Consider the following 144,179-nt stretch of genomic DNA (forward strand, 5'->3'; position numbering starts at 1 on the left):
CTCAGATGTTTCAAATGCCAACGTTTCGGCCACAGTTCGCAGAGCTGCCGAGGCCGTCAAACCTGTGCAAAGTGCAGTGCACATGAACATATTTCTGAAGCTTGCGTGAACACTCTCCATTGTGTAAACTGTGAAGGGGAGTACGCCGCATACTCGCGGTCGTGCCCATCCTGGAAAAAAGAAAAAGAAATTGTGACGATAAAAGTAAAAGAAAATATTAGTTTCAAGGAGGCACGCAGGCGGGTATCCTACCTGTCCAAAAACACATTTGCCGAAGTGGCGCGTCAGGGGGCAGCGCCACAACGGTCTCTGGCGGCTGTCCGACTCACGCCCAGTGAGGCGGCAGAAACGCCATCCGCCCCACCGGCGGCCGCAGCTAGCGCTGCTACGCCAACACAGCAGAAGGGGCCATCTACCTCCGGGCAGGTGACCTCAAAGGCCTCGCCCAACGTGCCGAGGCCTTCACGCGAAACAAAGCGCTCGGAGGAGCGCCTGTCCAGCGCCTCGCAAGAGGCAATGGACACAACCACCAGCAAGACGGCGCCACCAGCGCCCAAGGAGCGCCGAGGCACTCTCGATCGCTCCAAAAGAGACAAAACTCCCGTCACGGCGCCTGAAAAAGGCCCGTGAGCTAACTCGTCTCTCTTAAACACACAGCACCCAACAAATTTATCATAATAGAAACACAAATACTACAGTGGAATGTACGAGGACATTTACGTAACCTCGACGACATTAACGAACTGTTACACAAACATAATCCAAGGTTGTTTTCACGAGAGACATCTGAAACCTACAAACACTAATTTCCTTCGTAATTACACTATCTTTCCGAATGACCGCGACGAGACTACCGCCGCTGGCGGTGTAGCAATAGTAGCCCACAGATCTGTCACTTGCCGACCCGTCGCCCTTAAAACGCCCCTCGAGGCAGTGTCAGCTTGGGCCATTCTTTTTCACAAATTAGTAACAGTGTGCTCCATTTATATACCGCCAAACCAGCGTCTAGAAAAAACAGACTTTTATAACCTCATTGACCAGCTCCCCGAGCCTTACATACTCGTGGGAGATATTAACGCCCATAACCCGATGTGGGGAGACTCACGATGCGACGCGAGAGGTCGACTCATTGAAAATTTCCTTTTAAACTCCAGTGCGTGCCTCTTTAATAAGAAACAACCGACCTACTACAATCCACAGCATAATTCATACTCCTCAATAGACCTGCCTATCGGTTCTGGTTCTATCTTCCCTGATTTAGAGTGGTCTGTAATTAAAAATCCATTTGGATCTGATCACTTCCCATTAACCTTTAACCTAGTAACACAACATGACTCCTCTCCGCCTGTTCCTTGCTGGAAACGAGCCGAGGCTAATTGGGAATGCTTTAAAGAATCCACCTACATATTACCAGATCTTATAAGTGATTTTAGCATAGATCATGTCATGTCATATTTTACCGCTCTTATCATTGATGCAGCAGAGAAATTCATCCCTCAGACAAATGGCACTTCATTGAAAAGATGGGTCCCCTGGTGGAATAATGATTGCAGAAAAGCGCGGAGGAGAGAGAATAAAGCGTGGGGCAAACTACGTGAATGCCCTACTGCCGAAAATTTAGTAGAATTTACACAGATTAAATCCCAGGTAAGACGAACGCGAAGACAGGCAAAGAGGGCAAGCTGGCAGAGGCTCCTTTCAGCTATAAATTCATATACTCAAGAGGCTATAGTGTGGGACGGGCTTAGAAGGCTAAAGGGACAAGAAATTCATCCGTTGCCCCTAGTAAACAATGAAGGCAATAGCTTAGAAGATAAGGCTGACGCACTCAAGGAACATTTTGAGCGGATTTCCAGCTCAAATCATCATTGCAAGGCATTCCTAAAGCACAAACAAATAGCAGAACGTGAGGCCATCAACCGCAAATGCAGACAGAACGAATTATATAACCAGCCTTTTAACATTGCCGAATTGACAGCTGCTTTGGCTGCATGTCAGAGCTCTGCACCTGGACTTGACAGGATCATGTACGACATGCTTAAACATCGCCACAACGATACTCTAATAACGCTACTCGCACTTTTTAATGCTAAATGGGCGGCCGGGTACCTCCCATCTAAATGGAAAGAAGCTATTGTTATCCCTGTTTTGAAGCACGGTAAAGATACATCACTGCTGACCTGTTGCCATCCTATAGCGCTTACGAGCTGCCTTTGCAAGCTCTTTGAAAAAATGATCAATCGCCGTCTTGTATTTTTCTAGAGTCCAGCAATATGCTTGACCCACTTCAATGTGGCTTCAGGGAAGGGCGATCCACAACCGACCATCTCATGCGCATCGACTCAAACATTCGCGATGGTTTCGTACATAAACAATCCTTCCTATCGGTATTTCTTGACATGGAAAATCCGTACTTTACAACCTGGCGGTACGGAATATTGCGCGAGCTGTCGGCACTGGGCATCCGCGGCAATATGTTAAACATAATTGAAAGTTACCTAAAAAACCGTACATTTCGGTACCCCAGGGAGTACACCAGGGAGGCGTACTCAGTTGCACTCTCTTTATCATTAAAATGAACACACTACGCGCTTCATTACCGCCAGCTATATTTTATTCCGTCTACGTAGATGACATACAAATAGGTTTTAAATCCTGTAACCTTGCAGTGTGCGAAAGACAAGTACAGCAGGGATTGAACAAGACATCTAAGTGGGCAGACGAAAATGGGTTTAAAATCAACCCCCACAAAACTTCGCCTGTTTTTTTACAAGAAAGAGAGGCCTGGTTCCAGACCCGTGCATGAAACTGTGTGGACAAGAAATACCTGTCAACAAAGAACACAAATTTTTAGGTGTAATACTCGACTCTAAGCTTACTTTTATCCCACACATAAAATATCTCAAAGCTAAATGTCTAAAAACAATGAACTTACTCAAAATACTATCACACACAAAATGGGGTAGCGACAGGAAGTGTATAATGAATATTTACAAGAGCCTCATTCAATCGCAGTTAGACTATGACGCCCTAGTGTACAACCCTGCAGCCCCGAGTGCACTAAAGATTCTGGATCCGGTCCACCACCTGGGTATCCGTCTGGCCACAGGCGCATTCAGAACTAGCCCCATTTGAAGCTTGTATGTAGAATCGAATGAGTGGCCACTCCATGTGCAGAGATCTTACACCAGCTTCACATATTTTCTTAAAGTGCACTCTTATTCTGAACATCCGTGTTGTGAAACTATTAACGATTCGACATGTACTGCACTCTTCCGCAATCGACCCTCTGTGAGACAGCCTTTCTCACTCCATGTGAGGGAGCTTAGCGTGGAAATGAATCTTCCACTCTTCGAACTCCGCTTGATGCCTCCAGCGAAGTAGCTACCGCCTTGGGAATGGCAAGTGATAGAGTGTGATATATCTTCTGCAAGTGTTACAAAACACGCACCAGAACTAGAAATACGAATGCATTTCCATGAACTCCAATTGAAGTTCTGTTGTGCGGAATTCTACACCGATGCGTCGAAATTTCATGTTGGTGTGTCTTACGCGGCTGTTGGACCCTCTTTCTCTGAAGCAGGTGTAATGAACCCCCATACAAGCATCTTTACTGCAGAAGCCTACGCAGTACTATCTGCGGTAAAACACAAAGAAATTAAAACTAGACAAAGCGATAATATTCACGGACTCGTTGAGTGTTGTGAGAGCACTAATCTCCTTAAGAAAACACAGGAATAATGTTTTCATTGAGCTTTACTGTCTCTTGTGCAATATTTATTCATCTCGTGGACATGTGACAATATCCTGGATCCCTGATCATAGATGCATTGAAGGTAATGTGCTGGCCGACCAAATGGCCACATCAGTTACACCTCAAGCTGGTAATACCACGACTGCTATTCCTGCCACAGACCTCAAGCCTTTTTTGCAAACGAAACTGCGAAGTTACTCGCAACGCACGTGGGACAATGAAACAAATAATAAGCTCCATTTGATTAAGGCAAGGATAGGTTTCTGGCCCCCTGTTACGAAAACAAGACTGACCGATGTGCTATTCTGTAGACTCCCAATAGGACACACATATGGCACTCACAATGTTCTGCTTACTGGCAACGAACCTGCTACCTGTGGTAGATGTGGTGAAAGGCTCACCGTCCTCTACGTCCTCGTGGAGTGTCGGGAAGCCGAAAGAGAAAGAAGAAGACATTTTCCTCTAGCATACCGGTATTGTATCCCTCTCCATACCGGTATGTTTCTTGGTAAGGAACCCCTTTTTACCACCAAAGCTGTCCTAGGTTTCTTGAATGATGTGGTTCTGCAAGTTAATAGCCCAATAGTATCGTAGCACATCCTCTTTCTAGAAGATGCTGCTATGATAGTAGTTCTGGACAGCACACACCTTCAGGTCCTTGCGCTTCAAGGAGTCTGTTAAGGCAGCAGTGCTTTTTCAAATTTTTTATCGAGATGACCAATTTGAGCACGATTTAATTCTTTTACAATGCTTCTTTAGCGTCCTTGTCACGCTTCATAATCATAGTCATAGTTTTATTACATGTAGCTTTCACGCATTTTGCAGTGACCGTCTTTTAGGCCCCTCTACAGCCCTGTAACATTCATTGCTTGTAATTTAACGCTTCAGTTTGATTTCATTGCCATTGGCTTGGCGCTCTTTGGCCATACCTGGCCCTTGCGCCATAAAACACAACACATCATCATCATCATGCCCAGGGAAGTGGATATATAGCACGTGTTGTATTAATGAAGCTGCTTACGAAAGTTTGTTTCTATCACCGATTTGTGCGATGCTGATGTTGCCTGGTGGTGGCCCCCTGGCCTCGTCAAGCTGTATGTTTACAGCTTGTTTTCCAGGGTGGCCCTCAACACTGTACTTTGTGCATGTTGTAAATAAACTTGACTTGAATTTTTTAGTCATCCGCTCTGTGCGGATGACGAAAATTTCACGTGAAGGCACCATGCTACCCTCTCTTAAACTGTTGTCTATCGCCACAGGAATAAGACAAGGAGGGAAATTGTCGAAGCAGCTGAGAAAGCTAGATCAGGTCACGATTGTGTTAGCACGCCGTTTAATTATTTATCTAACAAAGAACTTGCATTTTTTGGCTTAGTAGTCAGATGATTGGTTTTCCTTTTATTCTTTCCCTTCAGTGTGTCTGTTGCAGTGGCTTCCCAGGGAGTACATATATGCTTACCAGCTGCAATAAATCAACTGTTGGAAGTTAGCGTTCGTCCCATGTTGCTGCTTCGTCCTTGTGTCGTTCTTGCGCTATGTATCCCAGTTTACTATTGAACTACCAACAGGCCCAAACATCTCTGTTAGAGCTTGATGTCGTCAGCAGACAAAAAGCGCATGCGAGGATTGCCTGTAACTGCAACACTCATGTTTGTAACGTTGCTTGCACTACTGAAGCGCCATCTAGAAATGCGCGCTCTCACCTTGCCGAGACTTCGCGATACCATTCTACTAAGCACGCAGAACCGACGATGCTAACTCGACTGCATTGCGTACGTCCACTATACCCGCTATATTGTTTAGCGTTCTGCGCATGCGCAGTGACGACCCGCTATTTTGCAGCGTACGCAATGGTGTAGCGTACACTATGGTATGGCTCCATGAGAATGTTCCTTGCGGCCAGGTGGCTTTCAACTTTTATTACCAACAAATCTTCTGAATGCAAGCAGTTAAAAGTTCAAACACCCTTGTAGCAGCGAACGTGTGCTGCCTAAATCTTGCTTGGTAACAGAAACGATACACGATTTAATGATGGTGCAGATTTAGTGCGTCATTTCTCTCAGCACATTGCGCTGGTTGCTACGCAAGCAAGATAACGTATTTAGCCTCCGTGGTTGCTCAGTGGCTATGGTGTTGGGCTGCTGAGCACAATGTCGCGCGATGGAATCCCGGCCACGGCGGCCGCATTTCGATGGGGGTGAAATGCGAAAACACCCGTGTAGTTAGATTTAGATGCACGTTAAAGAAACCCAGGTAGTCGAAATGTCCGGAGTCCTCCACTACGACATGTCTGATAATCAGAAAGTGATTTTTGTACGTAAAGCGCCATAATTTAAAGATAACGAATGTGAACCGTTTAACAGCTCCTCATGTGACCGCCGTGCCGATGAAGGGCGGAAGAACTGATGTCACAGGTCTTTTTCTTTTTTTTGCGCGTTTCACTTTTAGCAAGAGATATTGCTGTAAATGCAATGTCATTCGTTCTTGTTCCGGGGAGGAAAATATGGGTTTAAATGATCTCCACATTGCGCTTCTGTCCAAGAGTAGGTGTAGGCAGGAAAATCCTTGCTCACACCCACACACTGAGATGCACCCTCGCACGCACACACACACTCAGCACCCTCTCTCCCCCGCATGAACACACGAACACGTACTCTCTCCCACACGCATGCAGGCGCGCGCACACACACAATTTCTCTACCTCGCAGACACACATTCTCTCTCCCTCGCACACACACACGCAGACGAGTTCTCTCTCACCCTCGCCCATGCGGGCGCACACACACACATACAAAATACGCGCGCACAGATATTGATGCGTACACAAAAAAGCACGCATTTGTCCTCACGCATGCATGACTCAACATGAATACATAGGTGTGCACACGTACACATCCGAATGCGCGTATATATGCCTGCACAGCAAGCGCGCAAGCGCACGCAAGCTTCCCACTAAGACACGCTCAAACACGCATACACGCACTCGTGCTCATGCAACCGCAAATATGGAGCACACGCTCTGGCACACATACAGGCGCGCGCACGTGCATTCAACAATACACATACACGGTCAAGTCTCGCAGACGCATAATCACTCTCTGTTATCTCGGCTGCCTCTCAAGACCTGTGCGGGCAAACGGACTGCATTGCACACCATCTACCAACACCGCTCCAATGCCAGCTGCGATAAAGCGGTTTAGAGTTTAAATTTGACGCTTCTTCGACTCAATGTGCCATCTGCCGGAAGGGTGCAAAACGATTTGCTCCTGTCGTGTGACTTCCCTCCCACTCCTGAGCAACACACTACTTTAAAACACCACCAATGTTCCGACTATAAGTGTCATAAATGCATGTGTTGTTGGAAGGGAGTGCCCTCTCGTTGTAGTGAGCGCCCGCAGTGTCCTTATAATTAGTATCGCTATAATAAACACAGAATTTATTTGTAGTCTCCTTCCCCATCAAAGCAGAGGTCTCTGCTATGTTGAGGGACGACGACGCCACAGGTGTCGACGAAGTAGTCAATGCAGTTTTGTGGCACGTTGTCTTTCACTTCTTTTCTTGCCCATAGTGTGCACTCTATAAAGAGAAAACAGATCATACGAATGGGTGGTGTTTTAGTTTCTTCCGATGAAAAAGGTTCAGCACGTGGCTCGTATTGCGTCGTGTATTGAGAACGGTCATGAGCTTCAAAAAAAAAAAAAAAAAAAGCATCGTCGCTCAATAAAGCAGCAGTGAATCAGGCAATATTGGTGATTAGCAATGCTTGATGTGTGCAAGAAAACTTGATTAGGCAGTTCTGAACGTGCCTATATTTTAGTAAACGTTTGAACGTGCGCTTTCCTTTAGGTATGCAGTTATAGTATTGCAGTATTTGAGTAAATAGCGTCCGAAATCTGAAGAATTGATCGCAGTAGTTACATAAAGAGTAATTAATTTGAGATATTTTTTGTAGTTGAGCAGAACGGTCTAAAGGCTGTAATTTTAGTAATGATACGAAATGGCTTCGTTGTTCTAAATATTATGTTTTATCACCACGTCAATGTACACTGTAAAATTATGTCCAACATTCTAATTTTGACTTAATACAGTGGTCCTGCGGCGGCAAAATATCGCGACACGGGAGTACTTATGTTCGCCACTGTCCTTTCAGATTGGCGAAACAAAGCTTATTGCTATTTCGCCTACATTTTGTGAAATACTTTCTTACGATGACCATGGAAGTCCAAGTCCACTACATCGCAGTTGACGTAGTCAGTGTAGTAAATTATGCCTTCTCTCTGAGTGGAATCTGAAAGAAATAACTACTTTCAGTTACGTGCTAGTACAAACGTATAGTAGGTATTCAACTATGAGTGATAGATGGAACAAGCACTAGAAGGCGTGCAGCGCGCAAGAACCCAAGCGATTCGCATTATACGCATCTAGTGTGTGAGAAAAACATACCCTCATCAAGGCCCATTATCCGCTCTGCTCCATAAGTACATACAATACAATAATTGAAGAATACCTAATTTATTCCCTCATGAAAATTCTTTACGCCAAGTAACGTTCTCTTCCCTTGGAAAAACATCTTGCTATGCTTCAGCGGAACAATGACATTTAACCACATCACCTACCGACTCGACGTTACCTGAATAACCACCGAAATAACACATACGCGAGTCTGTTTTTTAAGCCACGTTTCCCTGGGGTTTGCTGTTGTTAATCCTGACAGTGCTGCTGAGAGGAGGAACACGCAAAAAGCATACTGCTGCTAATGTTCAGAGTGAGGCTCGCTGGTTAATGGTATTATGTTACAGGGTTAAAGCGCTGCGTGTTTAGCGCCAGAGTGCATACGACTGTATGCGTTAAAGGCGACTGAATGATGACATGTCTGAAAAGGTAGGAAATTCGTGCATCACGGAAATGAATATGCCGACTATAATAGATGGGGCTAGTAACTTTTAGACGCAGATGTTACGAGGCTTTAGGAAGTGTGTTTGAATTTCTTTGCATCTAATTTATGTTTTTCATATTTTGGCACTTCAACTCAATCAGCTTCGCAAAGAACCTGATATTATGATTCAGTACAATAATGAGATATATAGCAGCGGATTTACAATCATTTTTCAGTTGTAATGTGCGCCTGTTGGGTTGAGAGACTATTGAGGGTAACAGTATTCTCGCACAGTAATGACGGCAACGAAAAACACTTCAGAAAGCAATGAATAAAAACGAAACTTTCATAGGTTAACGTCTGCCCTGAATTTAAAAAAAAGTATGATTAAAAGAACAAAGATAATGGCGAGCAAAATTGAGAGTTTTGAATTAAATTTTGCTGCTCAAATTAGAAGGCACTTACAAACATGCATAACAGTGCGACCGCTGCTGCTCATGACGATTCGAAAGCGTTCAACACAGTTGTGCTTGACACGTGTAAAATGATTAAATGCACCTTTCTGCCACGTAATATGCAAGAACGTTCATCTACTTTAGATTACCGAACGCGCCCCCGAAAGCGCAGTAACCAGAGTGGAACCACTCTCTGCTTAAAGTGGTCAAGAGAAAACAGTAAAACGATGCTTGTCATTAAGCCCCACTTCTTTCCTACATACTTTTATTTAAACGTAGAAATATGCCTGAAACCAAGCATATTTTTCCCTGAAGGGCTGCCGGAAATAGCGCTTCTACCTCTTAAGAATCATACTCTCCCTCTATAAACCACGCATAAGACACAATGCGAATGCGGAAATAATGTAACTCAATCAAGAAATTGCAGAACGTCCGACAGTTCGTTATTGTTTCTGAACTGGTTAAAAGCTTGCGACTGTGACTTCGACTATTAGATATGAAAAAGCCTACTATTGACTTATTTGCAAATCCTGAGTTTGGTTTTGATGCTGACGCCATTTCTCTCTTGATTTGCTAAAGCTTCAGCCACTGTTTCTCAGAAGTCGTGTTCCGTGTAGCCTAAAAACCTTGAAGTTAACCACAATTTCTCCACTCGATCAAAAAACAACCTTTCATACGTCATTCACCAGTAGATCTTCGCCAACAGTTGATCCTCATTTTCACATGTAACTTGCCATGAAAGGGATCTCCTTGGGTCACTGCTCTTCGTTTTATTACCGACTTGAGAGGCTCTGCTCAAGTTCTTGCTATTCAATTATTACAGCGAAGCAACTAGCTTCTAGTTGGTCGGCATTTTTGGTGTCCGCGTCTCTTAGCGAAATTCCGGGCCGATGCCTGCAGCCATGCAGGTTTAGAGGTTGTACCCGAGTAACTTCAAGCAAAGTGTAGCAAACATTCCTTACTTTCTTTGTAATTACGCATACAACACACGGAACAGCATGCGCTTCACTAAAGAACTAGGACAAAACCAGTATCCGAACCGTAATATTGATGATAACGCGCCCCTGATAACATTGCGAAGCTCGTAGCGTTCCCCGAACACTTTTTCTGGTAAAGATTACTTTTGCACAAATTGCCACGGCCACGGCACCTTATGACGTGTAGAGTGACGCCCCTAGTATTTCGACTACGAAAACACCAGCCTAGAAACTGATTGAAATGTCGTTGCAGCACCGCTATGGGCGGCGGCATGCTGTAAAAATTATGCCAACTACCATCACTGTAATAGAATAAAGCATTGCATACCCCCCTCAAAAGTTGTAGTGGTGGTGTGCAAACGCTTCGCTGGACAACTACTTTTACAGGGCCGGAATGGCGGGCCCATATTTTTTTTTTTCAGAATAGTGTCTAAACTACCACAAGATAACGGCTCTTGACAGCTCGTGTAAACTATAAAATTAACATGACAGAATCTATTCTTGGTGCTCTAACTGGCACATGAATCTCAATAGCGATAATGGAAACGCGTCTATTTATGCGTGTATCTCGACATTTAAACGTCAACATTATTGTGCTTTCTTATTTCGTCAACGGTAGCACAGTACACTCTGTTCACTCCTGCAGGTACAAACATTTCATGCAAGCTATAACCTTCAATAAAACAACCACATCGGTTACATGACTAATGATTCTGCGCGATGACTTCATACTTCCCCGAATGGATTGAAACGGACACTTTAAGAGACCGTTGCAAAATCTATACTTGAGAATCTCATGTCCATCTCGCACTATATACGCTTTATTACAAGTCACTGTAAGCACTCAAAACTCAGCTTCTGGTATCTTAATTTTTATTGATTTTCGTTACGACAGTGTTACGTCTATGAAACAAGCTTATAATCTACACAAACACTGATCAGTCCTCAGTCTCACGAGTGCGTCCGTTTCATAAAAAGCGTCATTTTAACCGCACTTAACTGAGCCGCTTGTAACACGTTGACTGTAAACGTCATCCCGTTTTGATTGCAGCTATTTTGATCATACTTATTGAACCAACTTGTCGCACCTATTTCTACCCGGGCTTCTTTATTACAAGAAAAAAAGGGGAAGTAAACCTGGTTCTTTTCCCTATCGCTAGAGTTTTAGGCAGCAGTGCTGAACGCATGGCATTAAACTTTAATGCTGCTCATATTTTCGCGTATTTCATTCAACCACGAATTTCTGGAAATCCTTCACTCATAATTCTTATTTACATAAGTGCACGAAATAAAGTAATAAATGATAAATGCTTGCACAGAACAGCTTTGAGGGCGTCACGCTGTCGGGCAAGATTTAGTAATTTGGGTCTTGAGAACATGGAGTCTACAGCACGTGGGAGCATCCTGCACTTCTTAACGTACATATTTATTGCGCACGCTAAGTAGCAAAGTGTCACAACTTCTTAAATTATACCAAGATGACCGCGAACTCTCGGAATTGTAAGCTTGGACATTTGCTTTCTAATTTTTTGTAAGACGATGGAATTCTCAGGTTTGAAGACGTCGAGTGCTTTCTTACGTTATTTTGATCATATTGAATAAATGTCACGGGACACAGTATCTGACGCACAGAACAAAAATAAATACCGAACGCCAATCATAATTGCCATTTGTGCGTATAACACATCCCATGATAATGGTGCCACGAGGAATAAACAAGGCTTACCTGCACCTACGGTAAATGTGACAGTACCCGGTGTTTCCCCGGCCTTCACGTGGAACGGAATCTCCTTCCTAAGAAAATATTGAATACCGAAACAGTGTATTTTTAAGTATTTTCTATTGTGTATTGATTCCTCTGGTAGCTGCAGGGCTCTGATATATAGGACTTTATACTCTTTTACATCGAAGCTGTATATAGCTAGAATCCCGAAATTTATTCATAGCGTAACGTCCACACTACTATCATTATTTATGGCTCAAATCCACAAATCCAACGGCTCATAGCACCGTAAGGCAGAGCTCACAAGAACGTAGCAGTGAAGCGACCAGCTCATAGATTCTTTAGAATTACGCATACACCCTACAGAACCACAGAAGCTTTAATAAAGACCAAGCTTAAATAAATATCCGAACCAGATAATTGTTAATAAGGTGCTCCTACGCCTACATGCAACCTGAAGTACGTAGCGCTCCCGGCATACCTTGAGCATATTGTTGCTAAGCTGCTGCGGCAACGGCAGTATGACTCTGCATACGAAGCAAGGAGTGACGTAACTACACATTCGCACTTAAAGAAAAATCCGCCTAGCAACTGATTTGTTTTGCGACAGTGATACTGGAGAGCTCCGTGTTCTGAGGACACCTGAAGAGGAGCGTACATACGAGGTGCGGCGGATTTCTCTCCTATCTAGTCCATTCTTTGTAGGAGCTGGAAGTAGCAGTGCAAGCCAAGCCGCAGGCCACCAAAGCCTCCTAGGTTAATAAAAACATGAAATCCATGTAGATGTCGCCACGTGAATAATTTCAACCTATGTAGCAATTGGTTATCCTTCCATTTGGCGTTTGTAGATTAGCTTCCCAACCAGCATTAAGACATAAATTGCAGACAATATTCTTGTACATATATTTCATTATTTTCACGTGATGTACCGGTTATGTACCGCATGAGTAGGTGCGGTGGTAAATATCACGTTCACATTTATTTTTAAACTGCTGCAGGTAAATTATCATTAATTCATTGAACAGTGGAATGATACAGAATAACGACGTGATCCTTTCAGGCTAGCCCAGAACGTTAGCGTGATGTCCTTGCTTTTCAGCGAATTCAATGTTCACACTCTATATCAGTTCATTCAGTTGCTCTGCAATAGTACTGATATAAGGATTTGATATGCCAACAGTTTAATAGCGGGTGCTCAATGAATGACAACCAGCTTAATTAAAGTAAGTTGTGTGACACATTAAGACAAACTGCTTCTATTCTTTTGTGTTCTCAGAAAACACGAAGCACAGATGCGCCGACCGTAAGTGCACAAACCTATCCTTTGCAAAATATATAGCGACGCTTTATTTCGCTGCTTCGTATGTGAGTTAGACTTAACGTATTTGTCACAAGATAAGGCTACCTTGGCCTTCAATACATTTGCACTCTGTAAATGTTTTTAATCTTCTCTTGCAATGCAGTACGCAACCATTAATGACCATCGGATATCTTCCCTCCTCATTACATGTCCTGCCCATGCTCACTTCTTTTTCTTGATTTCAAGTATGATGTCACTAACTCGCGTTTCTTCCCACACCTAATGTGCTCTTTTCTTATCCCTTGCCAGTACACCCATCATTCTTCTTTCCATAGCAGTTTGCGTCGTCCTCAATTTAAGTAGAACCATTTTCCTAAGCCTCCAAGTTTCTGCCCCATAGGTGAGTACTGGTACGACACAGTTCTTATACACTTTTTTTTTTGCGGAATAATGGCAACCTGCTGTTCATTATCTGAGAATGCCTGCCAAACGCTCCCCAGCCCATTCTTATTCTGATTATTTCAATCTCATGATCCGGATCTGCGGTCACTACCTGCCTTAAGTAGATGTATTCCCTTACCACTTTCAGTGCCTCGCTGCCTATAGTAAACTGACGTTCTCTTCCGAGACAGTTAAACATTAGTTTGATTTTCGGCGCAGTAATTTTTAGACCCACCCTCTGCTTTGCATATCCAGATCAGTGAGCATGCATAGCAATTGACACCCTGGTACCCTGAGGCAAGGCATAGTCATCAGCGAATCGCAAGGTACTAAGGTATTCTCCATTCACTCTTATCCCCAATTCTTCGTAATCCAGGTCTCTGAATACCTCCTGTAAACACGCTGTGAATAGCATTGGAGACATCGCATCTCCCTGCCCGACGCCTTTCTTTATTGGGATTTTGTTGCTTTCTTTATGGAGGAATACGGCTGCCGTGGAGCCGCAATAGACATCTTTCAGTATTTTTGCATACGGCACGTCTACACCCTGATTCCTCCACTCTTATTTATCAGCATCCGACACCTGTTCTCGTTTCTCCGCTAAGCCCTGGTACCACAGGAAATGCCCGCTTTTTAACACTCTGTATGATTGTTTTGTCCTCCTAACCTCAATGAGCCCTATTATATCCCATTTGCTGCCCGCTAATTCCTCCAATAGCACTGCTAGATAACATTCTACATTCTCACTAGATAACATTCTAGCGTTAAACGTTGCCAAGTTCAGATTCCAATGGCGGCCTATCCGGACCCAGAGATTCTTAGCACCCTCAGCGGCGTCACAGGTCTGACCGCCGCCGTGGTGAGTTGCTTCCCAGCTGCTGGGGACTGAGAACCGGGGTTTGAATGTTGCTTTCATATAAGAAGTTGCCGCCAAGTACTGCACCAAGGTGGCCACTCCTGCTCTGGTGAGGGTGTGCATTACCGGTTCTGGTAACCGGCATCAGGCCGCACTCCAGGCCTACTTATGCAATTTTATCAACACGCGGATTTTCTTTTAATCCGGTGGAAAATTGTGCGGCACCGGGATTCGAACCACGGTCCTCTTGCATTGGGGGTGTTCACTTTTTTTATCGTGCCTCGTCCTGACCAGACAGCCTTCCTCATTCGCTAGTGAGAAACTATCATCTCCTTGGCCTGCGGTGTGCGACACCCGAGGAATGTTTATACCCCAGTGGCTGTGCATCTAAACGTGATCAGGCCCATCGCGCCCTACTAACCTTTATAGAACTAACTAACTTAGGTTCACGTTTGTAGCACGAACATTCCGACATTCTGTAGTAGCGTGAACTTCACTGACCGACTCTACTGTGTGTGATCAGTACTGTACCCTAACGCTTCTTCCTTCGAAGATGGGAGGTGGCGGGTTCAAACACCTTATAGTGTACTTTGTGAACCGACTACCGGTGAAACGGTGATTACATGCAGCTTTACTTGGCGTCTCATCGTGGAGAACACAATTAGCCGCATAGCGAACTAGCCATGGAGGTGGTTGATAATTGTGGAGGCTGTTCGACGCGGCGTCACTTTAATTCCGGCTGCAGAGTTCTACTTTAGTCTTTAGATTTGACCTGTTGCAGTGTTCTACTTTGGTCTTTAGATTTGTCCTGTTGGTCTCCTTTCCTCTTTCCTTTTTCCTCCCCTCCCTCCTATCTTCCATTTCTGTGTTGCTGTCACCTCCCTTCAGAGGAGTAGGCGGGCGTTGTGCCCCTTCCGGTGGCAGTTGCCAGCCTGCTCCTCGCTTTCCCTTTCCTGATACCTGTGTATATGTGTATATGCGTTCAAAACAAATAATAATAATAATAATAATAATAATAATTCCTCAAACCCAGAATTTCGTACATCTGTGCAAGAAAAAAAGAAAAAAGGAAAGAATATTTTTATTTTCGCATAGTGTTGGTGTAGTATTGCTACACGCGTGTTGTATTTGCTTGTTTGAACAAGGTGTGTGGGCGCCATCACTCAGGTAAATAGGAGGACGAACAAACTAGGCTCGCGCTGTGAATCCGACTGGTCAGCGCTGCAACCGCTGTTGTAAATATAACCTGTAAATAGTTGCTTATTTTACCTATTCATCCTTCGCGTAATATTGTGGTGGATGTGGAACATTCGCCGTCCTCACCACGTAGCTCCGTAGCTGCCACACTGTCGTCTTCTTAGCCATGGCTTCCTATGAAACCGCCCCGTCTCCACCTACACCTGCGGCGCCTAGCACAACTTACGTTACGGTTCCTAGTCTCCGTGATCCTGGGACATTCTCCGCCCAAAGTGACGTTGACGTCAACGACTGGCTCAGCATGGATGAGCGTGCTAGCCAAAGCCACCGCTGGGAGCCTACCATCATGCTTGCCAATGTAATCTTTTATCTGGACGGTACACCGCGTGTCTGGTTTCGTACCCATGAGCATGAGCTCTCCAGCTGGAAAATTTTCAAAGAGCGGCTTCGCGACCTACTTGGCCACTCGTCAGGTCGCCAACAGGCTGCGCGAAAAGAGCTTGCCACCCGTGTCCTGTCGTCGACCGAATCGCATGTCTCCTACATACCGGAAGTGCTCGCGCTTTGCCGGAATGTCGATGAGCACATGACCGAGGTTGACAATGTTTGCCATATCCTAAAAGGCATGCCGGACGATGCCTTCAGTTTGATCGCCTATAACGACGTTTCTTCCGTCGATGCCATCGTCAAAGAATGCCGCCACGTCGAAATATCCAACAGCCGCCGCGTCGTCCCACAGTTTTCCGGGCTCCCAAATACCCCTTCCACGACCTTTTGTTCGGCTCTTACCGCCAAACGAGCATTTCCAGGGAACTTCACCCGTATCGTTCGCCGTGATATTGAAGCGGTGATTCCGTTCCCCCTTGATCAACGATCCCCTGACTGTACCTCTGACCAAGCGGCCCCCACTATTTCCGGTATTCAAGCCGTTGTGCGACAAGAAATCGCAAACCTTGGCATCCCTACCACCTGCTCTGTCTCCCGACCTGATTCGGCACCCATTTCCATATCGACAACCTGTAATGAGAAGTACTTCGCTCCAAGACCACGCTATCCTAGTGAATGGCGAATCCCAGACGACAAGCCGATCTGCTTCCGCTCCCACCACGTTGGTCATGCGTCCCGCCACTGGCGCACCACCTGGATGCCGCCGTACTGGAGCTCATTGCCTGCTCCTCGCCCATACGCCGACACTCGCCGTTATTCACTTCACCGTCTGTACGGCACTTCTGATGCCCCTGACAGCCGCTCCTCCGTGCGATCGCCGTCGCATCAACGCCGTCGCTCCCCGTCGCCCCAGCCTCGCCGCTTTTCCTCCCCAAACCGACGGACAAAAATCTAGGCCATGCAGCTCTTGGAGGTAGTGCTGCATCACATTCGTACTGTCCAAATCTTCCGTTGACGCTCCTCACCAACACCAACCTAATTGAAGTAGACGTAGATGGTTTTCCATTGACGGCATTAATTGATACTGGAGCCCAAGGTTCCATAATCAGCCGTAACCTATGTCGTCACCTCAAAAAAGTTCTTATGCCTGCCATCATTCTAGCCGTACGTGTCACCAGTGGCGCAACTGTTTCCGTCAGGAGTATGTGCACTGCTCGCATAGGAATTGCTGGCCGCCAAGTTCCATTCCTGTTCGCCGTGCTGACCAGTGGCCCTCATGACCTCATCTTCGGGCTCAACTTTCTGACGACGCATTCTGGCCTCATAGACTGTGCCACTGGTACGCTGTGCCTAGAGCGCCGTTTTCATTCAGGCGTTCGCCCGAACAACCGAACACCCTCTGCACTACATCGTTTGTTCGCTTACCTCCAAAAGCCCTAACCTTCGTCGAATTGGCCTCAACGGCAACCGTGCCTGATGGCGACTACGTCGTCGCACCTATGCGTGATGTCCTCCTGGCGCGTGACATCTCTGTGCCACACTCCGTCGTAACGCTTGCCACTAATAGGATGTGTCTCCCCGTTATCAATTTTGGCTTGACGAAGCAAGTGTTATCTGAAGGCATAGTGGTGGCCACGCTCCGGTCAGTGACAGACGACCACGTCACTGCTTTTGCCACCGACGCCTCTCCAGATCCTCCTCATTACCCGCAGGATGCCTTGAACCTCGACTGCCCATAATGTCCCATGGTCGCTCCGGACATCGCACCCGACCAAGGAGCTGCCCTTTATCGCCTTTTGCTTTCGTACTGCGACATATTTGACACTGACAATCGACCACTTGCTCAGACGTACCCTGCTAAACATCGGATCAACACTGGTGATGCTGTTCCCATTCACCGCCGACCGCATCGCGTGTCCACCGCAGAGCGGTAACTTATTCATAAGCCTGTCGACAAGATGCTCGCCAGAGGCATTGTTGAGCCCTCGTCGAGTCCTTGGGCGACGCCGGACGTGGCGCGTGCCACGTGGCGTTTCTCCGTTGATTACCGCCGACTAAACCGAATTACCAAAAAAGGACGTTTATCCTTTACCACGAACCGACGACGCTCTAGATTGTCTTCACGGTGCCAAATACTTTTCGTCCATCGACGTTCGATCTGGTGATTGACAGATTTCCGTCGATGAGCAAGACCAAGAAAGGACCGCTTTCGTCAACCCAGATGGGCTCTACCAATTCTAGGTTATGACGTTCGGTTTATGCAATGCCCCGGCCACGTTCGAACGGATGATCGACTCTCTGCTTCAAGGCTTCAAATATTCAAGTTGCCCATGTTACCTCGACGACGCCCTTGTATTCTCTCCTACATTTGAGACTCTCCTTGAGCGCGTCGCAGCTATCCTTGACGTCTTCCGCGAGGCTGGGCTCCATATAAGTTTATCGAAGTGCCACTTCCGGTGCCGACAGATCACAGTGCTAGGCCATCTCGTCGATGCTTCTGGAGTACAACCCGACTCGGAAAACGTTCGAGAGGTAAGGGCTTTCCCTGTACGTCAGTCTGTCAAAGACGTCATTGAACTCATTGAACTTCTGAAGGAATACGTGCCTTTTACGTGGGGTTCACCTCAGACTGCCGCATTTTCACGCCTTTTCACGATTCTCACCAATCCACCGGTCTTGGCCCACTTTGACCCGTCCGAACATACAGAGATCCGAGCTAATACCAGTGGTTATGGGATCGGTGCCGTCTTATCACAATGCAAAAGTTTAAAGTACCGCCCATATTTATATCGCAAGCCCTTCTCAGTAATCACATACCATCATGTTCTCTGTTGGCTTTCGTCGCTCAAAGATCCTACTGGCCAGCTTGGCCGTTGGGCCCTCCGACTACAAGAATATTCCTACACAGTGACTTACAAGTAGGTACGCCAACACCAGGACGCAGATTGCCTCTCTCGCTACCCAGTCGATGACACGACCTCTACGTCAGGTGCTGTCACCGACGCCTGTGTGCTCGCTGTTTTCGACTATTCCATGTCGCCGACGAGCAGCACCGTGACCCTTTCTTGCGGATCATCATTGGCCGCCTGGAATCGTCACTCGCCCACAGTTCCCTTCGCTTATTCACACTTCAACATGGCGTAGTCTACCGCCAAACCGTACACCGCGACGGCCGTAGGTTACTCCTTGTGATCCCTAAACACCTTCGCTCGGCTGTTCTCTAGGGAATTCACGACCTCCCCGCTGCCGGTCACCTGGATGTGTTACGTACCTACGACCGGATCCGGTGACGCTTCTTCTGGCCAGTGCTTGCTCGCTCCGTTCGAAGATACGTAGCGGCGTGTGAGAAATGCCAGCGACGCAAGACATCATTGATGCTCCCTGCTGGGTACCTTCAACCACCCTACATTCCCCCGGAACCATTCTTTTGGGGTACTTTGGACGTACTTGGCCCTTTTCCTCTTTCTACCTCTGGGAACAGGTGGATCGCTGTGGCCACAGATTACGCCACGCGTTTCACCATCACCCTAGCGCTTTCTACAAGCGGCGTGATTTTATTACATTGAGCTGCGCGACAACTTTACACAGACCGCGGCCGGACATTCCTATCAAAAGTTATCGCGGAAATCCTGCAGTACTGTGCCACGAGGCACAAGCTAGTCACGTCATACCATACGCAAACAAATGACCTCACGGAGTGTCTCAATCTCACTCTCACATACATGCTCGCGAAATATGTCTCTTCAGACGACACTGAGTGGGACCTCACTCTACCGTTTGTCAGATTTGCTTATGATTCCTTGCGCCACGACACAGCCCCTTATTCCCTAATTTTCCTTCTGTTTGGCCCAGAACCAGCGCTGCCCCTCGACACAACCCTCCCTGTTCACGCGGCAACGAGACCTGAATATGCCCTTGACGCCATCGCCCGCTGTGCCCACACAAGGGAAATCGCCCGCGACCGCCTTCTAAAATAACAAGACAGACAAAGGCTTTTTGTACGACCAGCGCCACTGAGACGTGCGCTTCCCGCCTGGTTCTTTGGTGCTTCCATGGTCTCCGTCGCGTCAGGTCGTCCTGTCAGAAAAACTGCTGTCTCGTTACACATGCCCATGCCGAATGCTTCGTGCCGTGACTCCCGTCACCTACGAGATCGCCCCTGACGCCCAATCTGCTTCACAGTCCAGTGACATCGTGCACGTTACACGACTGAAGCAGTGTCACCGTCTTTTACACATTTAGACGCTCCGGGACGTTGCTTCTGCCGCCGGGGGATTATGCTAAAGGTGTGTGGTATTTGCTTGTTTGAGCGAGGCGCGTGGGCGCCATTACTCGAGAAAAGGGTGGAAGCACAAAGCGGGCTCGCGCTGAGAATCCAACCGGTCAGCGCTGCAACCGCTGTTGTAAATATAACCTGTAAATAGTTGCTCGTCTTACTCATTCGTCCTTCGCGTAACAATATGATTGACAGTATTATCTTTATTAGCGTAATATGATTGATAGTATTAAAGATTCCCGGTAAGCGTACCGACACGACGGCGCACGTCGGTTTGGAAGCGTTCCACATAAAGAAATATGGCAGGAAGTGCCCGTGGGCATCCCCTCAGTATCGCTATTTACTGCAGAGCTGAAGTTGTTAGAACCGACTTACAGAATTGATTGCCTCTTAGTATATCCTGTCTTTTTCTAGTTTTTTTTTGTTTTCTGGTTCTGTTTCTGCTGATTGCTGGCACGTACGTTCACCGATGCGAAATGTAATTTTTGGATTGTCGCGCTCACTTCCACTCCGTCTTCCGTCAATAAAATTTAGTTAAGTCAGTGCTTTTGTCTTGTGTTTGTTCTTTCGTGGTTGCATGTGTTAGCGCTGTTATAATATTCAAATCATGTATATTCCAACTTGCTGAGACATAAGTTTTAATGCAAGTACATATGCCGCACACAGAGGACACACTTACCAATTTATTTATTTAAAGGCGCAAACAACATAAGTACACACAATAGGACGTTCCATCCGTGTGTTCTGTGAAGTACAGCTTCGTTATCGAGGCCGAAATGACGTATTTACCTTCTCCTGGCATCTTGGCGTCAATAGCAATCCCCACCTACTTAGCGGTAGATTTAGCTTGCCGGTAACAGCACACTCAATTAAATTGAGACTAAATGTGGACATGCGCAATGAGCCAGTCATATCGCTGTTTCATACCGTTACGTTATTATGACCGTGGTAGTTGGAGAAGTATGGGAGAGGCCTTTTCCCTGCAGTGGCCGTAGCCAGGCTGATTATGATGATGACGTTATTAAGCTGCCTTCTATGTGCACTGGTGGGAATGATCATGAAGTTTGTAGCTCATTTTGTAGCAGTCAACAATAATCTCGAATGGTTATTGGCCGGACACTATTCGTCCGCATCAAAAATGGTTCCAGAGTACCGGTGCGCGCCATTGCTATTATTCTAGAAGAATATAATCGACGTACACGACCACTCACGTAGGAATTACAACCACTCGCGGCCACGCTGAGTCAACCAGCGCACCCGAAAAAAAATAATACTGCGCGACCGGAGCTGTAAACCAAGCCACATAAAGGCACAAAAGAAGAATAGAACTCGCGGCATAGTCACGTGGAATGCTAATATCATATGAAGCAATTTTACTTTCGTCCTATAGTCATTCGGCTAGCAAAATGGCCCAGCTACAAATCCGCTGAGTTATGAGCACACACGGATAAATGCAACACAGCAAAGCAGCTGATAACAAGCCAGCGAATTTCAAGTTTGCAGGATGCACCATGATACTGCTGTCGTGCCGAACGTGCGATGTGGGCGTCGTTCGTTAACGAACACATCTCCCACCAAGGCGCTGTCGCCAGTACGAAGTATGAATGCATGACGCACCATCAACGAATAATCGACCGAGCACGCAATACTAAGCCCGAGAGAAGATCCTAAACTACTCACAACCTGTTTTATGGTGCACGTAGCTTAATGGCAGAGCGATCATATGCATGATATGGAGGTTTCTGAAAGCCTATGAAGTCGATATGACGTATATCATGTAGTAGCTGCCTGCACTTTGCAGCCTGAAGTGGCACATGTGAAGGACATGCCGTAAAATGTTTTTCTTGGTGTCGTATAGCTACGCCGTGCACGACTGTAACTACGTTTACCTGAGAAAAGATTCATTGTCGAAAAGTGCTTGAAGCAGAATTCGTATAATACGAAAACAAAAAACGTTGCTTTTGACGAAGTTGCGTAGGAAGTGACTGACTCTAACCATGATATTAGTCTTGGATAAGGCTTTTGTTATCACCAAGAATCTGTATTTCACGTCAGTATCCCGCAGCTTCCTATCAGACTACAAGAAAGGCAGAATCGCAGCGAAGGCATTATGCCGTGTGCGTGCGCAAGATGCCTTGGTCTGATTTTTAGCACTTACTGTTTGCAACGAATGCTTCCGTACAAACGAATGCGAGCACTCATAAGTCATGTGCTATCAAATCTCTTTGTAACGACGTTGAACGAGAGCCCAAATTCGTTATATTCATTACTGCCCTTCACTGTAATGCATGCGTCATTAAGTGCACAATTTTGAACTTGCATAAAAGATGGTTTTGCGGCCAGTAAAACCGCTACATGACCATGTGCGCTGAACAGAAAACAGCAAAAGAAATTTCGGCGTCTTCAACACACAACTTCGCGTCCGACACGATTGCGTTTGTGATAGCTTCCTTCTGTTTCAATGTGATAGTCTTTCGTTTCCGCTTTCAGTTTGCTTGTCTCTAGCATCGCGAAATGGCGACGCTGTTGAATAGGTAGCACGCTGCGACGCGAACAACGTTTGCCGCGTTTGAGCAGCACGTGCCCCACAGGGAGGTGTGGTCTCCGAGAGTGCACCGGTATAATCTCTGAGCCAGTGCATAGCTGCAGTTGCCTGCGCGGTGCCGCATTCGGAGAAATTACGGTGGCGATAATGAGCCTCTGCTTAGGCGCAGCTCCGCGCAGTGGAGAGAAGGAACAGTGTTCGAGGACGCATTCTACGCAAATACCCAAGTTTTGCACCGAATGTGTGCCGAACCCCGCGGACTGCGATTGAGCCTGCAAAGGTTGGGCATTTCCGGTTTCGGAGACAAATGAAGCTTATATTTCGGAGACAAATGAAGTTCAGTAAATCTACTGGCAGGATAATTTTCTACGGAGATACTATCTACGGAGATTTCAAGGGGGGTTTCACTTTATTACATCCAATAATGGTTATGTCGCGTTTTATTATAACGAAGTTTCACTCTAACGTGTATTGGTAATATCTTGTCTTACCTTCTCATTACAGGTGATAAATCTGAGCTCAAGCAATATTAGGAACAAGCTACATTGTCTGCGGGTGCATCAGCCTATGTAACCATCTAAGCCAACTCCCAGAATCATGAAGTGACTAATGTGTGACAACACAGCCCCAAAGCAAATCTCTAGAAGGTGCTTTACAAACATTTTGCTTATGTGGTGCTTTGATTTATTTGGTTTGTTAAAAATTTTTTAAACCTTTGCCACTTTGGCGCTTCATTTCTGTGAGTAAGCATTCTTTGTGGTAAGCATGGCTTTAACATGTGTTGTGATTTTTTTACCTTGCCAATACTTAGGGGTGCTACGGTGGGTTGTAAGAAATGGGCCGTAGACATTGGCGCTGTCACTACAGCCAATATTTTTTCAATATTGAAAGGATTAGAAACATTCCCATTGATTTGTCCATTTAGCAAGTATCACGAGACACTCAATTCCTTTATAAATAATGCTATAGTGGAAGGGTGCATTCGGTTCCTAAATTCTCGTGTGTGCCAAACATCCATGCAAGAAAAACATCCGTGATAGTGTTGCTAGAGTCCTTGATATCATTCTATCCGCAAATCCCGAACAATGTTGGCAAGGTAAAAAACATGATGTTGGGTCTTCCCAGGCCATCGCATATGTGCAGTGTATGCCGTTTCTACCCTGATCACTGAAGCTCAGCAACATTTCGTTGGACAGCTGAACTGGAAGGAGGCAGGATGAATTGCAATGTTACGACTGAATTTTAGCGTCTAGAGCCTACTTAAAATCTAATCTGTGCTAGTGCTTCCCCTGACAATAGTGTTCCCACTGTAAGTCGACAGATTTGGTAGGTCTTGCTGTCATTTTTGCAACTACTTCCTAGCCCTATGAACAAGTGGTGCTTTTCGATAGTTTTAAGGGGCTGATGCCTGCACAGGATGGTAAACATTCCTGACTAGAAGTAGCGCGCATTTTTAAAGAACTTTGATGTTTTGTATGTACGTTACCTATGGGCCTCTAAATGACCTGGCACTCAACAAATTTACAAATCTCAATGAATTGCTTTACTAAATTATAGGGCTACGTTGCGAATATTACCTTGAAGTTATCATACCTTGCTCTTAAAAGTATTGGGGAAACATTTTTAGGGTGGCAACAAGGTGTCTTGTAAAACGCCTTATATCGCTTATTTGGCGGTGCATTAGACGGTCTTCACGACGGCTAAAACACGTTTTAACACTTCCGATGAAGGTATCGTAAGACGTGTTCACGGAGTAGTAAATACCTTGCCAAGACGTCTTTAAAATGTCTTGTAAACGTTTACAATAATTTTACGAGGTCTTGGTGATCTTACCAAGACCTCTTGTAGACGGTTAATAGACCACTGAGTGTTCAGTTGCAATTGTAATTTTCGAACAATATTGGAGTCTACAACTACAGTAGAATCTGGATAAATAAAAATTGGTTAAACGGACTTGCTGTTTAACCCTTTGTGGTACAGTGGTACACATATGTACCACTTTTTGGGCACGTTTCACATGCCCGCAATGAAACAACTGTTCAAATTGGAGCCAATTTTACTAGTGCTGCCATCTACCAAGGCATTTAGAAAGCTTTATGGGCGTTTTTATTTTATTGCGTCATGTGGCGCGAAGAGTAACTTAGTTTTTGCAAATTTCTTCATTGCGGTTCAGTACGTGCTGCTGTGGCGTGGGAAAAACTCACTAAAAAAGCTGCTTCAACATGCCTACTAAGTGTATCCTTTTACCCGCTTACTAAATGGAGCCTAGTGATTCATCTGCAACCATATACGTACATTGAGGGCGCCCTAATTTTTCACCGTTTTGAATTGTCTGTTCGGGGCTCCCTTTTGGCTGGGGTTGTTAGGCCTAAGTGGACGGCAATCGCACCGGTCAAATCGCACAGGCCGTGCATTTGCATTCTTTATGAAAGCGGAGGTAATAGTAAAAGGATTGTCGCCCGTAAAAGCAAGAAGGGGACGGCAAGCACATGGTAGGAGTTCCTGACGACATCAGATTTCTCAGCCGAGATCGTCACCCGTAGCGGTCGGCCTGTCGACAGAGGTGTAGGTGCCCACGAAACACGCAAGCAGCTATTTGATGTCTAAAAGATGTCTTGAACGGCTAATTCAAAAGCCTAGTAGCTGTCTTGATCAAGGCATTTTGTAGCCATGGACGTCTAAAAGTACTTCAGTAAGCCCTGCTAACGTTACGCTAAAAGTTGGCTAATGGACAGCTTGACAAGAACAACTGAAGACTTTTATTAGACATTCCCTCAAATATTTGCGGCAGCTGTTACAGTAACACGACGTTTGCCCACAGTTACAATTTATTTTAAACGAGGCATGGACATCAGAAAAAAAGTTTATATTGTCGGATAGTGATGCAGAGGTAGTTTTTCCAGATGTGAACCATGGGAATAGTGTAGTACAGCCTCATTGGTCAATTTGTGCCTTTTAATTAGACCAATCAATTGAATGCCGCCTATCAGAATTATTTTGCAAATAAAACAAGATCTGTATTGTATGCTGATATAATTCCAATGTTCACTCATTGACCTAAACAAGAACATCTCTGCGTGAAACACGTCATTATTGACGAAACTTCACCCTGCTGGGTTTCCACCAAATTGAAATAGTTTCTAGCAAAGAAAAATTTTGTCAGTGATGCTGCAGTTCAGGCAAAAATTACATCCTGGTTTCAGCTACAGGGGGCACAATAGCCACTGTGCAGCAATGAGTTAAGAAATAAAGGATAGCACACATCTGGAAAAACACTCTGCGAACCACTCTAATTGGCAATATAAATGTATTTTTTCTGATGTCCATGCTTCATTTAAAAGTAAATTGTAACTTACTTTCTGGGTGCCTCTTGTAAGGTAACTCCACATGCTTGCACAGCATCATGCAGAAATAATGGCCAGTTCTTCGGCATACCATCCATTAGTGAATTCCTTGTACGTTGCATGTTACCAGAACTGAAAGATAAATCATAATATGCTGTTATTTTTTTTTTCATAAACTGTACGATGACCTTTTCATGCATAAAAGGTGATTGCAAGCGAAAATGCAGCAAGACAACTTCACACCATGTCACATACTCATACTTTATTACCTAATAAATTAGAAAATATGCAGAAAGTACAAGAGTGACAAATAGCAGCAAAGGTGATCATGGATAACTCTCGAAGATTATTGCCGCCGCTGCCAGAGTAGGCCAGCCTTCGTAGGAGAGCACTGGCTGCCCACAAAAGCTTGCTGTCACAGGCCACACGTGACGGTTCTTGTAGACAGGCAAGCAATACCTGCACAGAACAGGAAAAAAAGGGCAAGGGAGGAAGTGGGAATGTTGAAATTGGAACTTCAATTAGCAATATGTGCAAAGTAAGAAGTTTGGCTCACATTAAAAATAAATTTAAGCGCTCCTTTCTCTTAAATTACGGGCATCTTAAGGTATGTATGCGATGATGTTTAAAATGACTAGTATATTTCCTATCATAAGAAGCCAACAAACACTGACACCAAGGACAACATAGGGGAAATTACTTGTGCTTAATAAATTAAATAAAGAAATGATAAATTAATGGAAATTAAAGTGAATGAAAAAACACCTTGCCGCAGGGGGGAACCGAACCCACAACCTTGGCATTTCGCGTGCTATGCTCTATCAATTGAGCTTCAGCGGCGTTGTTTTCCCATCCACTTTCTTGGGTATTTATGTGTCCTAGCAGAACCCTGGGAGTGTTAGCTAGCGCCACAACTCAGAGACCTTGTTCCTGGCATATAGTCATTAAGTTGCATAGCAGAGTCAAAGTCAGCCTTTAATTTATTGTATGGTGTTTTGTGGATAAAAAGCCACTTATCATTCTGTCAGACAAGTCTGAGAAGCTTCCTGCAAAATTTAATCAGTTTAAAACAGTAATTCACTATGCAGGTAAATGATGTACTAACCTAATTAAAAAGTTAAATAGCGTTTTATATTGTTGAACTAAAAGCAAGTTTGGGCATTTTGCGCTGGCTAGCTGTTGCCTTTCTTTAAAACTTAAACATGACACAGTAGAGAGTAAGCTGGTAGCATGCAAAGGAGGACTGGTGATAAAGTAGTGTTCCAAAGCAACACTCCTAGCTGGATCAATCACTTTTGTTGATATATTTTCATGTGACCCTAATTGGCTTAGGGCAATACCTCACACAAATGACGCAACACCTTGGATGATGCATCATACAAAATTGAAAGTATCTCATGATGTGATCAAACAATAACATTGCCCACTGACTTGGAAGTGTTAACATGCTGTTTGCGTGAGAAAGTGCAAAGCGATTCGTATAGGTGGCAAATTCATCAGTGCATCTAAGGTAATTCTGAGCATCTATGTTGACTTGCAACTGAGAAGCCACTGCACACAAAAAGATGTATTCAAGTAATGGTCCATGCTGAATAATTGCCCACCTAGTGAAAAGGCAAATGTGGCAGGCTAATGGGCCAGGGCAAATAGATAGCTAAACTCTGATAACACCTCCAATGATATTATTGAAATAGGTAATAAAAAACAGGACAGGTAAAACTGCAGTTATGACAAAATTTTAAGAGCACCTCTGCAAACTGCTGGAACCCTCAGCATCATGCCTGTTCTACACGCACATATGTTGCAGCGCAATCTATATCTCAGACGCTGGCACCTCCACAGATCATTTTCTGATCTCGTCACAATAAGGTTAAAAAACAGTCTGGCACAAGCTACTTGATGTGATTCATTTTGCAAGCGCCAGCCAAGTGCTGATGGCGGTAGAGCGAAATCGAAGTTTGTCCTTGTATGGAAGCCTCGGCCCATGTTTTATCAATTCTAGCGGCAAAGCACACCTTTTACAGCACACATAAATCTTAAATTAGACTGCTTGCTGATGCTGTACAGTAAGTTCCTGTAAAGAAACTAAATCACACAGAAAACATTTAGAATACCAAACTAATCAAATACTGGCTTGAATACATTTGTGCATTAGAGAAGCAAGGTGTAATGCACACTGCTGTAGAAAACTTTTACTCATGTATGGAATACTTGTATGACACAGCAGAGTCAATTTGTGAGTTCTTACATAGCAATGACTACCTACAGGTAAATTTTGTAAGGCTTAGGGAAACTAATTATTAGTAGAACTGTGTATGTACACTGGCACTGAGAAATTGGTTTTAATAGTGGCAGCTTATAATGGATTAGTGCAAAAAAATGCCCGTTTGTTAGACACCAACTAGCTATTCTACCACGAAGCGCACCCTGGCCTTAACCCATATAAAAAGCACTGGGAGGACCAGAGAGGATACAGTACATTGGCTTACACTGATCATGATGAGGTCCCGTTATCCAGCTAGCGCCAAGGTACAAGAAGGATGTCCAGCCGTCTATTGAGTGAAAGGAACAAAATAAGATAGCATCAAGTTCAGTTGAAAGGCAGATTTGCAATTACATATAGGGTGACCCAGTCACAGTCATTCATTAATAAATGCCAAGCTGTCGTGATTTCACTCCCAGATGCAGCACCATCTAGGTTAAAGGTTTTGCTGCTTATTTAGAACAAAACACAAGTGAAATTTGTACATCAGCAGACGATTTAATTTGGAATTGTATAGATGAAGTAAACATTGCAGTTATATTTTTTGTTTTGCTATAAAGTGGGAACGCTACAAACTGCATCGTCACTGACACACACGCGCGCACACGTAAGAACAAAAGGACACAAAATAGGGCGAGTTCAGTCTGGTTCAGCATTACAGCCAGCGCGTCATCTTCGAATGCACTCGTTTCGGTTGGTTCGTGCCAGTGGCGTAGCTAGGTCGTCTGGCACCCGGGGCCCATAGGTCTTCTGTCACCCCCCTCCACGGGTGTAGCCGGCGGAAACAGGGGTGTCTTCAGATGTATATGACACCCCCCTCCCCCTCACTGGCCCCTTGCACCCGGGGCCCACGGCCCCCCGGCCCCCCCTGTTGCTACGCCACTGGTTCGTGCTACGTTAACCACAGGCTAACAAGAAGGGCAATGTTCTGACTGGTGTTGCGGAAGTCGTGGAGCGCGGTAGTGCTGAACGGCTGAACACAAGCAGAACCCTCGTATAAAAGTAATGACGAAAACTCGCAGGGCAGAAGAGCCCATATATCAAGAATTGTCGCGGGTAACTCCTAAATATATTCACATTGTTGACGAAAAACGAAGTGCAATGTATTTTACTTACCGGAAAAAGTGTTATTCGAACGTGCGACGTACAAAGACGCACCGAGACACGAAGGCGGCGAACGCAGATCCCGCCATTGTGGTAGTAAGCCGTCGGCGAAAACACGCAATATAGCCGATGTCACGAAGCACTGATGCAAAACACACGGCAAATAGCATCAGCACAGCTAAATAACTCCAGTTAATATCCAGTATAAATGTACAGAACGGCTTAAGAATGACGCACAACTGGATAACGAACCTACGACCGAGACATAGCGGGCGCAGTGGCCGTTTTTTTCAAACTTCCTGCCTCCCAGTGTCCCCAGCACAGAATGAGATGTCCGACAAATTTGGATTGTGCCGCCAAAGTAATCGCAGCGCGGTGGCTCTGTGACACCGCTGTGCAACACCGGCGTTTCGCTCCTACTGCTGCGCGAGCATAGAATGGTTTCCAGGCATCGTGTGCGCGCCCCGTATGGAAAACAATAACACGCCCTTGATTGTTGAAGTTCTGGTGTGAAATTATTTAATATTAAAGCCAATTAACTTATGTTGCTTCTAACGAGTTCGATTTGTCTGTGGCGTCTTTTATTCGCTAACGCCGACGGCCGACGGTAACCGCACTTTTAACACGTCGTTTGGCATTTTATGCACTTTTAGACAAAAAGATGTAGAAAAGTTCTTGAGTTAGACATTCTGAATGCGTTTACCAAAACAGACTCTAGTAACACCAGTAGTGGGTTTTGCCGCAGATAGAATATATACTAGCATATTCCAAGTGCTGAGGTTATGTTTAGAAGAAATTCTATTTTCAGTCTTATCATAGACCAAGACGTCTATAACCGTTTGTAGCCGTTTCAAGAAGTTTTTAAGAGGTTCTGTGTTTCGTGGGTGGGGCTCCACGACACAGCAGCAAGTTCGAACGAGCTTTCTGTGCAGCAAATGCCAAGTTCCGCTATGTGTCGATTGTTTTTAGCCATTCCACAAGTGAACAGCAGCATTGACTTTGTACACATCGTTCCTGTTACACATTGTCTCTTCATTTTACACCGCCTGCGGACAGCGGTACAAATGTGTACCACATTTCATTTCTTCTAGTAAAGTCAGTGGTACATGTATGTACCACTTTTCTTTCGAGAACTGCTGCACCATGTTTCTTGAAAAACGTGTCAAACATTTTCTTTTTCCCCGCTGAATGCTATTCTTCAGATTTTCTGAACGAAATTTGAAAGAAAAAGTAGCACCTCACAAAGGGTTAAAGAGAGCAGCAGCCTCTAGATCGGTTATTTTTTATTTAGACATTGCAAGAAAACTTGTAAATTGGAACCAAAACTTCTGCAACTTTCTGAAGACGGAACAGAAGCAAGCTTTAAAGTAAATTTGCCAGAAAAGCCCTAATTTCATTTTCATTTCCCCACCCCTAACTTATCAATCAACAGCCATGCATAAAACTCAAGAAAGCAAAAATATAACTATTCCATAGCATGTGCAGTCCAGACAGCTTCGTGATACAGCAACGTGCCCCATAGGCGACCGGAGTAGGAACTAAAATTCCGGCCGCCTTACAGTGCACCATTCGATAATTATACCTCAACAGCACGACCTCATGCTAGTTCAGCTTACAACTCGAGCAGTAAGAGGAATGTTCTCGCTTTGATACGTTGCTGATGTCTCCTTTAAATGAAATCAAAGGAACCCTAGACAAACTGGAAGTCTCCTACAGCACTTGAAACATTTGACGAACTAGCTGCTACATTCATTTCTTTATTATAATGTGTACCACTGGAAAGAGTGTTTATCAATCACAGAATGCCACACTTTTGCATCTCTCTCTCAGTTAATGAAACTCCTCTTAATCGGAACATACTTCTCTTGTCTCTTGAGGTTCCAGTTAAAGATATTTTGCTGTAATTTGACGGTCATGTTAAGTACAAACATGAAGGAATTGACACTCGAATATGTTCAGCAGTAACTACTACCTCAGGTGAGTATCGTATAGCATGTACATTAACAACGCTGAACTTACTCTGCAACATTATTGTTGCTTTGAAAACAACTATAAAATCGGTATACAACTGTAACTTTGAAATGGTTTACACGTATTTTAAAGCTTAGCATTCGTTGTCTCTTCCTTCAACTTTCCCACTACTTCTGCTGCTACTGCTGTGGCTGCTGCTATCAGGCACATCGCCTCGGGTGTGGTTCAACTCGTTTGGACCCCATCACGTTGAATGTGCACAATATCCTCTGGAGCTCCCTGGGCGTCGCCCCATTCGATGGGGACGAAATATAAAACGCACATGTAGTTAAATTCTGCCACATGTTAAAGATCATCGCAGTGTAAAAATTAATCCGGAGTCGGCCCCTATGGCGTGCCTCACAATCCGATTGTGATTTTGACACGTATAGCCGCATGATCCGATGCAATTTTAGTACTTCTACCGCGATGTGATCTACCCTTTTGGGCAATGACAATGCTCAACCTTCCGAGAGGTTATGAAATATGGCGCACAACAACGCCTTAAAAACACGTCTCCCTGTGTGTTCTGTGCTCTATGCAAACAGCAGTGGTGCACGCTAGGTAACGTTTAACATCAACTGGCCACTGTCGTGTGAGACTAAACTTTGAAGAAACCAAGCTTGGCCGTCAATATTACGATAATTATCGTGAATAAAAGCAACCAGCACAGAAAGCTTCGTTTACATCGATTCCCACAGTGCTTGAGATCTGCATAAGTTTTGTCACTGAAAATGGTGAGATAATGGTATGCCACTTGCCACCCTGTAACTTCCCTTGTGCTGTCAGCCTGGATGAATCACAATGAAAAACGCTCCCACCTGCTACAACTGATGGCCCCTGATCATCGCATAGTGACTACGCCGATGCAGCAGGCGCTGTATCATCGGACCGTCGTTTGTGCTCAGTAATTGCGAGCACTGGTGCTGTTCAGCTGAGGCTGCGTCGTCACCGTTTATCATGTTCTTGAACAACTGTGACGGCAACTCCGTCACACCTGCAAGCCATTTTTCTAAGTGAAATATGCAAGATTGAAAATTGAAAAGCAATGAATGGCATGATCAGTGCAAAATTATTGGCACTGTAGCAGAAAAAGCCATCCGGATCCCCGTGGGAACATCCAGTATTTACTACGTATCCGTGCTATCCGAATCATGTTTCAACATGTAGGCGTCGGCGGCAGCGTCTCGCTTTCGCAGCTGAGCGTCATTCCGCTTCTTGTGCCCCCTTGGACCACTCACGAGCCGGCTGTGTGTCCGACGCAGTGCCCTAATCTTTACGCCTTAATTCAATTTTTTTTTTCAATAATCTCCTGAAGTAGGTGCTCCTCTTCACTATACTCTTCCTCCGTGCCAGATCAGTAAGGTCATGAATAACATTTTTACGCTTGCAGTTTACGATTCTTATTAGTAGGTTCCACCTGGTGAACATGTCAACTAACTTGCAGAGATTTTCCTATTGTTTTATGAGTACAGGCAAAGCATCAGCTCAGTACCTTCGCGCAGGTTGCGTGCTGTGAATGGCTTGCCTGTTGCAGCATTCACAACAGTGACGATCTAGGCCTATCTGCTCTGGTGCACTAAATGGTCGGCCTCCCTTACCTCGCGGAGCAGCTCGATGTCGTAAACTGGGATACATAGCGCAAGAACGACAGAAGGATGAAGCGGGAACACAGGACGAGCAGTAACTTTCAACAATTGATTTAGTGCAGCTGGTAAGCATATATATACTCACTGGGAAGCCACTGCAACAGGCACACTGAAGAGAAAAAAAAAGGAAAAGCAGTCGTGTGACTACTATGCCAAAAAATTCAAGCTCTTTCTTAAATAAAAGAATAGACGGCGTGCATACACAATCGTCACCTGCTCTAGCTATCTCAGCCGCCTCGATAATTTCCCTTTTTATCTTATTCCTGTGGCGATAGACAGCAACAGTTTGTTTTAAGAGACGGTTGCATGGTGCCTTTACGTCATATTTTCTACAATGGGCAGCCAGATGCCCATCTATTGCGATGCTCTCTTCTTTATTACTATGCTCCGCCAGACATACGTTTAAATTTCTGCCCGCCTGGCCCACGTAGTACTTCCCACACGAAATTGGAATCTTATACACCACGTTACGAATGCATGCTACAAAATGATCCATGTGCGCGGTGGCGCTACCTAGCTTCCTTTTCCTCGTGGGACAGCTCAACACACTCGACCTCAAACATTTGTTAGGTGCTGTAAAAACAACGTTTATACCAGACCGTTGCCCTACCTTTTTAGGCTGTGGGAAACCTTATAAAAGTAGGGAATTACAGCCACCTTTCGTTTGTCCCTTTGCTCATTCTTCTTTTTAGGTTTTATTGATGCACTTTTGGAATATGCGTTGTTTAACAGGTACAGCCTCGTTATTGGAGGCGATTTCAATATTAACATTCCCCAGGAAAAGAAATCCTCGGAAGATCTTTTAAATAACATAGCTTCATGCGGTTTCAATAATATTAATATTACGCACACGCGAGTATCACCAACAAGTTCAACTATTTTGGATCTTTTCATCACTAACATAGATACACACGTCATCGCTTCGGGTGCAATCAGCAGCGATATAAGTGATCCCTGCCCGATATTCATGGTCTTCGTAAGCTCTGAAACAGGAAAGAAAACTGCTTGCAGCCCAAAGTTTGTCTAGCAGGCTATAACGCAGTCATCACTGGATATATTTTGATCCAAAATTGAAGACACTTACTGGGAGCCTGTTTTCAGCGAAACCACTGTAGAAGCCGCGTAGCTATGAACGTGTCGTCCATAAAGCTCTTCAATGTACACTACAGCAGCTGCTTTCCGATGAAATCATTTAGGACAGGAGAACGCACACGAAAGCCTTGGATTAATCTGGAACTTTTTGAGAACGCGTGACGTTAATACTTTGGCGACCTTTAAAAAGCTACGGAACCGTCTAACTGGTTTAGTAAAGAAAGCTAAAAATGAATACTATGAGAACTTTTTCCAAACAGAATCGAATTGCCCACCTGATCTTATGTGGAAAATAATGAATTCCCTACTGCGCACAAGTTCAATGGCTAATGAAATACACGAAATTGTATTTAACAATAAATCACTGTCAGCGACGGCTCTGTCAGAACATTTTAGCGAATATTATGCGTCAGCAACAATCATCCGTGCTCCTCGCACAGAGATCTGCAGACAGGAAGGAAATGTTCGGGAAAGGGTATTTTTACAACCGAAGTATACAAAACCTTCACTGCATTAAAAGACATTAAAGCCACTGATATGGATAATATCCCGATAGCATCCGTAAAATATGTTATCGACGTTATCTGCCCGTGCTTGGTCCATATCTTCAACCTAGCGATTGGTTCAGGGACGTTTCCTGCTAAAATAAAACGAGCCAAAGTGTCTGTCATATTGAAATGGGTGGAAAGAAACAACATCTAAAACTACCGATCAATATCTGGTTTGCCTATATTTTACAAGGGCCTTGAAACGATAATTTTATGTCGACTGCATAGCTTTTTTTTTTTTTTGAAGCACGAAATTATGTCTGTATGCCAGCACGGTTTCACAAATGGCAAGTCGACTGAGTCTGTGCTCCTGGTACAAAAAGAAATATTTCTCAAAAACATTGAAGTGGGAAAGTTAACTATTGGAATCTTCATTGATTGCAGCAAAGCATTTGATTCACTCTATCATGACACACTTTTAACAAAACTAGAAGAATACGGCATATGAGGTGTTCACTCACATTTGCCGTAGTATCTCTCCGATCGACAGCAATGCGTAGCTACAGACGGTACTACGTCATCCTTTCGCCCACTACTGAATGGCGCACCCCAGGGACGCATTTTGCGCCCCTTTTTATTTAATGTATATGTGAATGACTTACCTTCTATTGATAAGTGTACAGATTTTGTTTCATACGCAGACGACACTAGCCTCTTTGTTTCTTCTGATAACAAGTCAGATTACGCACCAATAATGTGCTGTCCATAGCGCACTAGTACTTCTTATGTAACAGCCTACAAATCAATGTAAAAAAATCAAAGGCCGTTGTTTTTGCTGCAAAGAACAGATCTGTGTCAAGCAGCGATTTAAACATAGGGTCCCATTCGCTTGATATAGTACAGGAACACAAAATATTAGGTGTATTTTGTAGTCACACGACGTGGAACTCATACATAGACCTTGTTGCAAGGAAATTGTCTGCTGCCTTATCTGCGCTATTTAGATGCCATCATATGTTCCTACCTTGTGTAATGTTTCAGCTTTATCATTCCCTATTTTGGTCGCATATAAACTATTGCACCTTAGTATGGTCTACAAATACACAATGTAACATTAGCAGGCTGGTGCTGCTCGAAAAAAAAGCTATTCGTTGTATTCACAATGTTCACTAATTACCTCCTACAAAACCGTTATTTCAAGAAAGCGGAATATATAATGTCAAAGCTCTTTACGCATACCGTCTCATACACCAGTTACAATTTGCAGATAAAAAAACATAGAATTCCTTAAAATGTGCCAGCCCTCGTAGAACGACCGAGCACCCGTGTAACACGAGGATCGGAAAAATGGATGTTAAGGCTCCATCGAACAAAATTACTTTAAGCAAATCCTGACATACAACGTATCCGCACAATTAAATCAACTGCAGAAGTGCGTAAGTGGAGATACAGTTCTATCACGCATGCTACTGCAAAATATCGTTGTCTTTGATAATTTTCACCTGACTGTTCGAAATTTGTAAATTAGTTGGTTTCCATACCTGTTCTGAATGTACTCATCACTTGGATATTGATTACATTTCTTGTAAGTTGCACGTGTTCATTATTTACTGTTGCTTAACTTCCTTTTAATTATTGCTTTTAATAATGTTCACTTTAAACGTGTAAGAGTATGTTTTCCCCTGGCGCTAATGTTATTTACCCGAATTTCAATGCGCTCGTAATGAGTATACGTGTATGTAGATGTATTCATGCCCAGGGAAGTGAATATGGAGCACGTGCGGTATTAATGAAGCTGCTTACGAAAGCTTATTGTTTGTATTACGGATGTGTGCGATGCTGATGTTGCCTGGTGGTGGCCCCCTGGCCTCGTCAAGCCGTATGTTTGCAGCTTTTTTGCCAGGGTGGCCCTCAACACTGTACTTTGTGCATGTTGTAAATAAACTTGACTTTTTTAGTCATCCGCTCTCTGCGGATGACGAAAATGTGACGCTAAGGCGCCATGCTACCCTCTCTTAAACTGTTGTTGTCTATCGCCACAGGAATAAGATAACCAGGGAAATAGTCGAAGCAGCTGAGAAAGCTAGAACAGGTGACGATTCTGTTAGCACGCCGTTTAATTATTTATCTAAGAGCTTGATTTTTTGGCATAGTAGTCACATGACTGCTTTTCCTTTTCATTTTCTCTTCAGTGTGTCTGTTGCAGTGGCTTCCCAGGGAGTACATATATGCTTACAAGCTGAAATAAATCAATTGTTGAAAGTTAGCGTTCATCCCGTGTTGCTGCTTCGTCCTTGTGTCGTTCTTGCGCTATGTATCCCCGTTTACGATTGAACTACCAACAGGCCCAAACTTCTCTGTTATAGCTTTATGTCGTCAGCAGACGAAAAGCGCATGCGAGGATTACCTATGGCTGCAACGCTCATGTTTGTAACGTTGCTTGCACTACTCAAGCGCCATCTAGAAATGCGCGCTCTCACCTTGCCAAGACTTCGCGATACCATACTACTGAACACGCAGAACCGACGATGCTAACTCGTTTGCATTACGTACGTCCACTATATCCGCTATATTGTTTAGCGTTCTGCGCATGCGCAGTGACGACCCGCTATTTTGCAGCGTACGCAATGGTGTAGCGTACACTATGGTATGGCTCCGTGAGAATGTTCCTTGCGGCCAGGTGGCTTTCGACTTTTATTACCAGCAAATCTTCTTAATACAAGCAGTTTAAAGTTCAAACACCCTTGTAGCAGCGAACGTGTGCTGCCTAAATCTTGCTTGGTAACAGAAACGATACACGATTTAATGATGGTGCTGATTTTTTGCGTCTTTTCTCTCAGCACATTGCGCTGGTTGCGACGCAAGCAAGATAACGAATGTACTCTCCGTGGTTGCTCAGTGGCTATGGTGTTGGGCTGCTGAGCACAATGTCGCGGGATGGAATCCCGGCCACGGCGGCCGCATTTCGATGGGGGTGAAATGCGAAAACACCCGTGTAGTTAGATTTAGGTGCACGTTAAAGAACCCCAGGTAGTCGAAATTTCCGGAGTCCTGCACTACGGCGTGCCTGATAATCAGAAAGTGATTTTCGTACGTAAAGCGCCATAATTTAAAGTTAACGAATGTGAACCATTTAACAGCTCCTCATGTGACCGCCGTGCCGATGAAGGGCGGAAGAACTAATGTCACAGGCCTTTTCTTTTTTTGTGCGTTTCATTTTTAGCAAGAGATAATGCTGTAAATGCAATGTCATTCGTTCTTGTTCCGGGGAGGAAAATATGGGTTTAAATGATCTCCACATTGCGCTTCTGTCCAAGAGTAGCTGTAGGCAGGAAAATCCTTGCTCACACCCACACACAGAGATGCACCCTCGCACGCACACACACACTCAGCACCCTCTCTCCCCCGCATGCACACACGAACACGCACTCTCTCCCGCACGCATACAGGCGTGCGCGCACACACAATTTCTCTACCTCGCAGACACACACGCAGACAAATTCTCTCTCACCCATGCGCACGCACACACACACACACATACAAAATACGCCCGCACAGATATTTATGCGCACACAAAAAAGCACACATTTGTCCTCACGCATGCATGCTTCAAGATGAACACATAGGTTTGCACAAGTACACATTCAGATGCGCCTATATATGCCTGCACAGCAAGCACGCAAGCACACGCAAACTTGCCACTAAGACACGCTCAAACACGCATACATGCACTCGTGCTAATGCTAACGCAACTATGGAGCACACGCACTGGCACACATACAGGCGCGCACACGTGCATTCAATAATACACACACACTCTCATGTCGCGCACACGCATAATCACTCTCTGTTATCTCGGCTGCCTCTCAAGATCTGTGCGGGCAAACAGACTGCATTCCACACCATCTACCATTACCGCTCCAACGCCAGCTGCGATAAATCGGTTGCGGGTTTAAATTTGGCGCTTCTTCGACTCAATGTGCCATCTGCCGGAAGGGTGCAAAACAATTTGCTCCGGTCGTGTGACTTCCTTCCCACCCCTGAGCAACACACTACTTTAAAACACCACCAGTGTTCCGACTATAAGTGTGATAAATGCATGTGTTGTTGGAAGGGAGTGCCCTCTTGTTGTAGTGAGCGCCCGCAGTGTCCTTTTAACTAGTATCGCTATAATAAACACAGGATTTATTTGTAGTCTCCTTCTCCATCAAAGCAGAGGTCTCTGCTATGTTGAGGGACGACGACGCCACAGGTGTCGACGAAGTAGTCAATGCAGTTTTGTGGCACGTTGTCTTTCACTTCTTTTCTTGCCCATAGTGTGCACTCTATGAAGAGAAAACAGATAATACGAATGGGTGATATTTTGGTTTCTTCCGATGAAAAAATTTCAGCACGTGGCTCGTATTACGTTGTGTATTGAGAATGGTCATGAGCTTAAAAAAAACCATCGTCGCTCAATAAAGCAGCAGTGAATAAGGCAGTATTGGTGATTAGCAATGTTTGATTTGTGACAGAAAACTTGATTAGGCAGTTCTGAACGTGGCTATATTTCAGTACACGTTTGAACGTGCGCTTTCCTTTAAGTATGCAGTGATAGTATTCCAGTATTTGAGTAAATAGCGTCTGAAGTCTGAAGAATTGATCGCAGCAGTTACTTAAGGAGTAATTAATTTGAGATATTTTTTGTAGTTTAGCAGAACGATCTAAAGGCTGTAATTTTAGTAATAATACAAAGTGGCTTTATTGTTCTAAATATTACTCTTTATCACCACGTCAATATACACTGAAAATTAATTATGTCCAACAATCTAATTTTAATTTGATGCGGTGGTCCTGCGGCGGCAAAATATAGCGACGCTGGAGTACTTATGGTCGCCACTGTCCTTTCAGATTGGCGAAACGAAGCTTATTGCTATTTCGCCTACGCTTTATGAAATATTTTCTTACGATGACCATGGAAGTCCAAGTCCACTACATCGCAGTTGACGTAGTCAGTATAGTAAATTATGCCTTCTCTCTGAGTGGAATCTGAAAGAAATAACTACTTTCAGTTACATGCTGGTACAAACGTATGGTAGGTATTCAACTATGAGTGGTAGTTGGAACAAGCACTAGAATGGGGGTGGGGGGGTGGGGGGGCGTGCAGCGCGCAAAAACACAAGCGATTCGCATTATACGCATCTACTGTGAGAGAAAAACATACCCTCATCAAGGCCCACTATCCGCTCTGCTCCATCAGCGCATACAATACAATAATTGAATAATACCTAATTTATTCCCTCATGAAAATTCTTTACGCCAAGTAACGTTCTCTTCCCTTGGAAAAATATCTTGCTATGCTTCAGCGGAACAAAAACATTTAACCACATCACCTACCGACTCGACGTTACCTGAATAACCACCGAAATAACACATACGCGAGTCTGTTTTTTAAGCCACGTTTCCCTGGAGTTTCCTGTTGTTAATCCCGACAGTGCTGCTCAGAGGGGGAACAGGGAAAAAAGCATACTGCTGCTAATGTTCAGAGTGAGGCTCGCTGGTTAATGGTATTATGTTACAGGGTTACAGCGTTGCGTGGCTAGCGCCGCAGTTCATACGACTGTATGCGTTAAAGGCGACTGAATGGTGACATGTCTGAAAAGGTAGGAAATTCATGCATCACCAAAATGAATATGCCGACTATAATAGGTGGGGCTAGTAACTTTTAGACGCAGATGTTACGAGGTTTTAGAAAGTGTGTTTGAATTTCTTTCCATGCAATTTATGTTGTTTCATATTTTGGCACTTGAACTCAATCAGCTTCGCAAAGAACCTGATATTACGATTCAGTATAATAATGACATATATAGCAGCGGATTTACAATCTTTTTTTCAGTTGTCACGTGCGCGTGTTGGGTTGAGAAACTAGTGATGGTCACAGTATTCTCGTACAGTAATGACGGCAAGGAAAAACACTTCAGAAAGCAACGAATAAAAATGAAACTTTCATAGGTTAACGTCTGCCCTGAATTAAAAAAAGATCTTTAAAAGAACAACGATAATGGCGAGCAAAATTGAGAGTTCTGAATTAAATTTTGCTGCTCAAATTAGAAGGCACTTACAAACATGCATAATAGTGCGACCGCTGTTGCTCACGACAATTCGAAAGCGTTCAACACAGTTGTGCTTGACACGTGTAAAGTGATTAAACACACCTTTCTGCCATGTAATAAGCTAAAACGTTCATCTACTTTAGATTACCGAAAGCGCCGCCGAAGGCGCAGTAACCAGATTGCAACCACTCTCTGCTTAAAGTGGTCAAAAGAAAACAGTAAAACGATGCTTGCCATAAAGCCCCACTTCTTTCCCTCATACGTTTATTTAAGCGTAGAAATATGCCTGAAACCAAGCATATTTTTCCCTAAAGGGCTGCCGAAAATAGCGCTTCTACCTCTTTAGAATCATACTTTCTCTCTATAAACCAAGCATAAGACACAAGAAGTATGCGTCAAATAAAGTAACTCAGTCAAGAAATTACAGAAGGTCTGAGAGTTCGTTATTGTTTCTGAACTGGTTAAAAGCTTGCGACTGTGACTTCAACTCTTAGATATAAAAAGCCTACTATTGACTTATTTGCAAATCCTGAGTTTCGTTTTGACGCTGACGCCATTTTTCTCTTGATTTGCTAAAGCTTCAGCCACTGTTTGTCAGGAGTCGTGTTCCGTGTAGTCTAATAACCTCGAAGTTAACCACAATTTCTCTCCTCGATGAAAAAAACAACCTTTAATACGTCATTCACCAGTAGATCGTCGCCAACAGATGATCCTCATTTTCACATGTAACTTGCCATGAAAAGCCTCTCCTTGGGTCACTGCTCTTCGTTTTATTACCGACTTGAGAGGCTCTGCTCAAGTTTTTGCTATCAAGTATTACAGCGAAGCTACTAGCTTCTAGTTGGTCGGAATTTTTGGTGTCCGCGTCTGTTAGCAAAATTTCCGGCCGATCCCGGCAGTTATGCAGGCACAAGTTATGCAGGCACTGAGGTACAACCTCTAAAGGTTGTACCTCAGTAACGTCAAGCAAAGTGTAGCAAACATTCCCTACATTCTTTGTAATTACGCATACAACACACGAACAGCATACGCTTCACTAAAGAACTAGGACAAAACCAATATCCCAACCGCACCATTGATGATAAGGCGCCCCTGATAACATTGCGAAGCTCGTAGCGTTGCCTGAACACTTTTTCTGGTAATGATTGCTTTTGCGCAAATTGCTATGGCCACGGAACCTTATGACGTGTAGAGTGACGCCCCTAGTATTTCGCCTATGAGAACACCAGCCTAGAAACTGATTTAAATGTTGTTGCAGCACCGCTATGGGTGGCGGCGTGCTGTAAACATTATGCCAACTACCATCACTGTAATAGAATAAAGCATTGCATACCCCCCTCAAAAGTTGTAGTGGTGGTTTGCAAACGCTTCGCTGGACGATTACTTTCACAGGGCCGGGATGGCGGGCCCATATTTTTTTTAGAATACTGTCTAAACTACCACAAGATAACGGCTCTTGACAGCTCGTGTAAACTATAAACTTAACATGACAGAATCTATTCTTGGTGCTATAACTGGCCCATGAATCTCAATAGCGATAATGAAAACGCGTCTATTTATGCGTGTATCTCCAACATTATTGCGCTTTGTTACTTTAATGGTAGCACAGTACGCTCTGTTCACTTCTACAGGTACAAAAATTTTATGCAAGCTATAACCTTCAATAAGACAACCACATCGGTTACATGACTAATAATTCTGCGCGATGACTTCATATTTCCCCGAATGGATTGAAACGGACACTTTACGAGACCATTGCAAAATGTATACTTGAGCATGGCATGTCTATCTCGCACTATATACGCTTTATTACAACTCACTGTAAGCACTCAAAACTCGGCATCTGGTATCTTAATTTTTATTTATTTTCCTTACGACAGTGTTGCGTCTATGAAACAAGCTTGTAATCTACACAAACACTCATCAGTCCTCAGTCTCACGAGTGCGTCCGTTTCATAAAAAGCGTCATTTTAACCGCACTTAACTGAGCCGCTTGTTACACGTTCACTGTAAACGTCATCCGGTTTTGATTGCAGCTATTTTGATCATACTTATTGAACCAACTTGTCGCACCTATTTCTACCCGGGCTTCTTTATTACATGAAAAAAGGGGAAGTAAACATGCTTCTTTTCTCTATCGCTAGAATTTTAGGCAGCAATGCAGAACGCATGGCATTAAACTTTAATGCTGCTCATATTTTCGTGTATTTCATTGAACCACGAATTTCTGGAAATCCTTCACTCATAATACTTATTTACACAAGTGCACGAAATAAAGTAATAAATGATAAATGCTTGCGCAGAACAGCTTTGAGGGCGTCATGCTGTCGGGCAAGATTTAGTAATTTGGGTCTTGAGAACATGGAGTCTACAGCACGTGGGAGCATGCTGCACTTCTAAACGTACATATTTATTGCGCACGCTAAATAGCAAAGTGTCACAACTTCTTAAATTATACCAAGATGACCGCGAACTCTTGGAATTGTAAGCTTGGACATTTGCTGTGTCTAATTTTTTGTAAGACGATGAAATTCTCAGTTTTGAAGACCTCGAGTGCTTTCTTACGTTATATTTAGCATTTTGAATAAATGTCACGTGACACATTATCCGACGCACACATCAAAAATAAATACCGAACGTCAATCATCATTGCCATTTGTGCCTATAACACATCCCATGATAATGGTGCCATGAGCAATAAACAAGGCTTACCTGCACCTACTGTAAAGGTGACAGTACCCGGTGTTTCCCCGGCCTTCACGTAGAACGGAATCTCCTTCCTAAGAAAATATTGAATACCGAAACAGTGCATTTTTAAGTATCTTCTATTGCATATTGATTCATCTGCTAGCTGAGGGGCTCTGATATTTAGGAATTTATACTCTTTTACAGCGAAGCTGTATATAGCTAGAATCCCGAAATTTATTCATGGCGTAACGTCCACACTACTATCAACATTTATGGCTCAAATCCACAAATCCAACGGCTCATAGCACCGTAAGGCAGAGCTCACAAGAACGTAGCAGTGAAGCGACCAGCTCATAGATTCTTTAGAATTACCCATACACCCTACAGAACAGCATAAGTTTCAATAAGGACCAAGCTTAAAACAAATATCCGAACCAGATAATTGGTAATAAGCTGCTTCTACGCCTACATGCAACGTGAAGTACGTAGCACTCCCGGCATACGTTGAGCATATTGTTGCTAAGCTGCTGCGGCGACGGCAGCATGACTCTGCATACGAAGCAAGGAGGGACGTAACTACACATTCGCACGTAAAAGAAAAATCCGTAACTGATTTGTGTTGCGACAGTGGTATCGGAGAGCTCCGTGTTATGAGGACACCTGAAGAGGAGCGTACATACGAGGCGCGGCGGATTTTTCTCCTATCTAGCCCATTCTTTGTAGGAGCAGGAAATAGCAGCGCAAGCCAAGTCGCAGGCCACCAAAACCTCGTAGGTTCATAAAAACACGAAATGCACGTGGATGTCGCCACGTGAATGATTTCAACCTATGTAGCAATTGGTGCTCGTTCCATTTGCCATTTACAGATCAGCTTTCCAACCAAGCATTAGGGCATAAATTGCAGACCATATTTTTTCCCATATTGTCACGTGGTCGGGACGTCAAAGAACACAGTAGCAATACTGTGAAAGGCAAAAACTAGCTTTTATTGGGTGAACCTGTGCCCACAAAACAGGCTACACTTAACGCACAACGAGAGCAGCGAACACAGTCGGCGGTCGTCGTAAATCTGATCAGCGGGTCAAGCGCGTCGGCTTTTATAGAGCAGTCGTCGAATGTTCCAGACGAATTGATTGGACCCGCGTGTCTTCCACAAAGTTCTACACCATTCGCGTTACGCGATGAAATCAGATAACACAAGGTTCCGCGACAACAGACAGCCGGGTAGAAGCATCGATAACTTTCCAGAAACGTCGGATACATACAGGCGCGTCACTCGCTGTGCGATTACAGTTGTTAAACGGCGAAAGGTGGTCGCGCGATAAAGATCGGGGGCAGGCGCCGAGCACAGTCCGAATGGCATGACCATGAACTCGTAGAGGCCGTCTGGCGTGATGAAGGCAGTCTTTTCGCGATCTCTCGTCGACTTCTATTTGCCAGTAGCCAGACTTGAGGTCCATCGACGAGAAGTATTTAGCATTGCAGAGCCGATCCAATGCGTCGTCTATCCGTGGAAGGGGGTACACATCCTTCTTCGTGATCTTGTTCAGTCGACGATAATCGACGCAGAAGCGTAGGGTTCCGTCCTTTTTCTTTACCAGGTCTACAGGAGAGGCCCACGGGCTTTTCGACGGCTGGATGATGTCGTCGCGCAGCATTTCGTCGACTTGTTGCCTAATAGCTTCATGTTCTCGCGTCGAAACTCGGTAAGGGCTCTGGCGGAGTGGTCGAGCCCTCTCTTCGGTATTTATGCGATGCTTTGCAACTGATGTTTGTCGAATCATCGATGACGTCGAAAAGCAGTCTTTGTATCGTCGGAGACGACTTCTGATCTGTTGGTGCTTACTCATAGGAAGACTTGGATTCACGTCGAAGTCTGGTTCGGGGACAATGCTCATCGGGGTAGATGCGGCTGAATCCGAGAGGACAAAGGCATTGCTGGTTTCCACAATTTCCTCGATGTATGCGATTGTCGTGCCCTTGTTGATGTGCTTGAACTCTTGGCTGGAGTTGGTTAGCATAACTTACACTTGCCCTCCGTGGAGTCGAGCGATCCATCTTGCGACGCAAATTTCACGGTCGAGCAGTAGGTGTTGGTCGCCCTCGATGGCGCCTACTACGTCAGCGGGTGTTTCAGTGCCGACGGAAATAACAATGCTGGAGCGCGGTGGGATGCTCACTTGATCTTCGAGCACACTCAAGGCGTGGTGACTACGACAGCTCTCCGGCGGTATCGCTTGATCTTGTGACAGCGTTATCGATTTCGACTTCAGGTCGATGGCTGTGCCATGTTGATTCAGGAAGTCCATGCCGAGAATGACGTCTCGTGAACACTGTTGGAGGACAACGAAGGTGGCAGGGTAAGTCCGGTCATGGACGGTAATTCTTGCCGTGCAGATCCCAGTCGGCGTAATCAGGTGTCCTGCAGCGGTCCGAATTTGAGGGCCTTCCCATGCAGTCTTAAGTTTCCTCAACTGGGCGGCGATGGGTCCACTCATGACGGAGTAATCGGCTCCTGTGTCTTCTAAGGCGGTGACTTCGTGGCCGTCGAGAAGCACGTCGAGGTCGGTGGTTCTTTGTCTTGCGTTACAGTTAGGTCTTGGTGTCGGATCACGGCTGCGTCGTGTTGAACTGAAGCTGGAACGTGGCGTCGTCAAGTCGTCTTTCGTCAATGTAGTCTTGGCTTCCTGACTTCGTCGGGACAGCGGCGTGTCGTTATTATGTCGTCGAGATGGTCTCTTCATCGTCTTCGTCGGCGGCGGAGGATCTTCGTCAGTTCGACGAACAGCAGCCGCACCTCCATCGGTTGCTGCTTTTAGTTTTCCGGATATGGGCTCGCTGACCGGCCCCGGGCTAGGCCAGTGTATGGTCGGCACTGCGGCGACAGGCAGCGGCCTGGTGACGGCGAACGGGACGGTCGTCGAGGGCTCCACTGAGTAGCGGCGAGGTAGTCGGCGATGTCACGAGGGCGTTCACCTTCCCGAGGGCGCGGTGCATCGACGGCGAACCCTCGCAATCCCAGGTCGCGGTATGGGCATCGGCGGTACACATGGCCGGCTTCTCCGCAGTGGTAGCAGAGCGGGCGGTGGTCAGGAGCGCGCCAAATGTCCGTCTTCCTCGCGTAGGTGCGCTGGGCGACGGGTGGTCGTGCTGGCGGTGGCGGCGGCGGGCGACGGAACGGCGGCGTGACAGGGCCCTGGAGCGGTCGCGGAGGGGGACGTTCACGACGTGCGACGGCGGCGTATGTCATCGCTTGCGGCTCAGGCTGGGGCGATACAGGGGCTACTCCAAGTTGTTGTTGGAGCTCCTCACGCACGGCGTCGGCAATCGAAGCCACTTGAGGCTGTGATGGTGGGAACAGCTTTTGTAGCTCCTCCCGCACGACCGCTCAGATGGTCTTGCGCAGGTCGTCGGTAGCCACTGATTGAACTCCGGCGTAGTTTGTCGAGTTCGTGCGGCGGTCGAATTGCCGGTTTCGCATCTCGAGTGTCTTCTCGATGCTTGTGGCCTCGCAAAGAAACTCGTCGACGGTCTTCGGTGGGCTTCGTACTATTCCGGCAAAGAGTTCCTCCTTCACACCACGCATCAGCAGGCGGACTTTCTTCTCGGGCATTTCAGGGTCGGCGTGGCGGAAGAGACGGCTCATTTCTTCCGTGTAGATCGCGGTCGTCTCATTAGGTAGCTGCACCCGCGTTTCTAATAGCGCTTGGGCTCGTTGTCGGCGTACGACGCTTGCGAATGTCTGCAGGAAGCCGCTTCGGAAAAGTTCCCAGGTCGTTAAGGTGGCTTCTTAGTTCTCGAACCACGTCCTGACCGCGTCTTCGAAAGCGAAGAAGACATATCGCAGTTTGTCGTCGCTGTTCCAGTTGTACTCTCTCGTACGTCTCAAGCCAGCTTTCCGGGTCCTCGAAAGTTGAACCGCGGAACGTCGGAGGCTCCCTGCGCTGCTGCAGCACGACGGGTGACGCTGGGGCTGCCATTGGGGTGGACTTGGTGGCCATCTTCCTAGTCGTCTCAGGCCAAAGTCCGTGCTCCGGGGGCAGTCCTTGCAGCCTGCGGCTACCTCGCTGGTTCTTGGCGATGTTGGTGTCTTCCGAGTGAGGGCTTGGGTCACGGCTTTGTGGGGGCGTCCGGTACATGAACGCAAAGCACCTCCACCAGATGTCACGTGGTCGTGACGTCAAAGAACACAGTAGCAATACTGTGAAAGGCAAAAACTAGCTTTTATTGGGTGAACCTGTGCCCACAAAACAGGCTACACTTAACGCACAACGAGAGCGGCGAACACAGTCGGCAGTCGTCGTAAATCTGATCAGCGGGTCAAGCGCGTCGGCTTTTATAGAGCAGTCGTCGAATGTTCCAGACTAATCGTTTGGATCCGCGTGCCTTCCACAAAGTTCTACACCATTCGCGTTACGCGATGAAGTCAGATAACACAAGGTTCGGCGACAACAGACAGCCGGGTAGAAGCATCGATAACTTTCCAGAAACGTCGGATACATGCAGGCGCGTCCCTCGCTGTGCGATTACAGTTGTTAAGCGGCGAAACGTGGTCGCCGGACAAAGATAAGTACACGTGTCAATATATTTCATTATTTTCACATGATGTACCGGTTATGTACCGCATGAGTAGGTCCGATGGTAAATCTCACGATCACATTTATTTTTAAACTCCTGCAGGTAAGTAATCATTACTTCATTGAAAAATGGAATAATACTGAATAACGACGTGATTCATCCATGCTGCTAATTCAATGTTCACACTGCATATCAGTTCATTCAGTTGCTGTGCAATAGTACTGATATAAGGATTTGATATGCAAACACTTCTAATAGCGGGTGCTCAATGAACGACAACAAGCTTAATTAAAGTTAGTTGTGTGACACATTAAGATAAGCTTCTTGTATTCTTTTATGTTATTCTAAGAAAACACAAAGAACAAATGCGCCGACCCTGAGTGCACAAACCTCTCCTTTGCAAAAAATAAAGCGACGCTTTATTTCGCTGCTTCGTATGCGAGTTAGACTTAACGTATTTGTCACAAGATAAGGCTTCCTTGGCCATCAATACATTTGTACTCTGTATATGTTTTTAATTTGATAGGGAAATATTATATGAGGGGGGGGGGGGGGGGGGGGTTCCAGCACTCGTTCTGCTCGAACGTGTTTTTGCGTAGCTGCGGATTTTCGCCCAGTTTGATGATTTGTCCCCGCTACTTGAACCCTGTTGTTTATGGACCGTTTTGGCGGTTAATAATTACTACTAGCGCCCATTTACAAGGTCCGTGGGCATCTACACCCTCCTGCTGCGTCGTCCAGCCCGAGTTCTTGGGCGGCTTCGCGAGTACGAGTGCCCCCGTGGCACTCGCCGCGTGGGCACGGAGCATCCAAGCTGCTGTCTGCTGCGTCAAGGGAGTGGAACATTACCGATGCAACTGCTATCCAAGTCAGGAGCATCTCCTTCGCGGAGACGAGTGCAACATGCCTGGGCGGTACCCTGAGAATGAATGCCACACGCATGGAGCACAATAGCCCTGCTGTCACGGTGCACACATCGGCCAAGAGAACCACGGAAGCTACTGGCCTTCTATCGGATGAAAATGTAATTCCAGCAGCGCCAAAAAGACCTCGCTCCTCACAAGGACTGCCCGCATGTCCAACACGTACGCCTCTCGTGTCACCAACGGCATTGTGGTACAAAGTAGTTATCAAGCCTCGTGCTAGATATAATATGTCAACTCTGCCCAACTGTATCATTCAAGCGGCCCTGGACGCCTGTCTCGAGACTTCCCGATTTCAAGATTTCGCTCTAGGCAAACCTACCAATACCGTCTCAGTATGGGTGTCTGCTATGGCACTAGTTTATTAGCCCGGAGAACTGCAACATATACAAGTCTCATAAGAATGTGTTCTTCCAGTCCAGGCGTACCTCGCCATTGGTACTGATTTAAGACGCTACGTGGTTAATGGCGTTCACCATGACGAATACAGTCCTGCCCACTTATAACAGCCGCAGATATAACGAACGCTCGCTTAGTACGAACGAGGGCGGTGCTACCGTCAAAATATATATTGGGGCAATGGCACAGTGTCTCACATAGAACGAACTGTTGTGGCCTCAACAATCGGTTAGAGCGAACGCGAAGCTGTCGGGCCCCTGTAATTGACCGAGCCGGCGGTGTTTGGTGCGGTTTCGCTGGACTGCGAACCCGCGGCAGGCGAATTTCGCGCACTTTGTGTTCCCCTGACACGACGCGAACACAAAGCGCACAAAGCGTCCCCCGGCGCTCCTTTGCGGGTAAAATAACGTAAAAAAAGAAAAAGCGCGCATCGCGGACTTTTTTCAAAAATAAAGTGAACTTTCGGCTCGCTTGCTCTTTTTTCCCGTATTGTAGGTGGTCCACTTAGTACGAACTTTGGATACAACGAACAAATGCCACGTGACGATCAAGTTCGTTATATGTGGGCTGGGCTGTAAACCGAAAGGCACCTGCATTAACTATCACGTCCCACACATAAGGTTGCGGCTGCTTGCTACCTAGGCAGCGGTCATACATACCTAAACACTCTTCAAGGTCATAATTCCGCACTTGAAAGTGTCCTGTATTACGGCTGCGTACTGCGCCCGCGTCGGTTCAAGCCTTCCGTTCTGTACTGCTACTCTTGCTTTAGAAAGGGACACATGAAGTCATCCTGACTCTACCCACTCAAGGACGACACCGTGGAGACTGAACCACCAGCAATGTTTAGATGCGGCCTATGCCAAAGAAACAAACATGGCATCCCTTCCACGACGTGCCCTACGAAGATGAAGGCCACTAAGAAATCTCGGCAACGCCATTCTCGTCAGCCAGCAAGGTCACATCGAGATCCATCAATGACACAAGTCCCTGTGTACAATCGTTACGCCATTCTGGCCTCGCTGGAAGAGGACGCTAGCCAGGAGACTATGTCAAGTACAACGACAAGTGTTGCTGCTACTCCTACATTTAGTGCAGCTGCTAGGTCGTCTACTTCACGACGACATCGGGCATCATAATCAATAGAGGACACGCCGCTTCCTTTGGCGAATGAAGAGTTCGAGAGTGACGCTCATCTGGCCACCCTTGAAAAGGAAATCTAACGTCTCAAGGAACGCCATACAATGCTCCGGCGTCGTCATGACGGAGCGCGGTCGTCGCATTCGTCGTCGACGTCTATTCCTGCTCATATGTCTAATCCGGCATCTATGTCGAAACCTCTTTCCTCCCAAGAACTCTTGCGTTTCATTGCACGACAACTCCAGCATCTCACCTCGGTTGTACTGGCCAATCTTAACCTGTGATGGCTGTTTTGTCTTCAAGTGTGCCAAAAGACATTTCAAAGTTAAACCGCCGCGGCATCGCTGGAAAGGTCGGAGAGCTGCGTCAGCGTCTCAAATATGAGAAGCTGCTTGTTTGAGCTCTACTGCTTCAAGAATACAATGCCCTGCCCCCCATTTCAAGATTTGTGGCATACTCATCACCTTCAATTTTGTACCGTAGGAGTGCTACGCCCAATGCCCGTCCATAATAGACTGCAGCTTATGTAAGATGCACTCTTCATAAGACAAGTGATGATCTTTCACGGCGGTGTACATTATAGCAAGAAGTCGTGGCCGTATTGGTTTGTCTTCAACGCACGGACGTTATCATCGTTTCGTACTATGCCCGCGCCTACGGCGATCGTGCGGCTTTGTTGTGTCTCGGCTGGTTGGCGCCCCTACGGCAGAAACATCTGTGTTGCACCATTTTAATAGCATGAGATTTTAACGCGCCCCACACCACGTGGAGTTGCGCTATTTACTGTGCGCGTGGTACGTGTGTGCTGGGCAAATTTCTGGACGCCCAATTGACCCTGCCTAATAATGCATCAGGGCCTACTCGTCGGCGTGACTATCCTCGCGTGCGGCCACATTCACCGGACTTATCTTGGTGGCTAGGAAGCACAACGGTCTCGTGGTCATCTGAACCCGACTGCTGGGGTAGTGACCATCATCCGATTCGCCTTGGCTTATCTTCGGGCGGAACAGGCCGCTTCCGCCGACTATGTCGAGTCGCGGACTGGGATTGATACAGGGCGGTATAAGAATGCACTGTATCCAACTATATGTGGGACCTGTCCCATTCTTTCAGTGTGGCATTAGTTGAGGCAACACGCACGTCGTGGGTTGATCAATCGTGAACTGCTCCAGATTTGCAACTTCTGCGTCTTTGGACGTTGCGCCGCCAAGCAGAACTTGCATCAGAACGTGACCCTGCATCAATTCCCTTCGGTTAAAGGCCTAACGCCTTATTTCAGTATCTCAGCGCAATGAACACCGCTTAGAACGTGGCCACTGGATAGACTGGGGCTCTTTTCTGCGACATTCCTCGTTCAATGCCTCTATTTGGCGCACCTTCCGAGTAATGGAACGTGGTCGGCGCCCTCCAGAACCCGCAGCCTGCGCCCTGTTCGCATTTGGCCAGAAACCAGCAGTATTCACAAGAACTGTCGCCTACATATTTTTTCCTTCTCTGGGCACAGTACCGCCTCCTTTCGTTGTTCAAAACTCCCTTCCCGCGGACGCAGGCACGCCACATGGAGGGTATGTAAGCTGTCTTCACTATGGCAAAATTTTTAGCGGCAATATACCTGTCGAAGCTACGCAAGGCCCCAAGACTAGATGGCATACCATATGAACTCTATAAAAACAAGGAAGGCAATGTTCTCGATGTGCTGTTGGGGGCCATAAACGAAGCTTGGGCTACAGTAATTATCCCTGATTCTCGCTGGCATGGAGAAATGGTCGCTATTCCCAAACCCGTAATGCCCGAAACAACACCGCTCATATGTGCCCAATACCGCTAACCTCAACGTTAGGCAAGCTGATGGAGCACATGCTAGCGACATCTATTACCTAGTGGCTCCAACGGATGTTCCACGTCCGCCGCCAAGGTCTATTAGGGGTGAAGCTGGCGAACACTCCCAGAAAGAGGATGGGGAAAGTGTATTAAGAAAGTGGATGGGGAAACGGCGCCGCGGTAGCTCAATTGGTAGAGCATCGCAAGCGAAAGGCGAAGGTTGTGGGGATTGTTCCCCACCTGCGGCAAGTTGTTTTTGCATACATATCTATTTCCATTTATTTATCGTTCTTTTATTCAGCAAAAATAATTTCCCCTGTGTGAAAACTTGGTATACTGTAGTAATGGGTGACTTTAAAGCAAAAGTGGGGAAAAAGCAGGCGGGTTAACCGGCAATTGGCAACTACAGCGTCGATTGTACAAACGCTAGAGGAGAGATGGGGGTAGAACTCGCGGAAAGGAATGAGCTGACAATAATAAACAGCTTTTTTAGGAAAAGTAGGAACCAAAAGTGGATCTCGAAAAGCCGTAATAGTGAAACGATAAATGAACTTGATTTCATACTTTCTGCGAATGCGAGCATAGTGCAGCATGTAGAAGTCAGAGGTACGGTAAAGTGCAGTGATCATATGTTAGTGAGGGCTAGGATTCACCTCAGTTTGAAAAGAGGAAGGGCTGAATTGGTCAAGAAAAGACATGTAAACTTAGTGGCAGTAAGAGTAAAAGCAGAGAATTTTAGGCTGGTACTTGCAAACAAATATGCAGCCTTGGAACAGATGGATAGTGATGAAATAAAGGTAACGAATGAAACCTTAACTAGGCTGGCTTCAGAGGCAGCAATTGAAGTGGGAGGCAAGTCACGAAGGCAACCAGTAGGCAAGCTCTCCCAAGTAACACTGGACCTAGTAAAGAAACGACAAAGAATTAAAGTGTGCGTGTCAAGAGATAAGATTGAATCCGCAGAACTGTCAAAGCTGCTCAACAAAGCCAAAATAAGTGATATTTGAAATTATAACGTGAGAAATCCTGAAGAATCCGTAAAAATGGACGCAGCCTGAAATCCGTGAGAAGAAAACTTGGCATATGACAAACCAAGGTGTGTGCACTGAAAGATAAGTAGGGCAATATCATCAGCAATCTTCGAAGGTATAATAAAAGCAGCGGAAGAATTCTATACTGACCTGTACAGTACCGAGAAGACTCGGGAGTACTCTATCCGAAACAATAATGAACATTATACAGAAACCCCTCCTATAACTAGAGATGAGGTAAGAAGGGTCTTGCAAGGCATGAAACGGGGAAAAGCGGCAGGAGAGGATTGAATTACAGTCAATTTAACAAAGCTGAAGGAGACAATGCAAGGAAAACTGGCGGATCTCTATACGAAGTGTCTATCGATTGCAAGGTTCCCAGAAAACTGGAAGAATGCATACATACTAATCCACAAAAAGGGAGAAGTTAAGGAACTGCAAAGTTATAGGCGCATTGGCTTAACGCCACTATTATATAAAATATTCCACCAAATAATCTCCAATAGAATATGGGCAGCACTAGACTTTAGTTAACCAAGAGACAGGCTGGCTGGGAGCTTAACGTTATCATTGAAAAGGAAAGTATACAATCAGTGCATTTTACAGGTGTTGACATATGGGGCAGAGACTCAGAGTCTGACGAAGAAGCTTGAGAACAAGTTGAGAATCGCGCAATAAGGGATGGAACGGAGAATGTTAGGCATAACTTTATGAGAGAGAAAGAAATCGGTTTTGATCAGAGAGCAATCGCGTATAGATGATATTCTTATAGAATATAGAGAAAAAAAGACCGCTGGGCAGGTCATGTATTGCGCAGGTTAGATGACCGTTTGACCATTAGTGTGACGGAATGTGTACCAAGAAAAGGGAAAAGCAGTAGAGGACGGCAGAAGACTAGGTGCTTCGACGAAATTAGAAAATTTGCAGGTGCCAGTTCGAATCGGTCGGCGCAGAACAGGGGTAATTGGAGATCACAGGGAGAGGCCTTCGTCCTATACTTGACTTAAAATTGGCTGACGATGATGGTGACGATGACGATGATGAATTTTCTCTATGTTGTATTTGGTGTCACCGTTCGTAGGATTCTTATATGACTAATACAAAACTGGCCCCCTCGGTTAACCCCCTTTCTTCTCGTTTATGGTGGCTAGAGCTATACTTATGGTATCGTCCTGGCAAAATCGTGTTCCATGCTGATCTAGGCGCAGAGGATGCTCTTCCGCAACTTTGTTCTATGGTTCTCAAGCGAGGCGGCTCCCGAAGAATTCGCACCCTTCTGGCTAAGGGTATTCGTATAACCCTGTGAGTCACGAAGCAATTGTCGGAATTCTCCATTGGCCCTAGCCGTGTCTGCACATTCGACAAAGCCTTCCTGCACATTCGTGCCTTCTCCATTCGCCTGGCTGGCTAAGCACCCGGTCAGTTCGTCGCACATCGGGGTGTCCCATAATAATCTGTGCTCGCACCAGTCCTTTTTAACATTGTCCTCCTTCCACTAACTTGGAAGCTAGCGGTGTTGCATAACTCACAGTACCAAATGTATGCAAATGGCATCACTATTTGGTCAGTTCATCCTGAAATCTGCCACCAAGAACAAGCGCTCCAAGAGGCCTAAGGTGATGCATGGCTGGTATGCTCAGATAAGGCTTGAAATTTCCAAGGACATGACGACGTATATGTCAGTAGCGAACAAGCATGGGCGCCGTCTACTGGCACTCCGGCTTCTTCAGTTAATTCTCGATCAGGAGCCACTACACAAGAGTTACCCTCCATGTACTCGGCCTTGAAATGGATTCCTCCGGATCTAGGAACCATATGTCTAGAATGCAAAGGAACAGGCCGCAGAAACGATACAGTTGACACGTCAGATTGCAATAAAATCTGGTGGAGTGAGAACCACAATGGCTCGCCTTCTTGTCCGTTCTGTACTGCAACCACGACTCGTCTACAGAGTTCAGTTTCATCATCTCACGAAGACAGAATGGGCTAGCCTTGAAATCATTAAAACCGAAGCCATGCGGGCCATAACGGGACTACCACGTCTCACTCCATTGCCAACTCTACACGCCGAGTCCCGACTCAACACAATCGACAAACACGTGCACCAATGTGGATGCACGGGCGCCCTAAAGCCTTCAAATTTCTGCTCGGCTGCTTCACTCACCAGGTACATGGGACACGAAATAGACAATCCAGGTTCTACGAGACCCGATGTAGCTCCGTAGAATAGGGTAGAATTAGGCGACAATAAGCGTCTCGGTCGTCTGTATAGTCCGGTTTCTCGCCAAGTGAATGATCAAGACGATGCGACTCTTGCAGCATACACTGATGCCAGTGTTAATGGAACCATGATTCACACAGCTCTCGTGTGTTCATTGATAGAAGAGGCAGGCTAGACGTAGTCGTATGCTGCAGATCCTGCACCACCGGCCTATCTTGCCGAGCGTGCGGCCGTACGAGACGGCTTGGCTGCGTTGCTACCTATTTTGCAAGCTGTTCGCTACTCTCATAATTCGCGCAGACTCTACTCAAGCCACCCACGACATGCGTAGGGTGTCTCTGTCCACTCTACTCTCAGGTAGCATTCACCGTCTTGCTGCCACTACGAATATACTGATACGCGTCCACTGGGTGGCTCGAGCAGTCCTTCGGGGTCTCCTTGAAGCAGACATGGCAATTCACCACAGATTACAACGTAGCCACATCTGCTTTTTCCTGAAGACGCCTGCCCACGACTGATCCAGGAAAAGGAAAACCTCCGACGTACCACACGAGTGGTACCTCCTTGTGGGTCAGACTTCCACGGTGGTTTAACCCGCCGAGAGGAGGTTCCGTTAAGGAGGCTACGTGGCGAGTTCGCGCTCACCCCGTCTGTGACCGCTTTCTCGCCACAACAGTACAACCCACCTGACGGAGCATCGTGCCCATCTTGTAACACAGAAATTGAAAATGTGACAGTGACACACCTACTATGGACATGCCCAAGGCTTCATCTAAGCCAACTCCGCCACCTCCTGGCAACAGGCATTGGGCCTGGCCGCCCACCCGACCTTGAATGCTGGATTCATGGATGACGTCATCGTTCAGTTCTAGATTTTTCGCACGAGTTGAATCTGTTCATGTACTTTTAACATCCTTTGTATTATGCCTAAGGGCAAGCTTCCGAGTTTAAAAAAAATATTTATTTGGGAATCAGTATAGTAACGTATACGCTGCATAAATAAGCAGGTACGGACAGTGTCTTTCTGAACTGTTTCCGTAGCACTTGAAATATTTCATGTTTCTCCGTCATAATACGAGATGTTTAATGTGTGTCAAGCATGAAGTTTTTTAAGCCCACGTATGTTTTAGAAATTATACATCCGATAAGAGTAACTTACTGTGTATTTGGAAAATTGAAGGTATAAGTAGCTGTCATTTCTTCTGGGTTGATAGCAGTTCGGTTGGCTGACATGCATTCGAGAATAGTGTCGTTGTCGGAGTCCGAGATAGCCACCGCAAAAGCGAAGCTCTGGAATACCTGCAGAAGAAAACACAACGAGTCCACATGCATGTTGGCTAAATCAGGGCGCCACAAGGGTTTCAGTTAACTTTTCTGCTAAAGGAGATAAACTGCGGTGAAAAGATAACTCTCGAATTTTCGGCAGTTTCTACCTCACAAAGATAATCGACGTTAATGCGATTAACCTTGAAGGAATGCAGCCACGCGCCTTACGTCGACATCCGAAACGCGTCATGTATGAGACGTGTATGCATCCGGGCTGCTCTCTCGAGCCTCCCACTAGGCACGCTTCGTCATCTGATGGCGCTATTTGCCCAACTGGTGCGTCTGTGAATATGTACCAAGATAAAATTGTGTGAATGTAGAGGACATGGGTATGACTAAACGCGGCACCAGAAATCTCTTAATTTTTTATCATTCATGTGTGGCACAAACTCGATGGGACGCAACCAGTGGAATTTCCTCAACTGCTCTAGTTGGGGTCAAAGACATTCTTTCAAAAGCGCACATACCCGCTGACACGTACCCAGTGGCACAAGTTGGCGTCAAATATAATCTGGGAAAAAAAAATGGAACAAGCCCAGTGATAGGCACGCAGAGTCCCAAGTAGGCTTGAAAGAGGTTCTTCGAAGAGCGACTCATATCAAGTTAATAAAGCTGGTCCGAGTGTTTGTTTGAAACGTGGTTCCACCAACACAGCAGACAGATGTTCTCCTTATACCATTGGGTACTCAATGCCCAGGTTGGCGGGAAAGGGGTTAGGCTTGGATTAATGTGGATACGTACCGGAAACAGGATGACGTTTACAAAAATGGCAATTGTAATGATATAAATTAACATCGAAATTTTTCCTATGCAACGTGAAATAAATATGCAAAAGATGTTATGGGAAACGACCGACACTAAACTGCCTTCGGGTGCATGCTTCACTGCTCCCGGTATTTATGCATTTTGCTCGACGAGATTGATTATTAACGAGCTTTTAGCTGTGTGTATCGGTAGAACGGCCAGGAAAGGTGATTGTTTCTCCAATTCTTGTACTAGGTACTATTTGTTTCTCTGCCTTTAGCCGAAGAGTGTTGAAGAGTGAGCTTTTTCTGACGCGAACACTACCGCTGGCGTCGACAGATGATCTGGCGAGCTACGCCTCGCTCAACACAGAGCGGGTGATGACTATCTTCGACTGGGTGATGTGTGGTGCAACAACGGCGCCATCGGTGTAATTGACCTATAGATGACCCAGTAATGGCCTTTGTCTTCTACAGAACGATAACAGAGGAAGGCACATGGGCAGTACAGCTGCAATATTATAGGTGTTATTATTATTACATGTCCTCGTTCAATATTGGTTGTATTTCTAATGGTACATGCGGTTTTAGCAAGCGACTCCTCACGACAACTGAAGTGAAAGAGGGTCGGAAAGCCACAGTTCTGGCATAAAAGTGAGCAGTGATAACGATAGCAAAGTATTATACCGCTGCACGAAATAATGGTCCTCGATTTACCGGCCGTATGAACTCCGCTAAACATACGTTTATTGCTTAGGCTAAGATGCGTGCTGCCACGCGGGTACAGGCAAGCTATAAGAACGCTACCTTTATGAAGAGTGACACCAATGGCGAGACACCACTTCCTGCTGTCACTCGCATACTCGCCTCTGAAACTTAACAGGAAGCTTTAGCTCGGGTGCCGCTAAGTGTGTGTAAAACGAGATTTCGCTTTTCTTGGCAACCATAGCACGAAATTTGACTAGGCTTGTTGCATTTAAAAGAAATACGCAAAATCTAGTTACGGATTCAATATTTGCACGGGAGTGTTTTTCGGTATTTATTTATTCAACTATTTATTAAACCAATTATCTTGCACCGAATTGTCCCTAATCCAACAATGTGTTCCTGTCTAGTTACATCACTATAAAAGGACACTATAATTTTTTACACACTATATAACTTCGATAGCATATGATCCAAGTTGAACGCGAAGCAAGGGAACAGTTTTCTTTTAAGCCAAAAGTGGACTACTTTTCCCTTTTTTAAGTATAGAGTTAAACACACTCAGGCAGAACACGTTCATACATCTCCTCACTTGATATCGTCTTTCTTTTTCACATCAACAGTGCTGTGCCATCAGTATAATAAAAGATGGACACTTCAGATCTTGAAAAAACAAACACTGCAGGGATAATTGTTATCAACACAAATGACATGCGCTTCTAGAGCACTTCCTTTAGGCACGCCTGATTTAATGCTTGGTAATTCAGACTTGAATTGACCTTAGTAAATATTATTACGATATGCTCAAGCGATGCTCAAGAAATGAGCCGCCGCGAGAACGACGACGCAGTTGGTCGGTGCGCTTGGCGCGAGCGAGTGTCAGCCTGGCTGCCTGGCTCCAGTGTAAATAGCCTGTAAATAGCATCTTCTGTCTGTGTCTTTACACACGCAACATTGTGGTGGAGGTCAGCGATCCCCGTCCTCCCCACGGAACTCAGAAGTGGTCGGCACACCGAGCTTGTCACCATGCCTCCCGGTGACGCGCCCACCTCTGCAACGGCTTCGGCATGTCCCACTGCTTCCATCGTCACGGTCGCCCTACATCGCGACCCAGGTGTGTTCTCTGGCCTGGAGGGCCAGGATGTTGACGACTGGATCAAACTCTATGAACACGCCAGTGCTAATAACAGGTGGGACCCAACGATTATGCTCGCCAATGTCATCTTTTATCTCGGCGGCACCCTACGCGTGTGGCACCAAACGCATGACGACGAGATAACCAGTTGGGACAATTTCAAAGAGAAGCTACGGGAACTGTTCGGCGACCCCATTGGGCGCAAGACTGCCGCGAGAAAGGCTCTTGCGTCTCGTGTACAGTCATCTACGGAGCCGTACGTTTCCTACATCCTCGACGTCTTAGCTCTATGCCGCAAAGCTGACAATGGTATGTCCGAAGCCGATAAAGTGTCACATATTCTAAAAGGCATCGCCGACGACGCTTTCAATTTGCTTGTTTTCGGCAACGTCTCGACTATCGACGCCATCATCAAAGAATGCTGTCGCCTTGAGCAAGCTAAGAGCCGCCGTATTACACACCACATCACACGGCTACCCAACACTGCTGCTACGTCGACATGTGAGGGTCGACCACGTCAGACCACCACCTCTGACGACGTCACCAGTATTGTTCGCCACGAACTCGAGGCCACCTGTTCGCCAGCTTTCTCCCCGACACCTCCCGATCCGCCAGCAACCACCATTGCGATGATCCAGGCCGTCGTCCGACAGGAATTTCAGAACATGGGTCTGAACTCTGTGTGCTCCACGTCTCAACCCAACGTTTCCCGGTTCTCTAGCGGCCCTCCTCGTCCTCGGCAGTCCTTTTCCGCCACATCTCGCCGCAACCCATCCGATTGGCGTACACCTGATGACCGGCCGATCTGCTTCCACTGCTGTCGCATCGGCCACGTAGCTCGTCACTGCCGCAACCGATGGCCACCAACTCCTCGGACATACACTGCCGCTTATTCCCGCACCTTTGGACCTTCCGTTCCCTATACCAGCCGCCATGAATCCACTGCCGCTGATGCTCCTGCTCCGAACCTTCGGTACAGCCGCTCGCCCTCACCTCGACGCCATCAGTCTCGTTCGCCCCAACCCCGTCGCTTCTCTTCGCCGCCTATCGCCTCCCGGATCCAGCCGGAAAACTAGGCACTGCAGCTTCTGGAGGTGAAGCTGCTTTATCGACCCTGTCCTCAAATCCTCTGCTCACGTTATCCACGTACCGAAACCTTCTTGACGTTGACGTTGACGGCTCTCCTGTCACGGCACTCATCGATACAGGAGCACATCTTTCAATTATGAGTGCTGCCTTCCGACGACGACTCAAAAAGCTCCTCACCCCAGCGTCGGCCCGCGTCGTACGCGTTGCGGATGGCGCTACTGTGCCTATCATCGGCATGTGCACGGCACGCGTCAGCATCGCCGGCCGTCACACTCCTGTCCTCTTCACCGTAATTGCTCATTGCCCCCACGACCTCATTCTCGGCCTCAATTTTCTCTCCGCACATTCTGCTCTTATTGACTGCTCTTCCGGTAGCCTTCGCCTTGAGTTGCCGATGCTCGCAGAACCTTCTGACGCACCCCACTGCCGCTTACGTCCCACCGATTTTCTTCGCCTGCAGCCAAAGTCAATAGCCTACATTGAACTGTTTTCTTTCCCACCAGTTCCCGATGGCGAGTACCTCGTCACTCCTCTGCCCGACATTCCAATACGGTATGACGTTACAGTGCCTCACAGTGTACTTAATATTACTGGGAACCGCACTCGAATGCCTGTCTGCAACCTTGGATTGGCAAAGCAAATTCTACCGCAAGGTATTTGCCTTGCCACCGTTGATTGTCTCGGCGACCAATACGTGGCAGCGTTAGCGACCGATCATTCTCGCGAGCTTAGCAGGCCCCTCGCGCCAGCCTCGGGTGCCGATCCCAATATAAAGAAAATGGTTGCAACGGACCTGTCCTCGGCGCAGGCTGAAGAGCTTTGCCAAGTATTATCGTCCTACCGAGATATTTTCGACATCGACGATCGCCCTTTAGGCCAGACGCTCGCGGTCAAGCATCGTATTCTTACTGGCGATGCTACGCCTATTCACCGACGACCGTATAGAGTTTCTGCGTCAGAACGCCGAGTAATTCAAAACGAAGTCAGCAAAATGCTCGATAAAAACATCATTGAGCCTTCTTCGAGTCCCTGGGCGTCACCTGTGGTGTTGGTTAAGAAGAAGGACGGCACGTGGCGCTTCTGTGTAGACTACCGTCATCTGAACAGCATTACAAAGAAGGACGTCTACCCGCTCCCACGTATAGACGACGCCCTTGACTGCCTGCACGGTTCCACGTATTTCTCGTCTATTGATTTTCGTTCGGGGTACTGGCAGATTGCTGTTGACGATATGGACCGCGAAAAAACCGCGTTCATCACACCTGACGGCCTATACCAATTTAAAGTAATGCCGTTTGGATTATGCAACGCCCCTGCCACCTTCGAGCGTATGATGGACTCCTTGCTCCAAGGTTTCAAATGGTCCACATGCCTCTGCTACCTCGACGACGCCATTGTCTTCTCGCCAACGTTCGACACTCACCTTGAACGTCTCACAACTATACTTGATGTATTTCGAAAGGCGAAGCTGCAACTTAACTCGTCCAAATGTCGTTTTGGCCACCGGCAAATTACTGTTCTGGGCCATCTCGTTGATTCTTCCGGAATACAGCCTGATCCCGACAAAACTCGCGCTGTCAGAGAGTTTCCGGTTCTGAAGACAGCCGCAGACGTTCGAAGTTTTGTAGGGCTATGCTCGTACTTTCGTCGTTTTATTCAAGATTTTGCGGCAATTGCTAGACCCCTCACTAATCTTTTGAAGAAAGGCGTACAATTCTCGTGGGGTACTGCAGAAGCCGCCGCCTTCTCTCGTCTGGTTACTCTTCTCTCCTCACCACCCATTCTCGCCCACTTCGACCCTGATGCCCCTACGGAATTGCGTACAGATGCCAGCGGTCATGGCGTAGGTGCCGTCTTAGCCCAGCGTCAGCGTGGCCAGGATCGCGTAATTGCTTATGCGAGCCGCCTCCTCACACCATCGGAGCGCAACTATTCTATTACGGAACGAGAATGCCTTGCTGTAGTCTGGGCGGTTGCGAAGTTCCGTCCTTACCTTTACGGTCGCCCTTTTTCCGTAGTAACTGACCATCATGCTCTCTGCTGGCTCTCTTCGCTAAAAGATCCTACAGGTCGGCTTGGTCGCTGGGCTTTGAGGCTACAAGAATTTTCATATTCCGTGGTGTACAAGAGTGGCCGCCTGCACCAAGACGCTGACAGCTTGTCGCGTTACCCTGTTGACGACTCTGACTCCTCTAATATTGCCAGTGCTGCTTGCGTATTCTCGGTATCCCAGCTGCTTCATTTCGCCGACGAGCAACGCCGTGACGCCTACATCAGAGCACTCATCGACCGTTTTGAGCACTCTCCGGCCGATGCTACTCTACGCCTCTTCGTCCTCCGCGACGGTACTCTGCACCGTCGTAACCTTCATCCGGACGGCTCTGAGTTCCTGCTTGTAGTACCTAAACACCTCCGCTCCATCGTTATAGAAGAGCTCCACGACGCACCGACGGCAGGACATCTCGGCGTATCTCGAACCTATGACCGTGTACGTCGCCATTTTTTCTGGCCTGGTCTTGCCCGTTCCGTACGACGTTACGTCACCGCTTGTGAAGTTTGCCAACGACGCAAGAAGCCTTCCCAGCTCCCCGCTGGTTACCTGCAGCCGCTCGACATTCCTGCCGAGCCCTTTCATCGTGTCGGCTTAGACCTTCTTGGCCCATTTCCGGAATCTACATCAGGAAACAAGTGGGTTGCACTCGTGGTGGACTACGCGACCCGCTACGCCGTAACCTGTGCTCTTCCGACCAGTTGCGCAACTGATGTTGCGGACTTCCTCCTACATGATATTATTTTGATGCATGGTGCTCCGCGTCAATTGCTAACAGACCGTGGCCGTACGTTTTTGGCCAAAGTCATCGACGACATCATGCGTGCCTGCTCAATACGACACAACTTTACCACCTCCTACCATCCCCAAACGAACGGCCTCACTGAGCGCTTGAACCGCACCCTTACAGACATGCTATCCAAATACGTTTCCGACGACCACCGTGACTGGGACCTGGCTCTACCTTACATTACCTTTGCATATAACTCTTCCCGTCACGAAACTGCTGGCTTTTCCCCGTTTTACCTCTTGTATGGCCGCGAACCAACGCTACCACTGGACGCTGTGCTTCCGTCCGCCACAGCTTCCACTAGCGCTTATGCCCGTGATGCAATCGCCCATGCTGACCACGCTCGCCAACTTGCGCGCAGTCGTCTACAAGTGTCCCAAGACAAGCAGAAGCAACGCTACGACCTCCGTCACCGTGATGTCCATTTTGTGCCCGGCAGCCTCGTGTTGCTTTGGTCACCTTCGCGTAAAGTTGGCCTATGTGAAAAACTCCTTTCTTGTTACACAGGCCCATATCGCGTGCTCCGCAAAGTGACCGATGTCACCTATGAAATCGTTTTAGCCACGCCCACTACGTCCTCCGCTGTGACAACCAGGGGCATCGTCCACGTCGCCCGACTCAAGCCCTACAACTCTCCACACGTGCCTTGGATATTTAACAGCACCGTGACGGTGCTTTTGCCGCCGGGGGGTAGTATTACGATATGCTCAAGCGATGCTCAAGAAATGAGCCGCCGCGAGAACGACGACGAAGTTGGTCGGTGCGCTTGGCGCGAGCGAGTGTCAGCCTGGCTGCCTGGCTCCAGTGTAAATAGCCTGTAAATAGCCTCTTCTGTCTGTGTCTTTACACACGCAACAATATATTGCGTTCTCTACCTTAAATAGCAGTCATGAGCTTCAAAGCGGTTCCTTGCGCACTGTGAAATGAAAGCCAGATGTGATTGTGTAAAGTCGCTGTAGGACAAGTGATTGACTTTGTATGAAATGTGGCTCGATCGTGGAGAAGGTGCAGTGTAAAAAATGCAGGCTGACCTTGCCTACAGGGTAAGCCCTGACCTCAGTCTAAAAAAAAAAAGTAAAGAAAAGTGATTGTTAAGTACAGAGTCATCTACAAGGGTAAGGTGATACTAAAGCAGGGTAAGCTAAGGTAGGTAGACTTACGGTGACTGAAATGCGGATGAAATTGAAGAAAGAAAGACACGGGCTTCTAGGGCAGTCTCTCTTTGCTACCGAATAACAAACATGAAATAACAAACCACATGCACAAATGCTTCCCGGAAGCCATTTTACTTCTTCGATGGCAACCGTTGTTGATTCGTCTTCTATCTTTTATTGAAAGCTAAATGTTCGGCAGCCTCTTTGAGAAACATGGTTGAACAAATGCCCATATTCATCCGATTTTATAACTGGTCCTTCCTGATGAATCAGTTAAGCCTCCTGCTGAATAAAATTGTCCAAGCTGCTTCAAAAAAAGGCTTGATGGCATTTAGCCCGTTTTTCAGATCACTCATGATTCGGGCAAGTAGTCCTTGCTGTCCACATTTATAAAATCTCTTTGAAGCCTATCAGGCAAAAGTCTTATGTAGAAAGAGCCGTTTGTAAAAATAGATGCATGACGCAAGAGCGAGACCAATTTTGGGCAGCCAGCATCAGTGGATTCAGCCCGGTAATGTTATATTCTGAAATGCATTCCGCTTAACCCAAGACGTGATTACAGCAGAGAAGAATTAATGCAAATGGCAGCTTAAACAACTCGATAAAGACGCTTAGGTGTTACGACATGCTAAGAAATTACAACATGGTTTTTATGGGGAACTATGCACTTTGTAAGAAGAGAGACTACAAGCGGAAATAACTTCAGCCTGCAAGATCCTGGAGAATCTAGAAGCACGCCTGGCAAAGTATATGTCGGGAAATTATTTGCTTGTTTTTACGTTATGAGACGTCTTGCTGTTTTTGTTGGACTGATACATGAAGCTCCCAGAGGCTCTTATAAACCAGCAGGCCCTTAGAAAAATGACAAGAAATTAGATTCCACACTACCTTAATAACGGCATCCAACCGTATGTGCCCACTAATGTGGCGCTCTTCATAGCTTATCAGTGCGAATGTGTTAACAAGAATAATTGTACTTTCTTCCAACACCTACACTGTTTCCCTTCTTTATGGTGCTTTAGATACAGCTCAAAAGGTTTGGAGCCCTAGATTGTTGCACCTCATGAAAAGACGTGCTACAAAACCAAAATGTCTGCTACAAATTTAGGAGGCTATATACTTATTTTTATAATCGCGCATGTTACAATCTTCTCAAGAAGGCCTTTTCACAGTGCCACTTCAGTAGGTGTACGAATTTGAAAATAACATATGTACTCGTTCTAAACAGGACGTGAGGTCCTGATTTGGGAAAACTACTCCTTACGTTGCAAAACAAACGCCTAGATTTATTTTCAATTACATTTATTTCGTTTCGCATCCGCGAAGCTAAATCACATATGTAAAATAATACAGCCACAAAGATACATAGAAGCTGAAAACGCTGATGTCAAAAAGACTGATGTCAAAAAGGGTGATGGGGCCAGTCAAGCTGTTAAATGCAGCTTTTTTCCCATCACACCTAACCACGTTCATGTGCACTTTCATGTACCTGCCATGTGGTTGAATAAACTCAAACTCGAAACTCAAACTCAAACTTTCCTGGACATGAATTACCGGGGCACGTCGGGCGAATACGTGAAAGGGAACGCCAGTGCAATGCTGACTACGACAATTATTTCCGTGCACTGAAGTGCCATGCAATGGTTGGTATGTTTGAATTCCTGACTTAAGGTTGTCATGGTCACCTGTTGTTTTCCTGAGTTCCATTCAGTGACACTCATGTTTGGTATGTTTCAAGTAGAGCAGCAGGTGGCAGTGTCCATTAGCCGGTGTATTTCGTGCCGGCGGCTGCTTTGGTGCCAACAGGAATTATGACGTTTGGCGAAGCTGCGTACTGCTTCTTCTTCTAGAATATTCGGAAGTATGTTAGCTTAAAGTTAGGCGGAGGGGTTTGCTGAACGAACTGCGCCGTATATTAGAATTACGTCAGTAGTTGTGCCGTGATTAGACTGCGAATCTACGCTTAGAATAGAAACGCTCAACAACCATAGGAAAATTGTAATAGTCCCCTGGTACGTCTATTTATGAAACAAAATTTGCGTCGGCTTTGCTATGTGATTGCTAGATGTTATGGATTGAAGGGTCGTCACATGCCGTTTATATTTCCTTTAGCTGGGTAGTGAAGAGCCCACTGATGAAGTAGTAGTCATTTCTTCTTTCAATTAGAGCAGCCACATTTTGGCCATCGATAAGAACATTGAGGTCGGCAGTTCCTAATCCTTGATTTAAGATGCAGTGCTCCAGAGGAACATTGATGCGTCAAATTTCCCCCCTGGTTTGAGGTCGCTTAAGCAGGCCCTTATAGATCTGCTCTTTCTTAGGTGTGGGGTTTCCTGTAACAATGACGTGTCAGCCTTATGACGGTGAATTATTTCTTGCAGTACCATCGTAAGCGGCGGAGAATCTCAATCAGTTCGTCGAACCGCAGCCGCACATCCGCTGTTCACTGCTTTCAGGTTTTCTGTTAAAGACTAACAGACCGATCATGGCTCCAACTAGTGCACATTCTGCGCTTCGGTGAAAGGTTGTAGCCTGCTGATGGCCATTGGAAAAGCCACTGAGATCTTTCTCGTGTTGTAGCTACGTACATGCCACTTGGCGTTCGTCTTAGTGTGGACGCGAAGCTGTATCGTAAATCCTTATAGTTACAATTTGCCGATGTGGTCACCAGTGACTCCCCTAGTTCGCTTCACTGGAATCGAGGAAGAGTCGACGGGGTTCGTGGAAGCACTAAACTTGCGTGGCGATGCACTGGGTGGATGGGCTGGCACTGGTGGTGGTTGTAGCCAGGACTACTAGGGTACCGTGCCGTACTTCACAGACTTAAAGCAGTTTCGGAGCTAATAATAACTCCTTAATCATTGAACAATGTTAGCAGTTGAGGGCCCCTGAGTATCATGAAGGGAACTCTTTTAGCAGCTTTTTCTACAGAATAGCTGTCGTTCTCTTGCATGAGCTAGTAATTGGACTTTACTGTCTGGCATAAGCATTCGGTGGTTATAATGCTATGGCGGTTGTACAACATCACTTCGATCATAGTGCTTTCCCACACAAAATCTACGGCAAGATGTTGGTGCCAGTGTCACAACGAGAACTTGCTCCGAATGCCGCATCACAAAACGAAATTTTTTCTTTTGACATGGCGCAGTTAGAGAGCAGATGTTGATAGCATGTCTTATCTGTGGATATTGTGACGTTTTTATTTAGTAAACGAACAAGCGCGTCTCAAAACAGTTTGGCGCATTGTGATCGTGCCGCGCTCGAGAAAGCCTTGAAGAAGCCATTGCACAATATATGCCGCGCTGATAAGTCGGAATCATGGTTCCCCAGCAAAATCCTAAAACGGTGCAATAAACGTGAGGAAGTAACAATGCTTGTCCTCAATGTTCCGATTGCTGAAAGTAGCGAATGTTTTCTAGGCTTCTGGAGATTTCTCCAGTTCTTTAAACGGCGATCACCGGAAAATTGATGCCTTGCATGAAGAATGATGACTGATTGTTCATGAAGCCTTTATATGAATATAATTTTTTTCTGGAAACGCGTCATAGATATTGTAGGAAAAACGTCGGAGTGGTAGCGTAAAATAGAAGTCACCTGACAACAGTAAATTCAATACCAAAAAATGATTGTGCATTCTGGGCTAATATAGATATAGTGCTACATATAAAAGCACAACTGAAGTGACTGTTTTAAAGCACTACGCCGTGCCATTGTTTTGAACAATAATTCAAATTAGGTATACTTAAAACACACCTTGTAGTTAGACGAGGGTATCGTTCAGTGCTGTGCTCAATTTTTTTTCTTTCTCCAAATTGGAACATTCGAAACTAAGTTCAATCGAAAGTAAGTTCCAACTACATTGATTCGCCGACACTCAATCTGAATTGCTTTATTGAGCCAATACCACCATATATTACGGCACGAAATGTCGCCGTATCACAGTGGCAGTGGTGATGTGCTGCTAAAAACGAGATCGCTTTCCCCTTCAGGGACCAATCTGGCCACATATCGATGCCGGCGAAATGCAAAAAAAAGGAAATATTTTACATTGGTTTATAGAACTCAGTTTGCTGAAGAAAAGTGAGGACTAACACATTTCTTATACCTAAATGTGCAGTTATTCTGCATTAAACACACATTATAATAGAAATGTTAGCTGATTTCCAGCGTTTGCAACGCAATTGCATATGCGGTGCAATGGCTATTGCACACTGACTGGTAACTCGATGACCAATTTAGGCACATGCTCAGTCTTGAAAATACTCTAGCACACATTTCTTGCTCCTGCAGAATCATGAAAATGACACGGCGTAAGAATAAAATAACCATATTCAGTTGTTCAGTTAGACTTGTAAATTGTACAGCATCTGGACTTCATGCGAATATTCTCTACAGTAATATCCAAACACACGGACACTGGGCGTACCCGGACAGTGCCTCTTCAGCAACAAAAATAAAGAACGATGTAATACATTGCAGAAAACAATGAAAGAAGTGGACTCGCTACAAGACAACTTGCTCAATGCGAAATCAATGGTTTTTCTAATTTCCCCGCAGGGTCGTCTGCAGAAGCTGGCGTTTGGTGAGTTGTGCCCCCACGTAGACTAGCCCATCGGAGTCTGACCCTCTTGCACTTGACCTTGCGTGGCTTCGCCGTGTCCGAGAAAAAGGGGATCCTTAGAGTTCAGCTGATGTCGAGCGTTTGGACCTTTACGGCTCATCGGCGGAGGCAACACGCCCCCTTGACCTCGCCTTCACGTGGACGGCACCTACGGCCTGACCCACCCGGCGGAAATGGGTAGTTGCCTTTTCCTATCCTCCCCTCCAATCTTCGTTTTTCTCTCTCACTTACCATCTTTCCTGTGTTTTCCTCTCTTCAACATTACTTCCTATTTTCTAGGCAGTCAGAGTTAACCCTGCGTGAGTAGCCAACCTAGGTAATTTCATATCATGTTATAGTGGTAACGTGCAGCTGGCATTTGCAGGGCCAATTTCAAACGGCCTGAAGCGTCCCCTTATGGATACGCTGCAGGACGTGGGGGGTGGCTGGGGTTACTGCCGAAATATACACACTTAGTTATGGCTAGTTCCTTCTCCTCATTACCTGGTCGCTCCCTGTAAAGGGGGCGTACCGTTGAAATCTTCCGGTTCTTTTTTCGCCAAGAGAGAGAGAGAGAGAAAAAGAAACGTTTGTTATACGAAACAGTGCCCCGAGCGAGGCCCCATATCACCCTAAGGTGGGAAGGTTCCTTAGTCCAGGAACCCTCTGGCTTTTACGGCCCCCTTGGCCCTGAAGACGAATTGTCGTTGGTCTTCCAGGTCCCCGAGGTCGAGCTTGGCGTCACCACGTATTGAATAGGTGGTTTGCTTCTTGTGCTCGTTTTGCGTCCGTTTCAGGTTGCATTTCGCTACCTTCCTGTCACTGGCATTCAAGGAGCATGTCTGCCAGAGTGTCGGGTACGTTGCAGAGTGGGCAGAGGTAGCCAAAACGAATCTTTTTCTCTATTGCATGTCATCCATCAAATACCACCTGTAGCGACGAGTTTTTTATAAGTCACCTCTTCGCATTACATCGTTTCTCCATAAAATATGTCATGTATCATTTTCCAGTTATATTACGAATATATTTGCGCACTTCCAAAGAAAATCTTTTAGGCCTCTTACAGCCCTGTTTCATCGATGATAATTATTCATTTGCGAACGGTAGTCTATTATCATAGCCTTAGCGCGTGTTGCCACTTCTGTTCATTGCGCCAATAAACTCCAATAACTATCACCATCATCATCATCGTCATCATCATCACGTTCTCATTTACCTTAAGTCTTGTTTGACTAAAACACTTAACTACTATCCATGAAATGTGCAGTACATAGAGACGTTTCGACATGCATGTGATATGTTTTAAGTATCGTTATCTTTTTTAGTCCTCTTTCTTTTGATTAGAATCTTAGCGTCCACAATTCTGTTCACAGTGCCCGTGGAGGTACCCTAACCTTCAAAATAAGTAGAGGTATCAAACTTGAAGTACAGGCTGCAACATCGCTCGGAACCATTAGTGAAATACGTTTTTTCGTCGTACTAGTTCATTTTCACCAAGCATATTCTATTACCGAGCTATCTGTTAGCTTGATTCTATAGGACAACAAAGCTTTTTCCACTCACGATAGAGGGAGGAGCTGGCTCAAAAGGAAAGTACGTGTATTTCTGGCCATACCTTGAAGCTGTCAGGCACCACGTAAGGCAGTTGCTGAGGTCCTCCAGGAGCTCCAAGCTTTCCGTGTACATAGCACGTAGCCAAAAGCACTCCGAAAGTGACTGTTTGGGAAATTTCCATATTATACCTGGAAGCACAAGTACAGTGTTTTTGACTGGATATTCAGCTCTTCAGTAAAGTGATGTACAAAATACAATAGCTACAACGTGCGGAAACGCCGTATTCTCCGCTTGTTGAGCAGCACTATGTTAAGTTACATTTTTTCTACCGTAAGTCTTCGATGAAAGTACACTTTTTAACTGGGCGGCTCTTTGTACTGAAACTCCGCTCATATTTCCCAAAGGACATTTCTTTTAATGCAATTGCAGGTTGAATTGCTGGTCCATTCTAAAATGCCGTTGTTATGATATTTTAAAAGAATAGGTTTCTTTTCTCCTTTCACCTCTTTTCGTGGCTGGCTATCGGTGGTCAGACTTACCGCCGATACAAAGGTGCCGATGCAAAGGACGCTTGCTCTCCCGCACCTAAGTGAGGGTGTCACGGGATGTGTTCATCGCCAACTGTGACTCGCTCACTTTCATTTACTCGGCTATATCGAACCAATTAGCCACTTGAAGCGCATGTACTCTTGCGCATTACATTTGATGCATCTGACACTATAAACCGCGATGGCTCGGTCGAGTAAAGCAGCGTACCTGAAGCTGGTAGATTCTTCTATGTGTCCCGTTCTTGATTACTTCCGTTTAGCAGACGCTCTCAATTTCACGGCAAGCCAGTTTTATGTGTGGATATGAAACATAGACACAGAAAATAGTATGCTGGGCAGCATTTTATTCTAAACGCCCGACCAGAGTGTATGTCATAGAAGCCAAGCATGGTTAATTGAAATGTCAGGAAAGACTGTGTGGGAAAGGTTGTACAAAAAAGCACAATAATAGAATTAACGGTCATTCCATGCCAACTGCCACAATCGCGGCGCTTGAGCAACTTCCATGTCTCTCAAAAAATTACAAGACTTCCAAGTATTTGAGCAAAGCTTACAGAATATTTTTCCAAAATATCTTGAGCGGAAAAATTATTTTGGGGCAGTGCAAACCATTTCGGACGTTTCGAACGAAATCGAACGTTTCGAATATTCTTTCGTACTTTGCCTTTTTGCGTTCTGTAAGCATGTTGCTTTAATTACAGAATAGTTTCACAAAATTACTTTGTGCTGTTCAGTTCATTCCACCGAGGTAAATATGCGCTAATTATCGGGTTCTTGGGAAATTTTCACAAAAACGTTCCCGGAAGGAAGTCTGGAATCACCTTTATAGAGTTGTCACTAAAGCATTATATCTTCTCAGCTTATATTTTCGCTGATTTGCTGCGCTCATGATCTCAAAAGCGTGACTTTGGCAAAAATGCAATTTTAGTCCATTTTTAGACGTTTGTAACGCACTAAGAGGGCCAGGGAAAGATACGCCGAAAAGGGGATGTAATTGAAAAGCATAACAACATTCGCCGAAAATTTTCATTTGCAGTAATTTGCACAAAAAAATCGGAGCTTCTTAAGATCTCTCCTAAGAGGTGAAAGGCGAAAGCCTACACTTCCTCTTCTAATAATTCGCCTCTTTCTCTTTGCCTCTTCTGCTTCTCATCTTTCTTTTAGTCATTATGGCTCACTACGGAGCATTTTGAGTTATTTGTAATCAGTTGTGGTCATTACGAGCCATCGTTAGACATGTTGGTCATATTCTAGTCATTAGTAGTCATTACAAGTCATTTCAGTCATTACTACTCATTACTGGTCATTACTAAGCATTTTAGTCATTTAGCAGTCATTGCTGGTTATTGGAAGTAATGTCAGTCATTGTTAGTTATTACTGCTCAATACTAAGCATCTTTAGTCATTTGGAATCAATTGTGGTCATTGCGAGACGTCGATAGACATGTTGGTCATTTCGCAGTTATTAGTAGTCATTACAAGTCGTTTCACTCCTAATTAGTCCTTACCGTTCATTGCTAAGCATCTTTAGTCATTCCTGATCAATTCTAGTCGTTACAAGTTGTTACGAGTAATTACGTCATTACTAGTAATTAGAAGTCATTTCTGCCATTATTAGTGATTACTGTTTACTGGTAAGCATTTTTCGTAACTTGTAATCAATTGTCATTAGAAACGGTCGTCAGACGTTGTCCTTTTCGTAGTTATTAGTAGTCATTACAAGTCATTTCACCCAATATAATTCATTACTGCTCACTAGCAAGCATTCTAGTCCTTTGTTATCAATGGTGGGCTTTACAAGCCACCATTATACATAATGGTCATTTCGTAGTCATTAGTAGTCATTGCAAGTCATTTGTAGTCACTTCAGTCATTACTACTCATCACTAGAGATTTCTAGTCATTTCTAATCAATTATGCTCATTACAAGACGTCGTTAGACATATTGGTCATTTAGGTGTCATTAGTAGTCATTGGAAGTCATTTGTCGTCATTAATAGTTATAGCCATTAGTCATCATCATCATCATCAACCTGGTTACGCCCACTGCAGGGCAAAGGCTTCTCCCATACTTCTCCATCTACCCCGGTGATGTACTAATGGTGGCCATGTTGTCCCTGCAAACTTCTTAATCTCATCCGCCCACCTAACTTTCTGCCACCCCCTGCTACGCTTGCCTTCCTTTGGTATCCAGTCCGTAACGCTTAATGGCCATCGGTTATCTTCCCTCCTCAGTACATGTCCTGCCCATGCCCCATTTCTTGTTCTTCATTTCAACTAAGATGTCATTAACTCGCGTTTGTTCCCTCGCCCAATGTGCTTTTTTCTTATCCCTTAACGTTAAACATATCATTCTTCTTTCCATAGCTCGTTGCGTCGTCCTCAATTCATGTAGAACCCGTTTCGTAAGCCTTCAGGATTCTGCCCCGTACGTGAGTACTCGTAAGACACAGCTGTTATACACTTTTCTCTTGAGGAATAATGGCAGCCTCCTGTTCATGATCTGAGAATGCCTGTCAAACGCACTCTAGCCCATTCTTATTCTTCTGATTATTTCAGTCTCATGATCCGGATCCGCAGTAACTATCTGTCCTAAGTAGATGTATTCTGTTGCCACTTCCAGTGCCTCGCTACATATCGTAAACTGCTGTTCTCTTCCGAGACTGTTAAACATTGTCTTAGTTTTCTTCAGATTAATTTTTAGACCCACCCTTCTGCTTTGCCTCTCCAGGTCAGCGAGCATGCATTGCAGTTGGTCCCCTGAGTTACTAAGCAAGGCAATATCATCAACGAATCGCAAGTTACTAAGGTATTCTCCATTAACTCTTATCCCCAATTCTTCCCAATCCAGGTCTCTGAATACCTCCTGTAAACACTCTGTGAATAGCATCGGAGAGATCTTATCTCCCTGCCTGACGCCTTTCTTTATAGGGATTTTGTTGCTTTCTTTATGAAGGACTACGGTGGCTGTGGAGCCGCTATAGATATCTTTCAGTATTTTTACATTCGGCTTGTCTACACCCTGATTCCGCAATGACTCCATGACTGCTGAGGTTTCGACTGAATCAAACGCTTTCTCGTAATCAATGAAAGCTATTTATAAAGGTTGGTTATATTCCGCACATCTTTCTATCATCTGATGATAGTGTGAGTATAGTCTATTGTTGAGTAGCCTTTACGGAATCCTGCCTGATCCTTTAGTTGACGGAAGTCTAAGGTGTTCCTGATTCTATTTGCAATTACCTTAGTAAATACTTTGTAGGCAACGGACAGTAAGCTGATCGGTCTATAATTTTTCATGTCTTTGGCGTCCCCTTTCTTATGGATTTGGATTATGTTAGCGTTCTTCGAAGATTCCGGTACGCTCGAAGTCAGGAGGCATTGCGTATACAAGGTTTGCCAGTTTCTCTAGAACAATGTGCTCACCATCCTTCATCAAATCTGCTGTTACCTGATCCTCCCCAGCTGCCTTCCCCCTTTGCATAGCTCCCAAGGCTTTCTTTACTTCTTCCGGCGTTACTTGTTGGATTTCAAATTCCTCTAGACTATTCTCTTTCATGATCTCTTCCATTATCGTCATTATTAACCTCTACCAATCTCCGATATAACGTTATCATTCACTTATTTTCACTATCAAATATTTTTATTATTTAATTTATCTTCATTTGGCGTGATGACGCTTCGCCGGACACTCCAGCGGCAAGGTTTGCTCACACAAACTTCACAATGAGCCTAGAAAGGCTTTCGCTTTAAAATTAAATTTGAGTCCCACCATAGCAATAATTTGGTTTTTGCTTCGGCTTGACCTCATAGAACCTCAAGTCCATCTCCTGCGTATAAATATTGCTGGTGTCCCTGCAGAATATGGTTTTTGGTTCTATATTTCGTGTTATAGCCTTTGTATTTTGTTCGGGGTGATCATCCCTACGTTTTACATCATTTTTAGAAATTCGCTGTGGCAGAAACAACCCACCGTGTTTGTATAGTGTCTATGGTTTTGAGCTGCTGGGCCCGAGGGCGCGGGATCGAATCTCGGCCATGGCGGCCGCATTTCGATGGGGGAGAATGCGAAAACGCCCGTGTACTTAGATTTAGGTGCACGTTAAGCAACTCCAGGTGGTCCACATTTCCGGAGTCCCTCACTACGGCATGCCTCATAATGAGATCGTTGTTTTGGCATGTAAAACCCCATAATTTTTTTCTGCGATACATAGCATTGTTCTTGTTCTCGAGCTGGCTTGTTTAGAGAGGCGGACATTACTAGCACATATTCAACTAATTAACAAGAATCACTAATTAGCTTTCTATTTAGTTACTTAACCGCACATATTGCAATTCACATATTGTTACGCGAACGAAGGTATAAAGCTGGAGTCTATTTACAAGATATATTTGCAAGGAATAATGCAGCGCTGGCCAGTTCAACCGACAGTTGGAGAACAATTAGCGTTCTTCCTCCCCTTTTCTCGAGTGATGGCACCCACGCGTCTCGTTGAAACAATCAAATACCACACGCGTGTAGCATAATTCCCCGGCGGCAGAAGTGACGTCATGGAGCGTCTAAATGTCATTAGTGGGCGGGTAATACTGCTTCAGTCATATAACGTGCACGATGTCACTGGACTGGGGAGCAGATAGGGCGTCAGGGGGCGATCTCGTAGGTGGAGGGGGTCATGGCACGAAGCACTCAGTATGGGCCTGTGTAAGGAGGCAGCAGTTTTGTGACAAGCCCACCTGACGCGATGGAGACCATAGAAGCGCCAAAGCACCAGGCGGGAAGTGCACGTCTCTGTGCCGCCAGCCGTACAAACGTATTTGACTCTCTCGAGATTTCAGAAGGTGGTCACGGGCAATTTACCTTGCGTAAATTGCATATTGCAAGTGTGTCACATATAAGAGGGAAGATAAAATAAAATGGTAGACGAAGAAAGGTTTCAAGAAGACGACGAGGATGGCGTTAAGAATGACGTGGATTACCGAAGACAAAAGAAGATAAAAAAGAAGTTCTCAGTGAGGTGACAAGAGAAGATTGGTGGAGAAGTATCCGGTGAGATGGAAAGCGATGATTGGTGGAGAAGAGAAGAAGACGAAGAGAAGGATTACGTGGACTAACGTCAAGGCTATAAAAGGCCGACGAAGGGCGAGACACGGGGGGGAAGAAGAACGCAGCGGAGAGACGGCGGGTCAGGGACGGTTCGACTGGAAGAGAGCGACGCCGGCTACTGCTCCGGTGAGCTCGTGTTCTACGGCTTTGCACCGCAGACTTCCTGCCGTTCCTGAGCCGGTCCCGGGGAGTAGTCCACGGAGGACGCTACCACCTGCTACGGCCTGGGGTGTCTCTACCGCTGCTGCCACTCTTCCGGGTGGTACCCCAACGCCAACATCATCGGCCACACCTCCACGGGCGCTTTGACCGGGAGCGTGTACGATGCAACTAACGACGCCTCCAGCGACGCCAGCCCTCGAACGTCGAACGCCACTCCAACGCCGGCTACGGGACCCACACCACGCCACATCCGCACCGAACCAGACGTGAGCACGAACGCCAACCACTCTCAATAGAACGCTAGTGGCAGTGTTACCGGTTCGTGTGTACTGATAGTTTTTGTATCTTGTGTGTTAGTTTTGTTAGGTTTGTGTGCTGCTGTTCGTGTCGCGTGGGTTGTATTAAATGTGCATCTGTGTGGGTACACCTGTCGCCTAGTCCATTCTTTCGGCCAGAGTGTTCTCCGGAGGAGATCCGTGACAAAGTGCATATTGACTGGTCGGCGCCGCGTGAACACGGAGGGTTGCGTCGAGGGGCAGTGCTGGTTCTCGGCCGAACAGGAAGAAAAATGGTGAATGACCGGCTGTGTCGTGGCGCGAAGAATTAAAAGCAAATGTTACAAACGGTAGAGCGATGATGATGATGATATGTGGTGTTGAATGGCGCAAGGGCCAGGTTTGGCCAAAGAGCGCCATGACAAGTGGTGATGTTGACGATGTATTATGGAGATGTGACTTGGCTGTAAACTGGCCTAAAAATTGTCGCTGTAAAGTGCGTAACATCTACGTGCTATAAAATTATGGCGATGACTAATGACGAATGACGAACACTAGAATGTATTGGGAAAAAGAAACCTAATTGTGGCTTTATTACATGCAACTTATTATTTGTTTCCAGGTACCACAATCGTTGCCAGTAGTTTCGCAGTTTCCTTCTTAAGAAAGGTTTCAGGTCTGTGACAGGGACTGCAGCGGTAGAATTAACAGTGTGTGATGCAATTGATGTGGCCATCTGGTCCGCTAGAACGTTACCCTGGATGCCCCTATGGCCAGGCACCCAGCATATAATCACATGCTGGTTAGATACATATGCTTTACATATGACGGAATAGAGTTCAATTATTATAGGATTTTTGTGCTAACAGAACGACATCAAAGACTTCACAACACTAAGGTAGTCCGTATATATAACTGATTTTTTGAGTTTTGATTTCCTTATATGCTTCACGGTCGACAATATTGCGTAGGCCTCAGCCGTGAAGATACTAGTTTCCGGATGCAGTAAATCGGATTCCGAGAAGGATGGACCGACGGCTGCATATGACACCCCCTCGCGTGACTTCGATGTGTCTGTGTAAAACTCCGTGCAGGAGTGTTTGTATTGCAGTTCCTGGAAATTCATCTGGATTTCAATCTCTGGAGCGTGTTTTGTAACCTGAATGAAAGATATATCGCATTGTATCATCAGCCACTCCCAAGGAGGTAGCAGCTTAGCTGGAGGCATTAGGCGGAGCTCGAGGAGTGGGACATGCATTTCATCACTAAGCTCCCTCACACGCAGCGAGAAAGGCTGTCTTACGGAGGGACGATTGCGAAAGAGTAGCATATGTCATGTCATTAACGGTATTAAAACAGGGATGTTCAGTATTTGAGTGGACTTTCAGAAAATATGTTTGGCTGATATACGTTCTCTAGATATGAAGTGACCACTCATTCGATTCTGCATATAAACTTTGTACGGGACTCGTTCTGAAAGCTCCTGTGGCTAAACGGATACCTAGATGGTGAACAGAGTCTAGCATCTTTAGCGCACTCGGGGCGGCAGCGTGATAGATTACGGCACCATAATCTAATCGTGAACGGATCAGGCTCTTATAGAGATTAATTAAGCACTTCCTGTCACTACCCCACGATGTATGGGATAGAAGTTTCATTAGGGTCATTGTTTTCAGACATTTTTCTTTAAGATGTTTAATGTGGGGGACGAAAGTGAGTCTGTAGTCTAGTATAACACCTAGAAATTTGTGCTCTTTGTTTACGGGTATTTGTTGTCCACATAGTTCTAAGCAAGGATCTGGGATCATTCCTCTCTTTCTTGTAAAAAGAACGCAAGAGCTTTTGTTAGGATTGATCTTAAATCTATTATTGTCTGCCCACATTGACACTTTGTTCAGGCCATGCTGTACCTGCCTCTCGCAGACTGCGAGGTTACAAGATTTGAAAGCTATTTGTATATCGTCCACGTAGACAGAATAAAAGATTGCCGGTGGTAATGAAGCGCGAAGCGTGTTCATCTTCACGATGAAAAGTGTGCAGCTGAGCACGCCTCCTTGGGGTACACCCGTTTCTTGCATAAAAGGTCGTGAAAGTACATTGCCGACTTTTACCCGGAAGGTACGACTGGACAGATAGCTTTGTATTAGGTTAAGCATGTTTCCATGGATACCCATTTCTAACAAGTCTCTTAGAATTCCGTAACGCCACGTCGTATCGTACGCCTTCTCCATATCGAGGAATATGGATAAGAAGAATTGTTTGTGTACAAATGCGTCCCGGATATTTGCTTCTACACGTACAAGATGGTCAGTTGTGGAGCGCCCTTCTCGGAAGCCGCACTGATAGGGATCAAGGATTTTGCTCTGTTCAAGGAAATGAATGAGTCGCCGGTTAATCATTTTTTCAAACACCTTACAAATGCAACTTGTGAGGGCTATCGGGCGGTAACTTGCCACTGAGGAAGGGTCCTTGCCTTGTTTCAAAACAGGGACCACAATGGCTTCCTTCCATGCGGTCGGAAGGTACCCTGCATCCCGAATGATGTTGAAAAGTGTGAGTAGTGTAACCTGCGTGTCGTTGTGTAAGTTTTTGAGCATTTCATACATGATTCTATCAGATCCTGGTGCGGAGCTGTTGCATGCGCTCAAGGCAGCTCTCAATTCGGCAATACAAGAAGGACGGTTGTAAGGCTCATTCTCTCGACCTTTTCTTATTAATGCCTTACGTTCTTCTGGTTGTTTGTATTTGAGAAAAGATTGTGTATAATTTGTTGGACTTGACACGCTCTCAATATATTCCCCAAGTGAGTCTGCCTGGTCTTGCAGTGTATCGCCCTGTGTGTTTACCAGGGGGACTGAATATGTTTGCCGCCCTCTAATCCTATTACCTCGGTTCCAGGCTTTGGCCTCATCCCTAAACGAGTTAATACTCGATAGATACTTTTGCCAGCTTTCTCTTCGGGCCTGTCGGCGGGTTCTCGTACCTTGGGATTTTACTTTTTTAAAGTTGACAAGATTTTCTGCAGTGGGCGAAGCGCGTAGCAACCCCCACGCTTTGTTCTGATTCCTACGTGCGATTCTGCATTCATTGTTCCACCACGGGACATGCCATTTGCATGCCGAGCCGCTTAATTCACGTATGCATTTAGATGCGGCATCTATTACGAAGGCTGTGAAGTACTCCACAGCAGCACCGATTTCTAAAGAAGACATGTCACCCCATGATATACTAGTTAAGTTTCGGAACCTCTCCCAGTCTGCTGTGTCAAGCTTTTATCTGGGAGCCTGTGGCGGATATTCGTTTTCTTTAAGTCTTCTTAATAGTATGGGGAAGTGGTCGCTTCCGTAAGGATTGTTCATAACTTCCCATTCGAGTTCAGGCAGAATGGACGAGGAAACTATGCTCAGATCAATAGAAGAAAAGGTTCTGTTTGCTAGGGAGTAATACGTGGGTTCCTTCTTATTCAGCAAGCACGCACCTGAAGAAAAAAGGAACTGTTCAACAAGACGACCTCGTGCGTCTGTACGAGAGTCGCCCCACTTGGAGAGCTGTGCGCATTGAAATCTCCAAGAACGAAATAAGGTTCTGGCAATTCGTCTATAAATGACTGAAATTCATGTTTGTTTAATTTGAAGTGTGGCGGTACATAAAGCGAGCAAATGGTGACGAGTTTATTTAAAACAACAGCTCAAACCGCCACCGCTTCAAGGGGCGTTTGTAGCTGTAAACGCTGACAGGAAATACTTTTATGAACCAAAATGGCAACACCGCCTGATGATACGACTGCATCATCGCGATCCTTGCGAAACTTGACATACGGTCGGAGAAAGTTTGTATGTTGTGGTTTTAGGTGTGTTTCCTGTAGACACAGCACTGTTGGATTGTGTTTTTGGATAAGCTCTTGCACATCATCAAGGTTTCTTATAAGACCTCTGATGTTCCACTGAATTATTTGTGTATCCGTATTGGATATCAGTAGGTGCTGTGTGTACAGAAACAGAAGTAGTGATTATGAAAATTACAGAGATTAAATTACAGAGCCCTTTCGAGGCCCTGTAACGGGAGTTTTGCCCTTTCTGGAGCGTTCGAGCGAGCATCGCCGCTCCTTAGGCGCTTGGTGCGCCTTGATGATGGGTGTAGTGTCCATTGCCTCTTGTGAGGCGCCGCACACGTGCTCTTGCGAGCGGGAAGATACCAGAGCGGGTCCCGCCTTGGAGGGCAAGACCCCTGCGCCCACCAGCCCGGAGGTTGATGGGGCTCCCTGAGGGATTTGGCTGCGCCGGCTGTTGCCAGCGCTGGAGGTGGCCGGGGAGGCTGAGGCAGCCTCGGCTGCGCCTACCTTCGTGGCCGCAACCGGTCCTGCGGGATCGCTGCGTGTAGCGCAGGATGCCGCAGATAAGTCTTGTGGGGCCGGCAACCCAAGGGTAGCCTGGCCTGGTTGCTGGTTGGATGGAGTAGGCTTACCTACTTCCACCCTGGGGGCAGGAGCCAAAGGTACCTCCTGCTCGATGCACGCGGGCTGGGTACTTGGCATTGGCCGCTGCGACGCTGCCCCCCGACGCGCCGCATCAGCATAAGGTGTGCTGTGGAAAGGTGAGCACCTCTTACGGGCTTCCTTAAAGGAAATATTTTCTTTGACTTTCAGGGTGATTATGTCCTTTTCTTTTTTCCAGTTCGGACAGGAACGTGAGTAGGCCGGATGGTCTCCACTGCAGTTCACACAGTGAGGTGTGCCACTGCAGTTGTCGGAGGGGTGGCCCTGGACTCCACACTTCGCACAAGTTATTTGACCACGGCAGCTCTGCGAGCCATGGCCAAGCCTCTGACATTTGAAACACCTTCTAGGGTTGGGGATATATGGTCGAACATTTAATCTGATGTATCCTGTTTCGATGGTTTCTGGCAGCACGCTGGATGCAAATGTTAGGATGAGATGCTTAGTGAGGATTTCCTTGTTGTCTCGTCTAATTATAATACGTTTTACATCAGTGACATTTCGTTCTTTCCATCCTTCCAGGAGTTCAGCTTCTGTCAAGTCTAGGAGGTCTGCCTCTGACACCACCCCCCATGAGCTATTCCTTGTTCGGTGTTGTGTAACGGAAATTGGTATGTTACCAAATGTTACAACGCTGCCAAGCTTTTCGTACTGATGTTTCTGAGGGATCTCTAGGAGAAGGTCCCTGCTAGCCATTTTCGTTACCTTGTAACCTGACCCTATGGCTTCGGTTAAAGATTTTGCAACTATGAAAGGGGAAATGAATCTGGCCTGTTTTTCGGAGTTCTCGCTGTGCACAACATGGTATTTCGGATATGTCTCTCTTGTTCTGTTTAAGCATATGGTTAGGTCATCGGTGCGTCCCCTCTTTTGAGGGTGACGATCAAGAAGGCGGGGAAATACGGGTGTTTCCATAGTATTTCAGTTTCTTTTCGGCAGCAATGGCGGCCACCCACCACGGAGCCCAACATGGGGACGCTGCAGGACTTAAGGCGTAAGGCTGCAGGCGCCAACCGTACATTGCCACTATAACCTAATATATTATACCCAAGGGAGGGCACATACACAAGGTTAACCCTTGCCACCGTGGAGAAAGGAAGTAAATGGAAAAGAGGAGAAGACAGGAAAGATCAAAAAGTGAGAAATAAAGGCGAAGATTTGAGGAGAGAAAGACAGGAAGAGGCGACTACCGATTTCCCCCGGGTGGGTCAGTCCGGGGGTGCCGTCTATGTGAAGCAGAGGCCAAAGGGGTGTGTTGCCTCCGCCGGGGGGCCTTAAAGGTCCAAACACCCAGCATCGGCTCAACCCCCAGTATCCCCTTTTCCCCAGACACGGCTAAGCCGCGCACGGCTACACGCGGGAGCGTACAACCCTCGTGTGCTCAGGTACGTGGTGTCGCAACACACCAAACGCCTGCTTGCGCAGACGCCCCTGCGGGGAAACGGTAGAGCAAGGTGCCAGTCAGTGTGGTCTGAACAGATATATTTCGCGAGCATCTCTGTCAGAGTGCGATTGAGAGGCGCCATGAGGCCATTTGTTTGCGGATGGTATGACTTGGATAGCTTGTGCATAGTGGCACGGGACTGCAGGGTTTCCGCGATAGCTTTTCATAGAAATGTCCGACCACGGTCTGTGAGAAATTGTCGCGGACCTCCATGTAATAAAAGCAAGTGGCATAGAAGAAAATCGACGACATTTGTGGCACAGCTTGTACGATGCGCTAGGGTGATGGCATAACGCGTGCCGCAATCCGTGGCCACAAAAATTCACCTGTTCCCAAAGGTAGAAAGAGGAAAACGGCAAAGTAAATCCAAACCAACCCGAAAGAATGGTTCCGCGGTAATGTCGAGTGGTTGAAGGTACCGAGCAGTGAGCGTCGATGGTGTCTTGCGCCGCTGGCATTTCTCACACGCAGCGAGCAAGCCCTGCCCAAAAGAAGCGTTGGTGGATCCGGTCGTAGGTACGTGACACACCCAGGTGACCGGCAGTGGGGAGGTCGTGAAGTTCGTGGAGGACAGCCGAGCGAAGTTATTTAGGGATCACAAGAAGTAGTGCAGGACCGTCGGGGTGAACGTTATTGTGGTAGAGTACGCCATCTTGAAGTGTGAATATGCGATGAAAACTGCCGGCAAGTGACGATTCCAGGCGGTCAATGATGATACGCAAAGACGGGTCACGGCGCTGCTCGTCGGTGACATGGGCTGACAAACGCACGTTGACCATTTGAAACTTTGAAGCAGACAGTTGACCATCCGTTCGAACATGGCGGGGGCATATATAAACCGAACGACATAACCTTGGATTAGTAGAGGCCATCTGGCGTGAAGAAAGCGTTTTTTTTCTTGGTCTTGTTCATTGGCGGAAATCTGCCAATAGCCAGATCGAAAGCCGATGGGCGAAAAGTATTTTGCGCCGTGAAGACAATCAAGGGTGTCGTCGATTCGTGGTAAAGGGTGAAAGTCATTTTTAGTATTTCAGTTTAGGTGGCGGTAATCAACGGAGAAACGCCACGTGCCATCTTTCTTTTTGACGAGCACGACCGGTGACGCCCAAGGACTCGACGGGAGCTCAGCAATGCCTCTAGCGAGAATCTTGTTTACTTCCTGCTGAATAACTTGCCGCTCTGCCGTTGACAAGCGATACGATCGGCGGTGGATGGGAACAGCAACACCAGTAATTATCCGATGCTTAACAAGTGACGTCTGACCAAGTGGTTGGTTGTCAGTGTGAAATATGTCGCGGTAGAAAAGCAAAAGGCGATATAGGGCGGCTGCGTGGTCAGGTGAGAGGTCCGGAGCGATTATGGGACGTAATGGGCCGTCGAGGTTCAGAGCGAAGACGCAGGTTAGCGCTCGTTATGGACAATTAAACTCCAGTATCAAATAATGCCGTCAACGAAACACCATCTACGTCTACTTCAATTAGGTTCCTCTTGGTGAGGAGCGTCAATGCAGGATTTGGACAGGACGAACAAACATGACGCAGCACTACCTCTAAGAGCTGCATGGTCAAGTTTTCCATCCAGGAGGGTCCATAATTAGTCGGCGACGAATAGCGGCGTGGCTGGGGCGAGGGGGGCCGACGGAGCTGAGGTGACGGCGAGCGAGCAGGACGACTGACATCGACATATACGTCAGAGGTAGGAGGCATACGGCGAGGCGAGTAACGGCGTGGGTCGGCATATGGGCGAGGAGACGGTGAAAACGAGCTTGAATAGGGCGACATCCAGGAGGTGCGGCAGTGGTGAGCAATGTGTCCAATGCGGAGGCAACGGAAGCAAATTGGCTTGTCAGGAGTTCTCCACTTGGTAGGGTTACGGTATCTGGGAGGGGAATACAGATCACCCTGAGGCGTAGCAGTCGGCACCAGTCGCGCGTCAGGTTGGGAGACAGAGCAGGCAGAAAAAACCTAGATTTGCAAATGCTTGCCGCACAACTGCCTGAATTAGAGAGTTCGCTGGGGCTAGTCGGTCAGTGGTGGGCTCAAGGAGGCGTTAATGGAACGGCGCAGGACTTGTGGCCTCGTCGAGCTCGCGGCGTGCAATATGTCTGACGTGTTCATTTAATTGTGATGAAGTGGTAAGGTCGACGCAAGATGACGTCGCCGCCGCGTTAGGGAGCCGGGAATGACACGGCGGCTTTTCGCGAGCTCAAAGCGGCGGCATTCCTTGACAATGATTTCGATGGTGGACACAATGTTGAAGACCAACAAGTTGAGCGCGTCATCCGCGATGCCTTTGGGTACGTGGCCGACTTGGTCAACCTCGGTCATTTTCTCGTGAACTTTCCGGCAAAGTGCGAGCACGTCTTGTACGTACACGACATACGATTCAGTAGAAAACTGAACTCGTGTAGCAAACACTTTTCTAGCAGCAAGCTGCCAACCGGTGGCATTTTCAACGAGGCACTGAGCTTCTCCTTGAAAGCATCCCAGGTAGAGATCTCGTCCTCGTGTGTCAGGAACCAGGCACGAGTTCCGCCCAATAGAATAGGACGTTCGCTAGCATAATGGTAGGGTCCCAGCGGTTCTTTTGGCTACGACACCCATACAGGCTGAGGTAGTCTTCAACGTCGACATTACCTGGGCTGGAGAATATGCCAGGATCGCGGGGATTGGTAACCGTAACGTACGTTGTTGTCAGGGTCGCAGGTGTAGAAGGAGACGAGGTGTCGTCACCGGGAGCCCTGGCGCAAAGCAGGACGGTGCGGCCCGTGCGGAGTTCCGTGGTGAGGACAGAGAACGGCAGCGTACACCAAAATGTTACGCGAACAAATCAATAATACTGGAGACTAACATGACATATATTTACAAGGGATAATGCAGAGCTGGCTAGTTCAGCTGACAGCTCGAGAACCAGAGAGCTTTCTTCCTCCTATTTTCTCGAGTGGGGTACATCGTGACTATGTTACGCGAGACCTCGTAGCCTTGCACCAGCGCCTATGCAAAGGTGGTGCAAGTTCGACCACAAGAAGAAAGCTCCAAATAACCAAGGAAAGCTATTCGCTTTAAAAGAGAAGAACTTGCCATTGATTGTGAAACGTTATCTTCTGACTACGCCACGTTTATTTATTCATAGTTTGATTTTAGTGCCAGAAGCCAGAATAGAAAGAAGTAATACACTAAAGTAGCCGACAAGGAATTCCCTTAATTGCGACTTTAGGCTAACTTCACCGTGACATTGGTGGGTCGATTCTATCTAGAACCAGTGTTTCTATAGGAAACAGTGCACAGCAAAAGTTTTTATCCAGACTCTTACTGAAGAACAAGCAGCAATGACGCCCCAGCATTGTGTGTATCTGCACCGGACGCACAAACATAAATATAGTACTTAAATGTCAACGACGATTACAATACTCCCTGGTGCGACGTTTGAGCGCAAAACTGTATGCGTGTTTTCATTTGATGAAATATCGGTTCGCCCGGAAAAACTGTCTCATGCGGCTCGTGGAAACCGTAGGCGCGGAGTTTGTCAACTTGCCGTATGGGGGGGGGGGCACTTTGCTCCCTCTCGTTTTTCCTTCGTACCCCCACCCCCGCGCATGCCCCTTAGCAAGTGATATACACAGGTGGGCAGGCAATATATGTAAACATCACTTTTACTGGTTCCTAAAGTCCAGTGGATATGCCAAAATGATTGACCGCATGGTTCTTAAGAACTGAATAAAAACATGTGAAAAGAAACTGAAAAAGATGTACGCAGTTGGTAGATAATAATGACGCCCAAGTCGAAGTGGGAGAAAACACGGGGCAGCACGAACATTTCCTCAACAAGCTAACAATTCAATTATTACAAACTCGTTTTTTAGAACCATTAGACAAAAAAGACATTTACACAATAGGCTAGCAACTAAAAATTAAAAATATATTTCAAATTATTCGTCTCTAACAAACACTGGGCTTTACAAACATTTCCATAGTAAGCTAAGAATGTAAAAACGTAAGGCACAATATAGTTGCTTCACCTTTCATTAATGTAAAAGCAGTACCACACACCAATGCAAAGCAATAAAAGAAAACAAAACTCAAAGGGCTGAGACTGCAATACCGAAGCGACAAAATGCAGATTTTATGGGAATAGATAACGTCAGGGGCTGTGACTGCTTGAATAAAGCTGGCGCGTTATACTGTAGTGAAGTTCCCTGTTCTTTTATACACAGGTTACCGCACAATCGAGAGTGAGTTTCTGCGCACACTTGGTCTTTGAATAAACTCGCCCGCGATGTCACTGATATTTATTTTGTGGGCGAGCTCTTTGTGCACATAGAGAACTGCCATGTGATTTAACCACGATTGTCCCTTGTTGACATCATTTACGTTTTGAAGCGACGAATGCATGAAAACGATCTCTCAGATATGCCTGGAGCCACTGGGACAGCCAAAGCAATTTTGACAAGCTCAGCCACCTCGAGCAAAATTTCTCGCAGCTGCTCACGGTTATCGCCCACAAGCGTCTTTGCCACATCCTGAAATGTTTCGAAGGGTATGTTGCGCTGCCTTGCTATGTCAATGAGCATACTACAGTGAAACTTGAGCCGCACAGAACCAAGATGTTGCCCGTAGAACTTCAGGTGCGTGCTGTCACCACTCCCAGTGAAAACTACTAACTCTGTGTCAGCTGCCGTACCATTTCAGGTGCATATATGTTATCCAACGACTAATGCACGGTGTCCAATACCTCATAGAGCCGCTGGCGATACATGTCCTCGGCCGATGGAAACACGTGAAATACAGATCCGTTGTCATACCGTCGTTGAGCCTAACTTTGCCTTGCCGCTGTTGCTTCTTTCTCTTTAACATTAATTTCAAGTTCATGCGCCTCTGCGTGTGTCTCCTTCAAAAATCGGCAAAATTCTTTCTTTCGTAGTCCACTAATGCTCTCCCTGACGGCCTTGACATTCTTTTTCTGCTTCCTAAACTCTCACTGCTGCTTTAGGCAACGCAACCCTTCTTGTTTCTAATCACGAAAACATGAGGACGAAGTATTTCTCGAATTTTGACAATGCTTTCAGAAATCTACTGGCTTTCGCTCCGGGATCGTTCCAGTCTTCTGACGCAAGGCCAGAAAGAAAGAAGATCAGGTGGCTATAGTTCTGAACAATCGACTTGAGAAAATGACCATTTAGCGTCTCCCTCGTGTCACAAAACGTCTGCAACTTTGCGCTCGCATCTTCTTTGTGAACTGCATGAAACATATGTCTACGAGGCGGTGTCAGCCATGAAGATGAAGTGAGAGACGAGGACGATGCTTGGTGATGTTCGCGTGGTTCGGTCGCCATCTTGAATCACATCTGAAGCGTCCTTCTGTATAAATCTGTATATATAATATACATACTGTCCTCCCCGTAGCATCTTGGTGAGAGTGAGGGTTCTTCCACGCTCAAGACGGATCTACACAGCGAACGGGTTTTGGCTCCATCTGCCATGCCTACTCAAAGCAACGATGGCAGTATGTTAGCCACTTCATTGACCATGCCCGAACCGATCACCACCAAACCCCATCTTGTGCTCATACAACTGCCGGTCCCGGGCATATTTTCCGGCGACAACAACACTGATGTGTAAGACTGGCTGCGAATGGGCTAATGGGTACGCGGACTCAACAAATGGGACCATGTACTCACGCTGACCAACATGATATTTTACCGTGCGGTAACGGCACAAGTGCGCTTCGAAGGGCACGCGCAAGTTTCGCGGCAGTGGCGCTAGATTGAGCCAAATGTTTTGAGGGAAGAGCGAAGGCGGCGTCCCGTCACAGTACATGCGTCATACGAAACTAATTTGGACGATGACAATATGTCATGTCGAAATATTGATTGAATGCTAAACGGGTTACCGCTGACAGTAATCGTGAGAGGGGTTCGGCCAAATATTGTTGTTATACTTACATGATGCATTATAGGACATTACATAAATGGTGTACGTATAAACAGCATTTGAAATTATAGCTAATTTCATGAATAAATAGGTTTTACGAAGTGATATAAACAACTTGACTTCAGTTGCTCTGGCAAAGTAGTGGGAAGTAGATTCTAAACACATGCTCAAAAAACGCTTCTTTAAATGTAACTGTGCATGCAGGTAAACGGAAGTGGCATGGCTGGTACCTTTGTTGTGGAGTGAGGGCATGGTTTCCGTGTTATTTGATTGCAGGAAACGATACAACGCGTGGAAATAACAAAGGCGGTGAATTCTACGTTGAGCGGGAAAGGGTGGCAACTAGAGCCGAAAATATTTTGCTATATGGTGTTGGAAAATGAACTATCAAAACAGGAGTGGTACTTCCAGTAGCTGAGGAGTGAATCAATGACGCTCGTTATCATACGCTTTTGATGTTCTAGATGGCCAATGACGTTTTTTAAACATCTCTCGCAACTACTGTCCTGGAAAGATGGTAAAACTTACCGATTTTACCTGGCAGCCTCGAAATCAAACCTTGCTCATGCTCATGCGCTACGTCGCATAAACGAAACATTATGATAATCCTAGCTTATAGCTACGATTAGCTCAAATCTGAAAGCATGTATGCGCGATGCGAATTGTGAAGTACTTTCTGGAAGTCACGCGGGAGCCAGCGGTTACTATGGAACTTTCGATGACTTTCGATGACGCGCTTGACCCGCTGATCCGATTTCGACGATCACCGACTGTGTTTCGACGATCACCGACTGAGTTGTGCGTTGATTGTAACTTGCTTTTGTGGGCACAGGTTACATTAATAAAATGTATGGTCATTCACAGTTGTGCGACCATTCTTTCCATCGTCACTGTAATATGACCCGAACCAGACATCGGCATAAATCCAAGTCTCCCCATGAGCAAGCAGCAACCCCCCTCCCCCCCTGCTCAGAAGTCTTCTCCGATTATACACAGACTGATTTCGGAGGATTGTACGTTTCTTCGTCGTTTATAGACGACTGAACAGGATCATGAAGAAGGATGTATACCTCCTCCCACGAATAGACGACGCATTAAATCCATTCGGCAATGTTAACTATTTCGTGTCGATATATCTGAAGCCTGGCTGCTGGCAAATAGAAGTTGACGAGAGGGACCACGAAAAGACCGCCTTCATTACACCAGACGGCCTCTACGATTTCAAGGTAACGACATTTGAACTGTGCTCGGTGTCTGTACGTTCGAGGGCGTGATGTACACTGTGTTATCAGGATCGAAGTGAAATACCTGTCCTGTTTACTTGCATGACGCCACCGACTTCGCCGGAAATTCCCAAGATCACCTCAGGCTGCTTGCGACAGTACCCGAGGCCATCAAGTCATCAGGGATTATTCTGAAGCTGGAAAACTGCCGCTTCGCTCACCATAAACTCCTGTTCCTGGGCCACGTCATCAGCAAATCTGGAATTCGTTGCCACACACGGTGGACAGCTGTTATGGCAAACTTTCAGAAACCCATCGACAACGCATTGCGTAGACTGTTAGGCATTTGTGGCTACTACCGGCACTTTGTCAAGGACATTTAACGCAACGCTAAACCGCTGACACATATAACTAGATCATATCGAGTTCAAGTGGAGAACACCGCAAACAGATGGACTTCAAGAACTCAAACGACGCAAGTAGTAGCCATCGGTACCTGCGAACTTCGATGAGAACGTCGCTACAGAAAACCACACTGACGCCAGTAGGCTGGGTCTCGGTGCCGTCCTAGAACAAAGGAAATACAAATATGGACTTGAACGGGTTACAGCCTATGCTAGCTGGTCGCAGTCAAAAGCGGAAGGCAATTATTCTACGACCGAAAAGGAATGCCTCGCCATCATTTGGGCTACAGCAAAATACCGTCCTTACGTATATAATAGACCGGTCAAACCCGACAACGACGATTACGCGTTGTGTTGGCTAGCGAAATTAAATGACCCTTCAAGACGCCTGGCGCCGTGGAGCCTCAGAGTGAAAGAATATGACATTTCATTTCATTTATTATACCCTCAAGACCACAAGGTATTACAAGGGGGGAGTGGGGTAAAAAGAAAGTTACATAACAAAGAAAACAAAGAAGGCAGCAAGTGATGCAGTCATAGATATGTGAAGCCCGAAGCGATGTTGTTGATTATGGCCGTACGAAATCGCGCCTGGTCTTCAATAGCAATCAACGCGGCGGGAAGGTGGTTACATTCTTGACACGTCCTAGGAAGAAAAAGACTCGTGACAAGCTCTAGTGCGACACTGCAAAACTCCAACTTTGTGATGATGATCAATGCGAGGAGAAATGTAGGTTGGGGATGAAATAAGATTACCGCACAGATATGAATTATGGAAGTATATTTTATGAAACAGAGCCAGGCGAGAGCATTTGCGACGAGCAGAAAGTGGTGGAAGTTGGAGGATGTTTTTCATAGTAGTTACGCTAGCGGTGAGGTTATAATTGCTTAGGATGAAGCGCGAGGCATTATTTTGAACACGTTCGAGAGACTGGATTAGTGATGATGATGATGTATGGGGTTTTATGGCGCAAGGGCCAGGTATGGCCAAAGAGCGCCATGTATGTGGTAATGAGTTTGCTGTGTAATTATGACTACTGTGAAATTGGTGTGACGTGGCTGTAAAGGGGCCTTAAAATATACGCTCTAAAGTGCGTAAAATCTGTATAATAAAATTATGGCGATGACGTATGACTTGTACTATGAACATTTAGATGCATATAAAAAGAATTATACGATAGGTAAAATATATCAGATTATAAGAACTGCTAGAGCACTACTACCTCCTTAGAGCCCTTGAAGCACAAGGGCCTGGAGGCATGTGCTATTCAAAACAATTATCGCAGCGGCATCCTCTGGAGCGAGGATGCTCTACGAATTTAATGGGCTTATAACGTGTAGAACTACATCCTTTAAGAAGTCAAGGGCTGCCTTGGTGTTAAAAAGCGGTTCCTTACCAAGAAACACAGCCGGGTGTAGAGGGATGTAATTACGGTATGCAAGCGGAAAATGTTTCTTTTTTCAGGTTCGGCTTTCCGGCACTCCAAGAGGACATGGAGGACGGTCAGCCTCTCACCGCATCTACCACAGGTTGGAGGTTCACTTCCAGCAAGTAGAAAATGATGGGTCCCAAATGTGTGTCCTATACTGAGGCGACAGAATAGGACATCTGTTCGCCCAAGATTTGGTTGGGGAGGGCCAAAAACCTAACTGGGGCTTTATCACGTGCAGTTTGTTATTTGTTTGCGCGTCCCACGTGCACTGCCAGTGATTTCGCAGTTTATTTCGTAAGAAAGGCCTCAGGTCTGTGACAGGCACATCAGCGGTAGGGTTAACAGCTTGCGATGTGATTGACGTGGCCATGTCGTCCGCGAGAACGTTACCTTCGATTCCCCTATGGCCAGGGACCCAGCATATTATGATATTCTGGTTAGATGAGTACGCTTTACATAATACCGAATACAGTTCATTGAATACGGGATTTTTATGTTTGTAGAGTGACATTAAGGCCTTCACGACGCTTAGAGAGTCTGTATAGATCGCTGCTTTTGAAAGTTTTGATCTTCTTATATGCTTCACGGCAGAGAGTAATGCGTAGGCCTCGGCCGTAAAGATGCTTGTTTCCGGATGCAGTACATCGGATTCCGAGAAGGATGGGCCGACGGCTGCATAGGATACCCCGGCATTTGACTTCGAAGCGTCTGTGTAGAACTCTGCGCAGGAGTGTTTGTACTGAAGTTCTAGGAAATGCATTCTGATTTCGGTCTCAGGAGTGTGCTTTGTAACTTTTATAAAGGATATGTCACGTTGTATCACCTGCCACTCCCAAGGAGGTAAGAGCTTGATTATGTGCATTAAGCGATGCTCGAGGAGTGGGACATGCATTTCATTGCTAAGCTCCTTCACACGCAGCGAAAAAGGCTGTCTTATGGAGGGACGGTTGCTGAAAAGTGTAGCGCACGTCATATCGGTAACGGTATAAAAACATGGATGTTCAGGATTAGAGCGTACCTTAAGGAAATATGTAACGCTGATGTATGATCTCTGTAGGTGGAGAGACCATTCATTAGATTCGGCATATAAGCTTTAAATCGGGCTTGTTCTAAAAGCGCCCGTGGCTAAGCGGATACCTAGATGGTGAACAGCGTCTAGCATCCTTAGCGCGCTTGGGGCGGCAGAGTTATATACCACGGCACCATAATCTAATCGTGACCGGATGAAGCTCTTATAAAGATTCATTAGGCACTTCCTGTCACTACCCCACGTAGTCTGGGATAGAAGTTTCATTAGGTTCATTGTTTTCAGACACTTTTCTTTACGACGTTTAATGTGTGGGACGAATGTGACTCTATTGTCAAGTATAACACCTAGAAATTTGTGCTTTTTGTTTACAGGTATCTGTTGTCCACACAGTTCTAAGCAAGGATCCGGAACCAGGACTCTCTTTCTTGTAAACAAAACACAAGAACTCTTATGAGGATTGATTTTAAATCCATTTTCTCTGCCCACCCTGACACCTTGTTCAAACCATGCTGTACCTGTCTCTCGCACACTGCGAGGTTACAGGATTTGAAACCTATTTGGATGTCGTCCACATAGACGGAATACAAGATGGCCGGTGGTAAGGAAGCACGAAGTGTTGTCATCTTAACAATAAAGAGTGTGCAACTGAGCACGCCACCCTGGGGTACACCAGTTTCTTGTGTAAAAGGACGTGACAGCACATGGCCAACTTTTACCCGGAAGGTGCCATTGGACAAGTAGATTTTATTACGTTTAGCATATTACCATGAAGGCCCATTTCCGATAAGTCTCGCAAGATCCCGTATCGCCACGCTGTGTCATACGCCTTTTCCATATAGAGAAATATCGATAAGAAGAACTGTTTATGTATAAATGCGTCCCGGATAATTCCTTCAATACGTACAAGAAGATCGGTTGTGGAGCGCCCTTCTCGGAAACCACACTGATAGGGATCAAGCATTTTGTTCTGTTCAAGGAAATGGATGAGTCGCCGATTTATCATTTTTTCAAATACCGTACACATGCAACTTGTGAGGGCTATCGGGCGGTAGCTTGCCACTGAGGAAGGATTGCCTTGTTTTAAAACAGGGACCACAATGGCATCTTTCCATGTGGTCGGACGGTACCCTGCGTCCCAGATAGTGTTGAAAAGTGTAAGTAGTGTAACTTGCGTGTCATTGTGTAAGTTTTTCAGCATTTCATACATGATTCTGCCAGATCCCGGTGCAGAGCTCTTGCATGCGCTCAAGGCAGCTCTCAACTCTGCAATACCAAAGGGGCGGTTGAACGGTTCATTCTGCCGACACTTTCTTATGAGTGGCTTGCATTCTTCTATTTGTTTATATTTCAGAAAGGGTCTTGAATAATTCTTGGAACTTGACGCGCTCTGAAAGTGCTCCCCGAGTGAGTCTGCTTGTTCAAGCAGGGTATCGTCTTGAGTGTTTACCAGGGGGAGTGAATAAGTTTGTCGTCCTTTTATCCTGTTAACCCTGTTCCAGACTTTCCCCTCCTCTGTATAAGAGTTGATACCCGATAAAACCTTCTGCCAACTCTCTCTTCTGGCCTGTCGGCGCGTTCTCCTGTCTTCGGATTTTGCTTTTTTAAAGTTAATAAGATTATCCGCAGTGGGAGAGGCGCGTAGCAACCCCCACGCTTTGTTTTGTTTCTTACGGGCGGTCCTACATTCGTCGTTCCACCACGGGACGCGCCGTTTGCATGCGAAACCACTTACTTCAGATATGCATTTAGATGCGGCATCTATAATGAGGGCTGTAAAATACTGCACGGCAGCATCAATTCCTAAAGAGGACATGTCATTCCATGAGATCCTGGTGAGAGTTCGGAATTTCTCCCAGTCGGCTGTATCGATTTTCCACCTAGGAGCCTCTGGTAGGCATTCGTTTTCTTTATATGTTCCTAGTAGTATAGGAAAGTGGTCGCTTCCGTAAGGATTGTCGTTAACTTCCCATTCAAGTTCAGACAGTAGTGACGGGGAGACTAGGCTAAGATCTATTGAAGAAAATGTTCTGTTTGCAGGAGAATAGTATGTCGCTTCCTTCTTATTCAGAAGACAAGCACCAGAAGAGAAAAGGAACTGTTAAACAAGACGTCCTCGCGCATCTATACGAGGGTCGCCCCACAGGCCCACAGGTAATTGTGTGCATTGAAGTCGCCAAGAACAACATAAGGTTCTGGCAATTCATCTATAAAGGACTGAAATTCATGTTTAGTTCATTTGTAATGTGGGGGTATATAAAGCGAGCAAATAGTGATGAGTTTGTTTAGCAGAACAACTCGCACCGCCCCTGCTTCAAGGGGCGTTCGTAGCTGTAAAGGTTGACATGCTATACTTTTATGAGTGAGAATCGCAACGCCACCCGATGATGCGACGGCATCATTGCGATCTTTGCGAAACGTAACATACGTACGGAGAAACTTTGTGTGTTTGGATTTTAAGTGTGTTTTCTGTAAACACAGCACTTTTCGATTATGTTTGTGGATGAGTTCTTGCAAATCATCAAGGTTTCTAAGGAGACCTCTGACGTTCCATTGAATAATTTCTGTATCCATATTTAATGTAAATAAGTGCTGTGTGTACGGAAAGGGAGGTGATGCCTTAGGTTACAGAGCTTTTTCGAGGCCCTGTAACGGGGGTTCTGCCCTTTCTGGAGTGTTCGAGGGAGCCTCGCTCGCCGCTCCTTAGGCGCTTGGTGCGCCTTGAGAATAGGTGTAGCGTCCATTGCCTCTTGTGAGGCGCCGGACACGTGCTATTGCGAGCGAGATGTTTCCCGAGAGAGTCCCGCCTTGGAGGGCAAGACCCCTGCGCCCACCAGCTTGGAGGTCGGTGGGGCTCCCTGAGGGGTTTGGCTGTGCCGGCTGTTGCCAGCGCTGGAAGGGGCCGGGGAGGTTGGGGCAGTCTCGGCTGCTCCCACCTTCGGGGTTGGTAGTGCTTTCTGCTCGGTTGGCGGAGCAGCGCTAGCTGCGACCACCGAGGGGGCAGATGGCGTGACTGCCGACTCACTATTTGTGGGTCGGACAGTCGCCGGAGGCCATTGTGACGCTGCCCCCTGACGCGCCACTTCGGCAAAGCTTTTCTTTGGCAGGTATGCTACCCGCCTTCGTGCCTCTTTGAACGATATATTCTTTTACTTTTATAGTTACAATTTCTTTTTCCTTCTTCCATGAGGGGCACGACCGCGAGTACGCGGCGTGATCCCCGTCACAGTTTACACAGTAGGGAGAGTTATTACATGCTTCAGTGGCGTGTTCAAGGGCACTACATTTCGCACATGTTTGGCAGCCTCGGCAGCTCTGCGAGCTGTGGCCGAAACGCTGGCATTTGAAACACCTTAGGGGATTCTGCACATATGGTCTGACACGGAGCTTGATGTACCCGGCCTCTACGGACTCGGGCAGAATACTTGAACCAAATGTGAATATTAGGTGCTTCGTTTGAATTTCTTTACCATCCCTTCTCATCCTAATTCTTCTGACATTGACAACGTTCTGCTCACTGAAGCCCTCCAAGAGCTCAGCCTCTGTCAGCTGGAGCAAATCGTCATCAGGCACAACGCCGCGGGTGGTGTTCAGAGTGCGGTGAGGAGTTACTGTCAATGGAACATCCCCAAATGACAATAGACTGGGCAACTTTTCGTATTGTTTCTGATCATGCAGTTCTAACCGAAGATCACCACTTGCCAGCCTTCATACCTTGTAGCCTAGACCAAGGACATCTGTCAAGGACTTGGAAACTAGAAAAGGGGCGATATTTCGTACTTGTTTATCGGATTTTTCAGAGTGGATGACATGGTGCCGTGGGAAGTTCGGTCTTTGACGACCAAAGAACTGGAATACATCTTCGGTGCACCCTCTTTTTTGAGGGCGATCAGAAATTGGAGGAAAGGAACTTGCCATAGAAAAATGTAGTTTTCGGCAATAACGCCAGCCACCCACCATGGAGCCCTACGAGGGGACGCTACAGGGACTGTATGAACAGGTCCTGTAAACGCCAGCTATGCGTCATCAATATAACCAAATATGAATAACCTAGGTTGGCTATTCACACGAGGTTAACCCTTGCTGCCTGGAAACTTGGAAGTAAGGGAAGCTAGGAGAAGACAGGAAAGATGGAAAGTGAGAAAAAGACGAAGGTTGGAGGGAGAGAGAGATAGGAAAAGGCAACTACCGATTTCTCCGGGTGGGTCAGTCCGGGGGTGCCGTCTACGTGAAGCCGAGGCCCCTTGCCTCCGCCAAGGGGCCGTAAAGGTCCAAACACCCGCCATCGGCTCAACCCCCACGATCCCCTTTTCCCCGGACACGGCTAAGCCACGCACGGCTAAACGCGGGAGGTTCCAACCCTCGTATGCTCGGGTACGTGGTGTCGCAACACACCAAACGCCTGCTTACGCAGACGCCCCTGCGGGGGACTGGATTAGTGTCTCAGCATATCGGTCCCAAATTGATGAAGCGTATTCCATTTTACTCCTAATTAGCGTCTTGTACAAAATTAACTTTATTGATGACGGAGCGAAAGAGAAGTTTCGAGGATATAACCTAACATGCGAATGCTTTTATTGATTATGCTGTCGATGGGTAAAGACCTGGAAAGATTAGAGATTAAATGGACACTTAGGTATTTGTAGGATGTAACTGCTTCCATGGCAGTATTATTAAGGTAACAGGTCGGAAGAGGTAGTTCACGGCGGGTTACACGCATGGTTTTGCACTTAGATTGGTTTAGTTTCATTAACCACAAGCCTCACCAGTTACAGACAGCGTTAATGTCGTTTTGTAGAATGTTAGTATCAGCGGCATCAGAAGTTTCACGAAGAATAACGCAATCGCCGGCAAAGAGATCAATGTTAGAAGAAATTTTATTGGGTAAGTCGTTACTATAAATTAAAAAAAAAAGGAGAGGGCCTAACATTGACACTTGTGGAACGCCAGATTCAACAGGGCTAAATGTAGAGAAGTGGTTATTAACTGCAACGAACAGGGATCGATTAAGAAGAAAGTGCTCTAGCCATGCAAACAGATTAGGGTCAAGCTTTAGTTTACTAAGCTTAAAAATGAGTAGTTTGTGACATACCTTCTCAAAAGCCTTTTCAAAATCGAAGAAAACACAGTCTGCGCATGAACCTTCATCAAGAATAAGATGACGATCGCGAGTGAACGAAAGCAGTTGTGTTGCAGAGGACAAATGTTTGCGGAAACCGTGCTGTGCGCGGGTGAAGAATGAGTTATCATCTAAGTGCTTAACTAAATGAGAAAACAAGATATGTTCGATTACTTTACAAGGAATGCTAGTGAGGGAAATGGGGTGGTAGTTATGAGGTGAGCATTTGCTGCAGGACTTGTGAAGTGAAAACAGCTTCCCAATTTTCCGGTCTGCAAGGGGCCGATGGGTGTCCAAAGATTGCTGGAATATTTTTGAAAGTAATAAAGATAAGTAAACAAAAGTGTTTTTCAAAAACTTTGCGGTAACCAGGTCTGGGCCAGGGCTTGACGACCCCCCCCCCTCATCTTGAGATCTTCAATTATATTTTCTGCCCCAAGTGGATCAGGACAGGACCAGGACATAGAACGAAATACTGCTGAATACGGAGTCTAGAATTCGGGGACATTCAGCGTCGGGTATTCTTGATCCACTAGAATCAGCTAAGGTTATTGTATCATCTTTGGAAGGGTTTGTGATACGCCTTGAACAATAAGACAGCCGGTACCTCAGATTTTCTGAGGTACCCGGCAAGAGAAGTACTATTGGCCGTGCCAGACCGCCGACATCGCCCGTTACGTCGAAACTGCCAGCAGTGCATGTCACCACCGACAAGGCCGTCGCGATTATTTCAGCCGATCGAGCCCCTTTGCCGACTATTTCAGCAGACCTGGATGGATTTGCTGGGGCCCTTTCCGACGCCAAAATCTGGAAAAAAGAGGATCATCGTCGCTACCGAGTACCTTACCCACTACGCCTAAACGTAAGCTCTACCTAAAGGCAGTGCGGCCGACGTCGCTAAATTCTTTGTCGATAACATGCTGCTGCGACATGGTGCCTCAGAAGTCCTCATCAGCGACAGAAGAACGCCTCTCACTGTAGCACTCGCCCAAATCATTTTGCAATATAATTAGACAAGCCGCGGGAAAACAGCATACTACCCCGAGAAGGATGGTCTTACATAGCGGATGAAGAAGACCCTCGCCGACATACTTGCAGTTTACGTCGATGTCGAACACAAGATGTGGTATGCCGTCCTGCCATACGTAACCTTTAAGTAAAACCTGGCAGTGCAAGAAACAACACAGACCACGTCGTTCGAGCTGGTTTACGTAAGGAACCCAACGACGACTCTCGACGCCATAGTGCCGCAAGCCACCGACGACGATGTCGACGTGACCGCGTATCTATGTGGCGCCCTATAAGCCCGACAGCTGGGCATCAAGAAGAGAACAAGAAGAGGAACAACAGCCGGAACTAAAACATTCGACGATGCTACGTGGAATAGCAGCCGCAAGAGCATGTTTGGGTTTGGATCCCGATACGCCGACGCAGACCTAGTGAAAAACTACTGCGAGGCTATTTCAGAACTCACAATACTCCAATGCATTGACGCATTGGAGTATAAACTCATGCCAGACGGTATTTCGCAATCACAGCGGCGCCGCTCGCCCCCTCAAGCTATCTATGTTGCGCGCCTTATGCCGTCTTATGAGTGCTAACGAAGTTTAGGACTTTGTTGCTTTGGTACCTACTTTTCTTGCCTTTGCTTTTTTTCCTCTCCTCTTTGTAGAATCGAGACGATGCTTTTTAAGAGGGAAGCGTTGACACGCATAGTTCTTTACCGCGTGACCGAGTTTCACAGTCTAACAGATGTTCACGCTCAGCGCAGGACGCGCCTACATGTATCGGAAGTTTCTCGAATGTACCGATGGTTCGATCCGCTGTACGTAGTCACTGAACCTTGTGTAATCCGATTGCATATACGCTGAACGCCAATTGTATAGAACTATCTAGAAGACACGCAGGCAACAGAGATTACTCTAGAACCTTCGATGAGTCATGTGTAAAAACCGACGCGATTGACCCGCAGATAAGATTTCGACGATCACCGACTGTGTTCGCCACTATTGTTGGGCTCTGAGTTCTTGCTTTGTTCACATAAGTTCGCCACATAAAAACTTAGTTTCGTCATTCGCAGTTTTGCCACTGTTTTCTTCATCGTCACTACAACGTGACAGTATGTATGTATGTATGCAAGCATGTATGTATGCAAGCATGTATGCATGCATGCATGTATGCATGCATGCATGTATGTATGTATGTATGCAAGCATGCATGTATGTATGTATGCATGCATGCAAGCATGTATGTATGTATGTATGCATGTATGTATGTATGTACGTAAGTATGTATGTATGTATGTAGCTGTTTTCCCCAGTACCTGAGTCGCTGAGGAGTTCATTGTCGAATGGGCATCGCATGGTGCCGCTGTGCTGGAGGAACAAGGTCCGCAACCAACCAAAGGACCAAGTTATGTAAAGGAGCATGTAATATGTATATACGTGCCGCTCTTCAACGAACGGCTATTCGAGAAAAAGCTCTTTGGCGCCGACTTGGAGCACTGGGCATGTACCAGTCGGTTTGGGCTGGTTTCCAGTGAACCCTTTTGATGCCAACTTTGGGCCCTGTGTATGTGCCACTAGGCTCGGGCCGTTCATCAATGAACATCTTTAACGGCATCTTCAGTAATTAGGTATGTCCCGCTGAGAATTTGCCATTCTACAATGACGAACAAGACGTCTTGAATATATCAGATGCTGAGCGAAATCAAACTTACTTCACAAAGATTCCCCAAGGACAGCAACGCGAGAAATCTGGAGGCTGCAGCACAATTGTACTGAATGTCTGCGGCTTTTCGATAAACGCCTGCTTTTTGCCAACGCTCTAGCGAGCTGTCCCAAGAATGAACTAGATATGAGCAGCTTTTCAATTTTGCCATTGAGTGTGTGGCGAATGGGGGGAACAATTCTGAGCATGCGCAGGCACCGGCGCGCCACGCACCTTATCTGGGAAATCACGCACCGGCTTCTCGGCAGTGCCACTATACGCCACATTGTGTCCAGAAAAAAGCTTGAGAGGGGAGCCCAGTTGCCGCATGCCGCATCCCTCCGCGTTTCGCGCACACCAGCACGCCATGCATTTCGCATGCCACGCGCAGGCTATGTGGTGACGACGCTAATCTTACCGAGTGTTCTTAGGGAAGCGCGAAAGAGGAATCCCATTGCAGTACAGGCCTCACACATAACACCTTTCGACGGTGGCAATACGCTGGGTCGCTAATACGATTCAGTGCTACGCGCACTACCGTGAACGGCGATCGTGAGATGGGTTCCGGCGATTTTTCTTTTGTTGTTTATTGCAATCCTGATTTTTATATGAATTACATTCTTTCCCTACGTCAGCCGTTTTAAGAATATCTATCTATCTATCTATCTATCTATCTATCTATCTATCTATCTATCTATCTATCTATCTATCTATCTATCTATCTATCTATCTATCTATCTATCTATCTGTCTATCTATCTATCTATCTATCTATCCTCTTACGCCACATCAGTGGTTCAAGCTCTTTGCCTTCTAGGGACGCTAAATATGTGCTCCTGGTTGAGGTGCCATAGCTGACGTTTCATTGTCGTCATTACAGCCTCCAGATCTTACTCTCCTCATGGCGTCGTCATCGTGCCATCTACCCCCACCAAGTCACCCAACTTGTCTATTTACTGGGGCCAATAGGTATGGGCTTGTGGCCATAATGCCGTATCTATCGTCGGATGGCCGTCATTCCAGCTTCGCCATCCGGCGCGCGTCGTCGCGCCATCGTCCTCACACAGTAGCTATATAACCTTCTTCATTCCAGCTTAGTGGTTTGGCTCTGGTCATGCGGTCGTCGCCACGCCTTCTACTCCGACACACTGGTGGAATTACTTGGCCACTAGGTATCTGTTCGGGGCCGTAATGACATGCTGGTCATTCTATCGCAGTCCATCCAGCTTTGTCACCCGACTGTCGTCCTCCTGTCGCCACCACGCCAACGTCCTCACACAGTCGTCGTCGTGTCGTCGTCTTCAAGCTGTGATTTTATCATAGTCATCACTACCATAACGTCCTCCCGTTGTTCATGTCCTGCCATTCTGGACATTCTCCTTCGGAACTTCATGGCATCGCACAAGTGTAGCTCAATGGAAAAAAATAAAATTTATATATTTCAGAATATCGGCCGAACACCAAAAAGTTTCAACACCGGATGGCCAGATGCACTGCTGCAAGACGTGGAGTATGCTGAGGCATCTTTTGGATCCGACCACGACCAAGTCTCACCAGCACCACAACCTGGCCAAGATCATCCACAGAGCACTGACCGAGCACGGGGAAGGCGAAGTGAAAAAACGCCTCGACGACAAGTACCTGCCGGTCACTCCCACAGAAACGCACCCGGACTATCTAGGCGAAGCAAACGAGTGGCTAGATCGAGACATTCAAACATGGGTATTAAGGGTTGCCCTGCACGATCTCAACAGCAAGTCCGCCGCTGGTCACGACCGCGTTAGGAACAGAGCGCTAAACGATCTTAACGGAGCGGCCATCGAGAACCTCATGGCATACTTCAACACTTGCTGGCGGGCCGGGTCACTACCCCGGCAGTGGAAAGCAGCCAAGACTATCCTGATTCCCAAGCCGCGCAAGCCACCCAACATTGAGAACCTCTGGCCGATCTCGCTTTAAAGCCCCGAATCTCGGAAGATTTAGGGCATTACCCAAACACCGTCATCGGGTTCCAAAAGAAGCTCGCAACTCAGGACACCATGACACAAATGAACAATGAAATCATCGATGACACTACCAACACGAAAGACAAGCGAGCCATCTTGGGTTTGGACCTGCATAGCGCTTTTGACAAAGTGAGACACACTGCGATCCTGCCCCAAGTGTCACGGCTAAACATGGGCAAGAGAACATATGCGTATATGAAGGATTTTTTGACGAAGCGGACTACCGAAATCATCGCCGGTGACCTGCAGCTCCGAAAGAAGAAGCTCGGCAGCGTCGGGACCCCCCCAGGGCTCGGTCATCTCGCCATTACCTTTCAACCTTGTAATGATAGGGGCGGCTGAGCGCCTGTCGCGAGTCGCGAGGGTCTGACACACCATCTATGCCGATGACATAACGCTCTGGGTCCCAGAAGGAAGTGACGGACACATCAAGAGTACATTGCAAGAGGCGGTTGACGCTATCGAGGAGCAGCTGGACGGGCCTGGGCTCGTCTGCTCCCCAAGCAAGTCTGAGCTGTTGGTGATTCCTCCGAAAAGAGCAGCTAGGAAGACGAAAGGCAACGAACCTGCCAGAGAGCGAGATACAAGAAAGATCAAGACGAGCGGTGGTCACACGATCCCGTTTTTGAGAAGATCTGAGTGCTTGGGATGCTGATAGAGCGCAAACGAGTCAACGGCGAGATGGTCAACCGTCTCGCGGCCAAAGTCACCACGGCCATTCGCCTCATCAAGAGGGTGCCACACAGGACAGCAGGCATGAGAAAGAAAGCCTCACCCGGTTAGTGGAATCTTTCGCTATAAGCCACATTGCATACGTTGCTGCTTTCTACAACTGGAGGCAGTGCGAGCGAAATAAGATTGGTGCGCTCATATGCAAATCGCACAAGGCTGCACTCGGACTTCTCGACTGCACGAGCACCGACAAGTTCCTGGCCCTGGGAGTGCATAACACTCTGGAGGAAATCGCGTAGGCGTAGAGGACCGTTCAGCTCGCGCGGCTATCGGAAACAAGAACGGGCAGACAAGTGCTGCGTGACCTAGACCTGGGGCCAAATGAAGGGGGACCCGAAAATACAGAAGTGCCTGTACCGAACGCAAGTAGTAGACGGCTACGGGCATTTTCGGTGCCAAGAAACATGAACTCTCAGTTCCACAAAGAGCGGCGGGCGTCGAGGGCCAAGGCGCTCATCGATCTGTATGCCAAATACAGGGGTGCCGTGTTTGCGGACGCGGCAGGATATCCACATGACAGAAAGGCATTCGCCCCTGCAGTCGTCGAGGTATCCACCAGTGCAACGACAACAGCGGCGAGTATACGTACTCGAGGGGCGCATCGAGCCCAGGAGGTGGCCATTGCCCAGGCCATCGCCGACCCCGAGTGCACGACTGCGCTCTGTGATTCCAGGACGGCAGTGCGAAATTACATCAGAGCAAGGGTGTGTGGTGAAGCGGCACGCGTGTTGCGTGCGGTCGACCTCGCGAGTGAAAATCAGTCTGTCGTGATAAAGTGGTTTCCGGCCCATATGGGCAGTGATGTGTCGGATCCGGCAACGCAAACCACAACGAGACGGCGAACGCGGCGGCGCTAGGAATAACCGACCGTGCCGCTGGCACTGCGGTCGACCAGACGTGGTGGTGAGAAACCAAGGACAAAATGATTTCCTGCGGTTTTATATCGATAACTTCAAACGGGGCCTTATTCACCCCGGCGCTTATGAGGCACGTGTGACCAAGTGTTTATGTAAGTGACCTGTTTTGTGTGTGCCGAAAGAAAAGAGCCACTGCAGCTCACATCCTTTGGGACTGTGCTAAAAATCAGCACGAAGCTGCAGCGATAACAACGATCCCGCCGCGGCTCGAAGCCGCAACCAGGTGCTATGATCAAGATGTCCAAGCCCAGGCCGTCCAGCAGATCTCGGCGCTCCTCGAAAGGCAACGACCAAGTGAAACACGAGGGAGGCTGCCACCCCAAAAGAGGGGCAGGCGTGGTCGACCAAAGGGAGTAGTGCGGCCGCGGCCGAAGTAGAGGCGCCACACGCCGCGAAGACGTCATGGCCGTGTCACAGTGACGCCTCCCTATCAGGGGAAGGCTAACCGTTCTGCAGGGATTCATAACAAAGTTGCTACACTTCCTCACTCACTGACTACAATAGAGGAGTACTCCCTTCTAACAACATATGCATTTATGACACTTATAGTCGGAACATTGGTGGTGCGCCAGAGTGTTTTCTTCAGGGATAGGCGGTGAAGTCACACGACAGGAGTAAATCATTTTGCACTCTCCCGTCAGAGGGCACATAGACTTTAAAAAGCGCCAAATTTAAACCGTAATGCGATATATTACAGCCGGCTTTGGCACAAATGGTAGAGGGAATGCTATGCAGTCTGCTTGCACGCGCAGGTCTCCTAGAGCCAGCAGAGGTGGTAGAGAGTGATTATGCGTGTGCTCGTCTTGAGCGTCCCTGCGTATAGTTGTACACGCTTGTGTGGGCATGGATGTTTGCATGCGTGTGCACCTCCGTGCGTGTGTGAGCGCTCTTGGCAGCTGTGCATGTCTGCATTTGCATGTGTGTACGCATGTGAATCTGTTCGTGTTTTAATATGTGCGTTTGTGTTTCAGCATGAAGGGGCACGTAAAAATGTGCACGCATTTGTGTGCGCATGAATACATTTGCGTGCGTATTGCGTGCGTGCGTGTGTGCGTGCGAGGGACAGTGTATGTATGTGCATTTTGTGCGCGCGGAGACAGAGAGTGTGCGCGTGCAAGTGCCTCCGTGTGTGCATTTGCGTGTGCGCCTGTGCGTGTATGCGTGTGTGAGCATTAGGAGCATGTGTACATGTCTGCATTTGCGCGTGCGTGTGAGCTTACGCGGGTTCTAGCGTATGTGTGCGTGCGCTTGCGGTGTATGCGTGGGCTCGTGTGAATGTGTACGAATGCGAACGTGTGCACTCGTGTTTCAGCATGCACGCGTGCGAATAAATATGTGCGCGTCTGTGTGCGCATGAATGTATATGCGTGCGTATGTAGTGTCTGTGGCTGTGTGTGTGTGTGTGTGAGAGAGAGAAATAGAGAGTGCGTGCACGTGAGGGAGAGTGTGCGTGCGTGCAAATGGGTGTGTGTTTGTGGGTGTGAGCTAACATTTTGCTGCTTACACCTATTCTTGGAAACAAACGAAATTTGGAGATAATTTAAACCCATATTCAAATAAACAAGACAAGAACGGATGAGGATGCATTTACAACGTTATCTTTTTGTGAAAGCAAAAGCGTAAAAAAGCGCCTGCGACGTCAGTATATACGCTCCTGATCGGCACGCCTCCGTGGGAAGTCGCTAGGCCGTTCACCCATAGAGAACGAAATTAATTAAGAGGAGACACTCGGTGAAAACTGGCAAGAGGAAACACGTCACGCCTAGTATTAATCCCAACCGTTAGCTGACGCGAGCATCGGAAAAAACATTGTGAAATGAACTTACACACGACGTTTATTTTTGTAATTTTTCCCGCTAAAACTAAAACGTTTTTCCTGTAAATGAACTTATATATTGTGACATATTTTTCTTCCGTTACCTAGCAACAAGCTAGCGGCCCGCCAGACACACCATATGGTGGGTCATGCGCCAGACGTGCCGCAGAAGCGAGCGAGGCCGGCTCCGCATGTGAAGTTAGTCTGTTCGGCGAGTGGTTTCTTTTGGATGTAGCCGTAGCCAGTTTGTTGGCTCCCGCACTTTTCTTGCGTTCCTTCTGCATTTCGACACCGCACCATTGCACTATTGGACTGCGGCAAGGTGAGTAATTTTGACAGTCTGCAACGCATTTCTAGCAAATTTACGCTTACGGCACAAAACCAAGACTATAGTGACGCCGGACAGGCCGCCATTGGAATCTGAACCTGGCAACGTTTAACGCTAGAACGTTATCTAGTGAGGCGAGTCTAGCACTGTTATTGGAGGAATTAAGAGTTCAGTAAATGGGATATAATCGGGCTCAGTGAAGTTAGGAGGACAAAAGAAGCATATACAGTGATAAAAAGTAGGCACGTCCTATGCTACCGGGGCTTAGTGGAGAGACGAGAACTAGAAGTCGGATTCCTGAATAATGAGAATATAGCTGGTAACATACAGGAATTCGATAGCATTAACGAGAAGGTGGCAGGTCTTGTTGTGAAACTTATTAAGAGGTAGAAATTGAAGGTCGTAGAGGTCTACGCCCGTACATCCAGTCATGATGACCAGGAAGTCGAATACTTCAATGAAAACGTGGAATTGGCGATGGATAAAGTCGAAACAATGTACACAATACTTATGGGCGACTTCAATGCTAAGGTAGGCAACAAGCAGGCTGGAGACGAGTAAGTGAGGAAATATGGCACAGGCACTAGAAATTGCAGGAGAGAGCTAGTAGTAGACTTCGCCGAACAGAATAATATGCGGATAATGAATACCTTCTTTCGCAAGCGGTATAGCCTAAAGTGGACGTGGAGGAGCCCGAATGGCGAGACTAGAAATGAAATAGACTCTGCGGTAACTATGGCATCATACAAGATGCGGATGTGCTCGGCGAGCTGCGCTGCAGTCACCATAGGATAGTAAGAACTCGAATTAGCCTAGACATGAGGAGGGAACGGAAGAAACTGGTACATCAGAAGCCAATCAATGAGTCAGCGGTAACAGGGAAACTAGAGGAATTCCGGATCAAGCTACAGAACAGGAATTCGGCTTTAACTCAGGAGGAGGACCTTTGTGTTGAAGCAATGAATGACAATCTTATGTGCATCATTAAGGAGTGTGCTATAGATGTCGGTGGTAACTCCGTTAGACAGGATACCAGTAAGCTATCGCCGGAGACGAAAGATCTCATCAAGAAACGCCAATGTATGGAAGCCTCTAACCCTCCAGCTAGAATAAACCTGGCAGAATTTTCCAAGCTAATCAACAAGCGTAAGACAGCAGGCATAAGGAAATATAGTATGGATAGAATTGAACGTGCACTCAGGAACGGAGGAAGCCTAAAAGCAGTGAAGATGAAACTAGGACTTGGCAAGAATCAGATGTATGCGTTAAGAGACAAAGCCAGCAATATCATTACTAATATGGATGAGATAGTGGCTGAGGAGCTCTATAGAGATTTATACAGTACCAGTGGCACCCACGTCGAAAATGGAAGAGAGAATAGTCTAGAGGATTTCGAAATCCCACAAGTAACGCCGGAAGAAGTAAAGAAAGCCTTGGAAGGTATGCAAAGAGGGAAGGCAGCTGGGGAGGATGAAGTAACAGCAGATTTGTTGAAGAATGGCGGGCAGATTGTTCTAGATAAACTGGCCACCCTCTATACGCAATGCCTCATGATTTCGAGCTTACCGGAATCTTGGAAGAAAGCTAACATACTCATAATCCATAAGAAAGGGGACGCCAAAGACTTGAAAAATTATTGACCGATCAGCTTATTGTCCATTGCCTACAAACTATTTACTAAGGTAACCGCAAATAGAATCAGGAAGACCTTAGACTTCCGTCAAGCAAAGGACCAGGCAGGATTCCGTAAAGGCGACTCAACAATGGACCATATTCACACTATCAATCAGGTGATAAAGAAATGTGCGGAATATAACCAGCCCTTGTATATAGCTTTCATTGATTACGAGAAAGCGTTTGAGTCTGTCAAAACCTCAGCAGTCATGGAGGCATTACAGAATCAGGGTGTAGACGAGTCGTATCTAAAAATACTGATAGATATCTATAGCGGACCTGCAGCCACCGTAGTCCTTCATAAGTGAAGCAACAAAATCTCAATAATGAAAGGCGTCAGGCAGGTAGACACGATCTCTCCAATGCAATTCACAGCGTGTTTACAGGAGGTATTCAGGGACCTGGATTGGGAAGAATTGAGGATAAGAGTTAATGGAGAGTACCTTAGTAACTTGAGATTCGCTGATCATATTGCCTTGCTTAGTAAATCAGGAGACTAATTGCAATGCATGCTCTCTGACCTGGAGAGGCAAATCAGAAGAGTGGGTCTAAAAATGAAGGCAGAAAGCTAAAGTAATGTTTAATAGTCTCGGAAGAGAACAGCAATTTAGAATATGCAGCGAGGCACTGAAGTGGTAAGGAAATACATCTACTTAGGACAGGTAGTGACGGCGGATCCAGATCGTGTGACGGAAATAATCAGAAGAATAAGAATGGGCTGGGGTGTGTTTTGCAGGCATTCTCAGATCATGAACAGCAGGTTGCCACTATCCCTCAAGAGTAAAGTACCAGTACTCACGTATGTGGCAGAAACCTGGAGGCTTACGAAAAGGATTCTGCTTAAATTGAGGACGACGCAACGAGCTGTGGAAAGAAGAATGATGGGTGTAACGTTAAGGGATAAGAAAAGAGCAGATTGGGGGAGGGAACAAACCCGAGTAAAAGACATCTTAGTGGAAATCAAGAAAACGAAAGGGGCATGGGCAGGACATGTACTGAGGCGGGAAGATAACCGATGGTCAATAAGGGTTACGGACTGGATTCCAAGGGAAGGGAAGCGTAGCAGGGGGCGGCAGAAAGCTAGGTGGGCGGATGAGATGAAGTTTGCAGGGACGACATGGCCAGAATTAGCACATGACCGGGGTAGTTGGAAAAGTATGGGAGAGGCCTTTGCCCTGCAGTGGGCGTAAAGAGGCTGATGATGATGATAGTGACGCAGTTAGCGAAAAACAGCTCGTCCGCACTGGCACAGTTAATTTCCGTAAATGACTCGTACTTCGAAGTGTTTGCGACGCTTTCTATGAACTCCAACATTTTGTAACTTATTTCGGCAGTTCTTGGGCTCACTTGCCGCACCCGGCCATGTGACGCAGTTAGCGAAATGCAGCTCCACCGCGGTGACAGTTTCAAGTGTACTGAACCTTACTCGGAGAAGTTCGCGACGCTTTCTCTGACCCCACAAATCATTGCATTTCTATATTTTTTTAGGATACTTCTGAGGTACGCACGCCGCGCCTGTCGTTTTGCCGCAGTTAGCAAAAAGTAGCTTACTGGGGGAAATTGGTGACGCATTCTCTGGCCTCCAAAATTATTGTATATTATTTTGGTACTCTTTGGGATACTTATGAGGCGTGCTCGCTGCGCCTGGGATTGTGAAGCCGTTAGCAAAAAGGCAAGCCGGCCCTGTTTGCAGTTAGTTCGGTGTGTACTGCATATTGGTGGGACAGGTTTGTGACGCTTTTTATGGCCCTGCGACAACGTATACTTTCTTCCGGTACTCATGCTTGTCGAAAACGCGATGAGCGGTTGACAAAACGGGAGTGTTGCTTGCGCCGGCAGGACGCGTCAAAGATAACGCCGAGTAGCTCAACAACCATGAACTTGAGAATTCTGTCTTCTGAGCGACCCAAAAGAGGCTTTGCGCCCACGAATTTGTCATGAGTGCGACTAGAAGGCATTCTGCGAGCGTGTAACATGGCCTGGCTGAGAGCCTGTGTTGCGGCCACCATTGTGTACTAGGCGCAACAGCGCGTCGATTGAGGCAAGTAGTTTGGGAAGCGCGCAATCTCCTGTGTATTTGTGGTCTTAAAATGCAAGAAATATTGCCAGGAAAGGGAGGGATGCTTGACAATCAGATACTTCCTTCATATTGACACGTGTACTTATCTTTATCGGGCAACCACGTTTTGCCGCTTAACAACTGTAATCGCACAGCGAGGGACGCGCCTGCATGTATCCGACGTTTCTGGAAAGTTATCGACGCTTCTATCCGCGTGTCTGTTGTCGCCGAACCTTGTGTTATCAGATTTCATCGCGTGACACGAATGGTGTAGAACTTTGTGGAAGACACGCGGGTCCCATCAGTTAATCTGGAACATTCGACGACTGATCTATAAAAGCCGACGCGCTTGACCCGCTAATCAGTTTTCCGACGATCGCCGACCGTGTTCGCCGCTATCGTTGTGCTATAAGTGTAGCCTGTTTTTGTGGGCACAGGTTCGCCCAATAAAAGCTAGTTTTGTATTCCACCGTATTGCTTCTTTCTTCACCGTCACTACCACGTGACAATATTTTAGGGCATTGTTTGGGAGGAGTCTATCTTCTACGAAATGTAGGTAAAAGGTATTTACAATGCCGCTTCTGCGCAGAGCCCGAGTCCCTCAGGCACATAGTAGGGGGTTGCAGAGCGGCACCATTAAATCATCCGAACCCTTACCCCACTAACGAGCTTTGGGAGAGAGCTTTGGCCAGCTCCGACCTCGAGGATCAGCAACGGCTGATTGCGAGGGCCCAGGACGCGGCCCGAGCTCAAGGCATTCTGGAATCAGGACGCCTCTCCAAAGCTTGATTCACCGAATAAAAATGTTTATTCTCTTTCTCTCTACCTGTATTGCCGCCCATGCACCACATACGCACGTTTCGCCTCTACACGCAATAGTCCTGTTAGGTCAATATACCGAAATAACACATGTTTGTAATTTAATTCTTTTTCAGCTGATGGTATCCGGTGGAGCTTCGTACGGCAACGATTGCTGCTTAGCTGGTGCCTCAATCTGGATGAATGCACAGAAAGCCCGGAACGAGCATTTATCTAGAGCAAAATAAACATTTCATCATTTCAGAAGATGGCTTGTGTTTACTTTATGAAATTGCACGTGACACAGATTCGGTGGCGGCTTGTAAAGATAGTTCGCAATCATCTTTACTGAATCGTAAAACGATTCCACGCCAAGGCCGTGCGTGGTTCAGCAGTAGAAGCGAGAAAAAAAGAAATACCGTGCCGATCAGCGGAGCCGGCGTGGCGTTTACCAGCTGGCGTTCAAAACGCGAGCGCCCAAAACCATAACAGGAAGAAGTTATTCCCATCCGCTTGGTGTTCTACTGTAAATTCGGCCGCTGGGCTCTATCGGAGTGTCTGCTCTTGTTGAATCTTTTTTCTCTATGGTTCACCTCCGTTATTTTGCTTCCGGCGGCAGCAGTGCATTGTGTTGTGTCCAATGAAGCGCTAAATATGCGACATCATTCAATCGTTTTTGTTTCTGTGAACCAGCAAGTTTTCTCCGGCGCACGTTCGCTGCTACGTTGACATTTCAACTTTAAACGGCTTGCCTTCGTAAAAATTTGGAGGAAGCAAGAGCTTCGCCTTTAAGAGTGACACGCGATAGCATTCAAGGACCCCTGACTGCTGTCATGTTTCCCGTGAACTGCAGCTTGTGTAACCGTTACGTCCACCAGAAACGGCTAGCGGCACATGCTGTGCACGAAGGCAAGCTTTCTTGTAGAAACGCGGCCTCTCACGTGGCTCGATCTCGTGTCATTGTTCCGCATTTTTATTATTTCAGTCTGAGAAGATATACCATAAAACATATGCGCTCTTGTTGTTCTTTTTCTATTTCGTTTTTTTGTGGGCTGCCATTCTTAAAATTCCAAAATATAATTTTATAAAAAATTAAAGACCAGGTATAAAAATTTTAATAGCAGAAGAGCAATTGGGTACGCGTGGTTAGAAATTTGGTTAAAAAATCTTTTTGCCAAACCTACGTCCGACGCCGGATTTTCAGCAGCGCGGGGCCCTTAACGCAGTCGCGTTAAAATAATGTGATTAAAAATTGAGAGTCGTCTGGTCACAAGCAACATGCTCTCCGAGCCGTAATTTAACAATATCAAATATCAAAATATCACAAGAGGCTGGAAGCGATCAGGGAGACGATCTTTTTCCTCGTCAATAACGGTTTCAGGGAGCGCCAAATAGCAAAATAATGCTTCTTGACTTTTACAGGAGCATGGTTAGTAATTATATATTCGCTCAGCTACACCATCACGAAGACGGACTCTAAACTACAGATTTGCTTTAGCCACTCACGAATTAACGTAGCTTCGAGAATTAAGCACGCAACTGCTCAATTTACTCCGTATTCGGAGGTTACCATCCGAACACTCCAATGATAATAATGTCAGGAAGATTTACATTGGACTGCTTAAAATTTTTTTGCGGTTATAAAATACTGCCGGTGTATTCCCGGTGCAGTAGGCTTCTGATAAAGCAGGTGCGAATACTTAGAGAGGTTTCCTTGACTCAATTCGCGTTCATGAACTTAGAACACATGCGTCCAACCGTGCACCTCTGTTTTTACAATGCATTCTCTTACATAATTCAAGAAACACTTCAACGCCACGGTAGACGCCAAAAGGTGTGCGGGTACCCTGTCTGCCCTCTCAGTTAGATTTCTGAGCGTAGGTGACAGCAGGCTTTGTTTTCTGGCGTTATTAGAAATGAAAGGAGGACATAGCTAGTGGCCCAAGCAGGTAGCTTACTTCGGCCATTGGGTCGACGTAAAATTAGATAGATAGATAGATAGATAGATAGATAGATAGATAGATAGATAGATAGATAGATAGATAGATAGATAGATAGATAGATAGATAGATAGATAGATAGATAGATAGATAGATAGATAGATAGATAGATAGATAGATAGATAGATAGATAGATAGATAGATAGATAGATAGATAGATAGATAGATAGATAGATAGATAGATAGATAGATAGATAGATAGATAGATAGATAGATAGATAGATAGATAGATAGATAGATAGATAGATAGATAGATAGATAGATAGATAGATAGATAGATAGATAGATAGATAGATAGATAGATAGATAGATAGATAGATAGATAGATAGATAGATAGATAGATAGATAGATAGATAGATAGATAGATAGATAGATAGATAGATAGATAGATAGATAGATAGATAGATAGATAGATAGATAGATAGATAGATAGATAGATAGATAGATAGATAGATAGATAGATAGATAGATAGATAGAGTGCAGGCAAATAATGCTACTCGCCCTAATAGAAGCTGCCTCGGAGAATGCATTGGATATTTTTTCAGTAATTCGTAACAGAGAGGGCAGTGCGGGCCCGATTATTTGTCTTGAGTCGGAAAATACCAAAATTTTAGGGTGAGCATTTTGCGCCAAATAGATTGATTGTTTTATATTAGATTAGAAATAGATTGATTGAACCACCTGGGGGTTCTTTAAATTTCACAAGATGCATGACACACAAGCGTGCTTGCATTTCGCCCACATCAAAAGGCGGCCACCGCGGCTGGCATTCGATCCCGCGCCCTCGGGCTAAGCAGAGCAACGCCAAAGTCAGGGTGGCTGGAACTGCGAGTTGTGAAATCCGGCCTCCACAAATTTGTCGAGATGAGCAATGCTTTCGCAGTGGCACGGTTGTCGGGGGAGGTGGGCGACTGGAAAACAGTGCATTAAGGTTTCAATTATCCAACCTGTGTAATAGACAAATGGTGCAACGCAAGGTCTCCGGACTGGTGTATGCGAACGACATTTATCTACTAGCGGAGAATGCAAGAGGTTCACAGACACTTGTGAATATTAGTGACAACGCAGCGACAAACCTAGGCCTTAAGTTTAGCACAGAGAAATGGCGGATAATGATCTTTCATGAAAAGACGACTAATTACGTGGTGTTAATTTAGCAGCAAGTCATAACCATAGCCAAACGATGCAAATATATGTGCGTATATACCAACAAAGAAACAAAGAAAAGACACAAGCACCCACCAAAATAACCTGAAAGTAAAGGGGAAGCAGAATGCAGTAACTATGAAAGATTATTTTGGGGCCATATCAAGCATGAGGTGGTGTATAGAATCTGGGAGGGAGTAATGGGGCCAGCACTAACGTTCGCAAGTGCCATTCTGTCAATAAAATCAGATATATTGTCGGGATTGTAAATTACTCAATTATCAGTAGGCGGGTTGGTGCTGAGAGCCCATGGTGAAACCGCAAATGAGGCCGTGCAGTTGACATGGGTTGAGCTCTTTTGAAGTAAAAGAAGACCACAACAAACTCAGTTTTGAAGAAAGACACAGGAACGTGCATGTAAATACGTAAATACATAAATGGGCCGATAAAGTGCACAAGTATACCTGTGCCTGAAAAGAATGGATACAAAATGGAAGAAGAGGTCAAGAAAGTTGACAGCCAAACACAGGGTTACTGAAAGTGTAAATACCTAACCAGACGTCATCAGCAACAACATGAGAGAAACAAAGGCAGTGAATTGGATTGAGATAATGGACACAAAAAACAGTGTGGCGAATTGCAAGAATGGGAAGAAAGAAATTACACGAGAAAATCTGTATGATAACACAAATGGCAGTGCCTTGCTATTTGAGATTGCAGCTGATTGCCTAAGGACAAAATGATAACGGAGAAGTTATTCACGACAAGATGAGCCGTGCATAGGCTGTAGCCAAAATCCCGAGGCCACTCAGCACATCCTAATAGAATGCGAAGGGATTCAACCATTGAAACCCGTAGGTTACATAGATACTACACTATTCAGAAGCACTTGCGTTTAGAGAGGATGGAAGCTTTAATCGCACCGCCATCGAGATAAGCAAGACACGTTTGAGTATTGGTGAAAAGAAAGCAGGGAAGATATCGTTACGTAGTAGTGACGGTGAAGCAAGCAGCAAAACTGTTAATGAGGAAGCTAGGCATTTCTTTGGCGAGCCTGTACCCTTAAAACAGGCTGCACTCAAAGAACAACCATAGGAACAACGACAGCGGCGAACAGAGTCGGCAATTATCAAAAATTTGTTTTGACGATCGGTGGACTATGGTGGCTGCGGAGGACTACGGTGGCTGTGGAGCCGCAATAGATATCGTTCAGTATTTTTACCTATGGCTCGTCTACACCCCGATTCCGCAATGCTTCCATGACTGCTGAGGTTTCGACTGAATCAAACGCTTTTTCGCAATCAATGAAAGCTATATATCAGGGTTGTTTATATTCCGCACATTTCTCTATCACCTGATTGATAGTGTGGGTATGGTCTATTGTTTAGTACCCTTTACGGAATCCTGCCTGGTCGTTTGGTTGGCAGAAGTCTAGGGTGTTCCTGATTCTATTTGCGATTACCTCAGTAAATACTTTGTAGGCAACGGACAGTAAGCTAATCGGTCTATAATTTTTCGAATCTTTGGCGTCCCCTTTCTTATAGATTAGGATTATGTTAGCGTTCTTCCAGGATTCCGGTACGCTCGAGGTCATGAGGCTTTGTGTATACAGGGTGGCCAGTTTTTCTAAAACAATGTACCCACCATCCTTCAGCAAATCTGCTGTTACCTGATCCTCCCCAGCTGCCTTCCCCCTTTGCATAGCTCCCAAGGCGTTCTTTACTTCTTCCGGCGTTACTTGTGGGATTTATAATTCATCTAGACTATTCTCCCTCACATTTTCGTCGTGGGTGCTACTGGTACTGTACAAACCTCTATAGAACTCCTCAGCCACTTGAACTATCTCATCTATATTAGTAATGACTTTTCCGGCTTTGTCGCTTAATGCATACATCTGATTCTTGCCTATTCCTAGTTTGTTCTTCACTGCTTTTAGGCTTCCTCCGTTCCTGAGGGCGTGTTCAATTCTATCCATACTATAGTTCTTTACGTCAGCTCCTAGTTCTCATCTCTCCGCTAAGCCCCGGTAGCACAGGACGTGCCCGCTTTTTACCACTGTCTCTGCTTCTTTTGTCCTCCTAACCTCACTGAGGCCTATTACATCCTATTTACTACCCTCTAATTCCTCCAATACCACTGCTAACCTCGCCTCACTAGTTAACGTTCTAGCGCTAAACGCTGCCAGGTTCAGATTCCAATAGCGGCCTGTCTGGAGCCAGGGATTTTTAGCACACTCTGCTGCGCACAGGTCTGACCACCGCCGTGGTCAGTTGCTTCGCGGCTGCTGGGGACTGAGGGCCGGCGTTTGATTCTTGTATTCATATAGGAGGTTGTGGCCATGTACTGCGCCAGGGTGGCCAATCCTGTTCTGGTGAGAGAGTGCGTTACCGGTTACCAGGTGGCCAAACCTGCTCTGGTGAGAGAGTGCGTTACCGGTTACCGGTGTTACCATTGCCGCTCGGAGGAATTAATACTGGCAACACGTTGTAAGTATTAATAGGTGCTCAAAGCCGCAAAGACAAACAGCGCTCCTCGAAAACGACTGCACACTGTATAAGAACGCCCCCCCCCCCCCCCCCTGGGACTGTCAGCGGTCATTAAACTTATAGTGCTTCACTGTGGCTGTCCCGTCACTATTATCTTTTTTTCTCTTGTCTTTCCCTCTTATATCCTCTAGACGGTATTAGCGTGAAAAGGAGGAACCTAAATGAATGGCTTTGAAGAAGTAATGCTCAAAGCACAATCATAGGGACGCGCCCTGTAACCCGTCGTTGGAATCTGGTCTGCAGGTCAAGGCGTTGCTTAATCAGACGTAAATAATCATAAATTCCAGCGCAATGGCTGGCGCTCGCGTGTGATCAGGAATCTACGCAAGTATTCACTTAACGCGCTTTCTGAATAGATAACACACTTTCGCTATAAAATATGCGAACACATTCTGGAAATTTCGTATGCACGCAGACACATTTTGCGCCAAACGACAACGTTATAAAAGTGGTTAAACACTCAGGAAAGGTCACTGGAAAATATAATAGAACTGTAGTACAGTTGCTTTAAATATTACCTAAGCCATGGTCGAATTGACCCGAAGACTGCATTCGGGTGCCGACATATCCAAAATTGAAGAACTAAACAATGTTCCGATTATTGGTGAATAAAAATACCGGCCGCATATTACACTCTTGCCACATGTGAAGGTGAAACCCTGCTGCACACGGGGTAATGCATTAAGTTATTCGATCGGGGGGGACAGACTTCTTGCAAGACATAACGAGCCGCAGTGCGGAGTAAGCATATTGCACTGCAGGTCGACCTCTTGAACGACATAAGTGAGCACCTTATACACTACCTGAAACCTTTTTTTCGTTCACCCTTTCGACTTTTTCCGTCTTTCTTATTTCTTTCTTTGATTTTCCTATCTTTATCTTTTTCTTTCTTTTATCTTTGTTCTCAATTTTGTTCTTTTGTTCATTCTTTCTTTCCTTCGATCTTTCTTTCATTTATTTCTTCATTCATATTCAGCATTGCATCATTGCTTGCTTACGGGCGTGTGAGCCCTTCCTGATTATGTCATCGTTTTTCGGGGGTGAGCCATTGTTGTTGATATTTTTGTACCATTCGTCAACTTTTTTGGCATCACACTTCTACCTTTTTGTTTCACTGGACTAGACGCCGCTCTTTTTTCAGGTATGAGCTATTGCTACGAGCCACTTCAGGCTTCCGCCTTAATAAACGAATATTTCGTGTGTTAATGTATCCGTGCGGTTTGGGACTGCTTCAACCACAGGCACTATGTCGGAGCTCACATGTAACTAGACTGTGTACGTATATCAGCTATTATTATCTTAAAATTGCGGTATTTTCTTCTTTATGTGTTCACAATAGACACACAAAATATATGCCACAGGGCACTCGTCCCAGTACTTCAATAGGTTTCGTTCTAACTCACATGTTTGACGCAGCTGTTCTTATTCCTCATAACGGCAGGTCACCGAGCCTGATACATCCAACGCTCAGAAATGTTATCGGGAATCCGCACAATGTTCTCGCCGACGCTATGGGATGTAGCGTATCGTTGAGGTGCTTCCTGTATAACGTAGGAGAGTCCATCGTAAAGGCAGAAGTTCACTGTTGGGCTTATGTTCATGAACTTGAATTGCGCGAAGAAAACCTGTCTAAGCATTCTATATTTGGCGACAATTTTAACGCGTTAAGGAACCCGTGCTTCAAAAATTAGGAGTCTGCGTCCAGCGTTGGCGTTGGACCTCGTTTCGGCAAAAGGAATTTCGAACCAAATTCCGAACCACGCATACCCATCCACTTCTCTACCACCAAAGTTGCTCATACCTTGTCTTTCATTCTTTACAAAGTTTTTCCTAAGAATTTTGCGACTGGCAGCCCACAACCAACCTAATGGAAAACACACCGACAGCGGCGCAATCCTTTATGTGAGCTCTTCTCAGACTGAAACATTAAAAGTGCTAAAAAATAACTTAAGATCGACTCACGCAAGAGGCCGCGTTTCTACCAGAAAGCTTGCATTTTTGCATAGCGTTCGCAGCCAGTGTTTCCCGGTGAACGATAACATAAGCTGCAGTCATATATCTTTCTCAATGCTGCAGTTGCCTGGACGAATGATAACCAGTAAGGTGTCTTTGAACGTTATCGCGTTGCACTCTTAAAGGCGAAGAGGAAGCTTTAGCTCGGGCTCAACTACGACGCGGCCTATTAAAATACATGTAAAACGCAAAAAACGTTTTTCTGAGATAACCCCTAAACGGATTTTAATGAAATTTATTGCATTTGACAGGGCAAGTTAAATTGTAGTGACTGCTGAAAGCGAAATTTCGATTTGGGTGCTGAATTTTGTTACAAGATCTTTCAAAAATTTGAAAGTTTGAAAAATATAGAAGCACGAAGTTTACCCATTCGTAGCTTTGCATCAACTACAGATATCGTGGTTCTGTAAACGGCATCCATATGATCACGGAAAGCGGGCAAAGTTGATGTGTCATTTTGTATTATACGTGAATCCGTTACGTTATTTACAAGGGTTCTGCAAAAGCTATATTTCAGTATTACAATTTTTTTTAGATTCTTGTGTAACGGCACCGGTTTTGTCCGGCATAGATGTGCTATCGGATGCAAGCCACAGAATTGTGATATCATTTTTCGTTGCTGAGTTAGTTGTAAACTTGACAGTGTTGTTTTCTGCAAATTTTAGATTTTTGCAAATTTTTAGTAAATAATTGACAAGCTAAATAAAAAGTTCGAAAGAAGCAGTCACTAGACTTTGCAACAAAGCCCGTCAAATTTGGTGCAGTGGTTGCGAAGAAAAACGAATTCTTCTTTTACTTGTAGTCAGATAAGAGCACCCCAGCTAAAGCTTGCTCGTAAGCGTCCTCCAAAACATTTGGGCAATTTTTTTTTGTGTTTCATTACATTTGGGGTACAATTTCTCTAGCTTTGGGCTAGGCCGCCTCGTCCAACCTGGCAACACTGCACACACTCAGTTCGCGCGTTTCTTCTGAACGCGGTGGATGAGTCCCATCATGAACGTTTGTCAGTTCCTGGTCTCTTTTCCGAAACAACGTTCGGATACCGGCCCCACCTTTCTACCCACGACATCCTTCTTCAGCTGAAGGAACAAGTCCTTGAACACATCTCACCACACAACACCGGAGCGATTCTAGCACTTGATCTCAAAGGTGCTTTCGACAATGTGGCTCCACCCTACCATCCTTACAAACTTGTCTCACGAACTATGGTCGCAATATTTACAATTACATACGCGCCTTTCTAAGCAACCGCACGGCCACAATAGGCATTGGCTCACTCAGAACCCCGACGTTACCTGCCCGCAACAAAGAAACCCCTCAAGGTGCTGTTCTATCACGCACCCTTTTCAATATTTCTATGATGAAATTACCTGACAACTCAACGCAATACCAGGAATCAGACATGAAATATATGCCGATGACATCCCAATCTGGACCACCACTGGTTCCGAAGGAGAGAAACAAGACGCCCTTCAACAAGCGACCGACGTAATCCAGCAATATGCAAAAACAAGTGGTCTCCGGTGCTTCCCCGAGAAGTCAGAACTATTAGTCGTTTGACAGAAATCACGAAGAGAACTCAATGAACTACCCCACATCACACTCACACTCCACGACAAAGAAATACCCACAGTAAACCGCGTCCGCATTCTCAGCCTCCACATACAACAGGATGGCGGAGGCACATACACCACCCAACGTCTAAAGCAGACCACCGTCCAAATCATGCGAATGGTGATCCGCATCACAACCAATCAATACGGACTGAAAGAAGACACAATAAGACAGCTCTTCCAGGCCCTGATAATCAGCCGCATTGCCTACGCTGTCCTGTACTTACCACTCACTCCTAAGGAGATAGGTCAATTAGACGTACTTCTTCAGAAAGCGTACAAGCAAGCAATCGGCCTACCACCGGGAACAGCAACAAACAAGCTTGAAGCCCTAGGAGTCCATAATACTATAAGAGAAATTATAGGCGCCCATCTCACAAGCCAACGAGAACGCCTAGCCCACACACCAACAAGAACAACAGTCTAGCGCACCTCGGCTACCCCTCGCACGGCAAAGGCCCCGAACAAGCAATCCATTCGTCCCCCAACTTCCGGGAGCTCATCAAGGTAGCCCCTATCTCCAGAAACATGCACCCAGAACATCATGCCGATCGTCGCCAAGCTCGCGCAGAAACTCTAGAGACAAAATGTTGCAGTCTCCCCACCACACTATAAACCGATGCTGCGCAATACCCCCAAGAAGCAGCCAATAAAGCCAGCGTTGTCAACTATAACCTTTAAGAGGCGGTCTCGATGACGGTCCGCACTGCCAGCGCCCACGTAGCGGAGGAGACAGCCATCGCCTTGGCTATCACCTTTAGTCTGACGAACGAGTAAATGAAAATTATTGCTGACTCCCAGGCAGCTTGCCTTAGCTACCCGAGAGGCAGAATACCTTCAATCGCCCACCGACTCCTCAAACAAGCCTCCCAATAAAATAAAATATGAAGACGCCAAATAAACAGACAAACACAAGAGAAGAGAACAGGACAGGGCGCCACTCGCAACTCGCAACAGTTGCGAGTGGCGCCTGTCCCGTTCTCTTCTCTTGTGTGTGTCTGTTTATTTGGCGTCTTCATATTTTATAATGAACAGCTACCAACTAGCCCAACAAGAAGTTCCTTTAAGCCTCCCAATCCCTGGAAGTTTAAATAGTGTTGTCTCCAGGACACGAGTCCCTGCGTGGAAATCGGCGTGCGCATGCTGTAGCCCGAGTTCATGCCTCCCGGGCGCCACAATAGAGGGATACGGCTGCGTCTGTGGAGCCCGTACCTTTACAATACAACGATTGAACAGACGACATTACCACCTCCACAGAAGGCCCTCTTATGTCAATACGCCGTAACATGGCGACAATTACAAACCAATACATGCCCCCATTTAAGCAGACTACACGCAATGCACCATACACTATACTCATACAAATGTCCCCTTTGTAACGACTACGCCTCCCAATATCACACCACATGGACGTGCCCCAACGTGAAGGTCACCCGGCAAATACCCAACTCCACACTCGAGCGGTGGGAGGCCGTGCTGACTTGTTCGGACCTTTGTAACCAGCAGCAACTGGTGCGGGCCCGGGAGACAAAAAGAGCAGCAGGAGCCCTGGACAAAGGCCGCCTGCCGCACAACCAGAAACACCCCTGCTTGTCCTTCCTTCGTTTTCTAAATAAATGTTTCACCGCCTCCTCCTCCTCCTCCTCCTCCTCCCCCACGGGAACATTTCCATCGTGCACTTTGGCGCTCAATTTTCGCGGCGCCTGTACGTCTTAGGCCTGCCTACCAAGAGGTAAGCGAAAATTCATGAAATCTGTGTTTTTCTATTAGCAGCTCTGCAATCTTATTGACTAAAGTGCCGTTGTGTCTGCACGTAATCTATTGACGGGCACTGTACACTCCCATGTCTCCGGCGACGGTAACATAAATCGGTGATTGACCGTTCTTTTGAATACGTTTGGTCGCACCGTAATGCTATTGTGCAAATTTCCAAGCTTACTCTGTGCTATATTTCTGCGCAGGGCAGAGATTCGCGAAAACGAAATGTTTGAGTGCGACAGTTTAGAACCGCTAACTCCTCCCATGTAGACCACAGGATGGACCCGTGAGAGTTATCATTGTGTCTTTCGTGAACAGGGGCGAACAACGAAATTAATACTATTATTAATGACTATTCCCGACATAATTCAAGTGGCTGAGGAGTTCTATAGAGATTTCTACAGTACCAGAGGCACCCGTGACGAAATTGGAAGAGGGAATTGTCTACAGGAATTAGAAATCCCGCAAGTAATGCTTGAATAAGCAAAGAAAGCCTAGGGAGCTATGTATAGGGGGAAGGAAGCTGGGGAGGGTCAGGTAAGAGCAGATTTGTCGAAGGTATTGCTGTAACATTCTTTATTGTTTCAGTTTTGTTTCTTTCAGTGTACATATCGTCATCGTCATTCAATATGATTTGCTATATAAGTGGCTTTGCTGTGACAAATAAAGCGAATGCACATACCGCGCTTGCGTGGTCCAGTGTCATGCGTCTGGTCTGAGCCAGACACCACATATTGGCGATGAGGGTCAGTATCGGAGCCATGCCGCTCGGGTGTTTTCCAGCACCACCCCTTTTTTTGCCTGCACCCGGTGACCCGGCTGTGCCTTGGCAGCAGTGGAAACGCGTATTCCTGATTTTCCTGGAGGCCATTGGTGGCAATAAATTGCAGCCCAAGCGTTGAAGGGCAATTATGCTAAATTCGCTCGGGGCTGAAAGCCAGCGAATATTTTAGAGCATCCTTGCAGAAGCAGACGTGATCGCGGACGCCAAGGCTGAGGACAAGGTAGACCAGTTCAAGGACGCGCTTGCTGCACTGGATACGCATTTTGCGAGCGCTACGAATGATTTGGTGGAGCGGCGCCGGTTTCGGTAGAGCGGCGCCTGGTGAGACCTTTGAAGCATTCACAAACAGTCTTCGGGACCTTGCATCTACTTGCAATTTTGGCAGTGCTACCGATAGCATTATTCGAGACCAATTACTGGAAGGCACTTCGCCACGGACAACGCGTGAACGCATGCTTTATGAAGGGTCTTCGCTTACGCTGCAGCGTGCTGTTAACATCGGGAAGAAAATTGAGCAAACGCAACAAGAGCTCGGGGAATTCGCGCATAGCTCTGTGAACAAGATTCAAAATGTGCGAAATAGGTCAGACTCTGAGCAAGGAAGCTGCTACAGGTGCGGCTCGTCATCGCATATGGCTAACTCGACTGCATGTCTGGCGAGGAACAATCGTTGCCACTCTCGTGGAAAAATTGGTCACTTTTCAAGCATGTGCAAATCGAAGAAAAAGCAATATGCCGTTCGAAAGCCCAAAAAGCCAATGCCGTCACAGTCCTTGAAATCGGTGACCGTAGTGCCTCGGCGAAAGATATTCGAGCCAACATTTCTATCGGGAAGATAAGATTGTCGTTGATTGTCGACACGGGCGCTACGGTTTCTTTGCTGAGTGAAGAGCACTACCACAAATATCTAGCCAACAGCTACTCGTTGCGACCGCTGACTGCCAATTTGTGTAACTATTCCGGAGAACAAATCAAGTTAAGCGGTTGCTTTCTTGCTGACGTATCTTACAAGGGAAACAGAGCCAGTGTCCTATTTCATGTAACAACCGAGGGCACGTCGCTGCTGGGGCTTGATGCCGTTCGGTGCCTGGGAATCACTACCAACGGCTTAACACTGAATTGCTGCCAGGTGACATGCCCTGACTCACTGCCTTCAGAATTCACGCACCAGTTTTCGCACTTATTCACAGAACTGTTAGGGCATGTGAAAGGCTTTGTTCACCATGTTAAATGCCGTTTGTCTGTAAAGCCACTCGTTGCGAAGCTCCGACGCCTGCCGCTCCCCCTACGGTAACAGGTATCGGTGGAGATACACCGTATCCTGGCAGAGGATGTGATTGAACCCGTCGACGCATCGGAGTGGATTTCACCGATCGTTGTCGTGAGGAAGAAGGACGGTTCAATTAGGTTGTGTGTGGACCTACGTGAAGTAAACAAGACAGTAATTGCCGATGCTTTTCTTTTCCCGCATACAGAGGAACTACTTCATGAACTAGCCGGAGGAACGTGCTTCTCTAAGCGCGACTTAGCGTGGGCATACCATCAGCTACAACTGACTTCGGAAAGTCGGGGACTAACCACCTTTATCACACACGAAGGGTTGTTTCGTTTTAGGAGAATGTGCTTTGCCCTTGTATTGGCCCCTTCAGCCTTTCAGAGAATGATGCAGCATATTTTGAAGGATTGTAAAGGTGCACTTTGTTACATTGATGAAGTGATTGTGTGGGGAAAGACACGTGAGGAGCACCACAAGAATCTACACCAGAAGTTAAAATTCATCAGTGATTCAGGTTTGAAGCTCACCAGAAATGCACATTTGCTGTTTCAGAACGATCCTTTTTAGGGCATACGGTGAGCTCAAAAGCGCTCACACCATTGCAGTCTAAGGATGACGCTATTGTCAAAGTGCCTGCACATCACGATGTTGCGACTTTGAAGTCATTTTTGGGTCTCGCTGGTTACTATGCTCGGTTTGTGCCGCGATTTGCTGATCTCGTCGAGCCGCTTAGAAGGCTCCTGCGGTCTGGTCAACAGTTCACGCGGGATGATGAGGCTGAGTGTAGCTTCCAGCTTGTTAAGAGTTTTTCTTAAAGCCCAGTCATACAAATGTTCAACCCAGACCTTGATGTAATTGTTACGACAGATGCGTCTGATAAGGGTCTGGGAGCCGTTCTTTAGCAACGCGATGGTGACACCGTACGCACGGTGGCCTTCGCATCGCGTGCCCTGACTCCTGATGAGCGGAAGTACTCCACTGGGCAACGTGAGGCCCTTGCTTGTCTCTTCGCGTGCGAGCGCTGGCACGTCTACTTGTGGGGTAGAAAATTTTTGTTGCGTACGGACCATCAGTCACTGGTGACGTTACTTTCAGCTACCGGTACAGGACGCCGACCGTTGCGTATATCCAGATGATGAGCTCGACTTTTGTATTATAACTTCGACATAGAGTACCAAAAGGGATCGCAAAATGGTCGGGGCCGATGCGCTTTCACGCCTACCTCTTGACTGTGATTCGCAGCAGATGGTGCAGGAAGAAAGTGTGTCCGTTGTATCAGAGTGCATAACAAAGGAACCGCTGCAGGTGGCCACTGCTGCAGACAGCACACTGCAACAGGTTGTTGTACACGTGGTACATGGTTTGGCGCCTAGAAAAGCTTTGCCAGCAGAAATAATGCCGTACTTTAACGTGCGACAAGAGCTTTCTTTCGTTGATGGCCTTTTGATGCGCGGCGAGCAGGTAGTTGTTCCGAGTGAATTAACCTCGCTCCTTGTTGGTATTGCGCACGAAGGTCACCCAGGAAGTGTGAGGACGAAGCAGAGATTACGTGATGTTTACGGGTGGCCGTATTTGAATAAACAGGTGCAAGAAGCAAGCCATTTTTGTCATATCTGTCATGGCGCGGACAAGTCCGCTAAACCGTCGTTTGCCCCGCTGCAGCCGGTGACGTTTACAGCGCTACCATGGCAGAAGTTAGCAATGCATATAGTGGGACCGATTGACTGGGCCCCTTCAAACTTTAGGTATTTGATATCGCTGATCGATTATGATTCCAAGTGGCCTGAGGTTGCTTTTTCATCTACAGTGACGTCAGAGTGTGGTCGATTTTTTGCAGACTGTGTTCAACCGAGAAGGCTATCCGGAGGAAGTTGTCACAGATAATGGGCCTCAGTTTAAGTCACAAATGTTTAAAACATTCTTGAGAGGGAGGGGTATTACGCATCGTTGTTCTTCTCTGTACTATCCACAATAAAACGGCGCGATTGAACGCTTTAATCGCGTACTGAAAGATTTCATGCAGGTTGCCCGATTGGAACAACGGCCCCTCCAGGCTACTGTGGTTGACTATCTCGGCATATATAGGTCGACGCCGCACGCGACAACGGGTGTGTCACCAACCAAGTTCCTTCACGGGCGCCAGCCAAGGACAAGGCTCAATACAGTGAGTTTTCCAACAAGAGAGGGTGTCCATGCCGGTTCGGATAAATATGTTCCAGCTAGGGTTAAGGCGAAGCTCTGGAGCGGTTACTACACACCTACCCAGGCAGCCAACAAGACCTCATCGATGCCATCAAGACCAAGTGCTATGGAGATCCCGCTCCCATACAACCATGTAGAACACCCTACACAGGACAACCCAACCCACTGATGGACGAGCCTATCACAGAAAACGAAATGAGAGATCAGAAACCTGAGCGACAAGTCTATATCCGCGCTCACGGCCTTTCTCAACCAGCCCTGGGAACTTGGTACGGTGCCGGTGATGTGGAAACACGCACGAATAATCATGATCCCCAAACCGGGTAAGAAATTGGCAATTGAAAACCTCAGACCAATCTCGCTCACGTCCTGCCTCGGCAAAGTGTACGAAAAAATTATAAACACGAGACTACGAGACACTTGGAAGATAACAAAAAACATGCCGGACACCATATTCGGTTTCCGCGCAAGCCTGTCTACACAAGATGCGCTACTCTAAATCAAGGAAGAAGTCATCAGCAACGTTTCCCGCAGGGGCCAACACGTCCTCCTAGCAATCGACATCAAAGGGGCTTTCGACAACGTCACCCACCAAGGAATCCTAGAAGGGCTGGCCAACGCCAACTGCGGCGAGCGAACATACAAGTATGTTCAGAGCTTCCTGAGCAACCACACGGCAGAGCTGAAGATGGGAGAGATCCAGACTCCAGTGTACCACCCTCCCAACAAGGGCACACCACAAGGTGCTGTCATCTCTCTCACGCTGTTCAACGTCGCCATGATCGGCCGCGCAAGCAAACTGCAGGACGTAGCAGGTCTTTGCCACGCAATCTACGCAGACGATAGACACTCTGGACCAAAACAGGGTCCCTCGTTGAAAAAGAAGAACGGCTGCAAACCGCAGCAACTCTCATCCAAGAATACGTCAGCCAACGGGGACTAAAATGCTCCCCCGAGAAATCGAGTTCCTACGAGTCTGGCAAGGCCGGGGTAACCACACAGTCTCCACAGACCCAACAAGAAGACTCGAGGTACGCCTCAACCGTGGCCTCATACCAGAGAAGCCGTTGCTTAGGGTGCTGGGCATGTGGCTGCAGTCCAACCAGTGGGCCACACGCACCCTTACACTCCTTAAAACCAGTATGAAGGCGATATCACGCATGATATTATTACGATATCATCGAGTGATGCTGAAGGTACGAGCCGCGGCGAGAACGACGACGAAGTGGGTCGGTGCCCTTTTGCCGCGAGCGAGTGTCGGCCTGGCGATCTGGCTCCAGTGTAAATAACCTGTATATAGCTTCTTTATTCTGTGTCTTTCCACACGCAACATTCTGGTGGAGGTCGGCGATCCCCGTCCTCACCACGGAACTCCGGAGTGGTCGGTACATCGAGCTTGTCACCATGCCTCCCGGTGACGAGACCGCCTCTGCATCGGCTTCGGCTTGTCCGACTGCTCCAATTATCACGGTTGCTCAACATCGCGACCCTGGCGTGTTCTCTGGCCTGGAGGGAGAGGACGCTGACGATTGGATCAAGCTCTACGAACACGCCAGTGCTAATAACAGGTGGGACCCAACGATCATGCTCGCCAATGTCATCTTTTATCTCGGCGGCACCCCACGCGTGTGGCACCAAACGCATGACGACGAGATAAAGAGCTGGGACAGTTTCAAAGAAAAGCTCAGGGAACTGTTCGGCGACCCCATTGGGCGCAAGGCTGCCGCGAGAAAGGCTCTTGCGTCTCGTGTTCAGACATCTACAGAGCCTTACGTTTCATACATCCTCGACGTCTTGGCTCTCTGCCGCAAAGCTGACGATACGATGTCTGAGGCAGATAAAGTGTCGCATGTGCTCAAAGGCATTGCCGACGATGCTTTCCATTTGCTTGTTTTCGGCCACGTCTCGACTATCGACGCCATCATCAAAGAATGCCGTCGCCTTGAACAAGCTAAGAGCCGCCGTATCACACATCACATCACGCGGCTCCCCAACACTGCCGCTACGTCGACATGTGAGGGTCGACCGCGTCAAACCACCCCCTGTGATGATGTCACTCGTATTGTTCGCCGCGAGCTCGAGGCCGCCTGTTTGCCAGCTTTCTCCGCGACGCCGCCCGATTCACCAGCAACCTCGATTGCGCTGATTCAGGCAGCGAGAGCCTTTGTGATGCGTTGTCTCAACGATCACGCAGCGCTCACCGGTGGCGCAAAAAGCGCTGGCTGCCGCGCGATCCGAGTATTGCGTTTCGGCACGTATAACCAATAACGTTACATGCACTCCATTCAGTCCAAATATGAAAGTGCTGCCAGCTTTGCTTGTTCCATGGCGGCAAAAAAACTTTTTGTTTTGTTTAATAAAGCGCTTCTAAACCGGTAGGAAACGAGGTATTAGCAATTTTAATTGTACCCTTAATCAACCCGACTAGTTATTAATTTGCCTACTCGCGTATCACTGTCAACGTGACCCACATTTCCCATAATTATAAATTCGATAGGGCGCCGTCAAAACACCCATATAATGTTTCCAAGTACTTGTAGTGACGTTACAGCTCGCTGTTAAAAACGTACGAAGATACAAACTAATCTTTCGCACACTCACCTGAATCAGAAAGCATTTGCCAGACAATAGCGCGAAGTGGCTCCCAAGCAGGCTTGCGGGCAGGTCAGCTTGCTTCCGGGCACCCGTCAGTGGAACAATCTTCTTCGACTGGCCGAAAGAAACTAAACAAACAGCTTGAGCGGTTGTGTCAAGCGCGCCTATGTTCGCTTCTTCAAAAAGATCGAGCGAATTTGTCGCCATCGTCTCGCGCCGCGGTACGTCCAGCGGTTCCCGGTGTTCGCATGTGTTCGCGCCATCCAAATGCCAAATCCATAGCTGTCAAAGCTGGTCAAAGCTAAACACTTACGGCCCACTCCGTGTAATTAAAGCAAATCTCGAAGTCTGCGTTCACTCTTTAGCTCTGTCAAAAGTAATCGCAGGAAATAAAGCTTGTCATAAACGCTATGTTTTAAATTATAATGCCATTTTTGATGTATATTGTATTTCTGAATAACTTTTGGCACTTGAAATTGCCACAAGCATAGCCTTCGAGATCTGTATATTGTTAGCAGAGCCGTTGCACGGGCGTAAGGTGCTCGATTAGAACCGCTGTGGGGAGTACAAAATTTTATTTGAAAGTGATTCTTTTCTTTTCAGTTTAAGTTGCCGCCAATATTTTTAATCGGCATGCTCGCTTTCACGTTGCATGGTAGGTCCGGGATAGAGGCTTAGCTGGCCGCTACGACAAGCTACCGCCTTCGATATTTACTCGAAGACATGCTCGAAGATAAGCGGATGTGCATGGAGCGCGAGACATGCGTGAGATGCAATAGTAATCGCAACGCCAAGCGAGTGGTATCAGCGGTATCTTGCAGACGATCACTTGCGGCGCGGAGTTGTTGATCACTGCTGCTACTTTCGTTTTCTGCTAGCGTCCCCCGTCACTGCCACAATCGGCACTATTGAAGGTGTGTTGTCTACACGTTCATCGATAGACTTGCATACCTTGTGCAGGCTTCGCCAGTGGGGCAGCTGCGCTCTTCGTCTCGTCCGCTACCTCCTCTATGGAGGTTAGTTTGTGTATGTTGCGCGATGACTGACGAGATACTCAAGAAACCTGCGATTTCAGTGTGTAGCCATGAGTTCTGTTGCCTACTTTCGTTGTCCGCGATGCCATTTTTTTGCGGCTACGTTTACGCGCATGATTTGGCATCTTGAAGATGCCCACTCCGCAGAGTCACGTTTCGAAGTAAAGTGTGGCGTTGAAGGCTGTGAGAAGCGATACACAATTGTGTCGAGCCTCCGAAGACATCTCTATCGCAAGCACCAGCAGTGGATTTCGCACGTTGACGGAGAAACGCGAGGAGAGTCGGACGACAATCCTGATGTTTATGGGGCAGACGCAACAGAAGATCCTGGTGCAGGTGTTCGTCGCCAGCTCGCCGCTCATCATTCGCACCATTCACCAACTTCGTCACGTGACACAAGGTTGCAGGAAGTGCCAGAGCCTCCATCACTAGAACAATTCGACGCAGACGCAGCAGATGACCCTGGCGCTGCGGGTGTTACTGGCCATCTCGCCGCTCACCATTCACAGCTTCAACCAACTGCTTCACGTGATACAAGGTTCCAGGAAATGCCGGCGCCCCCAACGCTAGAACACTTTGCCTTAGGATTGAAAAAATCCCTTGCAAACCTGTTCTTTCGTTTTGCTGAAGCACGAAAGGTGCCCAATTCAACCTGTGAAACTTTGTTCCAAAAAGTTGAGACCATACTTAGATGCACCATGCAACAGTTTGCAGAACAAATAAGGAGTGAACTGAATTCATTTTTTTCTGATGTGCCTGATTCTCTCACTAACTTGTTAAACTGCAACTTCCTTGAAGGCCTCTTTGTTGATATTCGCTCACAGTACCAAAGAGTTCAGTGTGCTAAATCTAAGTTTCCTTACACCGAGGCCCAGAAGTGCATTTATACTGACAGTGACCGAGCTTCTTTCTATTATGTTCCTGTAGGCAGTGTGTTGAACAATTTTATACAGTGCAAAGGTATCTCTGAACATATAATGAAACCTGAGGCTGCCGAAGCAACTGCATTCCAATGTTATCGTGAAGGCAGGATTTATAAGAAGCATGTGACTGACATGCTTACGAACTCTAATGAGAAGCTGCTTCATTTTTATTGTATACAGATGAGCTTGAAATCGCTAACCCAATTGGAGCAGCGAGAGGTGTGCACAAGCTTCTGGCAGTCTATTACAATGTACTCAATGTACCTGCTGCGTATCGTTCACAGTTAAAAATGCTGCATCTCGCAATCATGGCAAAGTATGTAGATGTACAAAAGCATGGCATAGAGGTGCTCCGCCCATTGCTTGCAGAGTTAAAAACTTTGCAGGATAGGGGCCTTGGTGTTATGTTGGATGGCAAAGAAGTGCGTTTAAAGGTGGTAGTTTTAGCTTTCTGTGGAGACAACTTGTCCATGCATCGCTTAGGTGGTTTCTCCTGCAATTTTTCTCATGGATCTGTTTGCCGGTTTTGCATGGCACAAATCAAAAACCTTTCATCAATAACAAGAGAAGACTTATGCCGAATAAGAACTAAAGAGCTCCATGAAAACCACCTGAAAGCCATTCAAATAAACCCAGCATTGTATAAGCGGCTGTATGGCTTGAATTGTGATTCAGTAATGTCTTCTCTTGAACACTTTGACGTTACATCACAGTTGCCACCGGATATCATGCATGGTATGTTTGAAGGAGTATTGCCATTTGTAATACAGAACGTGCTAAAAGGGTTGTTTGATGAGCATATTTTGACCTCGTCAGACCTTGAAAAAGTGAGCAAGTTCCAGTATGGTCGGAGTGATGTTAAAAACAAACCGCTGCCACCAAGTGAAGCCTTTGTACAAGGCAAAAGTGCCCTGAAGGGCACTGCATCACAAAAATGGTGCCTTTTCCGACTTTTGCCCCAAATATTTGGGTCTAGTATTCCAGAGGGAAATAAAGACTGGGAAGTATACCTCATTTTAAGAGAAATTTTAGACATGTTTCTATCAGACAGGCTTCCATTGCAGTCCCTTTCATACCTCGAAATTAAAGTTCAAGAGTTCCTTCGTTCCTTCTTCAGTTGCTACCCATCTGTCCGTCTCATTCCAAAGATGCACTATCTCATACATTACCCCCGCATGATATCTCTTTTTGGACCACTGAAGCAGTTGTGGTGCATGAGGTTCGAGGCAAAGCACCAATATTTTAAGAGCCTTGCAACGCGTGCCAAAAATTTCAGGAATATCTGCAAGACCCTTGCAGAGAGGCACCAGCTGCTCCAAAGCTTTGAGTTCAGTGAATTAGCTTTAGACGATGTACTATCTACAAACAGTGCAAAATCTGTGGAGAGGGCTGAGCTTCACCCATGCATTCAAGAGGCGCTGCCAGTTGGGGTCACCTGGCAGGCGCAGTCAGTGACACTGCGGCAGGTAACCTACAAAGTAGAATATGTGCTTTTGATGCGCAGAGGGGACGATCCAGCGTTTTGTCAGATTATTGGCATTTCCAATGTGAGCAATGAAGTTGCTTTTTTAGTCGAAAGATTCGAAGTACTAGAATTCAGAAGGCACCGATATTCCTATTGGGTCGCAAGGTCTGGTACAATGTAAGCTGTGAAACCTGGAGATGAAGCACTTTCAGAGTGCCTTGACCTCGATCTTGGAGGAGAACTTGTAACAAGATGTGAAATTGTTTTGTTTGATTAATGTTGCTGTTGACAGTGTTACTCAGTTGTCCTTGTGGTTATACCTTTCGTTATGTGTCTGGTAATTCATATTTTCGTTATCTTGTTTACAAAAATGTTCTTCAGCTAAGTTTGTGACTCCTCATCAGTTAGTTTGTGACTTCTCATCAGCATGGTTTCTGGAAGGGTTTCTCTACTGTATGTAACACAATTAACCACAGTTATTCACAACTTTGCAAGTGCTCTTGACAAGTGAAGCCAACTTGACCTAATATTTTTAGGCTTTAAGAAAGAGTTTGACCTTGTTTCTCACAATAAACTTACAGGAAAACTACAGTCGATAGACCTTCCAGCCTATATTATTAAGTGGGTAGTGGCTTATCTGTTTAATCGCAAGCAGTTTGTTTCAATTGATAATTACTCTTCTAACAAACTTTCAGTAACCTCTGGAATACCTCAAGGCAGCGTGCTAGGACCTTTACTATTTCTAATGTACATAAACGACATCACTAACGAAATTTCTCATCCTGTTCCAAGTTAGACTATTTGCTGATGATTGTGTGTTGTTTAACGAGGTTACTTGCCACGAAGCTCAAGTAATGCTTAACTCTAACCTTCAAAACATTCTTTCCTGGTGCAGTCTGTGGGCTATAGAATTGAACAGAGAAAAACTGTTTACATGTCCATAACAAAAAAATTTTTTTTTTCAAATGTCATTTGTCTATAACCTCGACTCTGAACCACTAACCAAAGTCAGCCAATATAAATATCTTGGAATCACAATAACCAGTGATCTCAGCTGCAATAGCCACATTTCTAACGTATGTAACTCGTCTTTCAGGACGCTTTGTTTCCTCAGGCACAAACTAAAGCACGCTCCCTCTGGTACTAGATTACTGGCTTACACTTCCCTCATCCGACCTGAGCTAGAATATGCATGCATTGTGTGGGATCCCTATAAGAAAATTAACATTAACGCTTTAGGGATGGTCCAACATAAAGCTGTCAGGTTTATTTTTTCTAAATATACATTGAGTAACTCCCCTACTAGCCTAATGAATCAACATAATATTCAAACGCTACAGCTACGCAGGAAAATACAATGACTAAAATTCCTTTTCTTGCTTAAAACAACTCTTTGTCCCTGCCACCACAGGCTTATGTTAAACCACTTACAGCGCGTCGAACACGGCATCGTCACGCTGATTCTTTAACACCTTATAACACCCGAACTAACCTCTTTAAGTTTTCCTTCTTCCCTCGCACTGTAACAGATTGGAACAGCCTGCCATTATCACAATTGATAAACACCAATTATGTTGAACGCATGTTTCTAATATTAAAGGTATTGCCATTGCGGCAAGCCTTGTTACTGTTTTCTTTTTCTTCTTTTACACGTGAATCTTGTTTGATACTTTCCACATCTTCCTTACTCTATTATTTTCAGTATTTTGCAATGGTCGCTCGTTCAACTTCTGGTACTCGCCCCCCCCCCTTCTCGCGATAATGGTTGCAAGTCTCATATATGTGTGTGATATTGATCTAATGTTTGTCAAGTTGTCTTCCTTCACTGTGCCTTCTCTTAATCTTACTTAGTCGGTGCTTTCATATTTTTTTCTGATATTTACAAACATTGCATTGCTTTTGTATTTCTTTTTCATATGTGTATTTATATATTATATGTGCATATGTAAATATTTATGTAATCTGCCCCTCCTGCTTGGGCCCCTATTTGGGCGTGCAGTATTGTAGAAATAAACAACATAAATAAATAAATGTGCATGTACGTGCATTCAACTTGCATTACCTCTATTGCTATTATGTAAATAACTAATCCAAGCATTTATCGCTTATTAAGGAAAGCAAATAAATGTGCCATTAATAAATCATTATTTTTGTCACGCACTTAAGTGCATCAAATGAAAAGGCTCTAGTTTTTGTATGGATATGCAAACACCGAATTCACATTCTATAAATGGTGTGCTTATAGATGATATCAGGGACACGCAATAGTTTAATATAGGAAGTTTCTATGCATAAAATTAATTTCTTGATGTAAATTGATGGTTCTTTAATTATTTGTAACATGCCATATTTGGACAGTTAATTGTCATTTGTGCCACGGTGCCCTTCTATTCACTGTCAAGAATAATTTTCAAGTGCTATTATATAATGACTATCTCTTATCGGTTCAATATTAAAACGCAAAACGTGTGTAGAACTATGTAGTAACTGTATTGCGATAATTTAAGTAATGGGTAAATTAAAAGCTTGTATTTAGGAACTTGTTTACATACAAAGTCGGAAAAATTTCGAAAAACAATTGTCGAGCTTTTCGACTCCTGATATTCCAGCTTTCCCTTGCCGAGACTTCTCCAGTCTCACAGGAGTCGTGATCTTTCACGACGACTCTTCGCATGCCATTGAGAGTCGAATGACCCTTGCAGAAATCTTGACTCTTATTTTCTGACTCCACTCGCACAGAAAAGGGTCTTCGGTAGAAAAAAGAGAGTCCGGGTGCCGTGACTCACTTTTTACTCTCTTTTTTCTTAGAGTGTAGGGAGGAGAGGCAGTTCCCATACAAGGGAGGGGGAGGTGACGTGAGAAAGCGTGCAAACCCTACTGGCGTGCAAACCCTAAGGCATACAAACCGTAAGCTCAAGGTACGTTACAGTACGTTGCTGCTATTTCTGAAAAATAAACGCTATGCAAATATGTCAAGCGGACAAACTACGTAGGGCGTGCAGAAGCATAGCCGCAATAATTAAAGCGCAGCGCAGAGTCCAGGAGACAATACGGAAGCGGTCCACCATGAAATCGACACTTCTGTGGCCGCCGCGTTAGTTTTGCGACTATGGCATTGCTATAGGCCGTGTATTTATTCCCAACCTCGGCAGCAGCATTTCGACAGGGATGAAACAGAAAACGCACGTGCACTTAGATGTTGGGAAACGTTAAGGAACATCACGGTGTAAAAATTATTCCGGAGTCCGCCACAACAGCGTGGCTCTTAATGCGATTGCGGTTTTGGCACGTACTGCCTCATAATCCAATTCAAGTTTAATACTTCTTCGACGATGCGATATAACATGTAAGGCAATGACTATGCTCAACCCTCTCAGAGGTTATGAAAAATGGCGCGCAACAACGCCTCAAGCAAACCCTCTCCCTGTGTGTTATGTGTACTACGCAGACAAACAGCAGTGGTCCCCACAAGGCAACGTATAACATGAACTCACCTCTCGTGTTAGACTAAACATTGAAGAAATTAAGCTTTAGCCGTCAACATCACCGCTAATTATCATCAGTCAAAGCATCTAGAAGGGAATGCTTTGCTTACATCGATTCCCACAGTGCGTGGGATCTACATAATTTTTTCACCTTAATGATACTTGGAAGGACTACAGTTTTATCCTAGCAGGCAAAAGTCGGACCGTCTGTTTTCCTCCCGTAAAAGCCCATGTATTGAATGCGGAAGAGAATACAACAACAAATATAACTTCACTGCTAACTACTAATTGCAAAAAGTAAGTTAACTCGGGGTAATGATAGAGTTGTCTTAGCGGCTAATTGTCATCTAATTTTTGTGGGGATAGTTTTGATAAAACAAGAGATACAGCCGCTTTCTTTAGAGCAATCGCGATAAAGTTGGGTTTGTCGCAAGGCGTTCTTCTTCACTACGCGGGCGCTAGTATGCCCAGACAACCCCCCCCCCCCCTACGACATCGCACGTGCGACTCACTCATACGGGGGCTAGTGGTAAGTAGCTTCGCTGTATATACATAACAGAAGGGCTCCAATAGTTGCAGTCTGTACGTGCACAGAACAAATACGTCAAGTAGAGTTCAACGTTCGTCTTCCTTCACTTGGGTACCTACTTATAGGTGCATATTGTCTTGCTGTGGGATGTGTCGCAGGCAGACTTGCAAACGACGGATGAACGACACACGGAGAAACAGAATTTTATTCATATGACACTTCAAGAACACTACAGAAACACACACTGAAATAACAAAAGCGTCGCACTTAGCTGATGATGATGATGTGTGGTGTTTTGTGGCGCAAGGGCCAGGTTTGGCCAATGAGCGCCATGACAAGTGGTAATGTTGACGATATATTATGGAAGATGTGACTTGGCTGTAAAGTGGCCTAAAAATAGTCGCTGTAAAGTGCGTAAACTCTACTTGCTATAAAATTATGGTGATGACAAATGACGAATACTCTGAACATTAAAATCCATCGTAAAAGAATGACGCAGAATAGAAAATATATGAGATGGTAAAATACCTGGAGCACTGTTGCCTCGCCGGAGCCCTTGAAACACAAGGGCCTAGAGGCACATGCTATACGAAAGAACTATCACAGCGCCATCCTCTGAAGAGAGGAGACGCTACGAACATGTGGGGCTAACAACATGCAACACAACATCTTTAAGATAACTTAGGACTGCGTTGGTGTCAAATAGCGCTTCTGGGCCAAGTAACATTACTGGATGAAGGGGAATGTGCTGCCGGTATGCTAAGGGAAAATTTTTCTTTCTTTCAGATTCGGCTTTCCGGCACTCCAGGAGGACGTGGAGGACGGTAAGCCTCTCCTCGCATCTACCGCAGGTTGGAGGGTCATTTCCGGTGAGTAGAAAATTATGGGTGCCGAATCTGTGTCCTATTCTGAGACGACAGAATAGCACATCTGTTCGGCGTGATTTTGTTACAGAGGGCCAGACTCCTAACTGTGGCTTTATCACGTGGAGCGTATTATTTGTTTCCGCGTCCCATAGGTGTGGCCAGTGGTTCCGTAGTTTCCTCCGTAAGAAGGGCTTCAGATCTGTGACAGGAACTGAAGCGGTGGGATTAGCAGAATGCGATGCAACTGACGTGGCCATCTGGTCCGCCAGAACATTACCTTCGATGACCCTATGACCTGGCACCCAGCATATGATGACATGCTGGTTACCTATATATGCTTTACACAGAACGGAATAGAGTTCATTAATTACCGGATTTTTGTGGTTAGAGAATGACATCAAGGCCTTCACAACACTAAGGGAGTCCGTATATATGACTGATTTCTAGAGTTCTGATTTCCTGATATGCTTCACAGCCGACAATAGTGCGTAGGCCTCAGCCGTAATGATACTAGTTTCCGGATGCAGTACATCGGTTTCCGAGAAGGATCGACCGACGGCTGCGTAGGACACCCCGTCGTGTGACTTCGATGCGTCTGTGTAGAACTCCGTGCAGGAGTGTTTGTGCTGGAGTTCCCGGAAATGCATGTGGATTTCAATCTCTGGAGCGTGTTTCGTAACTTGCATGAAAGATATATCGCATTGTACCCGCTGCCACTCCCAAGGAGGTAGCAGCTTGGCTGGATGCATTAGGCGAAGCTCAAGGAGTAGAACATGCATTTCATGAATAAGCTCCCTCACAAGCAGCGAGAAAGGCTGTCTTACGGAGGGACGATTATGAAATAGTGTAGCACATGTCATCTCGTTAATGGTATTATAACACGGATGTTCAGGATTAGAGAGGACTTTCAGAAAATGTGTTTGGCTGATGTATGTTCTCTGGAGATGAAGTGACCACTCATTCGATTCGGCATATAAACTTTCAACGGGACTTGTCCTGAAAGCGCCCGTGGCTAAGCGAATACCTAGATGGTGAACAGGGTCTAGCATCTTTAGCGCACTCGGGGCGGCAGAATGATAGATCACGGCGCCATAATCTAATCGTGACCGAATCAAGCTCTTTTGAAGATACATTAAGCACTTCCTGTCACTACCCCACGTAGTCTGGGATAAAAGTTTCATTAGGTTCATTGTTTTCAGACATTTTTCTTTAAGATGTGTAATGTGGGGGACGAAAGTGAGTCTATAGTCAAGTATAATACCTAGAAATTTGTGTTCTTTGTTTAAAGGTATCTGTTGTCCACATAGTTCTAAGCAAGGATATGGGATCAGGCCTCTTTTTCTTGTAAAAAGAACACAAGAACATTTGTTAGGATTGATCTTAAATCCATTTTTGTCTGCCCACATTGACACTTTGTTCAGGCCATGCTGTACCTGTCTCTCGCAGACTGCGAGGTTACAACATTTGAAAGCTATTTGAATATCGTCCACGTAGACAGAGTAAAAGACGGCTGGTGGTAATGAAGCGCGAAGCGTGTTCCTCTTCAGGATAAAGAGCGTGCAGCTGAGCACGCCTCTTTCGGGTACACCAGTTTCTTGTTTAAAAGTACGTGAGAGGACATTGCCGACTTTTGCCCGGAAGGTACGAGTGGACAAATAGTTTTCTGTTAGGATTACCATATTACCATGGATGCCCATTTCTGACAGGTCTCTCAAGATTCCGCAGCGCCACGTTGTGTCGTATGCCTTCTCCCTATCGAGGAATATGGATAGGAAAAACTGTTTGTGTACAAATGCGTCACGGATGTTTGCTTCAATACATACAAGGTGATCAGTTGTGGAGCGGCCTTCCCTGAAGCCACACTGATAGGGATCAAGCATTTTTTCTCTGTTAAAGGATATGGATGAGTCGCCAATTAATCATTTTTTTTCGAATACCTTACAAAGACAACTTGTGAGGGCTATCGGGCGGTAACTTGCCACGGAGGAAGGATCTTCGCCTTGTTTCAAAACAGGAACCACAATGACTTCTTTCTATGCAGTTGGAAGGTATCCTGCAGCCCAGATGGTGTTGAAAATTGTTAGTAGTGTAACTTGGGTGTCATTGTGTAGGTGTTTGATCATTTGATACATGATTCTGTCAGATCCCGGTGCAGAGCTCTTGCATGAGCTCAAGGCAGCTCTCAACTCGGCAATACTGAAAGGGCAGTTGTACGATTCATTCTGTAGACATTTTCTTTTGAGTGGCTACATTCTTCTATTTGCTTATATTTCAGAAAGGATTTCGAATAATGTTTTGAACTTGACACGCTCTCAAAGTGCTCCCCAAGTGAGTCTGCCTGGTCTTGCAGCGTATCACCCTGTGTGTTTACCAGAGGGAGTGAATATGTTTGTCGCCCTCCAATTCTATTTACGCGGTTTCAGACTTTCGCCTCATCTGTAAACGAGTTGATGCCGGATAAAAACTTTTGCCAACTCTCTCTTCTGGCCTGTCGGTGTGTTCTCCTGCCTTGAGACTTAACTTTCTTAAAGTTAACAAGATTCTCTGCAGTGGGCGAAGCGCGTAGCGACCCCCACGCTTTGTTCTGATTTCTACGTGCGATTCTACATTCATCGTTCGACCACGGGACATGTCGTTTGCTTGCCGAGCCACTTACTTCACGTATGCATTTAGATGCGGCATCTATAATGAAGGCTGTAAAGTACTCCACAGCAGCTTCAATTTCTAACGAGGACATGTCATCCCATGATATGCTAGTTAAGGTTCGGAATTTCTCCCAATCTGCTGTGTCAATCTTACACCTAGGAGCCTGTGGTGGATACTCGTTTTCTTTGAGTGTTCTTAATATTATGGGGAAGTGGTCGCTTCCGTAAGGATTGTTCGAAACTTCCCATTCGAGTTCAGGCAGTATGGACGGGGAAACTATGCTCAGATGAATTGAAGAAAAGGTGTTGTTCGTAAGACAGTAATATGTGGGTTTCTTCTTATTCAGAAGGCACGCCCCAGAAGAAAAAAGGAACTGTTCAAGAAGACGACCTCGCGCATCTATACGAGAGTCGCCCCACAGGGATCTGTGCGCATTGAAATCGCCAAGAACAGCATAAGGTTCTGGCAATTGATCTATAAAGGATTGGAATTCATGTTTCGTTAATATGTAATGGGGGGGGGGGGGGGTATGTAAAGAGAGCTAATGGTGATGAGTTTGTTTAGGAGAACAGCTCGAACCGCCACTGCTCCAAGGGGCGTTCGCAGCAGTAAAGGTTGACACGCTATGCTTTTATGAATAAAAATGGCAACACCGCCTGATGATACGACAGCATCATCGCGATCTTTGCGAAACGTTATGTACGGTCGGAGAAAGTTTGTGTGTTGTGGTTTTCGGTGTGTTTCCTGTAGACAGAGCACTTTTGGATTATGTTTTTGTATAAGCTCTTGCACAACATCAAGGTTCCTATGAAGACTTCTGACGTTCCATTGAATTATTTGCGAATCCATATTTGAAGTAAATCAGTGCTGTGTAAACAGAAACACAAGTGATGCATTAGGTTACAGTGCTCTTTCGAGGCTCTGTAACCGGGGTTTTGCTTTTTCTGAAGCGTTCGAGGGAGCCTCGCCGTTCTTTAGGCGCTTGGTGCGCTTTGAGGGTAGGTGTAGTGTCCATTGCCTCTAGTGAGGCGCCGGGCACGTGCTCTTGCGAGCGAGAAGTTACCAGCGAGGGTCCCACCTTGGAGGGCAAGACCCCTGCGCCCACCAGCCCGGAGGTCGATGGGGCGCCCTGAGGGACTTGGCTGCGCCGGCTGTGGCCAGCGCTGGAAGGGGCCAGGGAGGTTGGGGCAGACTCGGCTGCGCCCACCTTCGGGGTCGATGGCCCCGTCTGCTGTGTTGGCGTAGCAGCATCAGCTGCAGCCGACGGGGGGGCGGTTGGCGTCACTGCCGCCTCACTGGGTATGGGTCGGACAGCCGCCAGAGACCGTTGTGGCGCTGGCCCCTGACGCGCCACATCGGCAAAGCTTTTCTTTGGCAGATATGCTACCTGCCTGCGTGCCTCTCTGAAACTTATGTTTTCCTTAACTTTGATTGTGACTATTTTTTTCTCTTTTTTCCAGGACGGGCACGACCTCGAGTATGCGGTGTGCTCCCCTTCACAGTTTACACAATGGAGAGTGTTCACGCAAACTTCAGAAGTATGTTCGTGGGCACTGCACTTCGCACAGGTTTGGCGGCCTCGGCAGCTCTGCGAGCTGTGACCGAAGCGCTGGCACTTGAAACATCGGAGTATATTTGGCGCGTACAGCCTAACACGGAGCTTGATGTACCCGGCCTGGATTGACTCGGGCAAGATACTTGATCCAAATGTAATTATTAGGTGCTTCGTCTGAATCTCTTTACCATCCCGCCTCATCTTAATTCTTCTGACATTGATCAGATTTTGGTCGCTGAAGCCCTCCAGCAGTTCCGCTTCAGTCAGCTCAAGCAAATCATCATCTGACACAACACCACGGGTGGTGTTCATTGTATGGTGCGGGGTTACTGTTATGGGGGTCTCCCCAAATGACACTAGTTGCGGTACTTTCTCATATTGTTTTACATCGCGGAGCTCCAAGAGGCGGTCGCCGCTGGCCATCCTCGTCACCTTGTAACCTGAACCAAAAACATCAGTCAGGGATTTTGAAACAAGGAATGGTGAAATTTTCGGACTATTTAGTTTGGCTTTTCAGAATGAATAACGTGGTAGCAGGGAAAATTCTGGGTTTGGCGTCCAAAAAACTTGAAGACATCTTCGGTGCGCCCTTGTTTCTGAGAGCCATCAGCAAGGGAGGGGAAAGATGTTTCCATGAAAAAATGTATATATTCGGCAACAGCGCCGACCGCCCACCACGGAGCCCAACGAGGGGACGCGACAGAGCTTGCATACGTCTGCACGACGCCAGTCGTACGCCGTCACTAAAACCGAATATGGTGTACCCAAGGTTCGATAGCCACACAGGGTTAACCCTTGTTACGTTTCGCCTACGACGCGCGGTATAGCCGGCGCGGATGCAACGGACGCCGGGGCTTCGTTCAAAGCGGCGGACATTTTGGCCCGTTCGGAGCTCCCGCAAAGCCTCCCCGCCAAGCGGGTCCAGGCGTGTTTCAGTGCCACGTGTCTTCGTGTGTGCGTGTGTGTGTGTGTGCCCACGCTTGTCAAAGCGCGGCAGCCGGGGAGAGGAGCTCCCTAAGTGTGCAGCGAGGAGGTCTGGCCGGCGCCGGGTTGGCGGATGCGTCACTACACTCGCCTCAACATATCTCTCAGCGTGTCCGTGCCCGCCGTCACGTGGCCTCGTCACGAGGCCTTCCTTCTTGCCCTCAACTGCGAAAGTATAAGAGCAGCTGCTCCCGGACGCCGAGAGAGAGGCTCCGATTTCTTCCGTTGAGTTACGTGCTCTCCCGTCTCTCCACTTCGGTCGACCTGACCGCCCGCTCTTTTGCGATGTTAAAATAAACAAGTTGTTCTGTTACCAGTCGACTCGTGCTTTGCCGGGACCTTCGGATGCTTCCAGTTGTGCCCCAGGCCGCCAGGCCAACGCTACCCTTGGGGCTTGCGACCCATTTGCAACAACGGGCGTCAGCACTGAGGTTCCAACAACTCGTGCCAGCGGTGCGATTCTAACAGCTGGTTGCCAGCGGTGAGATCGCGACAACGGAGGCCAGCAGCGAAGAGATGCGGTTGACTGTATGCTGAGCAGCACAACGACCATCCGGGAGCAGTGCAACGAGCCCTGTGTGATGACTGGTTGCCTGCAGCGGAACGACTGCGCTGAATTCTTGGCTGCGAGGTTTGGTGAGTGCGGGACTTTCTTCTTCTGAGTTTTGCCAGGCTTTTGTTAGTGTCAGAAACAGAGCTGGCAATTGTGGTTGTCGTTGCTGCCGGATTAGTTTGCGGCAAGACAATAGTAGGCAGTAGAGAAAGCAGCATTCAGAGCAGCCATGGATTTGAAGTCGTTGCGCAAACCGAAATTGCTGGAGCTTGCAAGAGAGTTGGGTCTGGATGTCTCAAACAAACTCAGAAAACCAGAACTGCTAAGGGCTATTCTTGAGTTAGAAGCTGAGGATGACGAGCTGTCGGAATGCCTTGAGACCATTGAGGAGAGGGAGACGGCAAAAAGACAGGAGCGCGAACTTAAAGAACAGAAAGAGAAAGATGAGCGCGAACGAAAAGAACAGAAAGAAAAGGAAGAGCGTGAACGTAAAGAACAGATAGAGCGAGAGCAACAAGAAAAAGAGCGCGACCGTCAACACGCTTTGGAAATGAAGCGTCTCGAGGTAGAGATGGAACGCGCTCGTAATGGAAGTCAGGCACACGGTGCAGGAGAACGAGTATTGTTCAAAATGACTGACCTGATGCGGCCGTTTAAGCTTGGAGAGGACATTGGTTTGTTCCTGGTGAACTTTGAGCGAACGTGCGAGAAGCAGGGGTTCTCTCGGGAAACGTGGCCTCAGCGCTTGCTCACTTTGTTACCCGGCGAGGCGGCCGACGTAGTCGCTCGCTTGAAGAGAGAGGAGGCAGAGGATTTCGACCAAGTGAAATCGAGTCTGCTAAAAAAGTACAGGCTGTCAGCGGAGGCGTTCCGTCGGAAGTTTCGGGAAAATGAGAAAGGCAGAAGTGAGTCATATACAGAGTTTGCCTACAGGCTTATGTCAAACATGCAGGAGTGGCTCAAAGAAGAGGAAGCGTTTGGTGACCACGAGAAAGTTCTGCAGTGTTTCGGGCTGGAACAGTTTTATAGTCGGTTACCTGAGAACGTGCGGTGCTGGGTCTTGGATAGGCCAGACGTTAGTACGGTGGCTAGAGCGGCTGAGCTAGCCGAAGAGTTTGTGACGCGTCGGGCTCGTGGAGCTAAGGACGGTCAAAAGGGTGAATTTGGCTCAAAGTTTGAGAGGCCGAAGTTCACGCCCATGAGAGCAAAGGGGGACACACGTAGTG

The 144,179-nt window shown here is 46.4% G+C and overlaps 1 protein-coding gene across 2 annotated transcripts; it reads right to left on the reverse strand.

Moving 5' to 3' along the window:
- Positions 1 to 6,940: 6,940 nt before the first annotated feature.
- LOC126522264 (uncharacterized) lies at positions 6,941 to 71,417 on the reverse strand. 2 transcript variants are annotated; one of them, XM_055066236.2, is made up of 6 exons: positions 71,316 to 71,417; positions 70,838 to 70,964; positions 56,790 to 56,929; positions 11,789 to 11,856; positions 7,962 to 8,042; positions 6,941 to 7,330 (listed from the first exon to the last, which is right to left on the reverse strand). In XM_055066236.2, exons 2-6 carry the CDS (start codon positions 70,955 to 70,957, stop codon positions 7,191 to 7,193), a joined length of 549 nt encoding a protein of 182 aa, XP_054922211.1. In that variant the 5' UTR covers positions 70,958 to 70,964; positions 71,316 to 71,417; the 3' UTR covers positions 6,941 to 7,190. The 2 variants fall into 2 exon arrangements, with proteins under 2 accessions (XP_054922211.1, XP_054922210.1); XM_055066235.2 differs by lacking the exons at positions 6,941 to 7,330; positions 7,962 to 8,042; positions 11,789 to 11,856 and adding exons at positions 38,902 to 39,062; positions 39,685 to 39,765; positions 43,542 to 43,609 and having other exon boundaries at positions 71,316 to 71,409.
- Between the last annotated feature and the right edge of the window lie 72,762 nt (positions 71,418 to 144,179).

Source organism: Dermacentor andersoni, chromosome 6 (genome assembly GCF_023375885.2).
Source record: "Dermacentor andersoni chromosome 6, qqDerAnde1_hic_scaffold, whole genome shotgun sequence".
Taxonomy (NCBI): Eukaryota; Metazoa; Arthropoda; class Arachnida; order Ixodida; family Ixodidae; genus Dermacentor; species Dermacentor andersoni.

Bases quoted from the DNA above. Each gene is read 5' to 3' on its own strand.
- LOC126522264 (XM_055066236.2), bottom strand. From the start codon at position 70,957: ATGGAAATTTCCCAAACAGTCACTTTCGGAGTGCTTTTGGCTACGTGC. The intron at 56,930-70,837 runs GTATGGCCAGAA...TTTCTTCTGCAG, and splicing joins TGGTGCCTGACAGCTTCAAG to GTATTCCAGAGCTTCGCTTT. The intron at 11,857-56,789 runs GTAAGTTACTCT...ATATTTTCTTAG, and splicing joins TTCAATTTTCCAAATACACA to GAAGGAGATTCCGTTCCACG.